We start from the raw sequence: 124913 nt of genomic DNA, 5'->3' as shown, positions 1-124913 counted from the left end.
GGGGGGGGGGGGAGCCTCCGCTCGGTGCATAGAAAGACGTACTTGCCAAATACCTGCACACCAGGTCCCCTCTCACCAACTGGTCCTGGGGCGGGGTGGGGGGGCTGAGCACACAAACTCCTTCTTTGTGTTGNTGTTATGTGGAAACTACTTTGACAATAAACTATTTGTAAAAATAAATAAATAAAAAAAAATTCTTTCTGGGGTGCCTGGCTGGCTCAGTCAGGGGAACACGTGAGGATTCCACCTTGGGGTTGTAAATTCAAGCTTCATGTTGGGTGTAGACATTACTTAAAATCTTAAAAAAAATATTCTTTACAATAACAGAGAACCTAATGCTTTCATACAGGGTGTGATCAGGATTTAGCTTTATTTAATCCAATATTCTGTTGGCAATCACTGCAAGCTCTCAAAGACTAGCAAGAGACTGATAGCCTAGTTTATCCAACTTGACGTGTTAGAGGTATGCTAAGGCTGTTTTTCCTAGACATTGTACTTGGCTCTGTAATTTGTTGATAGTATGCACTGTGGGGAGAAGAGAAACGGATTGAAGTTAAGAAGTAAGGATTTTCTCGGTTCTGCTACTCACTAGTTGTATGATCTTTATATTCTAAGTGTGTTGTTGTATAACACATAAGTTTTATCTACTCTCCCAATCTCTATCTTCTAATTCGTGTATTTTGACCATTTACATTTAAAGTTATTATTGATATAATTGGGTTAATGTCCTGTTTATAAGTTTCCTATTCGCTATACTTTTTCTTTTGTTTGCTTTCTCTGGTTTTGAACATTTTATATGATTCCATTTTATCTTTGCTCTTAGATTATCAATTACATTTCCAGTTTATATTGTTTAGCAGTTGCCCTTGAGTTTGCATGTACGTGTACAACTAATCTAAGTCCACTTTTCTTTTTTTAGTTCACCTTCAAATAGCACCATACTGCTTCATATGTAGTCCCCAGTCTACTGATTAGTTCTCCAAAGGCATTCTTAGTTGGTTACATTGTTGTGCATTTCCAGCATTTTCTTTGGATTTTTCTTAGAGTCTCCATCTCTCAGCTTACATTACCCATCCATTTGTTCACGTGTCTACTCTTTTCATTAGAGCACCTAACATATTAATCAGTCAGTTTAAATTCCTTGTTTAAAAATTCCAACATTTGTGTCATATTTGAATCTGGTTCTGATGCTCTTCAGATTGTGGGGTTTTTTCTTGTCTTTTCGCATGCCTTGCAATTGTTTTGTTAAAATTCCTGACATAATGTTATCAGGTAATTGGACCTGAGTAAAAAGGCTTTTAGTGTGAGGATTTATGTTATCTGGCTAGGAGTTGGGCTGCATTTAATGTTTGTTGTAACCGTAGGGGCCAGAGCCTTCAGCTCCCTGTATTGTTCTTGCTTCTGTGTCCTCTGCTGTTTTGGGGCTTCCCTAAAAACTCCTCAAACAGAGAATGCATCTTGCTCTTTCTGCTCTTTCAGTTGTATCTCAATTATATTTAATACCTGTTGATGTGGTGGCAAAGTGTGTGGGGGAAGTATTCTATAATATTTTTTACAATTTTTTTATGTCTGTTTACTTTTGAGAGAGAGAGAGAGAGAGAGAAAGTGGGGCAGGTGCAGAGAGAGAGGGAGACACAGAATTTGAAGCAGCCTCCAGGCTCTGAGCTAGCTGTCAGCACAGAGCCAGTCACGGGGCTCGAACCCACAAACCATGAGATCATGACCTGAGCCGAAGTCTGACGCTTAACTGACTGAGCCACCCAGGCACCCCAACAATAAACTATTTAAACACACACACACATTACCATCTGAGTGATCCCACCAGTTTACGGCTCCAGTAGCTTCCACTCTAGGTAAGCAGATCAGGAATCTCTGTATTCACCCTTCTCTCCAGATTTCAGCACACAGTTTGTCTTGCAATCTCAATTCTCTGATGAGTACAAGAAAAGGCATTAATTTTCAGTGTTTTTTTCCAAGTTTTTGTTTTCTTTTGTTTTGTTATAATGACAGGAATGATAACTTTCAAGCTCTTTACACATTGGGTCTTCCCAGAAGTGTAGTTGTATAATCTTGCACAAGTTAACTTCTCTGAGTCCATTTCTCCCTGTATGACATGTAGATAATAAACCTTTTAGGCCTACTTTGTGTCATTATTTACATTAAAATGCTTCGTAAATGGTAAAGCACTACAGTTACATAGGGGTTAATAATACCAATTTGTCAACATCCAACAATAAATTTGTGGGGTTGTCACCAGGAAGTATCTATTAAGCCAGGAGTAACATTTCCTAGCTCCCTTGAAATTGCTCTGTGCCAAAAGAATGAAGTAGAGGACATGCCTCAATTCCACAACTGGTCCACAGTAATGTCTCCAGGGCTCCTCCATGCTCTTTACCCCTCTCCCAGAAGCAGAGGACAAGACCCTGGGAAAGATGGGACTGTAAGATGAAAAAATCTCTGCCTACAAGGAACAGACCGTTGGGTTGTTATGTGTGTAAGAAAAATCATTTTATTGTCTTAAGTCACTGAAATCTTGGTGTTTGTTACAACAGCTAATGTTATCCTATCTAATAAAGAAATTGATACCTTGGTACTGGGGTTACAGTTACATAAAATACATGAGAATAGCTTAAGGGCTGAGTGCAAGAAAAGAAAAGAAAAGAGAAAAGAAGAGAAGAGAAGAGAAAAGAAGAGAAAAGAAGAAAAGAAAAGAAAAGAGAAAAGAGAAAAGAAAAGAAGAGAAAAGAGAAAAGAAAAGAAAAGAAGACTGGAAGGATTGAGACTCAGGTCATGCTGTGGTGCAATACTGAGGAAAACTGTCACCTGTGATATGGATGACAAAGAGAAAACTGAGACTGTTCCCTTACAAAAATTGAGTGTTTAAAGAGTTGAGACAATAGGAAATAAGACTGTAAAAGACCTGAAGCAAAGGCCCATTGAGATTTGTCAGGTAAACAAAGGGACTCAGCCTTGAGGGAAATAAAGATGTGGATGTGATATTCTCATCCAAGCCTTGTTTAAGGTGGCTTTAGGATAACTACTACTGACAGGAGATTGTCTTGGGGACAAGGAAGCAAATATGTAATTCTTGCTTCCTATACCTTCCCTGCTCCTCCCCATGTACCTGCCACTTCCGCTAGACACTCCCCACTTACCTGGGGGGCCTGTACAGCCCTGTTCCTGCACTTCCCATGCCTCTCCTCTTTTGAGAGCCTACTGTTCCGGGTTCAGTTCTGGAACCCTAGAACCCTGTTGCAGGGCTTGGAAAATGTACCTTGAACAGTTTCAATTTCATCCAAGAGGTGGCAAGACTTGCTTCCTCTCACACAGCTGCCATCTTTATTATTCCCCTCTTCTAACCCAGGCTTCTGCTGTTTCCTGCTTCTGAAGATTCCAGCTGAACAGGCCATGCTGGGGTTTAGAGTGGGGAAGTGGGTGCAGTTAGGGTGAGGCTTTGAATGTAGGGGATGGGAGACCAGCATCCTGGAGAGCCTGCTGGGACCCTCTCTGGTCTGAGTTACAGGCTGTCTGAGTCCCTTGCTTGTGGTGACCTGCTGGATTTCTGTGCAATTAGCCACTGTGAAAACCAAATTTCATCTCGACTCTAGATACATCACTGTAATGGCTTTCAGGGCTAAGACCAATAAAACTAAAATGTGTGAGGAGAGAAATCCAAGAAGGGAAAGTAATTTAAGATAGAAGCCTATTAAGTCAACCTATTATGATTAGACTTTTAAATTTAGGAACTGCCCTCCCTGTCTTAAGAACACAGTGGCTTCTTGTTTAACTCCAGGCTTAGTTACTTCTGTGTTCTCACCTAGACATTTCCCAGGGGCTGCTCTCTGTCCATCTCTTCCTGAGCGGGAGGCAAAGGATATGCTCGCATGGTGGTGGTGGCACATCTGGGGCCTGGCCCCGCCACACAAGCAACTGGCCCTACCCAGCCCGACCCCACCCACAAGAGCACCTGACCCCTCCCCTGCCCACAGAGTAGTGCCGGTCAGGGTCACTTCTGAGGAGGGAGGTCCTGAGCGACAGCAGGGCCCAGCCAGGAAGGACACATCCAGGTTTGCTCCAGGATGCTTCCAAGCAGCAGTGCAGGGAGAAGCCGCTTCAGGAGACGGGCATGGACACCTGCTCTAGGCCTGGAAGGGGAGGCAGTGGGCTCTGGAGGTGAGAGGAAGTCAGACGACCTCAGTGAGGTGGGGGGCAGGGAGTGAGGTCCTGTAGGGTCAACAGCCCTGAAGGGTAGGCTGTGCGAGCGCAGGTTTTGGGACACACGGCGAAATGCCCAGGAGACGCTGTGGAAATAGTCTCCACTTGTTTGGCAAAATACATTAGGAAAATGAACCAAATGCTAGAGAAAAATGACCTAAATCTAAATGCCAGAAGTAGGGGGTGGCACCCAGGTGTCCAACCTTTTGTTTCGGAAAGATAATGGTATCTTTTTAAATTAGGAGTAACTTTAAGGCCTTAAATTTACATTATTATTCACACTATAATGTTTCAAATAGAAAAGAGGTAATCAGCTTATTAGGTAGTCAGCTGATTGACTTTAACAAGACTTGGCTGAAATTTTACAGAAAAATAACTCCTGTTCCATCCTTTGCGTTTCAGTTGAGGATGAAAGGCTACCACACTGCCTGTCATCAGTGTTGCCAACGGGCACACTTTAGCCTTGCCTCCCTTCCACAGTCCTGTCCCCAGCAGCCATCTAAGCAGGACTGAGCTGCCTGTTGCTGTCACCAATCCTCAAGCACCATGAGTGGCCACGGAGCACCTGCCCTGGAAACATAGCACATGTCAGGTTTGGCACATTTTTATTTTTACTTTCACATTTACAAACTCAGGAAGCCATTTTGAGAGAGGGAAGGTTGAGGCCGCCTGGAAGAAACGCAGGGTTCATGGGCACTGTGCAGAGTCGGGCACTTAGGACTTTTCACAGGGAAACTGCCCTGAATCTTAAGAGCCCTCACTGTCAGGCGACATCTGAAACAGTAGCTGTGGCTTGCTCCTCCGTGCCTGGAAGATGTGTTACTGGAGGCTGCCTTGGCCCAGGATTTTATTGCTGGTGAACTTGATTATCCAATGTATAGTCCAGGATGATGGCCTTATCAGAAATGGGTCCAGTGGTGAGCATTTTGCAGAGATGACAGGAAACAGCAATGTGTCGACTGCACTGATTCTGTAGTGCTGGGTCGCCCACACTTGCCTCTGGTCCCAGGGGAGGGCCCTAGAGATGGGTGCTGGCCATCTGGATGGGATGGGACAAAGAGGATGGACCTGCTCAAATCCACAGCAGCTGGAGTGCCAGAGCCTAACCAGCCCTCCCTTTCCCCATGCGACATGCCCCGTAAGGCCCCCAAAGATGTTCCCTTTCTCAGATGGAAAGAATGTACAGTCCCCTCACTTCCCAAAGCTGTATTTCTTGGGCTGAGTGAGACAAGTGTTTGGCAGGCAGTTCAGAAATATGGACTAGAAGTACACAGGCATAGATCTCAGAGAGATGACTGCTAAAAAGTACCGTCGGGTCGCCTCTGAATTTCACAGGAACAAAATAGTCACGGAAAGAATAGTTTGCCTGTGACTATAGCAGCGCTAAGACGAAAGCCAGAGGTGTAATTTTATTACTCAGATTTGATCCTATATTAGCCCCATGCGATTTTTGCGGACCATTAACTTCTCCGTCTCTCCTGAAAGTGCTGGGTGCTACTCCTGCAACCCTCCAGGGACAGGCAGGACCGCCCCACCCTCCAGGGAGCTGTGAGTGTGTCTGCCTCTTTGACAGCTGAAGGAAATGACTCCTACACTATGTAACTTTTCTTCCCAGACTGTCAGACTACAAATGTTTAGTCCCTTTCCCCTTCTGAGGAGGACAAAGGCCTCATGGCATTGGTAGGGGAGGGGACCAAGGGCAGAGCTGCCAGGGCCCTCAGTGCACCTTACATCCAACTAAGCAATGACAGTCAGGGTCCAGCTTCATCGGCCGAGGCATGCACAGGTCCATGGGGGACTGCGGAGTCTCCAGTAGGAGTGGAATGGAGGACGTGTCATTTCTGTGCTCACATCTCCCACCTGGTTAGCCTCTGGTCTAACAAAGATACTTGAATTCACAGTTCTATACATTAGTTTAGCAAAAAGTCTGGTTTCTGATACCCAAAGAGCTTAAAGTCCCCTTCAAAACGTGCATATAGGCGCCGGATGTCTCGTTTGCTGATGCCCAGGAAGTAGCGCTCCACCTTGGTTCTATTATACACGGTAATGCCTGGAGGGATGGTGGGGTAAGACACCAGGTGGTCTATGCCGGCTTCTTTTAAGATGTATGGGGCGTCGTCCTCCAGGGTCTCATGGTGACCAATCACACTGTACTTTATCTCACAGGGTGCACACAGTTCAACGTACGTCACCCAGTGAATGATGTGGTCCCCAAACTGAAGGTCCAGCCATCTGTGATTTGGATCACCCAGGTAACGTACAAAATCTTCAAACTGGATGCCCCTGGTCTCTGTCCGGTTCCTCCTGTATTTCCTAATGATGCCAGGGGCAATCTCGTGCCTGTACCAAGGCTCAAAGCGGGGATTGTGAACAAACTTATCCTTAAATGCAGAAATCAGCCTTTCAAAAGGATCTCTTACGATAAAGAACTTGAAGTATGTTTTCAAGCTAAGGAAAGAAATGAAGATAAACAAGCAGTTAGGCCAATGCTGTGGTGGTAACCAGGGTAAGGTGGAAGGGACAGGGTGTCTGCTGCAGCAGCCGCCACCATGTCTAGAACGCACACCCCTTCGAGCAGCAAGTTATACGCATTTCTGAATCCACTCAGCTACCTCTGGAAGCAGATCTTGTTACTGACCCATCTTACAGTGAGAAGTGGGGCTCAGAAACTGTTACCGTCCCAAGCCACAGGACTCCTCATCCGAGAGGCTCACTGTGAAGACATCTATCTACCTGAATAGGTATTCAACTATTTCAAAACTTCAAGGACATTTAAAGGTCTTGTTGTTGGGCAGAGAACTGATAAGGCCAGGAACCCTGAGTGCGGTAGAACAGCAGAGGCCAGAGAAAGTTGCTTCAGGGCCCATCTGTATAGAGTCAATTCACAACTGCCAGAGGAACGACAAGCCACAGCAGGGGGCAGGCAGAAGTGGGGAGCGAGGCTGCAGGCTCCAGCTGGCAGGAAGGCAGCCCAGGGATGCTGCCAGTGGTGACAGGGGTGGCACAGTGGTGGCAGCGTGACAGGCCTGTAATGGTGCTAACAGGACAATGGTGACGGCGGCCACTGCTGTAATCACGGGGCTTGCTCCGTGCCAGAAACCGCGCTCAGTGCTCTGCACACTTGAACTCCTCTTCTCTCACAAGCACTCTGATGAGATCGGTGCTTAGGTGGATAACAGGACGCCCTTACCCAGGGGACTCTCTGATCTGGCATTTAACACCTGTGTTCTACAGGTTTCTTGCAAACTGGGAAGACCAGACAATGCCAGAAGCAATGAAAATCAAATGGCTGCAAAGTAAGGGAGGTCAGAGTTCATTTGGTGCCCCGATATTTATTTGCTGCTTATGCATCCTGATTCCTTTTAAGCCTTGTTCTACACCGTCATTTCTTGGCTAATAAAAAGAAATTTCTTTTTAAAAAATTTTTTTAACGTTTATTTACTTTTCAGAGAGAGAGAGTGCACAAGCGGGGGGAGGACAGAGAGACAGGGGGAGACACAGAATCCAAAGCAGGCTCCAGGCTCACAAACCATGAAATCATGACCCGAGCTGAAGTTGGGATGCTTAACCAACTGAGCCACTCAGGTGCCCCTAAAAAGAAACTTTCATTTTACTAGCTAAGTGATTTTTAAAATGCCCAGTCTCCACCCTTGCTGTGGTCAGTGAGGTCTGTCTCTCTCTGCTATGTTAGGTCCAGCCTCTACCCCCCATCCTTCAGGCAGCTATAAGAGAAGCAGGTGTAAGACCTTTGGAAGAAAATGAAAAACTAAGTAATCCAAATCCCTTTCCTGTGCCATAAAGGTTATACTCAGCAAGGAATCCATAAACAGAACCGAAGCAGAACAAAGCCAACTACTCATTTCTACTAAGAAAATTGTGTAACCCCTGTTTTAATAGGCTGCAGGAAGGTAAGGATGGAGGAAACATCGTCAAATTCTCATAAAAGTTTGTGAATTTAAATGCACTGAACCCTGAGCATATGCTCGCAGCCTCTCGCCCAGGTTAACCAAAAGCCCCCAGTAGTCCTCAGAGCAACGTGAGACACACAGCGAGGACAAATTGGGCCTTGGATTTTACCAAAATTCCCCACCCCTGAGGAATCTCTCCTACCGCGTCTGAATTTCTGCATCGCTGAAGGAAGAGAGACGAGGGAGGCCATTCTTCTCGTGGTCGTGAACCACATTTTCGGGGATCTCCTCAATGGAAGGAAAGGCCCCTGGTAAGGAAACAAGGGAGACAGGTTGGCCACCTCAGTGCTACCTGTAAAGGAGGATGCTTGGTTTCTTGGGCCCCGTGTTCCCCACAAGCCCATCCCCTAAATCCCAGTTTAGGTCTTTGAATTCCAAATGCTTCTTCCAGGAGGCAAGAGTGAAGAAAGCTTCTGGTAATCCATAAGCCGATTAGAGGAAACCAAGTTGGGGGGTGAGGGGGACAAAGGGAAGGGACACTACCAATACCAATCCCTGGCAGCACACCTAAGTCCGGTTAAATCTGACATTTAAAAAAGACCCCTGTATGCAGAAAGAATTACTAAAACAACCGATACTCATTCTACTCTGAAACTGGGGGAAAAAGCCAGAGGAGTGGGACTGTGAAACATACTGGTGATTTGTGGCCCCATCGGGGGGGCCCATCACTCCCAACAGGCTTGGCTCTCCCAGTCCCACATTCCCAGGCCTCAGGTGGTTTCCCAGGTAACCTCACCGCATCCCCAGACTGGCAAGTGGCAAAGCCGACTGGTGCTAGGAAAACCTGGCCACTGTTGTGGGAGCATGTGTGATATATTTGAAGCAGGGGACAAGGAGGACCAGGAGTGTCTAAGAAGGCAGGGCAGGAACCTTGGGTGCACCCCGTTCCCAGCCTGGTGGACTGGGTAGGTTTTTCTTTCNCCGCGAGATCATGACCTAAGCGAAAGTCGGACGCTTAACCAACTAAGCCACCCAGGCGCCCCTGGGTAGGTTTTTCATTCTTTTCTCTACTTAGCCAAATGGAAACAAAGCGTCACTGTCCACAAAGGTTCTAGCCAAGCCTCTGCAAACCTTCCCATGCATTTTTGTGTTGGAGTCCCGCAAGGGAGGATCTCCACTGGGCCATCTAGGCAGTGGCCGTGGCCTTGTCTGTTTGACTTATACCTTCTCCAAGAATGTAAGCACCAGTCCAGAACTCTGCGTGAAGCGCTACGAGTGACTATAAAACGACCAAGATGAACGCTTGCTCTTGAGGAGATGATGATAGAACCAGCCTGAGGCTGTGCACCAGGACCTGCTCAAGTGCCTGTCCCCATGAGGTGTCTCTAGGGACGACTGAAGACGGCCTCCAGAACCATCCTCTATCTTATGGCCCGGAAAACCTGCCCCCATTTTTATCCTGCCCTTGTAAACTGCTGTTTACTTCTTTAAAGTCTGATGTTTTGCACTGTGGGGGCAGACCTGTGAGATGTTTGTGTAATTATTATTTTAAATTTGATTTGTAACCTCATTCTTTGGTGTCAAAAACCAAACATTCTGATGACTCAAGAAGCACATGAATTAAACACCATAAAATGAGGCAAGTGTCTCCCTTTTCTCCCCCAAACAACTATGAAAAGGCCAAATGACCATCAACTCTGAGGACAGCAGATGTGGACTGGAGGACAGAGACCCCAGGGCCACCTCCCACAGTGCTCTGAGGGCTGATTCCTGGTCCTGGACTCACGCTGCTGTCAAGTGGAATGACTTCCTTTTGAAGCTAAATTTAAGAGACAGAGCCCATATTTACCTTGGATCAATTCAAGGTAATCGGAGTTTAAACAAATAAACATGGTATCTAAAGAAAGTAGTGAGTAATCAAAACCTGTACTATATGAGGTCACTTTTCAATGATCTGATTTGTTCCCAAATAAAGATCCTATTTCCTGAAGCAAGTCAAATGAATCCTCTGACCAAGGCAGCTCAGTGTAAAATGGGGATGCTTTCCTTCTACCCGAGTGGCACAGAACACTTCACCTGCGGGTGAAGGGGGCTCCCCTCCCAGGCATGGGTGCAGGCCTTTCCACTACAGAGGGGCAGCTGGGAGCGCAGTGAGCGTGAGCCTCGACTTACCAGGACAGAACCAGCAACAGTTAAGAAACAAGGCAATGCATCTGAAGAGAAGAAAAGGGGTCAACCGAGGGTGGGCAGGCTGCCTGAGACAGGGGTTCCACTGTGGAAAGTGAGGAGATTCTGACCACAGGTGGGACCCTTGGAAAACCTCAGTATCTAAAGCTTTCAAACCACCAACTTTTAAAGTACAACATCAACAGGGACACTGAGAACGGTCTGTACGGTTACCAGCCCTTCCAGGACAACTGCGCCCTTCCCTTGGCTCCTCCGTCTCCCCTGCTCAGGCTACGCTGCTCCGCCCCAGGCAAACCTGCCGTCCACTGACCACAGACCTCCACCAGGCGCTGCACGCACCGTTTAACACGATCAGCACTTTCTTCCACTGGGTGTTGCCCACTTTAGGAGTCTGGCAGAAAAGAATCTTGTGCTTGTCACAGACAAATATCCGGTCCAGGACAAACTTGGAGACTGCAGTGTGTGAGAGATTCTTCAGGGCTTCATCCCTGCAGACGTTTCTGATGAGTTCCAGGCGCTCCATATAAACCAGGGGCTGAACAAGCCGGCTGTCTGAAAGCACTTTCCCGGTTGGCTGCAAGTGACAAGGAGACAAAGGGGGCACAAAAGCTTTGTTAAAACAGGAGCCACCAGGGAGGCTCTGGCCCCTGACCTCATAGGAAGAGCAGGGCTCTGTAGGCACCATTCACCTTCGGGGCCTGGGATTCAGGCTACGTGGTCGTGCTGGACCAAAGCTCAGCAGAGACACAAGGATGTTTCTTCCTCCTCAGCTTGGACAACCCAGGAGGCGGCAGTGGGTGAGCCACCCGTCACTTTGCTGATGGCAGGCACTGTGGCCCATAGCTTCTTGGACACAGCAGGGTACCGTGCATTCAGGATTTTAGTGAAGGCCAGTTTCTGCCCCCTTCCCGTTCCCTAGCACTTCCTTCCGCACAGCTCTGAGTGTACTTATGTGGACTGTACCAAGGACAAGTCCTCGACATATGTGCTGTTTTGAAGATCTTCTGGTATACTGGTACTACCGGCAAAACAGTTTTAAAATCATGATTAAATTATTAAATTCGTTAACACTCATTCAGTATGGGTTTTAAAAATGTATGAGCCATTACTCCACCTCCTCCGTGACAAGCACGTGGTTAAGCCTCTCTGTAGCGTGGTTTAAGGAGAAGAGACGAGTTCTGTGCAGTAGTGGTGTCAGTTGTACCAGAGGCGTGGCCACTGTGGGCAGGAGCCGAAGCACGTCCTTCTACCAGGTGAAAACCGCATGAGCATGGGTCCAGAGATCCCTGCCTGCCCGGAAAAGGGGCCCTGGAGCAAGCAGAAGGGGGCACTGGCAGCCCACAGCTGGCTGGGAACCACGGGAACCGCAGGGGGCACGGCCTCTGGCTGGGTCTCTGAGGTCGGGGTGCAAGCTGCACAAGGGCGCTGTGCGCTTTTATTGTGTGCCGTCTGGATTCGGAAGCATTTGTTTTGTTCGCCTCTGAGTTGTCTGGAGTAGGTCTCTCAGTAGTTTCTCCCCTCAAAAACAGCATCATTCCCAGTCTGCGTGTAGCCAGCCTTCACAGAGTGCGACTGGAGTGTGAAAACCGCGTCAGCACTCTCCCGACGACATCTCGGGCTGGCAATGACCACTGCAGAGACCACTGCATGTGTGGCCCACCTCACTGCCACTCTTTGTAGGCAACCCATTTTTAATACGTAGGTGCCTGTAGGATTTTTTTCTGTCATGTTCCAGCACATTAAAAATTTTGCCAGGATAGGTCAGTGTGGGTCTCACATCTGATTTGCCTAGAAAGCAAGGAGCCATCTGCAAACCTGTTCAGAAAATGTCTTTTTTCCTCATGACACGAGGACATGGGTGGAGCCCATGTGTGACAGAGGGAGAAAGTCATTTTAGGTTAGGAGGCCTAGGTTAGGAGGTGGCAAGGGTGTCTGGATCAGTTTTTGCCCCACAGCTCACATGGGTCTTCCCACCGGGTAGGAGAACTCCTTCACGCAGAAACTAGTGCTGATGTGCTCCCACATTGGCTCACAGTGGCTACACCTCCCACACACTAACACCACGAGCAAGCAGAGCCCGCCCCCTCTCCCTCAACACAGGTTCACACACATAACCACATGCCTGTCATTCAGGAGATGGAAGTCTTACACCATACATGTGTTACACTTCAGTGAATGTCTTTGAAAAAGGAAACACACCAAAGGTCTGACAGTGATTGAAGAGAGTCATGGATTGTGATGGACCGTAGCTGATGTTTTTTCCTTTTAATGCTGGCTATTTCCTTAAAATACACAAAGAATGTATCTTACCTCTACATAAGAAAGAGGATTTAAAAATATTGGCTAGTGGAGAAAGCACCTATAAAGACTTCTAGGAAGTCCTAGAAAACTGTTCCAAGTCCTTTGTGGATGGTTTCTACCACATCTGGGTACTTTATGTATCCAAAGGTGGCTCTGTAAACATAGCACATTTTTGGTCTCTCTTCCTTCAGCATGATCTTCACTAACTAAAAGCCACAGATCTGCCAGAGCCCCCTCTGAATTTCCTCCCAGAGCTGGCCTGTCCCTTTCTTACCAGCTATGGACCCTTTCCCACCTCCCCTTTTCCAAAGAGTGACAACTGCTATTTCTAGCCACTTCCTGAAGTGACCACAGGGCCTTTCCACTGCCCAATAAAACAGACATGAGTCAGTATGGTTGGCAAGGAAAGCAGACGCAAAATGGGTTTGACTTTCCTTCTTAAGAGAAAGTTGACTTAAAAAAACAAAAAAGATAAAAAAGCTCAAGTTCCAAATTGTGACACATACTTTTGGGACTGCTTTAGAAACTAACGGCATGTCTATAACAGAAATGGCTTTTGTTAACACCTGATTCAAAACTGTACTGCTCTGTCACTCAGCAGAATCAACTGTCTGATGAATATTTATCAAGTCTTTACTCTGCCTGGCTGCAGTTGCAGTGTTCTGTGGAGACACCGGGAAAGCCTCAGCTAAGAATGTGTGGTACTGTCCATGTACGTGGGGCGTACATGCCCTGAGTGTGTGTGTGTTGGGGGTAAGGGATGAGGGAGACAGAGCAGGCAGAGGGGACATGCTGGCAGTTCAGTGACACCCTGTCCTCAGTGACCCCCTCCCTGGTCACTTCACGGTGGAATGTCTGCCCACAAAAACCTCCTGACTTTCCAAGAAGCATCCTGAAAGGCATTTCTGAATAAAGAGTCTGTTTCCTCCAACCCCAGTCCTTTGGCCACCTCCACTTTGGCCCTTTTCCTCAGCATCCCAAAGCTGCTCTTTATTGTCTATTCATTCCTTTTAAGTTACACAGAACTTCTTCCCAAGAATTCAAATCAGATGGTCCCCTAAATTAACTTTACTGAATGGACCAAAATGCCCTTTTTAACAGATAAGTTAAAATCCACTAGGTTTTCAAGGCAATCATTTATGGGGCTGTTTATAACAGCCGGTCCTCCCTTGGGACTAGGTGAACTACACAATGGGGGAGAAAGATCTAGCCTTCCAGAACACACGAGAACAAGGACACTGGAAAGACTGGGACAAGAGAGGGGTCCACCCCACCACACCAGGGCCCTGCTTTCCCTCACGGATCTGCCATAACCAAACTGCCTGACATACCTTCTGACAGGTTTGACTGAATTTCCTGGGTTTCTCTGGTGAAGGGAAGAGTGTCTTGGGAATTCCTAATGGGTACTTCCTGAGGCCAAGGCATTCTAGAAGTGAGAGCAGGCATCTGCAAACTTACCCAGCTCTGATCTTTCTGAGGGACCTCCCTTCCTCTCTGGTATCACAGGCATGAGCCGGCCACCCTGGCCTTTGCCTTCTTGCTTTCATAAATGGAGTCTAATTTAACCTCATTAACTCTCTGACCCCAACTCTTGCTCACTTATCAACACTTTCTCTGTCTCCTGTCCTCACTCTACTCCAGCTGCTTTAAACCTCATATCTAACCTGGATCACGGATGACACTCAAGAGCAGTGCATCACAGGGCAGTACCTCCGAACAAGTTCTCAAGAAACTGCAGGAAAATCTCCCTCCTTTTCAAATTTGCTTTTCTTCAAGCTTAAGCACTGAATATAAAGGAAGACAATTTCTCATTCAGTGGTGCTTATGGACTGGCATGGTTTTCTGTCTTCTTCCTTTGCAACTATACTAAACCAATTTTAATGACTGACATTTTCTATTCAAATATCCAGCTATATTACGCACAAAATAAACTTGCAGTTTTTAAAAACTGAAGCATAACCAACACAACATTGTATTCGTTTCAGGTTAAAACATACTGACTTGACAACTGTGAAAAATAAACTTTAAAGGTGAGCTACACAACATGACCACCTTTAGAAGTCACCTTTCTTTTGGGAAGACATTGCTGAGTTGAACATCTAACCACTCTTGGTCTCAGAGCACTGTGTCTGACCACTGTCCCCACTCCCTCACACCCCGTGATGCGAGGAAGTACAGGGGACAGGGGACATGTAGTTGAAAGTCTCAGACCACTACCTGCTGTCCCTGATACACTGGCTGTTCCTTGAGTCACATACTTTCCAAATGCAAAATAAAAATACCTACAGCTCAGATTGCGGTTTCTGAGGACCAATAAGATTAAAACTCAGTGAAGTATTCTGTGAATACTTCATATTTCCAACCACAATTATTCCTGAAGGCCAAAAGACTTTGCAGGAAGATGCTCCTCTGTCCCCTAAGAGTGCCACCCCCCCACCCCCAGGATGGTCATGTTTGTCCTTCTCAAGCCACAGCATCCCAGCAGCACCCTGGTCTCAGAACCCTGTATTCCTCTTCTGAAACTCTTACCCCACCTCTTCCATTACTGATCCCAGTAATGGAACATTTATTTCCTTCCCCCTTTCTGTTAAGGCCATGCTCCTATTTCCTTCAGGTGGTCTTGCTTTCCTGTCTCTGTGGTCCATCCAATCTCTTCCCTTGCCCTGGAAACGCCTCAACCTAAAAGCAACATTCCAGGCCTGCTTCAGGGGCTTCTGCAGACTAATCAATCAGTGTCCTGCAACCTATAAACTCCAACAGTGTTTCACGCTAACCAGGTACACACTTTCTAAACTTTGTCAGCTTCTAATTTGTTGCCCTTCTGGTGCAAAGCAAAGCCAGGAGCTGTCTCCTTCTGTATGGCTGATAAATTTCTTCTAGTTCAGTCTACCCATTTCATTCCTTTTGGCATAACTGCAAACCAATCCTTCCAGACATGGAATGGGGGTCAGGAAGTGGGGGGGGGATCTCAAGAGTAGGCCCCTCATCTTGGCTGGGGAATGATTAGGAATTCTTGTGTAAAAGGAGCTTGAGGAGAAAGACTTGAGAGTTAGAATGTCAAGGAAGGAGAGTGCTGAATGGAAGTCAGCAGCCTTGATCTGCCACTAATGCCCACGTGATTTAGGATGATTAGCCTTTTCCCTAAACTCTGCTCTCTTACCCATAGTGCTTGGAGGTGAGACTGGCTGCATTCTGTCCAATACCCCCTCCTAACTTTAAAATTCCATGATTCTGGGTCAGAGACCTTTTCCCATTCTCTTGGTTTTCTCTTGACCTTGCCCAACATCCTCCATTCCCCTGGCAAGGCTCCTTCTCAGCTGGTCAGGAATTCAACATAATCAACATTACAGAGGATCCATGATGTACAAAGCACTGTGAGTAACATAAAAATAGCTGTGACTGTGCCACCCCCAAAGAGAAGCTAAAACGATGAGCAGAAAGGTGCAGAATTAACAGAAGCCGCAACTATAAGCAGAAAGCGATGGTTAGAGGAAACCGGCTGACATGAGCCCAGACAGAGGGGAGACGAGGACCACGAGGGCCAGAGTGGGTAGAAAAGGACGTCACAGGTAAATCGGGGAGAGGCAGCCCCGCTCCTCAGTGCCCTCTGCCTTGCTGTGCCCACCTTTAGTTCCTCAGGAAAGTGCTTCTCTCCGGGCAACTTCCCCGCATCTGGCACGGCTGTCAGGAACAGAAACTCCTGTTTGGTGCTGTATGCTAGGAGACAGAGAGGTTAAAGTGTATTCTTATGGAGGATCAGACACACACATCAGTGAGGCAGAACAGAGGCCCCACAAAGAGGCCCCCACAAATATGCCCAACAGGTACAAAATCAGTTTGGTGGAGAAGCCTTTCAACAAATGATGCTCTGGCAACTGTATGTCTATAGGCCAAAAAAATGAGCCTTTCCCTGAACCTCACACTTTATTCAAGAACGAATGCAAAATGGATCAGCACTTAAATGTAATAAAACTTCGAAAAACAACTCTTGATAACAGTGGAGGTTGTGATCTCGTGGTCATGAGAGCAAGCCTCCAAGTCAGGCTCCGCACCGAGTGTGGAGCCTCCTTGGGATTCTCTCTATTCCTCTCTCTCTGCCTCTCCCCTGTTCATGCATGCACGCTCTCTCTCTCTCTAAATAAATAGCATTAAAAAAAAAAAACATTTTGCAAAGCCTAAAATCATAATTAGAAAGAAAAAGTAGATACCCCAAAAAAAGGCACAAAAATCAGCATAACAAAGCGTAAACAAAGGCACTTTTATTTCACTTTTAAAAAACAATCAAAACCTACTCCTCTTGGATCATTAATAGCAACAAAACACTTAGACACTGGACTCCCCGACCCGCATCAGTCTGGCTGTCCTACCTCCCCCAGGCCCCTGGCCAGCACTGCTGCTGGTACACACCGGGCCTGGCATCCTCCTTGCCCAGAGGGGGCAAAATGTCTTAGATATACCTGACGAAAATAATAATCCCCTTTCCCCATCTGTTACACACCTCTGAGTTATCGAACTCCAACATAAACCTCTTTGCCACATACCTTTAGGAATGTTACTAAAATCTTTTTTTCTTGTCTCCATGTGATTTAAAATGTAATCTTCGGGTCGCCTGGGTGGCTCAGTTGGTTAAGCATCCGACTTCAGCTCAGGTCATGATCTCACGGTTTGTGGGTTCGAGCCCCACGTCGGGCTCTGTGCTGACAGCTAGCTCAGAGCCTGGAGCCTGTCTTTGGATTCTGTGTCTCCCTCTCTCTCTGACCCTACCCTGCTCATGCCTGTCTCTCTCTCTCAAAAATAAATAAAACATTAAAAAAATTTTTTTAAATGCAATCCTCACCAAAGCTGTGTGCAGGAGCTCGTCTGTGCCTGCAGTAAGGTCAAAGGGCCTGATCTACGACGTGCCCTCAGCCCCCAAAGCTCCTGAATGCACTCCGAGGACCCCAGGAGACCAGCCTCTATCCATCCTTCTCCTCTGCAACCTGTCATCTTTGAGCACTGACATGCTAACAAGAAAATTCACATTCTACACCCGTCTGGTCACTTCGTGTTCTGACAGCGTCTTCTAAGACGAGCACCGCAATGTTTAGCTCTGCCACAGGTTGAACGGATTTTGCAGAATCCTCAGCTTCCTTAATAACATTTCAGATGGGACAATGTATTCTGAATTCTAAACAGCTGACTTACCAGTGAATTTCTGAAGCAACCTGTTTCATACACTCAGAAGCATATACAATGAGCTTCGGCAGCTGTGGAACATCTCACCTCTAGTACCACAAATACCAGCCAGTCACCCACCAATTTATATCATGTTTATGATTTTAATCCTCTTGATATTTGCTTCAAATAAAACTGGTAGCACAGTTTACACCTGGGTTTGTTTTATTTCTGTTGCTCTGACAATAATCATTTGTTTTCACAGACGCTATTAACCCCACTAGGATCAAGGGGCCGTCTCCTTCTCCACCCTGACCCTTAGGAGCAAGCCTCCAGCTCCAGAATCAAGGATTCTGATTCTGTAGGTACAGCCAAGTGTTGTCATAAAGTATCAGGTCACTTTTGTTACAGGCATCATTATAATTACGTTTTATAAAATGTCTTCAATATGACAAGTGATGTACCTCCTTGTTCTGCTAGAAGTGATCACATCCTGACAATACTGTGCACGGTATGCATCTCCCTGACCACACTGTGCATCAGTCACCCAGCGTCAGTCACCCGTCCATCCCATGCAGGCAGAAGGCATGCAAAGACATTCAGGTCATGGGCTCTGCTCTTAAGCAACTAACAGCCAAGGTGAGGGACTGAGTGGAGGCAAAAGATTGGAAGAGGAAGTCAAATCAAAGTGAGAAGAAAAATCAGTGTCTACACATACACACAAGATTCACAAAGATGTCGTTTTTTATTTCAAGACTCACTATACCATGCCATCCAATTCCTGTCACTGAATGGGATTTATTTCCCGTGGTACGGTCCAGTTAGAACACCTAGAACCTAGATCAGTATGACACTAAAATTTTTAAACCAAGAATGAGTCATTGTCACAAATATCTCTGTAGCTTCCTTGCTGAGCTGAAGAGAGATCATAACACTATTTTCTTAAAAGGTAAGTGAGACTTTAAACAGTGTTTCAAGACAAATCCGCTCTTCCAATCAGTTTAAGTGGCAGGGACATCATTAAGAACAGGAGGGTGGAGAGAAAACACACACATCCCCTGGCAGATTCTGGAACAGAGCCCCTTTCCCCAGAGGTCAGAGCCACAAGGCACGGCCCCACAACTCTGGCCCCACTAGAGTTACAATCGGCTCCCTGAACCCTGAGACCAAGGATGTGCCATCTGCTTTACAGGAAATGGAACCTCATCAAACAGGAGAGCACTGTGTTGTCAGTTATTTCTTTGTGATGATACTTCACATTGCGCTTGTAGTTCAAAAGCCAAAACACTGTGAACATGAGTGAAGTAAATTCCAGCACGTGAGAAAATCCCTTCCAGCCACACGTTCACAAACCTCAGTTTCCTGAACAGCTGCAAGATCTGCCAGGGGGTTTAAATGCCTCTCCAGACAAATGCTCCGTGAGGGTACCCACCGAACCCTGCCCTAGAGGAGCAGGAGGTGCCCTCGCTCACAGCCTCCTTGGAGCCAGTGTGTTCGACTTCTTGTGGGTGCTCCATCCCTGCTTAATCACCCAGACTGGCAGACACCCTGCACGTGAGCTCCTTTCCTTCATTCAGAAAACTGGTGAACATCCCTCTTCGTGGCCCCGCTCAGGCACTCAGGGACAACCCAGATAAGGTTCTGGATGCTCAAGAAAGGCTGGGTTATGTTTGGGGCCTGATTAACAAAGGTTCTGACTTTAAGTTCCCTGCNAGACTGACACTGTCCCCCCAGGCGTCTGCCATGCTTCCCAGGAGAGGGAGAGAGGCATGGGGCCCAGCGTGCACTGGCTCTAAGGTCCCCACCAGAAGTGGTCGGCACCCCTGCGCCCCCATTCACTAACCGCAACAACCACACCAAACGTCCAAGGGCACAAACAATATTTGGTGGACAGCACCAAACAGATCTTCCCTTCAGGTTTAAAATCCTCAAGCTTTTCATCCTTCCCAGTAGGTTTCACCTTCTATCCCTTTAACTATTTGCTCCACTTCACAAAACCCTCTAGAGCTTCTACACTTTCCCTGAAAGTGTTCAGCATGAACCTGTCACATCCTAGCAGAATGACACCTTGCTTATCAGATACCACTGAGGAATGACATGTTCTTCAGCGGCTATTCTGCCAGACAGTGTTACAACTCAAGGCACACAACTATTTAATTATTTTTTGTGGAAGTCTCATAAAATATATTATCTATATGTCTACTTTTTGAAACAAAATAAACCATCGACAACTTAACCTCCTTACTTGCCTTTGAAAGTGCTGTCCTTACTAGGCGACATTTAAGGGAATCCTGAGTAAAACGTGTGGACAGAGACCCGTTTTAACAACAATCTCACATCCTCAGCAGCTGCTTCTTTCTTTATAATTGCGGATCTCCCCTGAGTTGCACTCCTAGAGATTTTAACTCACTTGGTCTCTGGTTGGGCCAGCAGAGAAAGGTTCATAAAATCCCGCAGATGGTTCTAACACGCCGCAGGGAGTGAGAACAATTCCTCTGACCCTTAACGAGGAATCTCCACCACAGGTACATTAACCGTACTGGAGCAGCTGAAGAAACACCCAAATGGTCAAGCTGAGATCACTGTCTCAGATTCCAAGGACTCCCCAGGATTCAGTGCCTGCTGTTCTGACAGAGGCCGAACCATGATTATCTGTGATTACCACAGTGCGCTGTGGTGCTCCTGGCCACCTCAGATACCTGCAGTTAACACAGCCTTCCTGAGGCCCTGAAAACCTCTCGGGTTCTCACGAGAGGTCCTGGACGGTGCGGGTGGCACCTGTAATGACAGCCTGTCAGGCCCGAGCATGAAGAAGCTGAATTACTGAGCGCAAACTGTGGAGCTGAGAACCGCCTCTTGGGTCCAGTCACACGGCCTCCCTCTTTGGCCTGCACATCTGCCTCCGGCCTTGTTGTTCCTCTACAGACAGGGTGAGAGAGTGAAAGCAGGTGAGCGAGTGAATGAGAATGGGGGGTAGGGACACTGGGCAGCCCTCAGCATAGCAGGGAGTTCTGTGGGCTGGAGCAGGGCCCATAACCTTCTGGGCACGCAGAAGGCACAGTTTGTGCAGCCACCGGGGGTAAGTGGGGAAAACTGCTGGAACGGACACTTTCCTGATCTCCCTTTCCTAAGGGCTGCCATCTGCAGGTGAATGCGTGAAGGGCTATGCAGGATGAAGATGCCGTGCACACCTACGTTCACAAGCATCCTCCCTATTACGCAGACGTCCTCAGGCCACCCTGAATCTGCTCATGAACTTTTCAACGTCTCCCATTTGCCTTGCCTCACTTTGCCACAGAAGGAGTTGCCTCAGATTCAAGATGAGCATCAGTGCACCTCCTTACATACATCCAGCAACCTCATAGGTCAGAGAGCCTCACTGTACTCAGGTCAATCTTGGAGTGTTGGAGCATGTCCATTTTATAGGAAAAAACATGACGACTAGGTAAGCAAAGGTCAGGGGCATAAACTAAAATACGCTCTTCTGAGGGTGGATTTGGTATACTTTATGTCTTCTTCTGAACTCCTACGTCAAGTAAGGGGAATCAAAAAGTCCTCAAAGACTACCCAACACAGGAGCACCTGGGTGGCTCGGTCAGTTAAAGCATCCAACTTCCACTCAGGTCTTGATCTTGCAGTTTGTGAGTCAAGCCCCACTTCAGGCTCTTTGCTGTCTGCATGGAGCCTGCTTTGGATCCTCTGTCCCCCTGTCTCACTGCCCCTCCCCTGCTCTTTCTCTCTCTCAAAAATAAATAAACATTAAAGTAAAAACAAACTACCCAACACATATTTAAGTCACCTTCCTTCTGGTACACTGAAGGTGACTTTCAAACACATGGCTACCAGCACACAGCACCAGCTAGAACCCAGAGATGCTGGTCTGTCAAGGCAGCATCTCATGATGACACCAAACAGGGGGATCTCCCAAACCAGGAGCCCAGCAGATGCTCCGGAGAATGGTACTGCTGGGAAGAGGCCACCAAGGTCGCCCAGAGAGAAGTGTGCTCCGCCTGCCCAGGGGAGCTGCAGGGGAAGAGACTTTTGTCCCTTTCCACCCCTCTCCTGCACTTCTATAGCATGAAGGAATCGGATGCCATGACCTCCAAGGTCACCTCTGGCATTAGAGTTCCTTTGATTCTGTGACAAAGGTCATCTGTGCCTGTACCCAGGAACAATACCACAGCATTGTCTGGATTGGCTGAAATCCATCCCACAAGGAGGCATACGTACCATCAGGGTCTTTAAAGGTCAACGTGATAAATTTGCTAGCCACCATGAACATGAAAATCACCCAAAAGCATGCGGCCAACAGAAGCCACTGGTGGTGCATGTTGTCAAATGTCAGCCATTCAGTAATTCTTCCTGGAAAACAAAAGTGAAATGCGCCTGGCACTTATAAATAAATCAATTAAACAAAAGGTAATAAAAAGAACAGGTGATTTTAGTTAATAACATCAATACAAATATTTGAAAAAATTTTTCTGTTGACATAAGGGTATTTTGACTTATATTATTTAACTTAAATTTTACTCTTAGTAATATGAACTTATCATTTGATAATTCAAACAAATTTAGAACACTCTGATGGAAAGGTGCCATTTCTGTTTGTTTTTGGAATACATGATAAGCTTTTGCTTCTGCAGATTTGCCTCTTGATTCCTCTCTGGCCCAAGCTAACATCAGAACATGTCCCTGTTGCCCAGCAATAGCCAAGGTCAGGAAGCAGGTGGGCAGAAGGAGGTCTGGCCCTCCTTTACCCTGGTAATCTGCAGAAGGGAAGAAACCATACTGAGGCAATTACAAGCGGGCCTTGTGTAAAATCCTGACATGCTGACAAGATAGATTTATTTAGCCACACCTAGAGAATCTCTAAAACAGTCAAAGTGAACGCTGGAGCTTCTCTGTCTCCATTCACTTGCCTGTAAGAGTCTGCACAGAACCTTGGGGGTGGGTGTTTTTCATGCTATCACTGCCCGGAAAGTGATGCAGGGCATGTCAGTCCTCAGCAGGTCATGCAAGTCACACTCTGCTGCAGGGAACACATAAAGAAGAAGGAAGTCACAGTCAATTCTTGGCAAGAGAGACAAAAAAAAAGTATGTTTCATTTCACCTTTAACACAGTGCTTCTTCAAGCCAAACCAAACCACTTAAAGAAACCATGCTGGGCTGGGTGGGTTTTCACTAGCTGACTGAGGTCATCCATCACTCCTGGGCAGCAGTGAGAACTGGTCCTCTCAACAAGGTGCTGATGACATACGATTTCAGAGAGCTTCTGAATGCCAGCTTGGACAGAGCTCAGCGAGGACACAGGTAATCAACTCTCCTGCTTATCTCAATACTCATATCCCAGAATTTCACTGGAACCAGGCATCTGAAACCTGAATTCCCTCTACTAAGTAGTTATCCAGCCTGCACTTGAGTACATCCTGCAGTAGGAAACTGACCACCTGCCGTGCAGCCCACATCTTTATAGGTGCTCATTGCACATTAGACCCAGCATGTTTCCTGGGGTCTGCAAATAGGATTGCTGGATTAAATAAATAAAAATAGAGGACAACCAATTATATTTGAATTTCAGATGAGTAATACAGCAGTCTCCCCTTCTCCACAGGGAATGCTTTCCAAGACCCCCCAGCGGATCCCTGAAACCACAGATAGTACTGAACCCTGCATAGTCTGTTTTCTCCTATACATACATACCTATAGGAAGCTTTAATTTATAAATTAGGCACAGTAAGAGATTGACAACAATACCTAATAATAAAGTAGATTATAACAATACACTAGAACAGAAGTTACGTGAATGTGGACTCTCTCTCAAAATATCTTACTGTGCTGTATTCACCCTTCTTGTGGTGATGCGAGATGAGAAAATGCCTATGAAAGGAGACGAAGTGAAGTGAGTGATGTAGGCACAGTGACACAGCGTTAGGCAACTAACTGACCTTCTGTCCATTCGTTGGGAGGATCATCTGCTTCTAGAGTGCAGCTGACCGTGGGTAACTGAAACCACAGAAAGTGAAATCACAGATAAGGGGGCACTACTGTGAATAATGTTTCAGGAGAAGTATGTCCCAAGTATTATATGGGATGTTCTTATACTTCAAGAGGCTATGTGTTGTCTCTCTGAGTTTCAAATTTCACTGGAAGTCCTGTGTTTGATTCAGCTACACTACCCAACATGGGGCATGCTAACCCCTCTCTAACCACCTGAAGCCCGCTGGCCTGCCTCAGCTGAGTCTCTCTTTCTCCTTCAGTCCTTCTTTTCTGAGGCAGCATGGCACAAAGCAGAGAGCCCTAGGTGGCTCCACCACTCGTCAGCTCCGTGACTCAGTGAGTCACTTAACCTCCCTAAACCTTGACTTCCCACCTCTAAGATAAGGTCCTCCTCCTTCCAGGATGGTGAAGAGGATTAAATGTCCTGTAGCAGTCCCTCTAGAAACATAAATTGACCCTCTGTGACTTTCTAATCTGTAAACAGCCTTCTTGGTGGCCAGAAATGAAGGCGACAGTATGGCCTGCCCCAAGGAGACAGGAAAAGAAAGGCGGGACTCTCATCCCAGGGGATTCTAGCGCCTAATCCTTCTCTTCCAGAGCCAAGTGAGGCACAGACTGTGCCCAGCGGCATAAGGTACTGCAGTCCTGAGTCCACTGAACTTGTCCCTCCAAGACAGTGATGCTCAAAGGGGTCCATCCCCATGGGTCACAGTGGGAGCACTCCAGAACGGCAGAGGGGCAGAGGAGCCAATGTGCGCTGGGGAGGGAGTAAAGAGAAAGGAGACAAGTACCAGGAAGGAGGTATGCAACCAGAACAGAAAGGCATTTGCTCCCTTGTACCAGTTTTTAGGGAGTCTTAGAGGCTGAGGAACAGGTCTGGGGACTGAGTGGCCTGGGCTTGCAACCCATGCTTTGCTAAGAGAAGTTGTGTGGACAAGTGAATACAGAGGAGAGGAGCCACCTGCGGCTGTGTCGCTCATACACCCACTTGCTCTGCAGAGCAGTGGAACCTTCTGGCACTGCCCACTCATGGTGTCCTGCTATGCTCAGACCTATACTTCTGGCCCGTGAGCACCCTCCCCAGCCATCAAGCCAGCACTTGGGAGGTTTTTAGGGCTTAAGAATGCAATCTTTCTAATGGGAACTAATCTGAAGGGATCTAATTTGAGTCGGCCCACTGAGCTCACCTCTACATAAAAGTAGGGAGGTAATGAATAAACAGCCTTATATGAAAATGAAGCGTCCTATCACCTGCTCTGCAGGTGCTGAGGGATTGGATTTCTACAACTAGGCTACCTGAATAGTGAGACCTGCATTATCCTGAAGCTGTGCCTGCCTTCCTAAATCCTGGATTTGAGTTTCAAGCCAGGAGTGCTTTTCTCTTTTACCCAGGCCTGGGGTTGGAGGTGAGGGTGGGGAGGGGGTGGAGGTAGATCTATTCTCTTCTCCCAGAGTCTACCCAATTTTCTTATCTGTCAGGATAAAACCACCATTGCATTCCTACCGATGTGTTGTGAGGCCCCTCTGAGACAGAGCATGCCAATGGACCTCCTCTACAACTTACATCAACCAATGTCTTCTTCCCGATAGCAATTTTACTTCACACCCGTTCAACTTTTAAAGAGACTTCAACTAGACTCCTACTTAACAAGACGTCTAGAGTGCCCTCTCCTGCCCAGAACCTGGTCGCTGCATCAGATCAGGAGAAGGGAAGTTGTGAAGCCTCCACCTCCCTCTCATCCCCATCAAGATGAACGGGCAGGGACAGCCCAAGACACTTGAGGATTCTGAAGGGGGCTGCAGCTTTGGAGAGCTTCACGTGCATAAACCATAGCCTCTGCCAAAAAATAGTCTTTTGATGAGTATAAAACCACAGGCCCTTACCAGGGTCTTGAGTAGAGCTGCCCAGACGAGGCTGAATCCTGCCAATGACCCTGTGCCTGCTGCAGGCTTCCTTGGAGGCCACAGAGCCAGGGTGATCACTGTGAAAGAGAGCGCCCTCTGCTGGCCACTGAGATTCTATAAATGTGAGATAAGCAGAGCCTGCTCCCCTCCCTGCACAGCAGAGGTAAAGGCAGCTCTCCCTGACCCCCACCCTGTTGGAACCCCCAAAAACCCTCTCTCCATCATCCTGCCTTATTTCATTTCCCTCACTGCACCTACCATAGCCTGAATGTTTTCACTTATTTTTCACTCATTTACCATCTGCCCTGCCCTAGTGGAATGCAAGCACCCCTGAGTGTACCAAGGGCTAGAATAGTGCTGTGCACTCAGGAAGTCAACAACCATTATTTGCTGAATGACTATACATACCTAGAAACTTATCAGAAAACTCTAAGGAAATGAAAGGTACTTTTGAAGGCACCTTGCCCAACCCTTTACCTGAAGAGTTTCCAAACTCTTTAAAGGATGAGGCCCCACGCCTGGGTGGCTTAGTCGGTTAAGCATCCGACTTTCGCTTAGGTCATGATCTCGCGGTTCGTGGGTTTGAGCCCCGCGTCGGGCTTTGTGCTGACTGCCAGCTCAGAGCCTGGAGCCTGTTTCAGAGTCTGTCACTCCCTCTCTCTCTGACCCTCCCCTGCTCATGCTGTCTCTCTCTCTCTCCTAACAATAAATAAAAAAAAAAAACATTAAAATAAATAAATAAATAAATAAATAAAGGATGAGGCCCCAAATTTCAACCTCAAAATATTTCTTCAATATCCACGAGAGTGGTTATATATTTAATATCTATTACCTGAGTCTAGAAAACAATTAAAAGCTCCTAAGACTTTAATATTACTTGAAAATAAAATCACATTTTATAAATCATAGCACTTACATGCATTTGAACGGGGGGGGGGGAATAAATGTCACTGAAGTCCAAAACATTTTTAAAATTTTTAAATAAAACTCTGTGAAGGGCAAGCCAATAACCTAGATCCAAAATGTCAATTTATATCTGTAAACAAAAAGGGCAAGTTGCAAAGCTCAATGTGTGACCCTATTTGTAAAATAATTACATATGTGAAGGTATGTGATTATATACACATATAAACACATATACATGTAATGTATACAATACAATCTTGAGAGGATGACAGCAATTATTTTTTGCTTTGTACATCTATATATTAAAAAAAGCTTTTGCAGCAAGCATGTATCCATTTCATAATAAAAACTGATAAAATACAAATAATGCCACTCACATACATGCACCCTGGTGTTTTTATTTGTTTATTTTTTCTACCTGACTTCCATCGACTGCAGTTTCCTTACCACTTGGGAAAGGATGGTAAACTCCTTTCTCCAGCCAGGAGAAAATGTGGTTAAGTGACAAATTCAACATGTGTCTGAATATTTAGTAAATACATTTTCACTAGTTTTCATTTAGCTTTTAAAGATAATTTAATATTTAAAACACAAGGTATATAGAATATATAACAAAAACAGATTCTGGGCTCTAATAGTTTTGCTGTACTTAAATGTCTCTAAGGGAAAGAAAGTGTTACAAATATGGCTGGAGGCCCCCAATGCCCCCACCTGGTTCTAATCCCCCTGTGCCCCAGGCCTACTCCTCCATCAGGGTGTTACACTTTGTCAGACTCAACTCCTCTGACAGAAGTGGCAGCAGGGGTCAGGGAGGGTGGTCTTCCCTGCACAGAGAAAGGCGGGGCCTCCTGCGGAAGGTGGGAAGGCTTGTTCACCCAGGGTCTGCAAGGAAACACTACATTACATACAGATGCTTTCTAGGGAGGCTCTTGCTAGGGGGGATGGGGAAGCCTGAGACAGAGAGATGCACTATTTTTAAGCACTTACCTTTTTTTTCATCGTCTACAGTGAGGAAATTCACAAATTACACATAGACTTAAGAGGAAAAGCTGTCACGGCAAAAATGTAGATAAACCAGGACTTGTTCTCCAGGTCATGTGCTATGTACACCAACTGGAACCAGTAAGACTAAAGCCTGGTCCCTCTCAAAATACCCCTTGCCACAGGGCTGGTATCTCTACAGTTTACAACATATGAACACAAGTAGATGTATATCTGCATACGGTTCTAAGGACACAATAACCTAAAAAATACTTACTTGCCAAAATCATCATGAAAATGTATATTCATCCATTCAACAAAAGGCCAGGGATACAATGAGTCCCAAACCAAACACATAAGCACAGTTTATGTCTTTATGGAGCCTGTAGTCTAACAGAGACACCCACATGCATCAAAGAGTCTGTCCCAGAAATGGTATAAGGTAGAAAGACATGGTGCTGTGAGAGGAAAATATAACAGGACAGAATCCCTGTGTAACCAAAGGAAGCCCCTGTGGCTGGAGTTCCCAGAGCGCGGTTAGAGAGGAGCAAAAGCAGATATGGTCAGACAATGCTGCGTCTTATTAAATAGCAGTTATGGAATTTAGTTTCACCTTGTGAGCAATGGAAAGCCACTGAACAGAATTTTCCATGAGAAGAAGGGTAGTAGTGTCATGATCTGATTTAAATTTTCAAGCTATTTCTTGGGCATATAGTCAAAAATGTAAAGCACCATCCACGTGGCCATTCCCCAGGCTCAACATCATTTCTGTAAGTGGAGAGGAGTGCTCTAACCCAGCTAAATGGTTCACATCACTACCTACACCTACCCTCCTAGACCACGGCCATCACCACTGCCATCACCATCGCCATCATCATCACCATCGTCATTGTCAATGTCTCTAAAAACTAGTTCATCATCATTGGAGTTGAGGTCTCTAAAAACCAGCACACAAACTAGTAAGGTCCATAATATCTGATGGGTTTTGTTTTTAGAAATCCTACAGACTAGGGGTTCCAGTTAGCCAGAGCATGCCTCTGCTTTGAGGCTACATGTATTCTCAATCTAGGTATCTACCTAATGGTGTTTGACTTTATGATTAGGGCAGTGGTCCAGCCCTGGCTGTACATTAGTTATCACCTGAGGAACTGTTAAATACTATAGCAATGTCCTGGGCCCCAAGAACACTGGAGCCCAAACAATACAAATCTCTGGAGATGGATCCAGGACTTGTTTTACAACCTCTGCTCAGGATACTAAGGAGCAGACAGGGCTAAGAACTGCTGGTCCCGGCCCTTCTCAATGATCAATGCCCACATGAATCGCTGTGGATCTTATTAAAATGCAGATTCTAGGCATTCTGACATAATAGCCATTTTCCTACCACTTCCTTCCATTATAAGAATGAAAACTAGTAGCAAAAAGATTATCTGTCAACTAGCGTCTATTGATGCTCCGAATTACGTGTACTCTGAAAAAACAGCTTAAAGAGGTTTCCTTGGAATCAAAGACCTCTATCACTGTGCCATTTCTTCTTCTTTCCAGTCCTTCCCACCTATAGGCAACTAGCCTCTGTACAATTCGGATTTGGTCTGACCTTGGAAAAATTACAGTAATTTGCTCGTTCTGTTTAAACAAAAAGAAAGGCATTCCAAATTCCCTTGGGCCCAACTCCTCCAAGCCCACCCCACTAACTGCATTGTTTCCCCTGAATATACAAATTCTCCATGGGGTTTGCCTCCTGTCCAACGATGACACCCTCAAGACGCACGTTTCTGTGTGCAGAGACTGGGGCCTGAAATGAACAGTCTTTCCTCCGTGGCTCTGCCAAGGGCCACTGCTCTCCCGGCAGCCCGGTGACAAATGGCCTTTAAAAAGCCTGACATTTTCTGTAATTAACTCTCCTTTGTTCAAGGAGCCAAGACAACTCCCAAGTTGCCTCTTGCAGCTAATGGTGGCAAACCTGAGCGTGCCCCAGACCCCCTGTGGTCACGGTGTGCAGCCCCGAATGGGGCCCCTGGGCCCCCAGGAGTCAGCATACCCATCTTCAGAGCTTTCTTATTTCCAGTCATTAAATGAGAGTTTCACTTCAAGATGTCAGGTTCTGAAACCAAGCCAGAGGGCTGGACTCAGAAAACCCACAAGTCAGAACTGGCAGTTAAGGTGATTTCTCCTCTTATGTGGAAAGCAGGGCGAGGGAAGCAAGAACATCTGAACCTACCAGAAATCCCAGTCTTTTTTTTCTTTCTCTCTCTCTCTCTAAACTAAAAGACAGCACACATTTTACATGTTTGTAATGACTAACAATGGGTTTGGTTCTATTACCATCTTTTGGTGCAAATTCTCCCTCCCCTGCATTTGCAAAAAGATGCTTGTAAATCATCTTGGTCAGCTGCCAATAATATTCCTGCCAGTGGCTTTTCCCTCTGTTTGAGCTGCCATCCAAAAGCACAAAATCTTTCTGGGTTTGTGCTGAAGCGTTTGACTCCCACCTGCCTTGTTCTACTTTTTCTAGCACACTCGCTTATTAAAGGTTCTGAAAAAGTCCTGTGGTAAATAAGCCCATTTAATTCTGTTTGCAATAGATTTTTTCCCCAAATGCCATTCATTTATTCAACAGTATTGACAGAGTGCCCACACTGAGCCAGGAGCTGTTCTAGGCTTCAGAGATATAGCAACCTCCACTTCCTGCTCTCATGGTGCTTCTAGAGGCAGACAGGCCATAAACAAATAGAGCTATTAATATATATGATCACATCAAGTGCTAAGTGCCACGGTTAAGAACAGAAAAGGGTAAGGGGAATGCTGAGAAGAGGTGGAACAGAGTAAGGGAATTCATGCAGCACCTGAGCCAACAGCTTGGTCAGTGTCCCCAAAGCAGCAAGGTGACAGTGTCCCTCGTGCTGAGCAAGCTAGGGGGCTAGGAAGTGGCCCAGATAAAGCATCGTGTCAAGGGTCCTCTACTGAGCTGCCAACTCCTGAGTCTCCACACTCATCATATACATACTCCAGGGAAAGGATCATGAGTCTGGTGTTCAGTTTTTAAAACATTCATTGAAAACATAGCCAGGCACTAAGGGAAACTTCAACAAAAAAGTCTGGTAATGCACAAGGAACTGGTAGCCTTTAGGGGATTGATAGGAAAGGAGATTAGGTAGCTGAGAGCTGGAGCAAATGGGGACATTCTACAATCAACCCTCCTGTATCTTTGGATTTTGAGCAAAAATGTTATCACCCAATCAATAAAATCACTAAAAATCACAAGGTAGGAAGATAAAATGTTGCATATAAATTTATACTACATATAAAGTGCCATGACAGTTGCTGCGACTTCTAAGTTCATAGGGCTTTTTTTTTTTTTTTCAATCTAAGTTCAGAAATTTCCTTTGTCTACTGGGCCATAATCATTACAATTTGCAGTCTTAGAATGATTAGCCTTAGTTACCAGGATGATAACACATCCCTTACTCTGTCCAGCTGAAGAATGTACCTAAGGTTAAGACAGATTCTCATGAGTAACAATAAGGAAGGGCAAACACCTGCCTGGGGCTACCTACATGTCAGGCACTGCTCATAGCCAGTACCAAACTCACCTAATCCCTAGCTGGAGAGGGTGCTTCTATTACCACATTTCAGGAAACATTTCTAAGTAGAAACTTAGAACTCCTATTTAAGAGTTTTAAATTTCCCCAAATCTCCATAAAGCAGGAAAAGAGGCAGGAAGAAAACTAAATGACAGGAATCTCAAATAACTAGTGAGATCACATTCTCCTTCACGCACCTTCTGAAGCCTGGGGTCCACATTTCCTTGAAGTATTTGCTTTGCTTGAGGTTCTTGGCCCCTCCTGCCACTGTATAGGATAATTAAAAAAAACAATAAGCATCATTAAAAATTATAAGATCATCTTACTTAATACAACTTGGTTTCTATTTGAGAAAGAGTTAACCACTTTGATTACTCAAGTACAGGTTTCTTACAGAGGTGGGCTGTATTTGGAATTTTTGATGAATGAATATTCTAAATGTACCAAAAGAGGTATTTGTTTTAAAAACTCCTGTAACTTCGTACAGAAAATGAAATCACTTTTGTCACAAAAAATAATTAAATCCTATTAAATCTATTTTATGTTGGACATTGGGTAAAGAATTCCTGTAGAGGATGATGGGATGATGAAATCTTCCAATGCAAGATGTTCTCTGGGTTTTGTATTTCTTTAGGCTTTAACACCCTGGCAAATTCTAGCCAAATGACACATCATGAATGAGTAACTGGAAACAAGCCAAATGCGTGGAATTAGAGAGATTACAGATTTAATAGAGCTGGCTGGCAAAATAAACATACAACTCATTTAACACATAATATAGCCCACACTGCCTGGGATGCAGGTAGTACAGTCTAGCTGTGTTTCCTTTTACTCTTTTAAGAGTTCAATGTTAAAATTAAAAGCAATTTCATGTTATGCAGATGGAAAGCTGAAGTTTTATGTACTCACATCCAGATTCTTCCAGACCTGTATCAGAAGAAAAAAAGACTCTTCATTCCTGCAATCTCAAAGGTCCTGAATTCACCTCTCTCCCATTTCTATTTCTGGCTTTCTCCCACCTTTTTATTGTATAACCTCAAGCATTTGAAAAATGATCTGAATATAGCTGCAAATTGCCTGGGATATTTCCTGATTCTTTTCTTTCCTTGTTCACTTTTGTAAGCACTCTGGTTTTCACTTGGGGAAGGAAAGAATTTTCCTGTCAGGTATTTCTTTGAGATTCTATTCTTCAGGGTCAAGAGCAAAGATGGAAAGGTTTTTCTTTCCATCTTGAAATTCCAATTTTGAGCCAAGATGGGCTCATAATTATAATGAGGGGAGTGGGAAGGTTAGTTTCTCTTTGTGTCTTTTCTTCTTAACCCAGTCACTGAAAATTTCAGAGTGAGTAAGTAGGTACTGGAGATCAGCAAGCCCAAGCTAAATTCAGTTGTCTAATTTTAAGAATGTCTGAGACATTTCTCACTCTGGCAGTTAAAACTGACCAATACCCAACTCTGTATGGCCCAAAGCCCCAGACTCTGGGTGTTTCAGACAAAAAAACCCTTTATGACAGTCCTCCCGCTTAGCTAACCAGACAGAACCTGGCTGCACTGCCTTCTATTCATTCACTCACCAGTCCTTTCCTGCCTTTAGAGACTTGGAAAACAAAAACGACAGCTTTTGGAAAACCTGGTTCATCTTCCTAGCCAGTGGTGCAGAAATTTATACCTCAACCTCCAACTTCTGACTAGTCCTTCGACCGTCAAAATCAGGGCTGAGAGCACCCTGGCAAGAAAGATGCATTTCCAACCATCCTTTCCCTTCTCACCCACCAAAGACGTGCTTAATAGTGCACTTAGGAAAGGGTACACATGTTCCTTCTTCCCTGCTCACTCTCTCTCTCTCTCTCTCTCTGCATGCTCCTTGCACCCAAGTGGAACATTTTCTTTCTCTTTCCACCCAATCATAAATGCAAATTATCAGCCAAAGATGAAAGAAGTAAATTATAGATCACCAAGTATCAATCATTCCACCGGTCACACCATCCCGCAGCAAGGACGCCGCCTTATTGCATAATTAACGTGATGAAGGTTCCTCTCATTAATCCCACGAACTAGAGAGGTCAAGTCACCAAAACCACACTGGGATGGTGCTCACAAAGAAAGGCCGGCTCACCCCGTTTTCCNCGGGGGGAGGCGCGGCAGAGGGAGCCCCAGGACCCTGTCTGCCCCTGCGTGTCTCCGCTGCTGCCAGATTCTGCGCCCAGCCCTTGCGCCTCCCGTCCTCTCCCGGAAAGAAATCCATCCCGGGAAATTACAGAGAAACGTGCGGCCGACATCCAGAAAACAGGTATAGTGTTTGAGAACGAAAAAAATCCCAAACTTGGAAAAACGAAGAAAGAAAAGGCCAAACTTGGAGAAAGGCAAAACTGCCTGAGTTTGGGTTACTTCCCAGCATTTTCTGATCAGCCTACCTTGTAAAAGCTTGACCTTTTGTTCTTTGCGGACCTCCCTCGGCTGATAGTCTGGGGGATGTAACTTCGTTGTGTAGGTGTAGTTGAACACACAACTGATAAAGGCCACAACTGTGTACAGCCCTAGAGTACTGCGTCTTCTTCTTTTTTTAATGTTTATTTTCGAGACAGAGACAGAGCATGAATGGGGAAGGGACAGAGAGACAGGGAGACACAGAATCTGAAACAGGCTCCAGGTTCTGAGCTGTCAGCACAGAGCCCGACGCAGGACTTGAACTCAGAACAGTGAAATCATGACCTGAGCCGAAGCCGGATGCTTAACCGACGGAGCCACCCAGGTGCCCAGCACCATGTCTTTTTAACCTGCACAAATGGATAGGACTTTAGGGTTTTGAGCCTGGTGTTGAAGTCAACCCCAAAGCTGTTGGGGGTTTTATTGCCCTGGAAAAGATAAACTAGTTTTGTTTTGATCTAACTTACATATTTTTTAACTACCTAACAACTATACGTGTGTGCACACACAAGTACACATAAAACTTTTCCAACTTGTTCATAAGTCAGCTTCTTTTGGCCTATCTTGTTGATGCCCTTCCTAACAGAAATTAGATAATGGATGGAGCTCACCATTTCAGTGTAGCAGGATTCACACAGAGAGTCAGTCGTGATACCCGGGTGTTTGTTTTTTTTTTTTCCAGGAAGTAACTTTATTCCTGCTTTCACCACTCAGTTGGGTTCATACCCGAAGAACTGAGTCCCCAACGTCCATGTGGCATAGTTTTTTAATACACTCTCTATTTCTTTGGTAACACACACAAATGTAGTCTGATTAAGTAGTCTCAGTTTACAGGGTCATGAGGGGTGTTGTCACTTAAGCGTATAGCCAGGTTACCTTGAAGGGTTTTTTTTCTCCTTAGGGAGGGGACCCTACCACATCAGAATTTCACTTTTTTACATGATAACCAACCATCATGGCTTAAAGATGGCAGGGTGGTTTACTTGGTCTTTTGGTCACTCATCCCGATATTTATTAAGCCCCTTCTTTAGGCACTGTGGGTGACATGAGACATTTGCTTTCTCCTTGAAGATTTAAATGGACATACATATGTGGCAGATGCACAATAAGTAAATTTGGAGTTTAGATGAGGCATAGAACATAATCCAGGGTTTAGGGGTCCAACCATGCTCTGGGAATTAGGCCTTGTGTATTCCAATCTTTACTGTACCACATACAGCTTGTGACCTTGTCATGTTCTTTTATCCTTCTGTGCCCCATATTCCTCACCTATAAAATGAAGATACGGTACTGTAGAATATTGGAGATTAAAATACATAGCACAGTTCTCTCCCAGTAGTAAATATTACAATAAACATAAGCTACTTTCATTATTATTTATTTATTGCATTCCCAATGTGCTGTTCAAATATTAAAAGATACAGTTCTTTCTAGGGACTTACACATTGGTAACTAAAATGACTATTTTTCTTAGGATATTTGCAAGTAATTCTATTTCTTCTTTCGTTTCTATAAATGAACTTCAGGGAAGTATTATTTAGTCTTTATAACAGGAGGATAGTTTCTAATGTAGTGGTTCTCGAAGTGTGATCCTTGGACCCCTGGGTCTGTAATGTCTCCTGTTCTCCCAATAATGCTAGGACATTAGTTATCTTCACTACTTCGACATTTTTTCTGATTGCACAAAAGTAATGGCGGGTAAAACTGATGACACTGAGCATGAACCTTGGCAGTGTTATAAAATGGGATTGGTGGTTGTCTGGAGGTGAAGCTCTTCATGGTGGTTTGTGATATTTTTTTTTCGTGGAACACCATTTTTACTTGGAAGAACTGACAGACAAACTGTGGTTACACAGACTTGGGTATTTGGCAGACATTTTCTCCAAAATGAATGAAATGAGCCTGTCACTTGAGGAAAACAACTGATGGTATCTGTTGCCAGTGATAAAATTCAGGCTTTCAAGTGAAAATTCAAGCTTTTGGAAAACCTGTATCTACCATAAGGAGTTTGACAGCATCCCGGTATTTAAAACTTTTTTCTGATGAAATCAATGGTGATGCTAAAACCTTTTCTCTCTTTCTTTTCTTCTTTCTTTCTTTCTTTCTTTTTTTCCTTCTTTCTTTCTCTTTCTCCCTCTCATTCTCTCTCTTTTCTCTGTTTCTTTCTTTCTTGGTATATTGTATATTGATAGATTGTGGCTCATAAGAAATATCTGTTTATTATATGTTTGGCCTTTTCCCTGATTCTTGACACAGAGATCCTAAAATTTTGTAATTTCCCAAATGATAAAGATAATATTTAACCTTTGTTCCTGGTTCCTGACACAAAGCTCCTAAATCTTTTGGAATTTCCCGGGTGAGAGGAGTATCTTTTCTTCTAATGAGGCAACTCTAGCTAGCTTCAGATGGGGACTAGTCACCTCAAAGACCAGGGGACTTTCAGCCCCACCTCCCCCAACCTCTGGGGAGAGGTGCAGGGCTGGAGAATGACTTAATAATCCAGCCTGCATATGTGATGAAACCTCCATAAAAACACTTAAATCACAGGGTTTGTAGAGCTTCCAAGGGGATAAGCTCATTGAGGTGCTGGAAGGGTGGCCATGTGGAGATGGTATGGAAGCTCAGCCTAGACCTGGGAATCTCTTCCATTTGGCTGTTCCTGAGTTGTAGCCTTCATAATAAATCACTAATAAATGAACTGTTGCCCTGAGTTTTATGAACTGTTATAGTATAATCAAAACTGGTTGGGGGGAGGTCATGGCAACCTCTGATTTGTAGCCAAGTCAGAAAAAGATGCAGGTAGCTTGGAGAACCAATATTGGTGACTGGTGTCCAAAGTAGGAATGTCCTGGGGCGCCTGGGTGGTTCAGTCGGTTAAGTGTCGGACTTTAGCTCAGGTCACCATCTCACAGTTCGTGAGATCCAGCCCCGCATTGGGCTCTGGGCTGACAGCTCAGAGCCTGGAGCCTGCTTCAGATCCTGTGTCTCTCTCTGTCTGCCCCTCCCCCACTCACAGTCTCTCTCCCTCTCTTTCTCTCAAAAATAAACATACATACATAAATAAATAAATAAATAGGAAATGTCCTTGTAGGACTGAGCCCTTAATCCTGTGGAGTTTGCCCCTATTTCAAGGAGTGTCAGAATAAAGCTGAATTGTAGAATATTCAGTTAGTGTCTGGAGAATCAGAGAATTGGTTTTTGGTGTTGGAGAACACAGAGGCTGATGAATTTTCATGTCACAGAGTTTGAAAAGTTCATTGATAGGGTCTTAAATTCCACATTGTATTAAACTTTAAGAAACTACCACTTGCTGAGTTTGGGTTTAGTATTAAAGAAAAGCACGCAAAATTATCTGAAAAGAATATGAAAATACTTCTTCCTTTTCTACTTATCTGCATGAGGAAGGATTTTCTTTATATTCTCTGACCAAAATGACATTGCAGCAGATTGAATGTAGGAAGAAGGACGGTGTATAAGAATCCAGCTATTTTCTAATTGAGACATTAAAGAGATATGCAAAAAAGATAAATGCTAAATTTTATTTTGGGAAATATAGCTGTTTTTCATTAAAATGTATTATATATGCTACCCTATAATGGGAATGTTATTATTTTCAAATGAATTAATAAATAAATGTTTTGAACTTCTCAGTTTTTATTACTAATACTGTAAATTTGGATAGCTATAATCCAGATTAACAAAAGCTCTTTGGGTTCCTTGATCATTTTTGAGAGCGTAAATGAATCCTCAGATTAAAATGTTTGAGAACTGCTATTCTTTTTCTTTTCTTTCTTTTTTTTTTTTTTAAGTATTTATTTTTGAGACAGAGAGAGAGACAATGTGAGTGGGAGAGGGGCGGAGAGAGGAGGAGACAGAATCTGAACCAGGCTCCAAGCTGTCAGCAAAAGCCTGATGCGGGGCTTGAATCCACAAACCGTGAGATCATGACCTGAGTCGAAGTCAGACACTTAACCAACTGAGCCCCCCAGGTGCCCCAAGAACTGCTGTTCTAAAAGAAGCTCAAAGCCTTAATAGTAAAAGAAAAATAAACCAGATTCTTTTACCTTCCCCAGCTGCCAAGTGTATATCTTTAAAGTCAAGCCTGGAGGTGATACTAGGGAATAAAACAAGTTAATCACTGACCCAAAGTATTGCCACCTGTTTGAACCAAACCAGTGGAATAAGCAAATAGATGCATCTAGAGAAACCTAGATGCCTCTTATAGGGTTATGGGTTATATGAAAAACCATTCTCCTATGAGAGTAAACATTTGCCAGTTCCTCTGAGCATTCTGTGGTAATGTTTATAAATTTATAAGATTTTATAAATTTCTCCCAGTACTTCATTTTGGGTTAAGCACAGAATGGACTTGCAGTCCTTTAGTGTCAGACACTAGAAACTGAAATTGTTTTCTTTCTTTGGACTTCTCCAGCTCCTCACTAAACCACAGAGAGGCTCCTGCTTTTTCCATGTCAGGGCCCTGTCCAGAGACAGTCCCCACAATACTGGTTAGCTCCTTCTTGAGCTCTTATCTCAGTGTTCAGAGTTGACATCAGCCACTCATAGACTTCCTTGGGTTTTCTTTAAAAGAGTGTGTTTGGAAATTATTTCTCAGCCATCCTGGAATTTAAAGTCAATGGAAAATTGCACATAGAGAGCACACAACCAAGTTCCTTTTCCCGAGCCTACTGAAAAATTGCACTTGGCTCCCTTGCTGGGTATATGAGGAGATACTTAAACAGAGTTGAAATGAGATGTTTCCCAGGTGAAGGCGTTAGGAGAGCTGTAGTGGCCAGAACCAGGCATCTCTAAGTAGTTCTAGAACTGTGAAATTGTTCAGTTACTAAGAGGGCTCTTCTCAGTAGACATGTTGTAGAGGTAGGTATTATACAGACCCACCAAGTTGATGGCCCTTTCCAATCTATAGAGGGCCATGTAATTCAAAATTGGTTTGTTTGTTTGTTTACCATGCTGTGGCCCTCAGAAAACCTCTGTTGAGTTTATTATGCTCTTTATGGGGGGAGGGGTTGTCTTGTTAATAGCATCTCCTAAATTAGGTAAAATATGATAGAACTTCAGATTAGGAAAAATTCACCAGAGGATATTTTCATATTTTCTTTTTTTTAAGTTTATTTACTTATTTTGAGAGAGAGAGAGAGAGAACAAGCAGAGGGAGAAAATCCAAAGCAGGCTCCACATTGTCAGTACACAGTCAGACACAGGGATCATGACCTGAGCAGAAATCAAGAGTCGGACACTTAACCAACTGAGCCACTCAGGTGCCCCTCTTCTTTTAGTTCTGAGACCGTTTTAAGATCTACATTTTTAATTGTTGAAAATACATTTTAAATATTATTAAAATGAGAAAAGCTAAAGAGGTGCTGAGCTGTTGAAATGGGAAGACACATCCCACTGTCAGGTTAGACTACATTTTCAATGTAATTGGCTAGGGATAAAAATTGTATTGGAAGTAAGGTGACCACACAGAGTGAGTTTGGGCCATATGACTAAGCCAATGAGATGTACACAGAAGTGATCTAAGCCACCCATAGGGCTCACCATTAAGAACATGCAATGTGATCCTGAAGTTTTCTTCCCCTGACAGGTATCCTAGAAGGCAGCACACAAAGTAAAAGCAGCTGTGATTTCTTAAGTCACCATATGGAGGAAAGTTGCAGAACCTGCATAGAATAAGATGAACACGAATCAGTATTCATTGTGATAAGCCAAGAATAGTTCAGGGTATGTGCATTATGAAGCACAGCCTATCCTAATATAATACTCTAGTTAAGTGATAAGAACACTGGACGAAAATCAGGAGACTCAGGTTCTGTGAGGTTGTACTATAAGAAATTGCTGATAATCATTAGTTTTTGATGTTCAGTAATGGCAGTTTTACATGATTCACCCTAATAGTGATACTTCTGTGACCAGGTAATATGAAGCATTGAGTAATCCATTAATCCCATCTGTATCTCATTTTTCTCATCTATAAACATCAGACCTCATAGACATTTATGGAACATTCCACCCAATAACAACAGAATACACATTTGTCTCAAGGATATATAAAACATTCTCCAGGATATATATCCTATATGCTAAGCTGTAAAACATGCCTCAGTACATTTAAAAGGGTCAAAATTATGCAAAGAAAGTTCTCTAACCACAATGGAATTAAATTAGAAGTCAGTAACATGAGGAAATTTGAGAAATACACAAAATTAAATAGAACAACACAAAAAGATACTTTCAATGAGTGGAAACAAAAGCATAGGATGCCCAGATGTATGGAATATACTGAAAGCAGAACTCAGAAATGCATAGCAATAAATGGGAACATTACAAAAGAAAAAGATCTCAAACTTAATCTAGCCTTTCACTTTATGAAACTAGCAAAAGAACAGCAAACTAAACCCAAAGCAAGAAAAAGGAAGGGAATAATAAATATTAAAGTGAAAATAAATGAAAGAGAAAATTGAAAAACAATGGAGAGAATTAAAAAAAAATGATTCTTTGAAAAGATCAACAAAATTGATACACCTTTTTCTAAATTGACCAAGAAAAAAAGAGGAAAAAATTATTAAAATCAGAAATGAAAGGGGGACATTACTACCAAACTTGGAGAAATCAAAATAATTATAAGTGAATACTTGAATATTTGTATGCTAACCAATTAGATCACCTAACATAATTGACAAATTCCTAGAGAGACACAGACTGCCTAAACTTGACTCAAGAAGAAAATCTGAACGGACCAATAGCAAGTAAGAGATTAAGTGAGTAGTTTTTTTTTTCTTAATGTTTTTTTTATTTATTTCTAGGAGAGAGAGAGAGACAGCGTGAGCAGGGGAGGGTCAGAGAGAGAGGGAGTCACAGACTGAAACAGGCTCCAGGCTCTGAGCTGGCAGTCAGCACAGGGCCCGATGCGGGGCTCGAACCCACGAACCGCGAGATCATGACCTAAGCGAAAGTCGAACGCTTAACCGACTAAGCCACCCAGGCGCCCCTAAGTTAGTAGTTTTAAAACTTCCAACAAGGGGGCGCCTGGGTGGCTCAGTCAGTTGGGCGTCTGACTTCAGCTCAGGTCACGATCTCACAGTTTATGGGTTTGAGCCCCGCATCGGGCCCTGTGCTGACTGCCAGCTCAGAGCCTGGAGCCTGTTTCAGTCTGTGACTCCCTCTCTCTCTGACCCTCCCCTGCTCACGCTGTCTCTCTCCGTCTCTCAGAAATAAATAATAAAAACATTAAAAAAAATAAAATAAAACTTCCAACAAGGAAAAGTCCAAGCCCAGGTGATTTTACTGTTGAATTCTACATTCAAAGAAGAATTAATACCAATCCTTCACAACTTCTTGCAAAAAATAGAAGAGGATGGAATATACCTCAACTCATTCATGAGGCCAATATTACCCTGAAACCAAAACTAGACATAGGCATCACAAGAAAACTACAGACCAATATTCTTATGACAGTAGACACACAAATCCTTAAAAACATACAAACAAATTGAATCCAATATATATAAAGGATTATACACCATGCCTAAGTGGGATATATCTCGGGAATACAGATGGCCTTAACATCTAAAAATCAATTAATATAATATACCATGTCAATAGAATAAAGATAAATCAAATGACTAAATAGAAGCAGAAAAATCACTTGACAAAATTCAACTCCCTTTTATGAGAAATGCATGCAACACTGTAATAGAAGGGAACTTCCTTAACTTGATAAGTGGTATCTACAAAACCCCACAGATAATATCATACTTTTTTTAAATATTTTTATTTATTTCTAGGAGAGAGAGAGAGAGAGAGAGACAGTGTGAGCAGGGGAGGGTCAGAGAGAGAGGGAGACACAGACTCTGAAATAGGCTCCAGGCTCTGAGCTGGCAGTCAGCGCAGAGCCCGACGCGGGGCTCGAACCCACGAACCGCGAGATCATGACCTAAGTGAAAGTCGGACGCTTAACCGACTAAGCCACCCAGGCGCCGCGGTAATATCATAGTTAAATGGTGAAAGACTGAAAGCATTCCTCCAAGATTAGGAACTAGACAAGATGTCTGCTTTTATTATTTCTACTCAACATTTTACTGGAGGTTCCAGCTAGGACAGTAAGGCAAGAAAAAGAAATAGAAGTATCCATATTGGAAAGGGATAAATAAAACTATTTCTATTTTAGATGACATGATCTTGCATACAGGAAATCCTAAGGACTCCACTCAACTATTAAAATTAATAAATGAACAAAGTTACAGTACATAAGACCAACCTTTAAAAATCAACTGTATTTTTATAGACTAGCAATGAACAATCCAAAAATGAAATTAAGGAAACAATTCTATTTATAATAGCAGCTGAAGGATTACAATTCTTGGGAATAAACTAAACAAAAGAGGTATAATACTGATACTCTGAAAACTATAAACATTTTTGAAAGGAATTAAAGAACACCTAAATAAGTGCAGAGACATCTCATATTCATGTATCAGAAGATTTAATATGCTAAGATGGCAGTACACTCCAAACTGACCTGTAGATTCATTGCAGTCCTCATTGAAATTCCAGCTAGCTTCTTTGCACAAATTGCCAATGTGACCCTCAAATTCACATGGATATTCAAGAAACTCAGAATAGCCAAAACTATCTTGAAAAATAAGATCAAAGTTAGAGGAATTACACTTCCCAATCTTAAAACTTACTACAAAGCTATAGTAACCAAGAGAATGTGGTACAGGCATAAGAATAGACATATAGATCAATGGAGTAGAATTGAGAGTCCAGAAGTAAACCCTCACATTTATGGTCAATAGATTTATGACAAGGCTGCTAAGACAGTTAATGAAAATGGAATTTTATTTTCTACAAATGGTGTCAGGATGACTGGATATCCACATGCAAAAAAAAAGTGGATTTGGGGCGCCTGGGTGGNAAAAAAGTGGATTCAAACACCTCTGCCATGCATATTCAAAACTTTATTCACTAGGGACCATAGATATAACTACAAGAGTTAAAACTTTAAAAAAAACCTAGCAGAAAAATAAGCATAAATCTTTGTGACCTTGAGTTAGGCAATGGTTTCTTGGATATGACACCAAGAGCACAAAGCCAAACAAAAAGAATAGATAAATACTGTTCATTAAAATTAAAAATGTTGTGCTTTAAAGAACACTATCAAGAAAATGAAAAGATAGTCTATAGAATGGGAGAAAATTTGCAAATCATATTTGCCTGTTAAGGGACTAGTGTCTAGAATATGTACAGAACTCCTACAACTCTATAATAAAAAGACCAAAAAAACGCAATAAAAATGGGCAAAGGATCTGAATAGACATTTCTCCAAAGAAAATATGCAAATGGCCAATAAACGCATGAAAAGATGCTCAACATCATTAATCAGTAGGGAAATCAAAATCAAAATCACTAGGAGATGGACACAGGAGTGCTGATGCATAGGGGCACATGTACCCTAATGTTTATAGCAGCACTTTCAACAACAGCCAAATCATGGAAAGAGCCTAAATGTCCATCAATGGACAAATGGATCAAGAAGATGTGGTTTATCTGTACAATGGAATACTACATGGCAATGAGAAAGAATGAAATCTGGCCATAACACCATCTCGAGGGTGTTATGCTAAGTGAAATAAGTCAGGCAGAGAAGGACAGATACCATATATTTTCACTCATAAGTGGAACAGGAGAAATTTAACAGAGGACCATGGGGGAGGGGAAGGGGAAAAAATAATTGGGGAGCAGGAGGGAGGCAAACCATGAGAGACTCTTGAATACTGAGAACAGACTGAGGGCTAATGGGGGAGAAGGAGAAGGAAAGTGGAGTGATGGGCACAGAGGACGACACTTGTTGGGATGAGCACTGGGTGTTATATGGAAACCAACTTGACAATAAACTATAAGAGAAAAAAAATCACAAGGAGATACCACTTCACACCAACTAGAATGGCTAGAATCAGAAAAGACAATAACAAGTGTGGATGAGTTGTGGAGAAATGCAACACTCATACATTGCTGGTAAGAATATAAAATGGTGCTTTTGCTTCAGGAGCTTCTTGACAGTTCCTCAAATGTTAAACATAGGGTTCCCACATAATCCAGCAATTTCACTCCTAAGTGTGTACCCAAGAGAAATGAAAACATAAGTCTACGCAAAAACTTGTACACAAATGTTCATATCACTATTTATAATAGCCTAAGAGTGGAAACATCTCCATCAAATGATGAATGAATAAACAAAATGTGGCATATTCGTGCCATGGAATATGACTTGGACAAAAAAAGGAATGACATGGATGAACCTTGAAATTTCAATGTTAAATTGAAAGAAGCCAGATACAAAGGGCAATGTTGTATGACTCCGTTTAAGTGAAATGTCCAAAATAGGCAAATCTATAGTGACAGAAAGTAGAATAGTGGTTGTCTGGGGCTGGAATGGAGGTCAGAAAATGGGAGTGACTATTAGATACAGGGTTTCTTTTGGGGGCAATGAAAATACTCTGGAATTAGATTGTGATAATTGCTGCACAACTCTGTGAACTTACTAAAAACGATCGAACTTTAAGTGGATGAGTTTTAGAGTATGTGAATTACATCTCAATAAATATGTTAATTAAAAATGTGAATGTGTAGTGATTTAGAAAAATACCCTCACTTATATTGCAGTTCACCTCATTGTATGTATCTGTTGAACAGAATAGTAAGTGGGAAAATGCTCAGCTAACAGTTAGGAGATGTGATTTCCAATCTGGCTTTCATGTAGAGTCTGGTAAATCAACTTCTGAACCCGTTTTCTAATATGAAATCAATATGTTAGTTTGAATGACTGCTGTATTTCCTTCCAGCTTTAATAGCCAGTTATTCTATCAAGCTAGATCTGAATCTGTACAGAGTTGTGGGGGATGTACATTTATATCTGGGCTTAAGTCCTGTAATGAAAATAGCAAAGTGTGGAAGGAAAAATGTCAGAAACATTCATCTAAGAAAAAATAATATGGAGACATAAGGAGAAAAAATAGAGAAGTAAATTTTTTTGTGTATGTGGCATACGGTTAGATAAATAACTACCTATCCAATTGGTTGAAAATATAATTATTATTTTCTTTCCCATCATGGCAAGATTGGACCTACTTTTACATCTCTTATGATAAGGAAAATGCCAATTAAAATAAAGTTACTATTATCTTTTTTATACAGACGATGCTACTCAGAATGCAACATAGTGCTAGGGTGGCACTTTGAAAAATTGGTCCACACTTCTGGTATTGAGTTCACAAAGCATGGAAAAAATGTATCCTTCTCAGATATGATGTGTTAATAAAAAGCCTGAATCGACTGTAAATATCAAGAATTAGCAAACTCCTGATGTTTTATTACTAAAGATTGTTTTAGGATTGTTATCAGAAAAGCTCTATCTACATCAGGTGGAAAGTTGGAAATTCACCACACATATGCTGTATTTTCTTTACCACCCAAATCTTACACTAGTAGTAGTAAGTTAGGGAGATGCGTTGATTCTTCAAGCCACGAGAGTACTACTTGGTTCCCACCTACTGTTGATTCTCAAACTTGATGATCACCAGGGATCAGTGTAAAGATAATGTACATCAGTGGCTCTGTCCCCTAGAGCTTCTCACCCACTAGGTCCAGGTAAAGCCTGGACCCTAATTTTTAAAAGCTCCTCAGATGATTCCAGTGAGCAGCCAAGTTTGGGAATACTTGTCTTATCGAGGCCCTGAATTAGTGGATATCCTTAGTACTCATGTGCCACTGACTGAAAAATGCTATTGAAAGAGGACTTCAGCCCCTTCCATTTTGACTTCAGTCTGTACCTTCTAATTGACTAAGTGCTTCTTTCCAGCTTATCTCTTAACTCAGGCAAAAGACCTGGTGGGTACAGCGTCCTGTGATGGGAACTGAAACTATCCCCTCAAACAATAGAGACCACCCTGATGCCAGCAAGACCCCACCTATTAAGCCTGACCTTTACTGCTCACCTGCATGAACCTGCCGACCTTTGTCCCACATTTCCCTTATGTAAACCTAGAAGTATTTTCAGCATTTTGGAGATGGTCTTTGAGATGTTAGTTCGATGTCTTCCCAGTATTGTTAGCATCACGGAAACAAATTCCTTTTTTGCTTCACTGCCACTCATGTCTCTGGCTTTGGATTTTGTCAGCTGGGTTGAGCAGGGCGAACATGGTCTGTTTGGGAGCCAGGTGCTGTTGTACTCTTGTGCCCCAGTTACACTATGTTGATTTATATTTAATTTTGTGGACAGGACAGAGAAACGCTACATTAATTGTACTAAAACTCTTTTTACAAAGTAAAAATAGTAATCATGCATCCATATGATTACATAGCCTTTCTTTTTCAGCACTACGTTCAAAGTTTTGGCCTAAACCCCCTTTGTTTCCAGAGTCTCAAGAGTCCTCCTGATTCTCTGGCAAATAGGCTGCCATTATTAACCTATGCTCATGATCCTGATTGCTTGAAAACTCCTAGGATTGCGTGATTTGAAACACACTGAAGACTACTAGTGTTTTATTTATATTTTCCATTTGGTCAAAATCTGTTTTGTTTCCTCTCACCTTAATTGAATCACCTGTAACTGGTTGTTCAAAAGCTCTTCTTCTTCAAAGCTGGCCAGAGGTTTTTGACAAAGAGTAGTTTAATGCATTGGAATAGACTATTGCAATGTATGCATTGGTTACAATAACCCTACCTCGCTTTGGAAATTGTGTGATTTGAGAGGTTTAATAACTCCCTTTGTCTTGAATTGACTTGCTTTGTATACTCAAGGACCCAGTTTCAATACTGCGTCATAGTGGTATGCCTTTTCTTTGTGTATGAAAATTAGTAATCCAAATTCAAGTTAAAATTCAGCCACATTTGGGGCCACCAAAGTAATTTACTTAACTGAGATGACAGTGGGGTGAACAGATACCTTGACTGCATGAATGAGTTTGTACATGTGTAGCCAATGTCAACTACATGACAGCCTTCTCTTGGCTGGCAAATTTCTTTTGCTGTCACTTATAAGAGGCAGACATGGATGTAGGTGATACCCTAGTTCCTAGTAGAAGTTAAGGAAAAGAATGTTTTAAGAGGGGATACTACTCACAACTCTCTATTGAGACCACCATCTTACAGGCCACTGATAACCAAATTAATTCATTTACAGACATTTATCAAATACTTACTACATGTCAGGTATTATGCAAGTGCTAGAGATACATAGATGAATAATAATAGTTATATAATAAACATTTATATAATGAATTTTATATGCAATGTTCTTTATACTGCACACAGCAACTTATTAGTGGGTCACAAAAATCTGTTTAGTGTTTCACAACCATCATTTGAAGAACAGAAGAGAAATGAAATAACAGCAGTTCCTTCATATTAAGATTGTAGGGGCTGGGGTCAGCTGCCCCAAGGGAGGCCATTTTGGCATGAACATTATTTTGAGTTAAGACAATCAAAACCCAGCAGATTGAGGAAAAGCTCTTTATCTCTCCATTAACTGCCTGCTACTACAAGGAAGAGAGCTATTAATAGAGATTCTTCTTTACCCAAGAAAGTTATCTGCATAATAGGGCACCAGTGTTTTCTAAACATCTCCTTATACTTTCCTACTAATGGTCTTTCTCCCTTTTGTATCCTCAGAGCCCAACCCCTCTCCTTAGCTCGTGTAAGTGTCATGTTGTCTTATTGTCTTTAGAATTTCCATGTATGTATGGATTCTATTAAATTTGATTTTTTCATATTAATCTGTGTCAAGTCAACTTGATCTTTAGTCCAGGTAGAAGGGCCTTGAGGGGCATAGGGAATTCTTTCTCCTCAACAACAATAAGAATTGTTTCATTAAACTTTTATTTCATACACACGTATACTCATAAAACTATGTTCAGTGGGTCACAATATAAAATGTATTTCCTATTGTTTTGGTCAAAACAGTTAAAAAAATTTTTTTGTTTAATGTTTATTTTTGAGAGAGAGAGAGAAAGACAGAATGCAAGCAGGGGAGGGACAGAGAGAGAGGGAGACACAGAATCTGAAGCAGGCTCCAGGCTCCAAGCTGCCAGCATAAAGCCCAACACGGGGTTCAAACCCACAAGCCAGAGATCATGACCTGAGCTGAAGTTGGACATTTAAATGACTGAGCCACTCAGGTGCCCCTGGTCACAACAGTTTTAAAGCCACTTATCTGGAACATTATTACTAGAAGCATTAAAATGGGTTAATTATGGATTCAATTTTTTTTTAACAGACATAAGGCTATTCAAAATTTTAATTTTCTTTTATATAAGTTGGTTAGTTGTGTTTGGGGGGGAAATTTTCCTTTCATCTGACTTTTCAAATTTATTTGCATAAAGTTATTCATAGTGTCTTATCTTGTTTTAATATTTGTGGAATCTACATTAACATCTCCCTTTCCAGTTTATACTGGTCACTTATGTTTTCTTTCTTTTTTTCTTGCCCAATCTTGCTAATATTTATACTTTATTATTATATTTTTAAAAATTTTATTGATTTGTTGATCTTATTGATTTCCTCTGTTGCATGTCTGCTTTCTATTTTATTGATTTCTGCTTTTATCTTTTTTCTTCCTTTTTAATTATTTGCTGTTCTTTTTTTTTAAGTTAATTTTTATTTATTCTAAAAGAGAGATGGAGAGCAAGCAGGGGAGAGGCAGAGAGAGGAAGGGAGAGAGAGAATCCTAAGCAGGCTCCATGCTGTCAGTGCAGAGCCTGATTTGAGGCTTGAACTCACGAACTATGAGATCATGACCTGAGTCGAAATCAAGAGTCAGATGCTTAACCAACTGAGCCACCCAGGCATCCCTATTTGCTGTTCTTTTTATGATAGAAGCTTAAATCATTTATTTGCAACTTTTCTAATATTTATATTTAAAGCTGTAAATATCCCTTTTAGTACAATTTTGGTTACTTTCTTTAAGTTTTGACATGTAAGTATTCCAAGCAATAACGAGACAGGGAGACTGAAGGACTCCATAAAAACCTACATTTTGCTCCTTTTCCTGCTTCTATTCCTTGCTAGGATCTGCACCCCCAACTTTACAGGTGCAAATAGCATAGGTCCTCCTTGTAAAGGACAGGAGTTAATGATTTCTCTAGAATAGATAACATCTAAGAAAGGACTAGGTGAGAATAACCAGAGGAAGCCATCATATGCATATTCCAGACCACAGGTGCTAGACATCTCAACACCAAGGCCCCCTGGCTCCAAGGAATAACACCCGGGCCCTCAACTATTTTCTAACTGGTTCTTGGATGCCTGAAGGACAAGTTCACTGGATCAGAATCCTCAATAAAATCCCCCAGACCCTAAACAAAGATCAGACACATGCTCCTTTCCATGTCTCCCATAGATGCTTCATCTGTATCTGCTTTCTGTATATGTTCAATAAACTCTGCCCTCACTTCCTGCTGATTTCCATTTGGTTTCCATCCTTTGTGAAGTCAAGGACCCTCTTCCTGAAGGACCCCATCCATCTGGGTCTGGCCTGCTGGTGTCAGTAATTCAATGCTTGTTCTGTTTGATTTGTTCTATTTAATTTCTTTCAGCTTGAGGAGTATGGCAGCATAATTTTGTGACCGTCAGAACAATAGTCACACAATTTTCCAAACTACTTCTTACTTAAAATATATCAACAAAACATCTTTTGGCATGATCTTCTGAAATGGCTTTTACCAGGAGACTGTGGGGTGACCCCAACAGGTGGAGGTGGACATGTAGGCAGTGAAAGAATTTGCCCAAGGCAGAACAAAAGGGATAGAAATCTACTGAATACCTTGTAAGAGAACAGTGGGCAGGACAGTGGTGGAAAGGTTGTCTGCCAGGAGGCAGTGTTGCACCTGTAGTTATGGGAGGGAGGGAGGAAGTATGGGAACATATGGAATTTTCCTTTTTTGCTAACTATGCCCAGTTTTAAGTAGCCCATTGGTCAACTAGGGTCTATGGCTATATTGAAGTGGGTTGCTTAATAAGCCTGTTTGCATTCAGCCTGGTGGTCACTGTGGGCCCTTTTACCTTACTCAGGTTGCCATTGCTCAAGCCTGTTGCCTAAAAGCAGCCTCTACAGAGAGCACATTTTGATTCTTCCCTGTTTCTATAAAATGGATGAGAAATACCATCTCAAACTCTTCTTAAAATATAAGCTATTAAGTGTTCCTTATTCATAATCTCTTTGGGCAAGTAAGGACATGACAGTGATCCTCTTTTGTCTTAATAAAATTCAATGTATTAAAACTTTCCAGAAAATGGAAATCCTAACTATTAGAATCATGGCCAAACATTATTAAGACAACCAATTAGAATTATATACTTTTTGATATAAAAGTTTACTTTCAAGGCACCTGGGTGGCTTAGTTGGCTAAGCTTCTGACTCTTGGTTTCGGCTCAGGTCATGATCTCACCGTTCATGGGTTGGAGCCCCACATAGGGGTCCACAGCTGGCAGCGGAGAATCTGTTTGGGATTCTCTCTCTCTCTCTCTCTCTCTTCCCCTCCCCTGCTAGCACTATCAGGTCTTTCTCAAAACAAATAAACTTTAAAAAATGAGTTTACTTTCACAGTAACAATTTCTGTGGTCCAGTTACATCTGTAAGGATAGCTTTATTATGCCAAATAATCTGTTTTCCCAGAGTGTGGAGACAACAAAGATGCTTTCTCCTTTTCTTTTCCAGATAGGATGGCTCTCACCCACTGCTAGAAGGGCCTACATGTTCAAGGCTCAGCACTAGAGTTGCATTAGCATGAAGAAAAAAGCCAAGCCCTGGAGACTCAAAATTTATAATATGAAAAGAGGGCAGAACAGAATTATTCACAAATAGAATGTAGAGCTGAGTTGTTTTGCCTCTCTAATTCTGAGTCATTTTATCACGTATGGAATGTCCTACAAAGAATAATTTTACCTCCTGATGTAGACATTACTTGACTCATGGCACACAGCGGGATGAAAACTGGCCTAGTTAATTGCAGTACCAAGTTTTTAGGAAGGAGCAGGACATGGTCTTGGTTGTCGGAAGTCAGACAATTTGCTTCAGAAGATGTCATTTTGCAGTCTCTTGATTCAGCAATCCCATATCTAGGGATTTGCTCTAAGGTAGTAACTATTCACATGTGTGAAGCTTTAACTATGAGGATGTCTATAAAAATGTTTAGAGTTCTATAAAAACTACGAAGAGCCTAAGTAGTCTCAATTAGGTAATATAAGTTTATTTTATTGGAATATGATAAAGACAAAAATGATGCTTCTGATAAATATTTTATTCTATAAAAAACATTCCTACTATATTTTAATTTAATTTTTTTATGCTTATTTATTTTTGAGAGAGGAAGAGACAGAGCAGGAGCAGGGCAGGGACAAAGAGAGAGGGAGACACAGAATCCAAAGCAGGCTCCAGGTTGTGAGCTGTCAGTATAGAGCCTGACACAGAGCTGGAATTCACCAACCACAAGACCTTGACCTGAGCCAATGCTGGACATTAACCAACTGAGCCACGCAGACACCCCCTACTATATTTTAAAGATAGAAATATTACATATGATGTAATTTAATTTTTATTTTTTTAAAGGACACATGGTATATTATATACTGTATGCTTTGATAAAATATCAGAAGGGATAAACACCAGATTTTGACAGTTGTTATCTCTTGGAGTGGGGATTATAGGTGATTATATTTTTTGGCTTATCTGCAGGTTAAAATAACTTCTAAAAAAAGTCTATGATTTTTGCATGTAATACTGAAAAACAGAAGCTTTTCTTTATAAATTGCTTTAGAGCAATTGAAAGATGAGTGAATATGAATCCTTGCTGTGAGAATTTCCGGATATCTGACTTGGGTGACATTTAAAACACTGTTTAATTCTTTTTGAATTACCTTATATGTAGGCATAGATATGAAGGTATTCAACAGAATATTAGCCATGATTATGGTTATGGAAGGTGGAAAAATCTGGATATTTCCATCTGAGTTCAATCAGAGAAGCATACCAGTAGGAGTGATAGAGAGTATGGGATGTATTACAGGGATTTGGTCTTACACAATTGTGGTAGCTAGTTAAACAGCATATACACAGAGGTTACCTCTGCATCTGTGGCTGGGCCTGATGTCAGTAGTGAAGGCTGTCAGGAAAGAAAGGGCATGAAATGAGAGAGAGCAGAGACACGCTGGAACCTGCAAGGATGAACTAAAACCCCACATCAGTTTCTCACCGATTTCACTGTTCTGACTCCAGTGATAACTTGAAGAAGATACCTGTGCCTATTATCACAAAGCTGATGTGCACGTGGCAGGAGGTAGAATGCCCAGAAGCCCAAGGAGGAATCCAGCTGGAACTGGAAGATCTGTGGCTCTGGCTGCTGTCTCACACCAAGGTGGGACGCAGATCTACGGCATCAGTCATGGTCTGTAACTGCACCCTACTCTCTACAAACCAGGTGGAAATACATAGTTGACCCTTGAACAAAGTCTCCACTTATACGTGAATATTTTACAGTAAAGTACTATAAATATATTCTCTCTTCCTTATGATTTTCTTAATAACATTTTATTTTCTTTAGCTTACTTTATTGTAAGAATACAGTGTATGTAATACACATAACATAAAATACATAAACCATCCTTAATGATTGTAAGTAACCATTACTGCTTCTGGTTAACAGTGAGCTATTAGTAATTAAGTTTTGGGGGAGTCAAAATTATAGGGGTGCCTGGATGGCTCAGTTGCTTAAGTGTTTGGCTCTTGATTTTGGCTTAGGTCACAATCTGATAATTTGTGAGTCCAAGCCCTACATCAGGCTCTGTGCTGACAGCATAGAGCCTGCTTGGGATTCTCTCTCTCTTTCTCTTTCTCTACCCCTGCCCTACTTGCTCTCTCTCTCTCTCATAATTGTATGAAGATTTTCAACTGTGTGGGGGTTGTGGGTGCTGGTGCCCCTAGCCCCTGTGTTGTTCAAGGGTCAACTGGTACAACCAAATGGAGTAGAAGTATATTTCTGAGTATAAATAAACATGGCTTCTGCTATTTCAAGCCCCACATAAGGCCATTCTGTGGCCACAGAGAAGGAATTCTAGGCATATAGCTTAACTAAATTGATACAGTACGAGCTACCATGGCCTCTATTTGCTACTAACCTAATGGAGGACCATGGACAAGTTGCCTATCCTCTATGGCTCCCCAAACTTCTCAAAGATAATAATTTTTTAAAAAACCAGCACTAGCCCCTTTTTGCTTTTTATATATGTGGTAAAGATGAGAAAAATTAGATTTGTAAATTATTGGGTGAATGTTAGGATTAACATTAAAAATGTTAGTTTTGTATCATCATTTTAAGTTGTTTTATGTTTATTGTTCTCTGACATAGGCCTTCCTATGGATGTGCTGCTTTCTGTCAAGCCAACTATTGAAATACATAAAATATTAAGATTTGATAGACACACATGTATATAAGCCAAGAATAGCCCATAAGGTATGTCAGTCTTCTTAACAAGCAAATGAATACCTTGAGATTTTCTCCCCAATAGGAAACAATGATAATTTGTCTCTTAATTATCTATTAAAACAGTAACTCACAATTCTCTCCTCCGTCAAGCTGCAAATATATAGCAAACAGACTATCTTTTATAATAATGCTGTCCAATGAGCCTAAATACTACCCATTGTCATGTGTCAAGTCACTACTAAGTGTCATGCCCGGGCCAAATGGCTTTTAATATATAATATCTAATTTTCTCACTAACTGTGCAAAGTATTCATTTTTGCCAATCCAATTTGTGTGAAATAGTGTTTAATTGTTTAAACTTATACTTCCCTAATACTAGTCTACTGGTCATTAGGTTTCTTCTTCTCTGAATTGCTTATTTATATCCTTTGCTGAGTCCTGGCTCAGGCCATTACCAGCTGTATAAAATTGAACAAATTATTTAAATCCTTTGCATCTAACTTTCCATATCTGTAGAAAGAAAAGTGTATAAAGGATTACTTTATAAATGTAGGGTGATTATTAGGATAAAGTGTATTCATGTATATTAACTATTATTAACTCATAGCACACATATTAATTTGTATTTGGATATAAATTCCCATTTGTTCTGTTATAAATATGTTCTCTCTGACAGTGGCTTGTCTTTAAACTTAATTTATAACATATGTTATCATATAGGAGTTTAACATTTTTATAATAATATATATCAGTACTTTTTCTTTTTTTTTAAACTTTTTTATTTTTATTTTTTTCTTCTAATAGTTTATTGTCAAATTAGTTTCCACATAACCCTCAGTGCTCATCCCCCCAAGTGCCCCCCTCCATGCCCATCCCCCCCCCCCCCCCACATCCATCAGTCCTCAGTTTTTGTCAGCATTCAAGAGTCTCTCATGGTTTGCCTCTCTCCCTTTCCCCCACCATTTCCCCCCTTCTTCTCCCCCTTGTTCCTCCGTCAAGTTCCTCCTAATCCTCCTATACGTGCAGACATATGGTATCTGTCCTTCTCTGCCTGACTTATTTCCCTCAGCATAACACCCTCAAGGTCCATGATTTATCTTTATAAAGAAATCATCTTTCCCTCAAATAATAAAATATCATGACATACCTTTTTTCCAGTTGTTTTAAAATTTTTTAATGTTTATTTTTGAAAGAGAGAGAAAGAGAGATACAGAACATGAGCAGTAGAGGAGCAGAGAAAGAGGGGACACAGAATCTGAAACAGGCTCCATGCTCTGAGCTGTCAGCATAGAGCCCAACGTGGAGCTAGAACTCCTAGACTGTGAGATCATGACCTGAGCCAAAGTTGGATGCTTAACCAACTGAGCCACCCAAGCAACTCTCTTGCAGTTTTAAAATTTTGAATTTCACATTTAGATATTTAATCTACCTGGAGTTTATTTTTATGTGATGTCAGGAAGTACACATCTTTTTTTTTTTTTTTTCCATGTAGAAAGCTGAGCTAGGCCATACCCCAATTACTAGTATAGGTAAGAAATCTGTTGAGAATGAGACCTCACTTAGCTTGGGTTACTTTTACTTTCTCTGTTGTTTATTATGACCCAGTCAACAACCAGGGCAAAGGATCACAGGAGGGTAAAAACATGTTTTTGAGGAAACAGCTCTCCCAAATTTCCTTGTAGTGTGGAAATGCCTCTGAGTACTTGGGGGTCTCAGCAGCCTGGGAGAGAAAAGTGCCAGAGGCCACAGAATCAAGACAGCCTGCCTTTTGTATCATCTTGGAGGTTGAGAGGACTTTGGTACGGGGTGTCACATCAACACTTAAGGATGACCCTGTGGGGGCGCCTGGGTGGCTTAGTCGGTTAAGCGTCTGACTTTCGCTTAGGTCATGATCTTGCGGTTCGTGGGTTCGGGCCCCGCGTCGGGCTCTGTGCTGACTGTCAGCTCAGAGCCTGGAGCCTGTTTCAGTCTGTGACTCCCTCTCTCTCTGACCCTCCCCTGCTCATGCTGTCTCTCTCTCTCTGTCTGTCCTAGAAATAAATAAAGCATTAAAAAAAAAAAAACTTAAAAAAAAAAAAAAGGAGGACCCTGTGATCTCCTACAGGTGTTGGTACAATGCACACCTTCTATTCCATTTCTAATTGGGCCTCCTTGAGATTTTGGTGCCATGAGATGACACAGTTGTCCCAACTCCATTTATTGAGCAGTCCTCCCCATGATTGGTAACATTTCCCATACCAGAGACCTGTAAAAACCAATGTCTGTCTATGAATACAATAGCTAATATAATCTTTATGTAAAACCGACAGTTTCAGGACACCTGCATGGCTCAGTCAGTTAAGCATACAACTTAGGCTCAGGTCATGATCTCAAGGTCTGTGGGTTCAAGTCCTGCATCAGGCTCCGTGATAACAGCTCAGAGCCTGGATCCTGCTCTAGATTCTGTGTCTCCTTTTTCCTCTGCCCCGCCCTGATTCATGCACTCACATGTGCTCACACACACTCTCTCTCTATCAAGAATAAATAAACGTTAAAAAAAAAAAAGACAACTTCAAATGTTGGCCATCTTGATTTTGGTTTGTGGATTCTAAATGTCCAAAGTTCAAATGCTTCAGAGTTGAAATGAAAGAAAACTAAATCCTTATTTTCCTTTTGATGACACATTCTAGTTTTTAAAGATTCATAACACAATCCAGAGCCTTTTTATACAGATGCCTAATTGTATGACATGGGCTCAGGCCTTGGATTTGTGCCTTCTGATAAATATAGTGGTGTCAGATAGCATAATGAGTGATTATAAGTGATTATAATTCTGTAGCCTTCTCATAGTATGAAATTAAGTCAGTCCGTGAATTGGTCAGCAAACTCCCCAAAAAGAAAATTACTAATATGAGAAATGGAGGAATAAATGTGTGGTTATAGTCCAGTTTAATTTCCCGTGAACTGATTGCTTCCTTGGTAGTGGTCACTATGTGTGCCTCAGTGCCTTTGGGAAAGCACGCTCCTATGGTGTTATGATGGATAATAAAAACACAGAATCCTGAGGAAGAACATTGCTACATGGTATTAAAATATGGCTCTGGGATGAAAAAATGAGCTTGTGACACCTGACTAATAGGGAGATGGAGCATAGTGAGAATTATTCATAGTGGGTCATAGAATGAAAAAGCCAGGATGCCCATCGAGCAGAGCAGCCAGCAATACTCAGATGTTGTTTGCACACTGCTTCTCTAAATGACAAACTGTAGTCATCAGATCCTTCTCGAAACTTTCCATTCACCAGGTCTGCTTAGGCTAGCACACAAGTGATATTTTTACGTGTACAGATGGCTGCTCACGGATCATATGGACGTCAGGAGCTGTGATGGGTCCTGGCTGTGGCACGGACCACCCAAGGCATTCCATGTGGCTTCTTGGGAAACCTCTATATTTATTTATTTGGGGCATAAGATTTATCTTTGTGAGTGCTTCTCCAAAACTAATATACAAATAACCTTTGCACGTGGGGAGCATCTCTAAGGTGATGGAGAGAGGAGAGTTCAGGATTATGCTGGCTAGAGACAGAAGGCAGAAAGAGCCCAAAATGGGCTGAGAATGAGCTGTTGAGCAAACAAGATAAAATGCTTAGTTCTGCTGAACTGAGAATATCAACCTAGGGTCTGAACCCATAGGCAGGAATTCTCAGACTTAGATTGCTGCAGAATTTCCCGGGAAGTTTACAATAGAGACTCCTGTGCACCACGCCCTGCGATTCAGATTCACAGAGTCTGGAATGGACCCACAAACCTGCACAGCCCAGGTGTTTCTGAAGCATGTGGTCTGGGAACTCCATTCAGAGGAAATCCTCTACTGCTGGTGAGTGGTTGTATGTGGTAGGGGTTCATGAAAAGGACTGTGGAAAGGAACATGCACCTGAACACCCAAAGTGGTATGACAAATTGGGCATCCAGACATGCCTGTGTATTTGATGAGGGAGCATAAGGCAAGCTGACAGGCCACAATTTCCTTAAAGCCCACAGTCCATTGACAAATACTTGAGGCTGGCAGAGTGAAACATTTCTCCAGGAGCTCCCTACTATCTTAATGATACTGATTTGCTAGGGGGAAAAACAACCTTAGCTTGACAATAGCTAGGCCTCCAATGTTCTGTGAGTCTTTAGCATGTGAAATCTTCATAGAAACTTCCCCTGGACTTTACCTCCCCCAACTCCATAGTATAAAACCAGTCTTTCCTCATGGTCCCAGGGCAGCTCTTGCTCACAGGTCCTGTCCCTGTGCTTCAATAACATCACCAAAGACATCTTCAAGAATTCTTTCTTGGCCATCAGCTCTGGACCCCATAAAACCCATGAACCCCACTATCACCCAAAAAAAAACCTCATCACATTTTTCAGAGATAAAAATCTAGAGGCACCAGGGTGGCTCAGTAGGTTAAGTAGCTGACTCTTCATTTAGGCTTAGGTTATGATTTCAGGGTCATGAGATTGAACCATGTGTCCACTTCTGCGTTGACAGCATGAAGCCTGCTTGGGATACTCTCTCTCCTCCTCCTCTGCCCCTCCTCCTTTGTGTGTGTGCGTGTTCTCTCTCTTTCTCTCATAATAAATGAATAAACTTTANTGCTTCAATAACATCACCAAAGACATCTTCAAGAATTCTTTCTTGGCCATCAGCTCTGGACCCCATAAAACCCATGAACCCCACTATCACCCAAAAAAAAACCTCATCACATTTTTCAGAGATAAAAATCTAGAGGCACCAGGGTGGCTCAGTAGGTTAAGTAGCTGACTCTTCATTTAGGCTTAGGTTATGATTTCAGGGTCATGAGATTGAACCATGTGTCCACTTCTGCGTTGACAGCATGAAGCCTGCTTGGGATACTCTCTCTCCTCCTCCTCTGCCCCTCCTCCTTTGTGTGTGTGCATGTTCTCTCTCTTTCTCTCATAATAAATGAATAAACTTTATTTTTAAAAAAAAAAAAAGTCCATACCTTTCCTCACATACTTGGAAGGATCCATGTCCCCTCAGAAATTACAAACCATAGTAGCATGTAGTCTCCACAAAGCTAATGATCAGATCTCTATTTCGACAGGTGTTTAACTTCTCTTCCAGATTACTACCCCAAATCCATCCAGCATTTCACACAAGTATGAACATACGTGACCCTAGAAGGCTCTGGTCAGAGACAATGGCTGGGTCCCTGTGACTCTGTTGTCACTATTGGGAAAGTAACACAAAGGGACATCCTGCTGAGATGGATAGGCAGCTTGTCTCTGGAAACAAAGATAGCAGTGCTGTTTTGTGCACTAGAAAGCCTTGCTAATTGCTTCCAAAGATAGCCAGAGGGACATGGAGCTCCCCCAGGAGCTGGTTCTCCTCAGACAGGGCATGGGAAAGGACCCTCAGAGTCAAAGGTCTGATTAGAAAGAGGTTTTTCTAGTCCTCTAGCTTCAGTTCCAGAGCCCCCACAGCTCTTTGAGCTTCCAGAACCTTCCTCACTTGTCCCTTGGGCTGTGTAAAACTGAAGAAAAGCCCACAGTTACACAGGACCCGCAGCCATTTTTTTCATTTATCATGTGACTTCTCAAGCACTTATTGTTGTTAATTTATATGAATTATTCTTTCAAACTGTTTGAACAAGATAAAAGAATCATAGTTTAGTTGTTTATTATTATTATTATTATTACCTTACCTTTGCACAAATGAGATGAGAGAAGTGTCCATAATCCTCTTCTGACTTAGAGGACTCACAAATATGTATGTCTTTCAGTAAAAAAAGCATACCTCATAGGGAACATTATCAGAATAACATTTTTAAACAAGACCAATGAAGATTACCACCTTCATAAAAGGTACAGTTACATCCACAAGCTGTAGAAACAATCTCTGAGATTCAGACATTTAGATGTTTTATTACTCCTGAGTTAGAAATAACACTGACAGACATAGTTAAAGATGTATAAGAATATTTCTTTGGGTTTTCATTTTGTTTTGTTCCAGACAGAAGAAGATATATTTTCTTCTTAACTAGGTGAGATTTCTTTCACCTAAAATTAGAAGAGTCTATTATTTTAGGACTTTGATTTCCTTGACTTAGCACTGTGAGAAATAATGCAGACCTGCTCTATTAATATCCTTAAAATCTTAAAGTATAGAGCAGGGAAAAAGTAGGAAGAGAATTTAATAAATTGGATGTGGAGTGTGTGAGGTGCGGCTTGATTACCCTTTCTAACTCCCTGCTTCTTCCCACCAGCCTCCAACTAGGTAACTCAGCCTCTTCTTCACATAGATAGTAGAGGTTCCCCGCCATGTGACCTGCTCAAATTCCTTCCTACCACCTCCAGATCTGAGTATATCTTTACCTCCCTCCTTCCTGTTTCAGGAATAGAGTACTCATCCTTCTTCTTGGCTTATGATTATATTCCTTTTGATAACTCCATGACTTTGGCCTCTCAATTTCCATTCATTTCCCTGCCTCCCCCATTTCCTCTCCTCTGCCTGTCTACATGTTTGCATCTCCCTCACCACCTCATTCCCAGGCCCTTCACCTTCTGTCCTTCCTGAAAAGCTGATCTGTGTCTGCCTCCTCTGCACACCCTCACCCCAGCCCCTACTGATAACTGCTCANTTCCTTGACTTAGCACTGTGAGAAATAATGCAGACCTGCTCTATTAATATCCTTAAAATCTTAAAGTATAGAGCAGGGAAAAAGTAGGAAGAGAATTTAATAAATTGGATGTGGAGTGTGTGAGGTGCGGCTTGATTACCCTTTCTAACTCCCTGCTTCTTCCCACCAGCCTCCAACTAGGTAACTCAGCCTCTTCTTCACATAGATAGTAGAGGTTCCCCGCCATGTGACCTGCTCAAATTCCTTCCTACCACCTCCAGATCTGAGTATATCTTTACCTCCCTCCTTCCTGTTTCAGGAATAGAGTACTCATCCTTCTTCTTGGCTTATGATTATATTCCTTTTGATAACTCCATGACTTTGGCCTCTCAATTTCCATTCATTTCCCTGCCTCCCCCATTTCCTCTCCTCTGCCTGTCTACATGTTTGCATCTCCCTCACCACCTCATTCCCAGGCCCTTCACCTTCTGTCCTTCCTGAAAAGCTGATCTGTGTCTGCCTCCTCGGCACACCCTCACCCCAGCCCCTACTGATACTGCTCCCCAGTGACACCCTAAATGCTAAATCCACTCCTCTCCTGCAGGGCGTTTTCCCTGAGTGTTGCTTCCTGGCTTCTGTTCCTCCCCTGCCCTTGAGCACTGATATTCACCAGGATCTCATGCTCCTTCACTCCCTTCATTCCCAAAGCAATTTTCACTTTCTCTAGTGACTTCAGCTGCCACACACCTGCTCCTGATGATTAAGTCTACACACATGACTTCGGCTTCTTAAGCATAAGGCACTCATCTCCAGCTACATCCTGGACACCTCCATTTGTGTCCTCCACAGGCACTTATCCCACACATCAACCCACTGTTTTCTCTCCATTCCTGGTCTATGTGAAGAAGGCCACTCTCTGTTCTGCATCATGAGCCTGACCCCTTAGAGGCCTCTCCAGCTCCTTCCTTTCCTTCAGCCTCCAATAATCATCCCCAATTCTTGCCAATTCTCCAGCTAAAATGTCTGAGTCCACCCCCACTTTCCCTTCCTCCTGACACTGCCTTGGGTCTAGCCCTCACTATTTTTCACTTGCAGATGTTTCCTGATAGGTTTCCATTTTAGGTCTCACTTCTCACATAAGCTTCTCTCAGTAGCCACAGCTGTGGGCAGGCCCCAATGCCTTTGATGACTTCCTGATACATACACAATACATCCCACTCCTGAAGTGGCATATTGGCTCTCCAGGGTAGCATTCCATGTCCCTAACCAGTGTGATTCTCTCCTTCTAACTCCCTTTCTCCATCAGAAGTGAGGCCAAGTTCTAACATCAGAGCTTGTGGCAAGCAGTCTGTCTGCAGGTGGGAAGAGTAGTTTACAAAAATGATACCACTCATTTCCCACTCTCTCTAAAAGTCTGCAACCTGACAACCTGCTTCCATTTCACTTCTTCGTTCTTTCCTTTAATATCTTTGTCATAGTCATAAGTATCTCCCAAAAGATTCCACAATTCCTCTCTCCTCCTACTCCAACTATCAGCCATGCTTCTGCCCCAGCCTTTGGAAACACCAAACTTCCCTTTTCTCTGATGTTTTGCCACCTGTGTACCTTTCATATGGCTACTCCCCATCCTCTGCCTGCTCTGCTGGGCAAACTCAATTGTTCTTCAAACCCCTTGTTGAAGCCACCTCCACTGTAGAGTCATCTCTGCTTCCCCCACAATGGACATACTGCTCTCATGCCTCATAAGGAATTACTAACGTGTTTGCTTTTCCTTGCTACAGCATGACGTCCTTGAGATTGGAGATTATTTCTTACTCATCTTCCTATTCCGGTGCCTGGCATATACCTGGAGCTCAATAAATGTATAAAGAAATTAATGAATAGTGAGTAAAAGATTATCATTGTTCCAAGTGTCATGGCAGAACAGTAGAACTGGAACACGGAGCCCCCATCCTTCTGAGGGTGAAAAGTAGTAGGTGATGTAAGGCAAATATATAGGGAGCCCCTTGAGGCAGACAGGGCAGTGGAATCAACTAGTAAATGGTGTGGCTGAGAGGAGGAGGCAATGTTTCAGGTTGCTTCACATTCCAAGCAAGAGTCATCTGCATTCCTCTTTTCTGTCCTCCTCCAACTCCTGAATCATCAGGCTAGAAAGACTCCACAGCAAATTGACTTATCCCACGCACCCACCCATCACCTGTCTAGAAGACATAGGCCGGGGAAGCCATTAGAGCCAGTGTCTGTGTCACCATCAGATCCACTGTTCTGATCTCCATCAGGCTGATGTGGGGCATGTGAGCTGCTTGTTTATGTTTTCTTGTTTTCAGTTAAGTTCTTATTCTAATTGGTCTTCATGAAACCCCTCCTTCTTATTCAAATTTGCCCTTCTATGGAGATCCATTGGACGCAAGCCATTATCTTTTCTATTGATTGCCATTCCTATTTACTCTTGCTTGCTAAATTACTAATTCTCATCTATACTCTCCCATTATTTAGTCTCTATTTCCAAACACCAGCAGTTTGCTCTCTTAAATATTTCCTATCTAACACCTATGAACTTTCCCCTATGTGTTTCCTAAAGATTCTCTCTTGCTTCTCTCCTGTGCCTATACTTCAAATCGAGGCTTTATATTCTCATTTCATCATAGCCTCTGCCTGCCTAGACAGGATTCTTGATTTTTCATCATTTCATAGGATTGAGAGCTTTCCTCTCAATAAATTATTCATTCATTCACCTAATACATATTGAGTGTTGAGTCACTTAATTTTTGTATTGATTCAGCATAAACCTATGGGGAAAAAAAGAAATCACTCTAGGTATCTTAAACAGAGAAATTTAATTCACGGAATTGGTTACAAAGTGTTGGGAGGATTAGAGGGTAAAGTTAAAAACATTAACCATATCAAGTGTTGACAAGGATGTGGAGCAACTGGAATTCCCATGTACTGCTAGTAGGAATGTAAAATAATATAACTATGGAAAATTACTTTGCTGTTTCTTAAAGAGTGAGACATACTACTACCGTATCTACCATATAATCCGGTCATTCCAAGTTTAAGTATTTACTCAAGAGAAATGAAAGAAGATATTCATACAAAGACTTGTACACAAATGATCATAGTAGCTTTATTTGTAATAGCTTAAAACTGGAAACAAACAAATGTCCGTCAAAAGGTGAATGAAAAAACAAACTGATACATATACACAACAGAATACTATGTAGCAACAAAAAAGGAATAACAGATTAAAATATGTCATTTTAATTATGCTTAGTGAAAGAACTCAGATTTAAAAAAAGAAAATACTGTATGATTCCATTTATATAAAATTCTAGAAAATGCAAGCTATGATGACAAGAAGCAGATCTATGGTGGGGGAAGAAGAGGGAGAGATTACAGAAGAGCATGAGAAACTTTTGGAGCATGAGAAATAACATTTGTTATTTAATGTGCCATCATCACAGTATATACTTATGTTAAAATTTATCAGATTATATAATTTAAATACATGTGGTATATATCAACAAAATTGTAAGTGAATAATCTCAAAAGGAGGCTGGAATGAAAAATGGCAAATTGTAACATTACCCAGAGATTAGCAACTGCAAAAAGCTCCCATCCACTTCTAGGGTTGGAGAAACATAAGGAAAAATTAGGTTCACAGAGCCCATGTTCCTTGGCCATTAAGACTAATGGGGTCTCTATTAGAGCTGCTATTTCAATTACCACCTCTGCTTCTCTCTGGGAATCCAGGAGCACACACTCTCATTACACCACAGCACCTGGGGAGTATGAAGTCATGTATAAATGTTGCTGCTTGTGGAGTGTTCATGGAGTCAAAGAGAGCTGCCTCTTGCTTGAGGCATCACCTAAAGCGGAAAAAAAATGGCTCTCCCTTCTGTCTTTCAAACTCCTTGTATCCTCGTCTCCCACTGATAGAAACTAATGAGAAGCCAGCTGGGAAGAAAGTTTATTTTGCAGGGTTCTAGCTCTCCATGATCAAAGGAGAATAACGAAAGGAGCTGAAGGCCAATGGACAAGTAACTGACCCAACTGTCTGATATATTTCTCTTGGCAGAGGAAAATATAAAATAAGTAAATCCATGGTTCTTACTTTTGTGGATCTTGTCTCTTAATACGTCCTGGTTCTCCTGAGGTTACATGGCTCTCCCATCTAAATAGCCCGCTTTAACAGCAGATGTAAAGACCAAGAGAAAAGCACAGGACACAGGCACCGAATGTGGGAGGCAAAGAAAGAGTGTATTCAGGTGAGTGGGGACCGTACTAGCATATTTAGAAAGTAGGCCTTTTTTGCCACCAAACAGCTTTTTGAGGATTTAACAGCCAGCCTCTGAAATAAACCTGTCATTACTTTCTGTGAAACCCTGCTAGAGAGATAGAAGCCCTCCAATATTAATTCTCATACCTACATCTTAATTTGCTTTAGACTCAAAAGGTTCTTGAAGGACAGTAGGTGCACTAAAGATCTCAGAAAGCTATGCTTTGAACACAGAAACTTATAATCAATTTTGAAATTACATTTTTTATATCCTACAGATTAAAGTTCAGTTCCTTAAAAGCCTGCTGAGTTTTTTCGTAATAACCATTTACAAAGCAGGAGCTAATTTAATGTAGAAAGAATGAATTTTTAGTGTAATTTTTGGCATTCACTTCTGTTTCAAATGGTGTGGGAGCTCCACATGGTGAGTTCATGTATTTAAAAAAATGATATCTCATTAAATTCACTTGACACTGACAAATCCACTGGTCACAGCCTGTTCAGTAATGCCTAACAAAAGAAACACTTTGGAAAAACAAATGTAATAAAATAAAGAAACTGCTTTGTCATATATGTAAGTTCAGATGTTTAAATGTGAACCCACATACTCATAATAGTGTTTGGAGTGTAATAAAGTTTTGAAATTCAGTTTTACTTATACAAGTAATTCATAAATAGCCAACATGATCATTCAAAAGTACAGATGATGGAAGAAGTTTTTATGGCCCCCTCATAATCCCATTTGTCTAGAATCACTGCTATTTGTATGTTTGTGTAGAATCCTACCCTTTCTCTTCATTACCTACATATGCACTCATGAGATTGCACGTGCCATGTTGAAAAAACTTGTACATAAGTAGAGGTTAGTCAATTACAAAATTGGCTGTATACTTTTCAGCTCCTTTCATTGAGAAATGGAGTTTATTTTCACACCCCTTGAGTCCAGTGATGTGCCAATTCCAAACTAGAAGACTGGAGCTTTTACTCTCACTGCCTTGGAACTCTGAAACCAGCAGGGAACAAACCTGGACTAGCCATCTGGAGATCAAGAGACCACATGAAAAGGGGCCCCAGACACCCAGTCTACTTACCAAATGAATGCAAATGTCTAAGTAAGTCCACCTGAGATTAGCTGACTCAGCCCAAACCATAAGAATTGCCCACTTGAGTGCAGCCCAAATTACTCATCTTTATAATTTTGTGCTAAAAAAATTGTTTTAAACAACTAAATTTGGGGACTGACTGGTTTGTTATTGGTAGAAGCAAACTGATGATACTAGATAGTTCTATAGTAGTTCTAGAACTGCTTTTCTTTACTCACTATGCTACAAGGGGTTTGACTTGTCAATACATATAGATCCATCTTATTCTTTTTAAGAGTTGCATACATTTCCATATTATAGATATTCTATAGTTTAATATTTTCTCTATGCTGGACATTTAGGTTGTGCCTGCCTGGCTCCTTCTTTATCTCCCTACTCCCTCTTTTTTCTGTATTATAAGTATATCTGTACAGTTGTACAGTTATCCCACTCTGTCTTTTCTCGGATAATATTGGTTATCTTTTTCATACAGTTATTTTTAAAAATATAATAAAATTTATCAATCTTTTCCTTAATGGCTTCTCTAGTGTAAATTTTGCTCAAGAGCAGTGTTCCAAGCAAATATATACTCTAGTTCTTTCTAATAAAGAATTTTAATTAAGTGCCTGTGTTTATTTGTGGGTGTATTAGGTTTAATTCATTAATCCTCTAAAATTTATTTGAATTTATAGTGTGAAATAGGGAATATTTTTGCCAACTGGATTGCCAATTGTTTTTTTTTTTTAAGATTTTATTTTTAAGTAATCTCTGCATACTGCATACAATGTAGAGCTCAAACTTACAACCCTGAGATCAAGAGTCTCATGCTCCCAGTGCCACATGGATGGCCAATTGTTCTAAACACCATTTAGAGTCGTTCTTCATTTTGCACGGATTGGAAATAACCACTTTTACTGTGTATTTAAATGATCTGCTTCAACACTCTATTCCATTCCATTGATCTATTTGTTATTGTCTGTTACCAGATCAATAACAAAATGACTATTACAATACAACAATTACTACTGCTTCATGGTACATTTTGACATTGGCAATCTATCTTTCTTTTTTTCTGAACACTTTCCCCCTCAAAATGATTTGAGAGTTGGTTTTAAAATTCTATGAAAAAGGAATTTTGGAATTTTAATAAGGATTACACTAACTTTACAGATTAATTTGCCATCAATTTAACTTTTATTTATTTATTTTTAAATGTTTTGTTTATTTCTAGGAGAGAGAGAGAGACAGCGTGAGCAGGGGAGGGTCAGAGAGAGAGGGAGTCACAGACTCTGAAACAGGCTCCAGGCTCTGAGCTGGCAGTCAGCACAGAGCCCGACGCGGGGCTCGAACCCACGAACCGCGAGATCATGACCTAAGCGAAAGTCGGACGCTTAACCGACTAAGCCCCCCAGGCGCCCCTCAACTTTTAACATTAACTCTTGTCATCAATGATCATGATATGCCTTTTCTTTATTCACATATTTCCTTACAACATTTAGTAAGGTTTTGTAGTTTTCTTTTTTAATATATTGCATGCTTATTCTTTGGCTTAGCCCTCAGAATTGCATAGTTTTTAAGGCTATTTACATTTTCTAATACATTTTTAAGTGTATTTTTATTTTATGTTTTTAAGTTTCTTTTGAGAGAGAGAAAGAGTGTGTGAGTGCACGTGGGAGCGGCAGGGAGAGAGGGAGAGACAATCTCAAGGAAGCTGCACACTGTCAGTAAGGAGCCCAATGCAGAGCTGGAACTCACAAACCATGAGATCATGACCTGAGTGGAGATCATGAATCAGACACTTAAACAATTGAGTCACTCTGACACCCCATCTAATGCATTTTATAATTTATTTTTGCTCATGTTCAAGAAAATTATTCCTGAAAATAGTTTTGTTTTGTTTTGTTTTTTAATTAGGCCATTTTGGTAAACTCATTCATTCTAATAATTTGCCAGTTGATTCCTTTGGATTTTCTGGGTAGATAATCATATCATTTGAAACTGAGAGTTTCTAACTTTTATTATACCTTTCATTTCATCGTTTTACTTTTGGGGGACTACTGAATTGACTAATCACCCCCGCCCCCCATGTGTTTGTATTCATCTGTTCAGGCTGCCATAACTGAAGACTACAGTCTGGGTGGCTTAAACACCAGAAATTTACTTTCTCACAGTTAGGAGTCTGGAAGTTCAGGATGAAGTGCCAGCAAGATTGTTTCGGATGAGACCTCACTCTTCATGTTGCAGACAGTGCCTTCTCACTGTGTCTTCTCCTACCCCTTTCTTCATGTGCTCTAGAGAAAGGATTCTAGTGTCCCTCTTCTTCTTATAAAGACACCAGTCTTATCTGATTAGAGCCCTATCTTTATGCTTCATTTGGCCTTAATTATTTCTTTAAAGCCCTATCTCCAAATACAGCCACACTGGGGATCAGGGCTTCAACATATTTTATTTCTGGGATATCAACATAATCCAATTTCTGTATTAACATTAAAAATAATACTTTTAAGGGCACTTGGCTGGCTCAGTTGGCAAAGCATGTGACTCTTGATCTCCGGGTTTTGAGTTCGAGCCCCATGTTGGGTGTAAAGATTACTTAAAATCTTTTTAAAAATAATGATTTTAAAATATTTTTATTTTTTATTCTAAATATCTGAGAAATTAATGTGTGAAAAATGTACAAAAGAAACAAAATTAATTTGATATAAATCAGAGTCACCACAATCACATAGGTTTATTTGAAAAATGTGTGTTTGTGCATAGATCACCTAGTTCATGGTAGAGACAGACCAAATATTTAAACAATACTTATTGATTGACAATAGAACTGCCACAAACTTTTGCTAGTATGTGTGTTTTGTGTCTAAAATGTCCATAAGTAATTGTGTTTAATATCATATAGATAAGTGGTTGATGTTCAAAAAGCAATCATTCATTTTTTTCCCATTCATTCAGTAAAGACGTGCAGTTGAGCAGTGGGTATATTTCAATACAAAGACATCATCTCTTCCTGGTGTTTGAAGACTTTAGTTTATTCTCCTTGAACTAAAGTGGTAAATATGTAATAAATAGAAATCTTTATTTTCTCGCTGGCTCAAGGAAGTAGGCAAAATAATATTGCTATACAATAGTTTATAATTCCCACTCTGTTATGAATTAGAAGTTTTTGGGCAAAATACCACATTTTAAGGCATAATTAAACAGTTTATATGTTTATTCTGTGTGACTCCCACACAAAATTATTCTTAAACTTTCATTGACTGAAAAAACATGATATTACTTAGGTAAAGTATTAACATGTTTTAAACACATTGTAAACATTCAACAATTGTTAGTTTCCTCCTAATCCTTAAAAGAGCAAAAATTAAAGTTATGCATAATGAAAAACAAATACTTATTTGATATATGCCTTATATAGGTTATACTTTTTGCAAGACTGCAGACTTCATTCTTTCTCCTTCTTTCTATTCCATAGCCAATCTCAAGGAGGCTGTTAAAAATTTGTTTTCATTATTGAAATATAGTTGACACACAATATTATATTAGTTTCAGGTGTACAACATAGTGGCTTGACAACTCTATACCTTACACAATGTTCACCATGGTACCATCGGTCACCATATGACATTATTATAATATTATTCATTATATTTCCTATGTTATACTTTTCAGGCTCTGACTTATTTATATTGTAACTGGAAGTTTGTACCTCTTAATTCCCTTCACCTATTTTTCCCACTCCTTCACTCTCTTCCTTTCTGGCAACTACCAGTTTGTTCTCTGTATTTATGAGTCTGTCTGTTTCTAGGTTTTGTTGTGATTGTTTTATTTTTTTATATTTCACATGTAAGTGAGATCATATGGTATTTGTCTTTGTCTTATGTCACTTAGCATAGTGCCCTGTTGTAAGATGCCCATGCTATGCAAAGCAATCTACACATTGAATGCATTCCCTATCAAGGAGGGTCTTTTTTTAAAAAATGAACATATTGACTAAAATCTCACACTTTTACAGACATGACTGGGCTCAGATATCCTTGGGTCCAAATCCCTGCTCTGCGTCTTTTATGGTTTGGCAACCCTGGCAAGTTCATTATTCTCTTTCAGCCTCAATTTTCCCATTTATAAAATTAGGATAATCATACACTCCTTACAGATCTTCTGTGAGAACTACATAAAATAACATATGTGAAACCCTATGTAGGAGCTCAGTAGATGACGTGTTATTATTGTTATTATTATTGTAATTAAACATTGTCATATTTTCTTGTATACTGATTTAATTTGAAATATTTAACTTGTTCATAGTAATGAATCTAGACAAATCTTACAGAGTCTAATTTCTAACTATGATTTAAAAAAAAAAAAGCTACTTGAACTTTAGAGTTTCTTGTAATGTTATATCCAGGACTCCAAATTTTGTTCTCAGATGCACCAAAGAGTATAAAACATCCTTTGTTAATGGTGAAAAATAAACAGCTTCTTAGGAAATAAGACTTCGTCACACAAGAGTATTTAGATTTATGTCCAGTTCTTTGATTAAAAAAAGAGAAAAAGCCTTTCTGGAGTCAGAAATGTTTCTCAAACCACTATAGAATAACAATTATGACTCTCCACTTGTTATTTTTATTACAGGATTGAAAAAGATGACTTTTTACAATGCCTACACCGGGAGGATATTATTCTACAAATAAGGGCCCAGCATGACATTTATGAGAAAGCCAGGGTCCTCCTGCACAAAACTGATTGGTTCTCAGCCAATGGGATCCGGGGCGTTGCAAATAAAGGCACCTTCTCCACTGGGCCCGATCAGATGCAGAGCAGAGTATTTCCTTTGCCTTTGGAACTTCAGGAAATACTCAACTCCTATCTGGGCAGCACACATCTGTGGCCAACAAAGAGAAATCAGGCTTTGAAAATGAAACACCTTCTTTCTCAATTCCCTTCCATCTTGGCCATCTATTGCTTCTGCATGCTACAGATTCCCTCCTCAGGTAAGGAGATCCCTTCATCAGACCCCAGCTGGCCTGAGTTCTAAGGAAGACTGAGACAGATCTTGATCTATCAGGGTGATTCTGGGTTCTGGAAGGAGTCAAATTTAATCCCCCCACCTCCATTTCCACCCTTTTGAAATGGCTTCCCATTTGTCCCTAACCTTTAAGAGAGGATGGACAGAACTAGATGCTGCAGCCTTTTACCGAAGGACGTGACTTTCCCTTGTGAAACTCTTGTTAAACTGTTCCTGACTCAGGGCTGTCCCAAAGAGGCGCTGCTAAAACCGTGAGGGATATGAGTTGGAGACCCCAACATCTTAGCCATCTGTGTTCCTAGAATTCTGAAGAGAGAACAGAGGTGGTAAAGTTGAGTTTACAGACTCTAGGACTGAGGATTGAGGGACAGTTGGAGAGGAGCGGGAAAGGAACGCACACAGGAAAAAGGAATATTTTCGTGGCTTTTCGGTGGACTCCCTATAGACAGGATCCCAGACAGAGCTGCGGAGGCTCCGGGTCTTAGTGGGCTTGGGGCGCTGTCCGAGGTGCTGACGGAACGCCAACTTCTGAGGACTAGTACCTTTGCAGGGAACCAAGGATGAGATATGGGATCAGTAGTTCGAATGCGTTACCCATTTCAAGGTAATTCGCCAAATGATGCAAGGAGGCATGTCATGGCAGCTCCAACTGGAAACACGGACTATTTCAAGATTTCAGATTTTTCCATTAGAATTTTGATTTAGGGGTGTAGACAATTTTTGAAAATATATTCAAACAAAATATGTTTCAAACAGTATGTTTTGCTATGTCTTATGGTGTAATCTCAAAAGCTAGGTATTGCAAGGAACCTTGGAAGTCATCTAATTTAACCTTTCGTGGCAAGCAAGGATCTATGATTTCCCTGTTTGATTATTTTCAGTGACACCCAACTCACTACCAGCCTAAGAGAGCCAGTAACTAACTGCCTCTTCTGGGATTCAATAGAATCTTGTTTATATTACACTTTGTTATTACCTTTTATTTATCAGTCTATATATTTATATACATCTCTCCTTTTTTCCTGTTTAATTTTTTTTGTTTCCTAATGGTAAGGTCCCAATGGTCTTTATCATTTGTACTGTTAACACAGAACCTCTTAAGAAATCCTTATAGTATTGGTTCAAATTACTTTGCATTTTTGAATGGTTCCAATCATTAAAAATCTCTTTACACTAAACTGAAATCTGATCACATGTAACTTGCAATCATTAGTCTTAGTTATATATATACATATACATATGTATATATACATATATGTATGTATATATACATATGTGTATGTATATATACATATGTATATGTATGTATATGTATGTATATATATACATATGTATATATATGTATATGTATGTGTGTATATATGTATATATATATACATATGTATATATATGTGTGTATATATATGTATATACACTCTCGAGCTAGATATTCCCTGTCCCACATTTTAAAAATCTAAGTTTAGGGTTTTACATTTATCCCATTTAATTTCATCTCTCCAATTGATTCCTTCAATTGCTGTATTAGCTATTCCCCCAAGTATTGCATCATGTACAAATAAGATGAAGTCTTCATTTAGGCCAGGTAAAGGCTGACTTGAATAGGGTGCAGCTGTGTGCTGGTAGCAACCTTGCCCAGAACCTACCCCTGAAAAGTCTGATGAAGCAGAAAGACAAGTTATCTGTATTTCTTAAAAATTCCAAGAGTGATTCTGATGCACACACTTTCTTGACACCATTTCCTAATATACTATCTTCATAAATTCCATAAATATACAAATTAAGTTGTTACCTAGGTATCTTTTCCCTCTTGAGATACTCTTATATTGCTAACATCTAGTAAATTAAAAAAATCATTTTAATTAATTTTAGTACAAATCTCACATTTACTGTTGGTAGGTAGAAGTGTGTTTTCTTTGTAAGTCCTTATAAAAATATTTATTTCTAGAATCTCTATGTTTTTCATGATAAAGACTGAAAAATTAATGCTATGGACTTTTTTCTCTAATTAATATTTTTATGATTGCTCATAATAGGATTTCCTCAACTGCTAGCTGATCCCCCAGATGGCTTGGATATCATGCAGCTTGAGGTATGCTGCTATTGAGTAATGTGAGATTTTTATTTCATCTTGGCCTTGAAAATATCATGTGGATAATGTTCACTTAAAACTATTTTAAAATCAGATTCTTGGCTGCAGCAAGAATTCATATTGCCATTTTCATGGCCTCATTTAAGGCATCCTGAGAGTTGTGTTGAAATTCACTGCCACTGTGTGAGAAGATAATGGAAGGTTCATACTTGGGACAATTTTATAATTTTGTATGTGTTTTAATAGATTTCTATTGACTAAGGAATTTATACTTATCTTTGACTCATTTTTCATATTTTTATTTAGCGGCTGGCATATTGGGCAACTCTTTCTAGGCAACCTAAGGTAAAAAATATATATACATATAATTCTTCTGTTAGTTATAAAAATGCACGTGTTTATATCATAATTGATATATGTAAGAAGCATGCCTTTTTGGTACCTACAGGAGAGATCTGTGTGTAAGTGTAAACACACGTGTAAGAATGTAGTTTTAGGAAATGACAAGTGAATCCATCATATATAAAATACCATAAAATATTGGAGTTCATGTATATTCTTATAATTATTATAAGAATACATACATGTAAAATTATATTAATTATGTATGTTATAACATATCATGACATATGTTACAAATTGATATACTCTGATGTAATAGTTCTTCTAAACAATAGATGTCATGTAAAGGACCTAACAGTGATAGAAATCACAACAGAAATTTTCAGTGGATACAAAGTAAATAGATCTCACATATAGAACCTAACGGTGATAGGAACCACAACAGAACCATTTTTGATTCAATCAAAAGTACAAGAGGGTGGTGTTAGGGTGGAGTCCATGATTCTTAGCATAAGCTGAATATTTTCACCTTGAGCCACATCTTTTCTTCCTTGCCACCCCCAAGCTACAGCATACCACATCCTGGCCACATTGAACTTCTCACTATTCCTCAAATGCACCAGGCCCTTATATATTTGCACATACTTTTCCCTAGCCAAATGTCTTTGCAGGCTGTGTTCACACTCAGACTCTAAAACCAAAGAACCTGGGTTTAAAACCCAGATCTACTTAACTTTGGCAAGTTTCTTTCTTTCTTTCTTTCTTTCTTTTTTTAATTTATTTCTAGGACAGAGAGAGAGAGAGACAGCATTAGCAGGGGAGGGTCAGAGAGAGAGGGAGATACAGACTCTGAAATAGGCTCCAGGCTCTGAGCTGGCAGTAAGCACAGAGCTCGACGCGGGGCTCGAACCCACGAACCGTGAGATCATGACCTAAGTGAAAGTCAGACGCTTTACCAACTAAGCCACCCAGGCGCCCAAGCAAGTTTCTTAATCTCTCTGTGTGTCAGTTTCCCCATCTGTAATGTGGGAATAATAGTAGCCTCATGTTGTGAAGATTGAGTGCTTTAATATTTGTGAAGTGTTTTCAACAGTAACACAGTAAATGATAGCACTTAAGTGCCAGCTGTTACTATTGTCTCTGATGCTACTAATGGCCACTCTTCAAGACTCAAGTATCACTTTCTCTATTACACTTCATAAATATATCGTACCTATTTCTTCTTATTTTCAGTTTATCTTTATGAATATGTTTGAAGACAAGTGTTATCTCTTATCTTTAAAGCTAATCTTACAGCCTTGCTATCCAGAATAAAAATTTAGGGTGAAAATTCAGTTTTCTATCTCCTTGCCACTGCCTGTTCATTTCACACTGATTGGGCTTCCCTACCCCTCAAATGAAGGCTGCGAGGATGTCCCCTACATAAACAGAAAAAGTGCAAGTGTGGCTGTCACATGTGCTACTTACAGTATTAAATTGGGCTATGGGTTTCCCCAAGTGCAAGGGCCCACCTGGAATGAATTTCCTCCCACTTTCTCCATCGTTCCAAAGCTGATCCCGTTCATCATCTCCAGTTGTAGAAGAGCAAGGGCTTATTCAGTGAACAAAACTATCAATATTTTAAATCTGTGGACAGAAAGATTGTGGCTCTTCCTGGTCTTGCTGCTGCATTAAAATATGACTTCTGGCATGCCATTTCCTCTCCGGGGGCTCTGGTTCCCTCAACTATCCCATGTCTGGATGAGCTACTGGGCTGTAAGTTCACTTCCAGTCCTAGTCTCCAGAAAAGCCAGGTCTGTGTCTCTAGGGGTCTATCCAAGCAACTCAGAAAGCAGAGTTACATTCTACAAATAATGACACCTGCAGAACATCTCCCTGCTTTCTGTTTCTGTGGGATCAGAAGTTTAGATGGGAAGGTGGCAATAGATTCTTGTGAACACAGCTCTACTGTTCATCTATTCAAAAAAATATATTCATTGAAAGCATCACATGTGTTAGGTGCTAAAGGTGCAGTAATGGCCAAAACAGACAAAACTACCTGCTCTCATGAAATTTAAGTTCTAGTTAGGGAAATAAATCATAAATTAGATAGGTAAGTACATTTTGAGATTTTTTTTCCTGTAAAAAGTAAAAATTAAAGCAAGGAAGGTGCATATGATATGTTGAGAGTGGTATTTTAGCACCTGGAAAAGCACCTACCTATTCCTTGTTATTTTTTTACCTGATACATAACAGTTTAAAGCTGATGAATATGGTACAAAAAAACAATTGTTTGCCCAATAAGTGTCCAGAAAACACACATCCACTCACACATACATGACAGGTGTGTTCATATAGAAAGCTTTGGGGGTGGGGATGGGGGATAGTATGGTTGATTTGAACCAACCCTAAAAAACCCCTGAATTCTAGGGTACACCCAGCAACAAATTAAAAATTAAAATCATTAATTTTATTTCAACTCTTAAATGGTTATCTGGGAACTGATTAGGGGATTTCCTCTGTGTACTACAGTGAATGTTTTTCTCCCAAAGATTGGAAGGTAAAATAAGATTTAATTTTAAAATAATGATGCATTGGTGGCAAGTTGCTTTTTTGTATGCCCTGCATCAACTATAGTCTTGAGTTTGTCTAATTGATTTTAGGTTGCCAACTTATTTTATAATATTCAGATAAATTCAATAAGGTCCATGGTGTAACTTATCCTGAAAACCTTGTTAATTGCCTGCCCCAGTAAAATTCCATGTAACTTACCCTCACAATTCTCTTTCTAGGATAATCAAGACATATGCAAAAGGGTGAGTACTGCCCAGCCTGGCAACACGGGCATGTAACTTTCACATTTATAGCAAGTGACACTTGTACTAAAATCAGCATTTTGTCTTATTCAGTTTTTATTTCACTACTCCAGAACTCAGGAGCCAACACATCCAGTTAAAAGCGGGGTCAGTATTTTACCATATTCCTGTTTCTGTAAAAGTCACTCTCCTCTGCTTGCCTTTTATCCCTACCTAATATGTGCAGATAAGTAGAAAAGCAGGGGGCTTGCAGACAGTCTGTGTAATAGCTTTCAAAGATTTTTTTTCCTGGGGCTTCAGGTATATTATCTCTCTCCCTGTCTGGGCTGGGGGTGGTAGGAGGCTGACAGATCAGAAAAGTTAGAGACTGTATCGTAGAAAAGGAAAAATACCTGAGGAATAACTTTTTATTATGCACTTAGAACAAATGATTTTAAAGGGCCTGATAAATACTCAGCTTTATTTACATTTATCATACAACCTTATTTTTCTAATAAAAATCTGTTTTGCGAAGTGTGCCATATCCCCAGTAGTGATCCATGGAGTTGCGCTTTCTATAACCATCACCGTGTGTATGTGCTATGGGAATAACATGCACCACCTCTAAATTTGTTATTACGAGCTTGAGTTACCCTGAAAAGCAGGCGGTGTAAGTGAATTTCTGCAGGGTATGATTTGAGGAATATTGGAAAAGTCATAGAATAAAATTCTTAATTCAGGTGCTCTGTCATAGTATCTGAAATTTACCACTAGAAACTCAGTTATTTATATAATCAAGGCTTTCCAGGTCTTCAAGAACACTCTTAAAAAACAAACAGGGGCGCCTGGGTGGCTTAGTCGGTTAAGCGTCCGACTTTCGCTTAGGTCATGATCTCGCAGTTCGTCGGTTCGAGCCCCGCGTCCGGCTCTGTGCTGACTGCCAGCTCAGAGCCTGGAGCCTGTTTCAGTCTGTGACTCCCTCTCTCTCTGACCCTCCCCTGCTCACGCTGTCTCTCTCTCTCTCCTAGAAATAAATAAAACATTAAAAAAATTAAAAACAAACAAACAAACAAAAAATTCAGCAAGGCGTGGTTTCCTGAAGAGGCAAAGATTCATCTACAGTATAGGTTTAGGAAATGAGGCTCAGGTAAGGATGAGGATGTTCTCAGGAAGGGCCATGAGCACTGCAAAAGGAGAAAAGACAATGGAAGGAGAAAGATGAGCTCTGTGAGATAAATGAACCTTGACTCTGAGCCAAAATACTCAGGGAGGATTCACAAAAACTAGATACAAGACACCGACCGGTATGTATGTCTGAGTGTGTACAGGAGGTCACAGACAAGAAGTGCAGGAAAATCAAATGCATTAGGGAGAGGGTTATGGATGCTGTCCTTTCACCTCCTTCCCTAGACTGGGAGCGCACACCTGGAGCGAAAAAGGATCTACATGGGGTCGCTTCTTTGGGACCATGCACTCCACACTAGAAAGAACGCTTGGCGTTAAGGCAGACAAAAGTCTGATTTACCCTCAGAGAATATTTGTAAGTGATGTGTTGAAATTGTAGCCTGCTATAAAGGCAAGCAGCTCTTTATTGAAAACATTAAATTGCAAGCTTAGGCTCTGACATGGACTTTCCTCTGGAAATTAAACCCATCTATAAGGCGGGCCGTGGAGAGGGCTGCGTCCCCGCGCAGAGTCCCACCCTCCCTGCGCCCTCTGTTGCAGTTTCCCCCCGTGCACCCGTTAATGCGCCTGGCCGCGCAGCTCGCCAACCGAAGGATGAAAAGATTTCCGCAGCAGCGCGTAGGTGTTTTTCTCTTTTATGCCACCCGAAGTTCACTTAACCTTGGTAAATGCACGTGGTCGCCCGGGGAGTGGGGGTGGGGAGGCACGCACTTGCATGCTGTCTTGGACTCCAAGCCTCCACCTGGGAAGGAGAGCTGGCTCACCTGGTGTCTCAGCCCCCTACGCTGGCACCCTACCCAGTGGCTGCAGGGCCCCCGCGGGGCGGGGCTGGGACAAAGAAGTTCTCTTTGGCTCTTGCCATCCCTGTTTCCTTGCAGATTTCGTGTTGTTTCTTCGCTTTCCCTGACCCTTCCTCTTCCTCTTGACGCGAACAGTGCCTTGGTCATTCCCTTGCTTCCCGTTGTTGCCCCACCTGCCCGTTTGCCCAACTCTCAGAACTTTGTTTCTTTAAAAATTGTGGGGTTTTTTTAAGTTTAGAAATTACCAGTTTCAGTAATAGCTATAATTGTTTAAAATGCTAATTGAGATTTTGTTGCATGGGAGCTCCCCCCCAGCAAAAAAAAAAAAGCAAGAAAAAGAAAATTTCTTTTATAAAAATGTATTTGTTTAAGCAATCTCTACACCCAAGGTGGGGCTCGAACTCAGACCAGACATCAGGAGTCGCATACTCGCCAGATTGAGCCAGTCAGGCGCCCCAAGAACATTTCTTTTGAATGCTGACACTCATCCCAGTTTGCCCAGGACTTTCCTGCTGTTAGCTTTGAAACTCCCAAGATCCCCAGGAAGCTGCTCAGATCCTGGAAAATTAGCTGGTCATCTTATGCACAGGCAGCAGTTTGTCTTGTCTGATCCACTGCTGACTGCAACCTTCCAGACTGAGCCTGATCCTTGTTACGCCAGACCCACAAGCAAAGACAGCTGAAGAAGCTGCCATGGGCTTACCCTTGACAATTTGCGTAAGCCAGGGGTCAGTTTCAAGTTGAGTCTATTGGAAAGAGCAAGCCAGCTTAACCTCGTGTCCTGGGCACAAAGGACACCTCAATCAAGAAAACATGCTTGGGGCGCCTGGGTGGCTCAGTTGGTTAAGCGTCCGACTTCGCTCAGGTCATGATCTTGCAGTTCGTGTGTTCGAGCCCCACATCGGGCTCTGTGCTGACAGCCAGCTCAGAGCCTAGAGCCTGCTTCAGATTCTGTATCTCCCTCTCTCTCTGACCCTCCCCTGCTCACACTATCTCTCTCTCTCAAAAAAAATAAATAAATAAATAAATAAATAAAAAGAAAAGAAAACATGCTTGCCTTCCTGAACAGGAAATTATTGGCTATGCATGGTTAGCCCTTCCCCTGCTTTTTTGTACCTGATTCCTGGCTACCTAAAGATTAGTGAGGATGGAGCCAGGGAGGCGCAGGGTCCCAGCAGAACAAAGGCAAGCCTGGGAAATGTGGTTCCTGTTAAAGTAACCTGTGCCTCCCTCCCTCACAGGATTCGGGGACTGATTTCGCCAAGAAGGTAGGTGAGCCCCGCATGGAGAACAAACTCCCAAAGACCTAGAGAGAAGGACAGGGAAGTGCTTGGAGCTGGGCAACCTTGTAGCCCCTTCAGATCACTTCTGGAAAGATCTGGTCTCACTATATGCCCCTGATAATCATCTCTGTGGCTGAGCATTTAATTTCAGGTTTTCCCAAGCTTGTCCTGAGGCAGATAGGAGCCATGGGGCAGTGCTTCCGGTTGTTTATATTTCATCTCCGCTCTTGCAGATGAGTCACCTGGAGCCATCTGTTCCTGAGGATTTGCTGTATGTGGCTCAGGGGCTCACACGCCAGTTGTACAAACTGGGGGAGGGGTATTGCAAGCGGTACAAACCAGTGCTTCTCGAGGTTGACCTTGAATCATAGACACCTTGGGACTTTGTTAAAATTCAGTAGGGACCTGAGAATGTGCATTTCTAACAAATTCTCAGGTGTTGTTGATGCTTTTGGTCTGGGACCACACTTTGAAAACCGCTGTCATAGACATCTTCAGAAGACCTTTGGCACAAAGTGGTTCCATAATGGTTTGTGTTTTTATGTTGCAGGATCACACTGCCACCTTGGGACGACCATTTTTTCTTTTCAGGGTAAAACACATTTCTTTTTCTCTGTTTTTGACCCCAATCCTCCCCTCCTCCCGCCAACCAGTTATGAGTTCCTGCTGAATAAGCACAGCCCAGCACCCCATGGCAAGCAGGTGAACAATTATGGGGACTCTCTCACCCTTTACTTAGGGGTAACTCTCAAAGTCTCCTCCTAGATACGTGATATTTGTAAAGAAAAGGGTCCAGAGGACCCAGGCTGAGAACACCAGGGCTCTGAGAGCATGGGTGGGAGGCGAGAGTGCTACTGATGGACAGACATGGGTGCCAACGGAATTAGAGTCTGTGACTCTGAACACAAAGGTCAGGATACGTGGCCCCCAAATACACTGGAAGTAGTATAAGCGCCATCGTTTCCTCCTGCCCTGGGATCTCCAAGCCTCTTGCAAAGGCCACAGAGTCAGAAACTGTCTCTGTAATCTGCCACTGGCCAGCTATGCTTCATTCCCTAGATCCTCAAGTGTTTGCATCAAAAAAACCAAACTACAAATCAGTCTAGACCCATGGCCCTCAAACTGCATTCTGTAGTGGGTCACTGGTGCTAAGAGGTTACTCTGCAAAGATCAGACAAGATTGGAAAACACTGCACCCAGCACTCTCAAAGATTTACAGTGCACATGGGCATGGCCTGCAGGAAACAACCTGTAGTTCCCAACTGGTGTGATCAAGGAAGTTCTTCCACCTCCATGCTGCCTGCATGACCTATGAGTGGTTATTCTCAAGAAAGTGCTTTGAGAAACAGTGGGTCTCCATGATGTCTTTAGGGTGAGAAGTCTTGTGATAAACGGTTTGGTGACCATCCCACCACATAGAGGCTGGGGGATGGTGGAGGGGTGGGGTAGGGACAGTGTCAGGGCTGTAGGATCAGCAAGGGTCCTGGAGCACTGCCACAGGTGACCTATGTACCAGCCCTGGGATAGGGCTTCCCAGGGGAACTCCCAACGGGGCTGCCGACATCCCAGTTAGGAGATGAGATGAGGAAGGATCTGAAGCCCAGACACAGGTTCTAGGCAGTTTGTCTCAGTATCTGTAAGCTGCTCCATTTTTTTTTTTCCAGCCAAGGAATGGAAGAAACACTGAAGCTAACACTCGGTAGGATAGTCCAAGGTCAGCCCCACTGCAGTCTTCTCTAAGCAAATATTGTGTCTGACTGAGGGGGGAGTGAGAGGCAGCCAGAACGGTAGTAGTTCAAAAAGAGGTGGGCCACATGGAAGCTCTGAGGGCCCCTCTACCCCTCCCTTCCCTGCTCTCCACACTGCAGAGACCCCCACCGCCACCTGGTATGAACAGATTGTCCCAAGCACACAATGCAGCCTTTGCTGCCTGCCAGCTCTTTGCAGGTCTATTGGCTCCAGCAGTAGCTGTGAGGGAACGAGAACCCCACACGGCCCTGCTGACCCCCTGGACTTCTCACCTGGCCCTTCTGATGAGGGAAACACCACCCTAGCAGGCTTGGCAGGGGAGGGCGAGTACTTATAGTGGGAACATCTCTGAGTACAGCCAGGCAAAGCTACTCCATCCATTCAGAAGTGTTCTGAGACCCAGAGTTTAAATCTGGGGAGTTTCCTTGGCCTCCAGACCTGTGAAGTGAAGTCCATGTATGAGGGCCTCCTCTGTCTCTCGTGATGGTATGGTTCCAGGGACATCAGGTGGCAGTCCTTTGGAGGTGTCACAGCCTCTCTCCTGGAGCCTGACCCTGACCTGCTGACCGCAGCCAGGACCTGGGCAGGCCTCGGTGCCTAAGAAAGCTGTCCAGATGCTGGGAAACAGAGCTCCCCAGGCGAAGGCAGGGGAAGATGTTCCCAGAGGCCATAGCCCTCACACAGACTGAATGGCCTAATTAGATACAGCAAAGATAAATAAGTACCAATTTGGGGCATTTATGACTTGTCCAATTGAGGCATAATTTTTAAATATGTTATATAATAACATACCGACAGTTCTCATCCCTATTCTGATAATAATTTGTTGCAAGCGGTACACATTTTTCTCTTCTTTTGCAGAATTCAGTGGCAAAGAGAAACTGGATCAGATAAGGAAATCAAGCAATTATTTTGAACGAATGTCAAATTTCTTTCTGTGAACAATACTTAAAGATAATTCTCTTGCTCTATATTTGCCAGAATATTCACTGGTGTAAAAAATAAAGTAGCATGGACACAACATTTTCATTTCTTATTGGGAAGTCTTTGGGGAGGGACAAGATGTATTTTTAAAACAATAGGATATATATTTTTCAAATGTGCTGGTTTTGGTATTGTTTTAGCATGCCCCAGATATCTTTTTATTATTGAGACTTGAGAGCCCAGGCTAGGGATTCATATTTGGACTGTTCTACCTTTTAGCTGGGGGAACTGTGGCCTGGATGACTTCATATTTGGACTCTTCCACCTTTTAGCTCGGGGAACTGTGTGCTGGTCAATTCTCTGTGCCTCATTCTCCTTCATGGTAAAGTGGGGTTGGTAATAATAGTACCTTCACATAATTTTTGTGATGACTGAGAAGACCGCCTATTTTAGTAAAGGGCTTAGCGTGGTGGTACATAGCCCTCAGTAAGCATTGGCTCTAACTACTCTTCAAAGATGATTTTCATGACACAAATAGTACCAGAGCAGTCGACTTGCCCTTATGAAGGCTGCTTCTTTATGGCCAACCAGGGCCTTGAGGTCATAGCACTAGGTTAACGTCTAACAATTCCATGAGGCTTAGGCCCCTTACTTTCTCAGGTGCCTCTTCTGTAAACAGGATTTTTTTAAATATAGTTTATTGTCTGTAAACAGGATTTGACTTCCAGGCCTCCCAAGATCATTCGAAGGAGTAGAGTAGATGACGTAGAATATGACTGGTAACACAAGGAGGGACCCTAGTGACACAGGCCATGAACTTAAGCTGCATTGAAACATCCTTCTTTTAAGCTTCTCATCAAATTTAAAAGTTTTTCTTTTAAAGTGTAGTGCAGATGTCACACTTTAGGATTAGTTTTTATTTTTGGCATTTATAGTAAGTATAGCATTTATAGCATTTTAAGTTCTTATAGTAAGTCTCAAGCCTATTCTCTCAAGTAGGATATTTTAAGACCCCTCAGCCGATCTTGCCATGCAAGGATAAGATGAGCAAAGCTGACTCCACATGACATTTTGCTGAGCACAGGCTGCAGGTGGAGGGATCAAGGCAGTGGCCTAAAACCCTGCAGTGTAGGAAACAGGGCGGGTTTGGCCTCCTGCTGACTTGGCCTCAACAGGACCTTGATAAGGCCAGGAAAGCGCAGTGCTAGTGTTTAATGCTCCAGGACAAGTCTGCAGGAACCATCTCCACCTTTTGAAGTGACCAAGGATGGCTGTTTCCACCGCAAACCAAGCCCCAGAATCCTCTTTGCTAAGCCAGTGATGATAAATTCTGCCCCAGAGGAGGATCATGCACTTGGCCCAGGCTTCCCACAGGCCAGCCTGGAGGACGATGGTTATGGGGATGAGGGGTGGGTCTTTTGGCCACACTGGTCTCTGATAATGGGCAGGTGGAGACAGACCCTGCAATCTCAGACATCACTTCATTCCCTCCCCCACAGCAGTGACCAGCAAGACATCACTAGTGCCAATAAATCCAGAGAGGGAAGCACATTATGATTTACAGCTTCCACACTGTGACAACTGGTTCTCCCTAGATACAGTACTGGGCTATTTTTACCCTCATAGGAGCCTCATAATATCACTCTACCTATCAAATAAGATGGAGTCCTAGGCCCAACATCAGTCACTAGAGGGAGGATGCCCACCTTAACATTGGTGGTCACTTTATAGCAAGAGGCCATGCCTCAGCCCATTGCCCAGGGCCTCAGGGAGATCAGGGGTCTGAGTCTAGCCAGAATAGAACAGTGAAAGGAACTCTCAGAACCTTGGAATGGGCAGAGGCCTTGCTGATCATTCAGCCTCACCTTCTTGTGAGCTGCTGAAGAAAGCAGCCCAGAGAGGCCTAGTGACTTGCTTAAGGCCACACAGCTTTACAACCATGTCCAGAACAGAGCTCAGGTCTTTCAATTAAAGCCTAATTGCTTTCTTCACTCTGATGTTACAATCCTGTATTAGTTTTCTAGAGCTGCCATAACAAATTTTCTCAAGCTTACTGATGTTAAGCAACAGAGGTTTATTCTCTTACAGTTCTGGAGGCCAAAAGTCCAAAATAATGGTATCATTAGGGCCATGCTCCCCCTGAAGACCTTGGGGGAGAATCCTTCCCTGCCTCTTCTAGCCTCTGGTGGTTCCAGGCGTTCCTTCTTGGTTGTGCCACATCACTCCAATCTCTACCTCTGTCCTCATGTGCTGCCTGTCCCCTTTGTTTTCTCCCTTTCTCTTCTTTTACAAAGATACCCTTTAAATATTGATAGTGACACATACTTTCTCACTCTTTTTTCTCCAGCCACATTTATATTAGTTCTTTTCTTTTTAAAAAAGATGTTTATTTATATTTCGAGAGAGAGTACACATGGAACCCAATGCAGGGCTCAATCCCACGAACCATGAGATCATGACCTGACCCGAAATCAAGAGTCAGATGCTTAACTGAAAGCCACCCAAGGGCTCCTATATTAGTTCTTTTCACTGCAATCTATTTATCTCCCATATTGTTTTGTCTGTCTGGTATTCATTATGGGTATTTTCTTTTGATCTGTCTTCCAGTTCACTAAATCTCTTTTTCAGCTGTGTCTCTTATGTTATTAAAGCCACCTGCTGAAGAGTGCCAGGGTGCTCAGTCGGTTAAGGTTCTGACTCTTGATTTCAGCTCAGGTCAAGATCTCACAGTTAGTGACTTTGAGCCCATTGGGCTCTGCAGTATGACTGTGTGGAGCCTGCTTGGGGTTCTCTCTCTCTCTCTCTCTGTCTCTCTCTCTCTGCCCCTCCCATACATTCTCTCTCAAAATAACTAATTTTTTTAAAAAATTTTAAAACCACCTGTTGAGTACTTAATTTGGGTTATTAGATTTTTCAGTGCCAGAATTTCTATTTGCTAATTTAATATTTTCTAGCTGTCTGATGAGATTCTCAATCTTGACATTTTTCTCCTTTAACATACTAATAGATATTTTTAGAGTCTTTCTGATAAGTAAATAATCTAGGTGCCCTTTATCTATGTTATATTATTTGCTATTTATCTTGTTTTTTATTACTTACCCTTACGCTTACCGTATAGTTCTTTGGGGGCCCTTAATGAAATAGTTGAGAGTCTTTCATGGGTTCCTCCATTGCACACCCTAGACTCCAGCTTTTGCCCCCTCATCCTAGAGAGTGACAAAGATTGCTCCCCAGTTTTTCAATCTCACAGCTGCCTTCCTGAAACCTTCAGATATTCCTATAAGAAATATACTAGCCCCAAAGGTTTATTTTATCTTTCTAGGTTTACATCTTGGTCAGATCGTATCCCTATAAGTCTTAACTGCCAAATTATCCTTCCTGATACCGATTTACAAGAGGAAATTCTTGCAAATCCATGAGAACACAGGTACAAAAGTGTTCACATAGTTTCTTATAGCAAAAGAGTTGAAAAGAACCAAGATGTCCATTAAGAAGAGAATAAATAAATATAATATTCATATAAATGAATGAACATTTGCATGATGTTAGAAGAGTCTTAAAATCATGATGTTGAGTGAAACAATCAAGATGCTTTTTATGGAAAGATAATATATAAGTTGAATACTATCGTGAGAACAAATACCAAATTTAGGAGAGCAGTGATTCCTGAGGGTAGGAGGATTGATGCAGACCAGGAAAGCCACAGCAGGGCTTTAACTATATTGGTAATTTTTATAGGGGTGTTAGTTGTGTAAAAAACAATAATTTACAAATGAATTTATATAGAACCACAGAGAAGGAAGAGATTATTTGTGTCCAGGAAAATCAAGGAGAGAGGTAGTTCTTGAATTCTTTTTTTTAAATGTTTATTTATTTTTGAGAGACAGAGAGACAGAGCATGAGCAGGGGAGGGGCAGAGAGAGAGGGAGATACAGGCTCCCTGAAGCAGGCTCCACGCTCTGAGCTGTCTTCACAGAGCCCAGTGCAGGGTTTGAACCCACGAACCATGAGATCATGACCTGAGCCAAAGGTAGATGCTGAACTGACTGAGCAACCCAGTTGCCCCTTGAATTGATTCTTGAAGCATCTGTAGATTTCTACAGATAGTAGTGAAAAAGAGCATCCCTGACAGAATAACAATGGTGGGAAAGTGGGAAGATTCAGGGCATGTTCAAGGGACTGGCTACAAGTAGCCTAGTCTGACCAGAGAGCAGGGTGCATTGCAGGGTGCCTTCTTCCTACTTTCCCACAACAGCCCCCATGCACATGCACAGCCTTCCTGCTAGGCTAGATAACACTTGTTGACACTGGGGTGAGGCTATATTCAAGCAAGTTGGAGATGAGGCTATGACTCATGTTGAGGTGCTGTGACAAGCCATAGTTGAGCTATATGGGCAGTGTGCATGGCTTGGTAGCCAGACTGCTGGGGATTCAGATTTCACCTTTGCCTCTCACTATTTGTGAGAACCTAGAAGGAGAGGCAGATTTGGTGACCAGCTGGTTAGTTTCTACTGTAGTAAAAGCATTATCTCTAGGGCATGAGAAAACTGACACTCATAGATATTAAATTCTTGTTCAAGGTCTTTCAGTCAATGGCGGAGTCAGAACTCAAACCCAGGTATAACTGGCTCCAATATCTATAGCTCATGACTCACCATTACCAGCTGTCTCTCAGGGACACAGAATTAGCCCTTGGCTGGGTGCAGGAGTGGGATGGGATGAGGGTGGACAGTTCAGTTCTAAAGGAAGTTACAAAGTTATAATCCCTGCCACCTCAGCCCTGGACTTGCTAGGTAGAGATGATGTACCTAGTGCAAGAACAGAGTGAAGCAAGAGTTCACCACAGCTGAGTAATGCCAGGGCCAGTTTTTATTTAGGGATCAAGGGAAGGATCTGGGTAAATTGGGGGAGGTTGAGTAGAGACCTCCCCCACCTCTGCTTGGGCTCTCAAATTCTTTTCCAATTCAACATGTTTAGACACTTTGGCTTTCTTAGTATTTATAAAGGTATTTTTCTTGTATATCTCAATCTCTGAAAGAGATAGATGTGCCTGGCCCAAACAAACCCCTTCAGAGAGTTGGAAAAATTCCACTTCTGGACAATTTTATTTTTTGTTCAATTCTCTGATCTCTTTGCTGACTCTTGGCATTTCAGTTTAATATTAAAACCATCAATTTGCCTCAAGAGATTAAGTCACGATCAATAGAAACCCTGAAGGAGAAGATAATAGGACTTACATTATTTATACTCTCAGTCTTTGTCTTCCAGACATTGGTGAAATGGAACTTAGGAAATTGCTGTAATAAAGCAGAGCCCAGGAGAGGAGGCTTCCACTGCATAACAGCTGTAGGGATGCTGAGCACCGGGCAGTGGGCAGTAGACTATGTGGCTGCGCACTCAGAAAGAGAGGTGGCCAAGGGAAGAGTTACCACTTGTCACCATTTCCCAGGGAAAACTCTTCATGACTTCAAGCAGTAGAAGAAGCGTGAGGAACATTTGCTGGAGAGTAATTTTATGCTTGATTGGCACTTGAGCGTTGGACAGCACTATAAAATGTACCTTTTTATGAGGGGATAAAGTCTACTCCCACTGAACTAGAAAACAAAGAGATCTCTGGGTAATGAGTGAGAGACCCAACAATATTGTGATTTGAAGAACAAGTAAGTTTTTCTCTCTAGCTTAGAGCTCCAATGGGGATGACCCAGATCAATGTAGCAGCTCTGTTCCTTGAGCAAATACAGGACCCTGAAAATTGCTGCCCCACTGTACCCTGTATTGTCAATGCTGAGTTTCTACCTGTCTGTGCTCCAGCTTGGTGAGGTGCACACACAGTGTGTTAAGACCTGGGCCTGGAAATGGCAGACATTGCTTCCCTCCCTTGGAGAGAATCCAGGAACAAGGCCACATTCAGGGGATGTAGCCTGTACCTGGGGTGGCCATGTCCCACTAAACCCTGCTGCCTTAGATTTAGAAGAAGAGAAGAAGGGTGTCTAGTGGACAACACAGGACTCAATGTCAAGGAAGGGGAAGGGATTCTGTTGTTATTATTATTATTATTAATATAATTTATTGTCTTACATACAACAATTGGCTTACATACAACACCCAGTGCTCCTTCCAACAAGTGCCCTTCTCAATGCCCATCACCCATTTTCCCCATCCCTCACCCCTCCCATCCACACTCAGTTTGTTCTCTGTATTTAAGAGTCTTTTATGGCTTGCCCCCCTCCCTCTCTGTTTGTAACTATTTTTTCCCCTTCCCTTCCCCCATGGACTTCTGTTAAGTTTTGCAAGATCCACATATGAGTGAAAACATATGGCATCTCTCCTCTCTGATTGACTTCTTTCACTCAGCATAATACCTTCCAGTTCCATCCACGTTGCTGCAAATGGCATGATTTCATTCTTTCTCATTGCCAAGTAGTATTCCATTGTATATATAAACCACATCTTCTTAATCCATTCATCAGTTGATGGACAATTAGGCTTTTTCTATAATTTGGCTATTGTTGAAAGCACTACTATAAACATTGGGGTACCTGTGCCCCTATGCATCAGCACTCCTATATTCCTTGGGTAAATTCCGAACAGCACTATTGCTGGGTCATAGGGTAGTTCTATTGTTAATTTTTTGAGGAACCTTCACACTATTTTCCAGAGCAACTGCACCAGTTTGCATTCCCACCAGCAGTGCAAGAGGGTTCCCGTTTCTCCACATCCTCACCAGCATCTATAGTTCCCTGATTTTTTCCTTTTAGCCACTCTGATCAGTGTGAGGTGGTATCTCAGGATTTGTATTTCCCTGATGATGAGTGACATTGAACATTGTTTCATGTGTCTTTTGGCCATCTGGATGTCTTCATCAGAAAAGTGTCTATTCATATCTTCTGCCATTTCTTCACTGGATTATTTGGTTTTTGGGTGTGGAGTTTGGTAAGCTCTTTATAGATTTGGGATACTAGCCTTTTATCTGATATATCATTTGCAAATATCTTTTTCCATTCCATCGGTTGCCTTTTAGTTTTGTTGATTGTTTCCTTTGCAGTGCAGAAGCTTTTTATCTTGATGAGGTCCCAATAGTNGCCTTTTATCTGATATATCATTTGCAAATATCTTTTTCCATTCCATCGGTTGCCTTTTAGTTTTGTTGATTGTTTCCTTTGCAGTGCAGAAGCTTTTTATCTTGATGAGGTCCCAATAGTTCATTTTTGCTTTTGATTCCCTTTCCTTTGGAGATGTGTCGAGTAATAAATTGTTGCGGCTCAGGTCAAAGAGGTTGTTGCCTGCTTTCTCCTCTAGTGTTTTGATGATTTCCTGTCTCACATATAGGTCTTTCATCCATTTTGAATTTATTTTTGTGTATGGTGTAAGAAAGTGCTCTAATTTCTTTCTTCTGCATGTTGCTGTCCAGTTCTCCCAGCACCATTTGCTAAAGAGACTGTCTTTTTTCCCATTGGATACTCTTTCCTGNCCTATATTAGTTCTTTTCACTGCAATCTATTTATCTCCCATATTGTTTTGTCTGTCTGGTATTCATTATGGGTATTTTCTTTTGATCTGTCTTCCAGTTCACTAAATCTCTTTTTCAGCTGTGTCTCTTATGTTATTAAAGCCACCTGCTGAAGAGTGCCAGGGTGCTCAGTCGGTTAAGGTTCTGACTCTTGATTTCAGCTCAGGTCAAGATCTCACAGTTAGTGACTTTGAGCCCATTGGGCTCTGCAGTATGACTGTGTGGAGCCTGCTTGGGGTTCTCTCTCTCTCTCTCTCTCTCTGTCTCTCTCTCTCTGCCCCTCCCATACATTCTCTCTCAAAATAACTAATTTTTTTAAAAAATTTTAAAACCACCTGTTGAGTACTTAATTTGGGTTATTAGATTTTTCAGTGCCAGAATTTCTATTTGCTAATTTAATATTTTCTAGCTGTCTGATGAGATTCTCAATCTTGACATTTTTCTCCTTTAACATACTAATAGATATTTTTAGAGTCTTTCTGATAAGTAAATAATCTAGGTGCCCTTTATCTATGTTATATTATTTGCTATTTATCTTGTTTTTTATTACTTACCCTTACGCTTACCGTATAGTTCTTTGGGGGCCCTTAATGAAATAGTTGAGAGTCTTTCATGGGTTCCTCCATTGCACACCCTAGACTCCAGCTTTTGCCCCCTCATCCTAGAGAGTGACAAAGATTGCTCCCCAGTTTTTCAATCTCACAGCTGCCTTCCTGAAACCTTCAGATATTCCTATAAGAAATATACTAGCCCCAAAGGTTTATTTTATCTTTCTAGGTTTACATCTTGGTCAGATCGTATCCCTATAAGTCTTAACTGCCAAATTATCCTTCCTGATACCGATTTACAAGAGGAAATTCTTGCAAATCCATGAGAACACAGGTACAAAAGTGTTCACATAGTTTCTTATAGCAAAAGAGTTGAAAAGAACCAAGATGTCCATTAAGAAGAGAATAAATAAATATAATATTCATATAAATGAATGAACATTTGCATGATGTTAGAAGAGTCTTAAAATCATGATGTTGAGTGAAACAATCAAGATGCTTTTTATGGAAAGATAATATATAAGTTGAATACTATCGTGAGAACAAATACCAAATTTAGGAGAGCAGTGATTCCTGAGGGTAGGAGGATTGATGCAGACCAGGAAAGCCACAGCAGGGCTTTAACTATATTGGTAATTTTTATAGGGGTGTTAATTGTGTAAAAAACAATAATTTACAAATGAATTTATATAGAACCACAGAGAAGGAAGAGATTATTTGTGTCCAGGAAAATCAAGGAGAGAGGTAGTTCTTGAATTCTTTTTTTTAAATGTTTATTTATTTTTGAGAGACAGAGAGACAGAGCATGAGCAGGGGAGGGGCAGAGAGAGAGGGAGATACAGGCTCCCTGAAGCAGGCTCCACGCTCTGAGCTGTCTTCACAGAGCCCAGTGCAGGGTTTGAACCCACGAACCATGAGATCATGACCTGAGCCAAAGGTAGATGCTGAACTGACTGAGCAACCCAGTTGCCCCTTGAATTGATTCTTGAAGCATCTGTAGATTTCTACAGATAGTAGTGAAAAAGAGCATCCCTGACAGAATAACAATGGTGGGAAAGTGGGAAGATTCAGGGCATGTTCAAGGGACTGACTACAAGTAGCCTAGTCTGACCAGAGAGCAGGGTGCATTGCAGGGTGCCTTCTTCCTACTTTCCCACAACAGCCCCCATGCACATGCACAGCCTTCCTGCTAGGCTAGATAACACTTGTTGACACTGGGGTGAGGCTATATTCAAGCAAGTTGGAGATGAGGCTATGACTCATGTTGAGGTGCTGTGACAAGCCATAGTTGAGCTATATGGGCAGTGTGCATGGCTTGGTAGCCAGACTGCTGGGGATTCAGATTTCACCTTTGCCTCTCACTATTTGTGAGAACCTAGAAGGAGAGGCAGATTTGGTGACCAGCTGGTTAGTTTCTACTGTAGTAAAAGCATTATCTCTAGGGCATGAGAAAACTGACACTCATAGATATTAAATTCTTGTTCAAGGTCTTTCAGTCAATGGCGGAGTCAGAACTCAAACCCAGGTATAACTGGCTCCAATATCTATAGCTCATGACTCACCATTACCAGCTGTCTCTCAGGGACACAGAATTAGCCCTTGGCTGGGTGCAGGAGTGGGATGGGATGAGGGTGGACAGTTCAGTTCTAAAGGAAGTTACAAAGTTATAATCCCTGCCACCTCAGCCCTGGACTTGCTAGGTAGAGATGATGTACCTAGTGCAAGAACAGAGTGAAGCAAGAGTTCACCACAGCTGAGTAATGCCAGGGCCAGTTTTTATTTAGGGATCAAGGGAAGGATCTGGGTAAATTGGGGGAGGTTGAGTAGAGACCTCCCCCACCTCTGCTTGGGCTCTCAAATTCTTTTCCAATTCAACATGTTTAGACACTTTGGCTTTCTTAGTATTTATAAAGGTATTTTTCTTGTATATCTCAATCTCTGAAAGAGATAGATGTGCCTGGCCCAAACAAACCCCTTCAGAGAGTTGGAAAAATTCCACTTCTGGACAATTTTATTTTTTGTTCAATTCTCTGATCTCTTTGCTGACTCTTGGCATTTCAGTTTAATATTAAAACCATCAATTTGCCTCAAGAGATTAAGTCACGATCAATAGAAACCCTGAAGGAGAAGATAATAGGACTTACATTATTTATACTCTCAGTCTTTGTCTTCCAGACATTGGTGAAATGGAACTTAGGAAATTGCTGTAATAAAGCAGAGCCCAGGAGAGGAGGCTTCCACTGCATAACAGCTGTAGGGATGCTGAGCACCGGGCAGTGGGCAGTAGACTATGTGGCTGCGCACTCAGAAAGAGAGGTGGCCAAGGGAAGAGTTACCACTTGTCACCATTTCCCAGGGAAAACTCTTCATGACTTCAAGCAGTAGAAGAAGCGTGAGGAACATTTGCTGGAGAGTAATTTTATGCTTGATTGGCACTTGAGCGTTGGACAGCACTATAAAATGTACCTTTTTATGAGGGGATAAAGTCTACTCCCACTGAACTAGAAAACAAAGAGATCTCTGGGTAATGAGTGAGAGACCCAACAATATTGTGATTTGAAGAACAAGTAAGTTTTTCTCTCTAGCTTAGAGCTCCAATGGGGATGACCCAGATCAATGTAGCAGCTCTGTTCCTTGAGCAAATACAGGACCCTGAAAATTGCTGCCCCACTGTACCCTGTATTGTCAATGCTGAGTTTCTACCTGTCTGTGCTCCAGCTTGGTGAGGTGCACACACAGTGTGTTAAGACCTGGGCCTGGAAATGGCAGACATTGCTTCCCTCCCTTGGAGAGAATCCAGGAACAAGGCCACATTCAGGGGATGTAGCCTGTACCTGGGGTGGCCATGTCCCACTAAACCCTGCTGCCTTAGATTTAGAAGAAGAGAAGAAGGGTGTCTAGTGGACAACACAGGACTCAATGTCAAGGAAGGGGAAGGGATTCTGTTGTTATTATTATTATTATTAATATAATTTATTGTCTTACATACAACAATTGGCTTACATACAACACCCAGTGCTCCTTCCAACAAGTGCCCTTCTCAATGCCCATCACCCATTTTCCCCATCCCTCACCCCTCCCATCCACACTCAGTTTGTTCTCTGTATTTAAGAGTCTTTTATGGCTTGCCTCCCTCCCTCTCTGTTTGTAACTATTTTTTCCCCTTCCCTTCCCCCATGGACTTCTGTTAAGTTTTGCAAGATCCACATATGAGTGAAAACATATGGCATCTCTCCTCTCTGATTGACTTCTTTCACTCAGCATAATACCTTCCAGTTCCATCCACGTTGCTGCAAATGGCATGATTTCATTCTTTCTCATTGCCAAGTAGTATTCCATTGTATATATAAACCACATCTTCTTAATCCATTCATCAGTTGATGGACAATTAGGCTTTTTCTATAATTTGGCTATTGTTGAAAGCACTACTATAAACATTGGGGTACCTGTGCCCCTATGCATCAGCACTCCTATATTCCTTGGGTAAATTCCGAACAGCACTATTGCTGGGTCATAGGGTAGTTCTATTGTTAATTTTTTGAGGAACCTTCACACTATTTTCCAGAGCAACTGCACCAGTTTGCATTCCCACCAGCAGTGCAAGAGGGTTCCCGTTTCTCCACATCCTCACCAGCATCTATAGTTCCCTGATTTTTTCCTTTTAGCCACTCTGATCAGTGTGAGGTGGTATCTCAGGATTTGTATTTCCCTGATGATGAGTGACATTGAACATTGTTTCATGTGTCTTTTGGCCATCTGGATGTCTTCATCAGAAAAGTGTCTATTCATATCTTCTGCCATTTCTTCACTGGATTATTTGGTTTTTGGGTGTGGAGTTTGGTAAGCTCTTTATAGATTTGGGATACTAGCCTTTTATCTGATATATCATTTGCAAATATCTTTTTCCATTCCATCGGTTGCCTTTTAGTTTTGTTGATTGTTTCCTTTGCAGTGCAGAAGCTTTTTATCTTGATGAGGTCCCAATAGTTCATTTTTGCTTTTGATTCCCTTTCCTTTGGAGATGTGTCGAGTAATAAATTGTTGCGGCTCAGGTCAAAGAGGTTGTTGCCTGCTTTCTCCTCTAGTGTTTTGATGATTTCCTGTCTCACATATAGGTCTTTCATCCATTTTGAATTTATTTTTGTGTATGGTGTAAGAAAGTGCTCTAATTTCTTTCTTCTGCATGTTGCTGTCCAGTTCTCCCAGCACCATTTGCTAAAGAGACTGTCTTTTTTCCCATTGGATACTCTTTCCTGCTTTATCGAAGATTAGTTGGCCATACATTTGTGGGTGCTTTATTCTATTCCATTGGCCTATATGTCTGTTTTTGTGCCAGTAACATACGGTCTTGATGATTACAGCTTTGTAGTAGAGGCTAAAGTCTGGAATTGTGATGCCTCCTGCTTTGGATTACTTCTTCAATATTACTTTGGCTATTCAGGGTCTTTTGTGGTTCCATACAAATTTTGTTTGTTCTAGCTTTGAGAAAAATGCCAGTGCAATTTTTATTGGTATTGCATTGAATGTGTAGATTGCTTTAGGTAGTAGTGACATTTTAACAATATTTGTTCTTCCAATTCATGAGCATGGAATGTTTTCTATCTCTTTGTGTCTTCTCCAATTTCCTTCATAAGCTTTCTATAGTTTTCAGCAGACAGATCTTTTACATCTTTGGTTAGATTTATTCCTAGGTATTTTATGGTTCTTGGTGCAATTGTAAATGAGATCAGTTTCTTGATTTCTCTTTCTGTTGCTTCATTGTTGGTGTAGAAAAATGCAACCAATTTCTGTACATTGATTTTGTACCCTGCGACTTTGCTCAATTCATGGATCAGTTCTAGGAGTCTTTTAGTGGAGTATTTTGGGTTTTCCATGTAGAGTATCATGTCGTCTGCAAAAAGTGAAAGTTTGACTTTTTTGCCAATTTTGATGCCTTTTATTTCGTTGTGTTGTCTGATGGCTGATACTAGGACTTCCAGCACTATGTTAAACAACAGTGGTGATAGTGGACATCCCTGTCGTGTTCCTGATCTCAGGGAGAAAGCTCTCAGTTTTTCCCCATTGAGGATGATATTAGCCGTGGGCTTTTCATATATGGCTTTTATGATGTTTTAGTATGTTCCTTCTCTCCCAACTTTATTAAGAAAGGATGCTGTATTTTGTCAAATGCTTTTTCTGCATCTATTGACAGGATCATATGGTTCTTATCCTTTCTTTTATTAATGTGATGTATCACATTGATTGATTTGCAAATATTGAACCAGCCCTGCAGCCCAGGAATGAATCCCACTTGCTCATGGTGAATAATTCTTGTTATATGCTGTTGAATTCAATTTGCTAGTATCTTGTTGAGAATTTTTGCATCCATGTTCATCATATTGGCCTGTAGTTCTCCTTTTTTGTGGAGTCTCTGTCTCTTTTGGGAATCAAGGAAATGTTGGCTTCATAGAATGAGTCTGGAAGTTTTTGGGGAAGGGATTCTTTTAGTAACATACTAATGCCATAATATGTGAAGAGGAGGAGGATGTCAATAGTGCAAGAGCCTGTCAGGGGCTAGTAGATGCTCTATCAGTAGGATCCAATGTGCCTTCTTGTCCACCTCATCTGAGTGGACTTTGATTAACTTAATGGCTGTCTACTGAAATTGGAGGCTAAGGAGAAGAGGTAGGATTCTGTGAACCAGACCACCCAGAAGAGGAAAGAGAGAGGGAAGGGTTAGAGATCCAGGGGCTATAAGAAGGGCTGGCTATGGGGAGCTGCCCCAGAAGTGAAGTGAATACTGTGTCTGTTGAAGAGTTATTGGGTGAGGGAAGGTAAGTTGAATAGTAAGAAGACTCTATTCTTGAACATTCTTGTGAATATTCTCTCAAAGGATAAGAAAGCATGACTGGAACCTGAAGTAAAAGAAAAACTGTTTGAAATCCTTCTGGATCATGAGTGACTTGTTTAGGAATGGACTGTTCCACTCTCTTCTACTGTGGCAGGGGTGTGAGGAGCATAGTGCTTCTCTTGTCTAGCTTAGTGAGAAGGTTCCCCACAAGGACTCTGTTGGCCCACACATGGCAGATTTTCCTTGACGTTCTCCTCTAGGAAGCTGTGCTTCATCCTTGAACCCCTCATTACTCATAATTCCTGATTTAATGTGTCTTCCTGACCAGATATTAAAACACCAAAGGGCACGAGGGCCTGAGGGCATGGACCCCATCTGTCTAGGTATGTGTTATACATACAGTTTCTAACACATCCTCAACACATAGTAGATGCTCACTTAATAACTGAATTGAATTTCTTCCGGGCCCTATGGCTTGCTGTCAAACAGGAGAAAGGCTTGTGACAATGCAACTGGAGGGACTACAATCTAATGCAGTTAGGATCCCTCCCAGGGATTCAAAGCCACCTCTGGCATCTACTTGCATCAACCTCAGGACCTTAGACAGGGTGCCTGAGTACTCGCCCACACCACCTGCCCAAGCTAGTCCCTGCTAGCTGCTCATGACTGCTCAGCCCAGTGCCTCAGCCATTAGGATTCCTCAAAGCAGCCCAACCCAATGGACACATTCACTCCCCATATCCATGGTCATGGCACGTGCTGCCCAGCTGCTACAGCCCCACAGAAGAGGAAATAATCATCACTCTGCCCTGAAATTGTCTCCCAGCCATCCTCCCATTGCCTCCCTGTCCTCCAGGGCCATGCCTCCATTTGAGCTCTCTGGACCTTTGCAGATAAAGGATAAAAAGTCTTCTCTATCCACAATCTCTTCCTGAAATCTGTACTTTCGTTTCCTTTCTCTTCCCCGGGCAGGGGGTGGGGTGGGAGAAGATGCTCAGTGTCGGGTACCAGGTATTCAGGGATACCTTCAGGGGAGGGGTCCTCCTCACCACCTTAAGAATTCCAGGCCAATTGTACTCTATCCTCACCTAAAACTCTGCACTTCTGGGCGGCTCATTCCTTCCAGCTAAACCATCTTACCCTGCCTCAGTCTGTCACCTACAGACATCTTGGCTGTACTTTTCTCTTCTCTCAAGGGATATAGTAATTTGTTCATGATCTCCATCCAGACTTCATGTCCTGTATCATCCAAATTGGCCTTACAACCCCTGTAGACATCTGCCTGACACACAGAACTTGGATTTCTTGACCTCCTCGTCCACAGAGCTTTTCATTTTTTCACTTCAGCTGCCCTCTGGTTCTCTCCCCAGTCTCAGCAAGCTTCCTAAGGGCAGAGGCTGTGTTTTATTCCTTTTAAGATCTGAGACCTAGGACAGTATTGAGCTTACAGAAGGCTCTCAAAAATTTTTTGAGTGAATGGATGAATGAACATGTCAAATATAAGTGCCTAGTCCATATTTGAGATACAGAAGTAATATACTAGATTCATAATTCAGAGACACTGCATTAATCAAGACACAAAGCTCTTAGCTTTGGTTTGCTGTAATTATCAGTCCAAGTTCCTTAGGTGGAGAATGCTGGTATTATTAATAACTTTAGTGATTTGATTAAATTAAAGATTGCCATACTTGATTCATGACTGATAATGTTAGATCTTTGTGTGGGACTATTACAAGAAAATACCTAATGATATGGGGAGGCAGAAGTAGGATCTGATCTGAAAATGAGATGAGAAGTCATCACTGAAAATTTCAGTCCTCTGGCTTCCTTTCTGTGACCTGGGATCTAAAACTGGTAATGAAGCCAAGTAAAAACAAACAAACAAACATCACTACTACCCTTTCTCCTAAATACAGGGCCAAAGGACCATTTTCTTTCTATTAGAGCTTCATCAGACAAAGACCTCCAGGGATGAGCCTATAGTCCAACAAAATCCGATTTATTGATGTAAGACAGTGAGGGAGGCACTTCAAAGCAGCTGTGAAGTGCTGCTCCATAGGAGGGAGGAAGTTTGTAAGGTCAAGGCTCCAGTGGAAGGATCTGAGGAGAGTCTAAAGGAAGTGGGGATCAGAACACCTGGGTGGCTCAGTCGGTTAAGTGTCTGACTTTGGCTCAGGTCATGATCTCGTGGTTTGTGGGTTCCAGCCCCCATCAGATTCTGTGCTGACAGCTCAAAGCCTAAAGCTTGCTTTGGATTTTGTGCCTCTCTCTCTGTACCCACATTCTCTCTGTCTCTGTCTCTGTCTCTCTAAAAAATGAATTAACTTCAAAGAAAATAAATAGGGGCTCCTGGGTGGCTCAGTCAATTAAGCATCTGACTTCAGCTCAGGTCATGATCCCGTCAGGCTCAAACTCAGAGCTCAGAGCTTGCAGCCTGCTTCAGATTCTGTGTCTCTCCTTCTCTCTGCCTGTACCCTGGTCACATTCTGTCTCTCTCTCTCTCAAAAAAAAAAAAAAAAAAACATTAAAAAATTTTAATACATAAATAGGAAAAAATAAATAAAGGAAATGGGCATCATGTCTGGGCTGGTTGCAGTTTCTGAGGCAGAATGAGAAGAAACTACAATTAATTAGGGGTTGGGTACCATCAGGAGCAAGGATGGTTCTTCCTATGGATATCCCTAACAAAAGATGGGTGTCATAAAGTAGATCTGGGGCATCACTTGTAAGAAAGTAGTGGGCATTTAAAGCAGGGGTTTGGAATTTTTATAACCACAAGCAAGACTTTGGAAGAAATGTGGTTTTCTGTGAACTTTGCATTTGACTTTCCTAGGTCTGTTCTGCCAGCCCAGTGAACAGCAGGGCCGCCTTTACTCTTTTTCAGTCTGAGCTTATTTTCATTCTTTAAGGCCTGGATAAGTTTTCATTCTTAAAACTGGATTTTGCCCATTTAAATATTCTCCTTTAAATCATGCTAATGTTGTATGTCTACATTTCCCTCTGCCACAGTGTCCAGCCACCACACACAGGATCAAAGGCCCCATAAAGCCTGATGTGGCCATGTGCGAGGCAACTGCAGGTGCTTCATTAAAATAATTGGAGTCAAATCAAATTCAGAAGTGACTTGTTCCTGGCAAAAGTGGAGCCAGCCTCTGCTTTTTGTAGCATGACCAACTTCTTGTGACTGGTGGCAGAGAACAGTTCTCTCTAATGAGGCCTTAAAGCATTCACTAAGAGAAAGTGCTTATTAGTTCCTTATTTCTCACTTCTTAAAAAAAAAAAAGGAAAACCACTTAGAGTTTGGACACATGAGGACCCTGGCTATCGAGGCTGATGAAAAACAATTCCTATACTCTAGTGGTCGTCAGGCTTTAATGTGCTTCAGAAACACCTGGAAGTCTTGCTGAACACCAGGTTGTGGAGATTCTGGCTCAGTAGGCTCCATGAATTCACATTGTTAACAATTTCCCAGGAGATACTGATGGTGCTGGGCAGGGACCACATTCGAGAGCCACTTCTGTAACTCTTAGTACTTCTACCTTCCACACGTTTGCACTTTCTGTTCTTCCTGCTTGACATGCCTTCCCTGCTCTATATCCAACTGATTGCTTGTCTTAATTTAGTACACCTCCTTCTTGGCCATTGCATTAGTTAGTTATTGCTGCACGACAAATGACCCCAGGGAGGACACCCAGAATGGTGGTTTGAGGTGTTCAGGGCAACCATTCCCCAGCAAAGGCTGTTATTAAACTGGTCAAAATTAATAAAGGCATTGTTCAAAATCTCTGGAGATTGACTGAGGGGTTTACAACAAGTTGAGAAACCTTAATCTAACAAAATCTGTGGACATTAGCAGGAAGAGTAGGAATCTTTGGTATTCAGGCCAGGGATTGTAGCCATCTTCCCACAGCTCTGCCTTATGGAAGAACTGTTCCAGTGAACTTGGCAACCAAGTAGCAGTTCACACCTCTCCCAGCTCTCTGGGCTGGAGCAGGTATTCCCAGTGGTTTTGTCGGACAGTGAACATGAGCAGATTCCGTTTTCCATATCTCTATGCTGTAGAAGGCCTATATCAAGTAAGTGGGAGCAGTTAGGTGACATTTGTTTCCTTACTCACAACTTCTACTATGTAGAGAAGATCCGTCAGTGTGAAGCCACTGAAGAATAAAACCCAGCCCTCCGATACAGCTTTATGTTGCAGAAGAGATGCTGTGGTGGGCTCAGCAGATGAATTGTAGTTCCCATCTTCCCCAGCTTCCCAGGAATGAAGACCTATTCTGGGTAGATTTGGCAACCAGGAAATTTCAGATCTCATCCTCTTTGGATCTGTGTTGCAGAAGATCCATACTGGGGACAAAATTGGGAGTGTCAGCAGCCTGGCATGGGACCACTTTCCAGCACCCACTTCCCGCTGTCAGTACACATAGCTCCTGCTCCATAAGGAGGATCCAGGTGGAGCAATCAGTCAAGAGTGAGTTCCCTAGTCTAAAAGGTATTTAGAACGTGAAATACCTTTCTAAAGTACCCATAGAACATTCACCAATATCGACCATATCCTGAATCTTAAAACAAATCTTAACAAATTTTTAAAATGTGAAATCATATAGAGTATATTCTGTCCACAGTGGAATCAAACTAAAAAGAAATAACAAAAAGTCAGTTAAAAATCTTCAAACACTTGAAAAGTTAGCAACACATGGTTACCAAATTCAAACTTGTCTGTGCATCTGATGCATAGTAAGCCAATATCTGAGACATCGGTTTTGAAGGAAAGAAAGCTTTATCGCCAGAAGAGCAGTCCAATGAGAAGGCAGAGCATCATTCTCAAAGCTACCTTGGCCAGTTGAGCCTATGGACAGCTTATCCACATAAGAAGGTAAGGGGTTTCTTGAAACCAGAGATGGGGAGTTTTGAAACAGTCTGGAGATAAGCATTCTTTTGGACAATGAGGCACTATTTAGGACCTGGTACCATCAGACATATCAAGACAAATGTTACCATCCTGTCCTCATTAGGTTTCTACAATCACTGGGTAAATAAGGAATGGGGTAATGATTGGTCAAGCATGATGTTAAGAGGTGCATAGAGTATAATTAAGTAAGGAGCTAAACAAAACATGGAGCTAAGTTAATGATGCAATGAATATAACCATAGTTCTGCTGATGCTTTCAAAACAGGTCCAGGAAACAACTGTCCAGCCTCAGCCCTTCTTAATCATCAGTGTATGGGGCTTGGTTGGTGAAGCATGCAACTCTCAATCTCAGGGTTTTAAGTTCAGGCCCCATGTTGTGCATGGAGCCTACTTAAAAAAAATCATCATGGATCAAAAAGAAAGTCTCAAAAGAAATTAAAAAATTTAAAAAAGTAAATAGGACTGAATGACAATGAAAACAACATATCAAAATTTCTGAGATGCATTTAAGCAAAAGGAAAGTTTATAGCACTAAATATTTAGATTAGAAGAGAGGAAAACCTCAAACCAATAATTTAGGTTTCTACTTCAAGAAACCAGGAAAATTGCAAAAGAAGAGAAAAATAAGTCCAAATGAAGCAGAAGTAAGAAAATGATAAAGTTAAGGATAGGTATTATGGATCTGAAAACAGAAACATAGAGAAAATTAATGAGACAAAAAAACTGGCTCTTTACTTATTTTTCTTTACACAATAACCAGATTAATTTATTCTGGGACAGCATAATTAGATCAGTAACAGAATATTGGTACAATAGGCAGTAGAGTCATCCTAACAAATATATTAATGTTGAGATTTGGGCTAGAAATCAATTGTTGACATTTAAGTGGCTATATGAGGGAGTAAAATAAAACTATTTAAAATATACATGGATGATTAAAAACAGAATTATCCAATTTATATTAGTAACTGTTTGAAAGTTATTAGCCCTTTCTTATAATGGGCTTTAAGAAATGTCAAGTCTCATTTGAGACTTGGATAAATTTTTTTTTGAAGCCCCACTGTTACAAAAACTGGCTTTTTAAAACAAATCATTGCCATTGATGAACTTTTAGAATTATTGAAAAAAAATTCTAGCCTGGCAACTGGGATTTTAAAAAACTTCCTAAGGGAATGTGCACCCAGGGTTGAAAGCCACAGGTAAAGGATTTCAGGCCAGCTTGTGCTGGTTCTTCAGGCTGATGAGAGAGGAGTTTGGGGTCCAGAGAAAACACTCCATGCACCCAACAGCTTCTCTACAGATCTAATATCCATCCTTGCTAAAATACCAAGCCTTGTCCATGACCATGATACCAGTTAAATTCTGAGATATGCTTACAGCTCAGTCCTCTCTGGGTCTCCATTTCCTTGCTGTGAAATAGAGGTAATAGTACTTATCTTGAAGGACAAGTATGAAGATTAAATTATATGATGTGTACAAAATGTCCAGTCCAGCACTTGTCAGATAACCATTTTCGGCTATCAAGAACAGAAAACCCAGCACGAGGACATTTTTTGTCTCACAGAAGAGTGGTCCTAAAGGCTAATCTCAAGGACACAGGATCTTTGGGCTCTTGCATCCAGTGTGTTGAGACTTACATTTGGGGTTTACAAGATGGCCTCAAAAGCAGATGGGACAATGTTGAGCTGAAGAAGTCTTTCCTGCCCTGTGTTGTCAACACCAAAGTACTGCCCCAAACCACCCAGCTCTTTGTGTCTCAGGGGCCAAAATGGAATCATACCTTATCTTCAAATCAATGCCTCAGAAGGGATAACATTGCAATAAACAGCTTAGAAGAGGAGGAGATTTAAAAATAAAAACAAATACAAAAAAAGAAAAAAAAAAAAAAGGATGCCCAGATCCCACTCCCAGACATTGAGTAAAATGATTAGGGATGAGCCTGAGCACAGGTGGATATTCAAAGCTCCAAGGTAACTTCAATGTGCAGTCATTCCTGAGAATCATTGCCTTTGACTCTCCTGTGAATAATGTCATCATTCATTTAATGAGAGAAACTGCCATGAAGAGCCCACACTGGTTGCCATTGTTACTTTGTGTTAGATTCTCCATTCCCAAAGGAAAGGTGATTGGCTTTGCAAGCAGAGTCTGCATTTTAACACGATCTCCAACGGAGTCTCATGACCGTGTAAGTGTGAGACTGGTGTAAAAGACACTTCTGCATGATCTCCTTGTCTGAAACCTGTAGCTCCATCTCCAACTCTCAACAGTCATACCCTCAGCTCCTCCCTGGGTTCATGTAATCATGACTTCTAATGTCTTGCTACCTGGGGGCATCCCCATCTTGCTTTGCCAGATAGACTGACTGAGTCTTTAGAGCATCTAGGGTGAGGCTCCACTAGGTGATAGACTTCAGGTGAGAATAATGTTGTTATTGTCTTGATAAATATGTGACACTTCCTTCCACGGGTCAAGCCCTTCTGGGGTGCTTTGAAGAGACAAAACTGAATAATGCATGGCCTTTATTGCCAAGTTTGCAAAGTAGAAGGGCCAAATAAAGAAAACACAACAACAACAATTGCATTTACAGAACTTTAAACCTACAAGATGGCTTTATTTCTACATGGTCCTTGCAAAAACAGGCTTAAAGAAGTTATCTGGTTGTTCAAGTCCATACATCTAGGTGTGTGGTGAATTTGGCTCTGAGAACCAGGACTTTTTACTACAAACCAGGATTGCCAGATAAAATACAGGACACCTAGCTAAATTTTAATTTCAATGAATTATTTTTAGTATAAGTATGTCAAAGGCAATATTTGAGATATAATCCAAAAATTATATATTATTTATCTGAAATTTCAATTTAAGTAAGCATCCTGTATTTTTATCTGGAAACCGTATTTCATAACCCACTTTCCTTTAGCAGAATGTGATGGGTGCTAGTTATTTTCACTTAACCAAATTCCTTTCCTTCCTTCATGATCCTAGTACCCAGCAAAGCCATTATAATACATTATAATAGTGGCTGAGGCAATGAAGTAGCTGCCACTACCAGTTTGAAGCTATGAAATAGAAGGTCTTTAGAGCCTTTCGATGTGACACCCCCTCTCTCTGCCCTTGAGGCATCATCATGATGAAGTCTCCAGGACTGGGGACCACACTGGGCTTTCAATGAAGCTTCAGACCCAGGCCCTCAAAATGGTTAAGGGCATAATGCTTCCTGATGAGGTCTAGGGAGAACTGGGTTAACATACACATCCTGCTATTTCCCTTATATGTTCTGAACCAGTTGAGAGAGAGAGACAGAACTTAGGAAGATGGAGGTCAGAATAATCATCTTGAACACACACTTGGCATTTATAATCCTGTGTTCAGAAGGGGGGATGCCGAAGGTATGAATCCAAGGGACTGATTTCTGAAACAACCCCCTATGGATCTGACATTTTAACTTTAAAACCAAATTTTTCAGACATTATTTTGTGCTCTGGCCATTTCTTAGGATCATCATCCTCATTAGTTCATTAACAGTGGTTTTGCTGTATTTTAGCCTGTAGTAAGAACCCTCTGATCTCTCTTCTTTCTACTCACTCTGCACACTGTTGTCAGCCTAATCTGCCCTAAACCTTGTTTCAGTAACACCACTCCCCTCCTCAAAAACTTTCAATGGCTCCCTGGTTTCAGTTCTTCATATCTCAGTTCTTCCTGTCCCTTCAAAGCTCTCCATCCTCTGTCCTAACCCACATCTGACTCCTGCTCCCCTGCCCCTCTGTTCTGCATTCTCACTCACTGAGCTGATCCCCACTTTAAATTTGTTCCACGCACACTTCTCCCTTGGAAAGCCTCTTCTCTCGAACTTCCACACCTTCCCTGTCTCTGAAAATTCAGCTCTGGTCCATTGATTTCATTCTGCTTTAAACCCAAATGGCAAGTTTTCACTCTGAGAAACATATTAGCGCCTTTGTTCCATCATTTATCACTCACTGTTTCTTTTCTGCCCCAGTAAGTCACCAAGAGTAGAAACCACATTTTGTGAAACTTGTATATCCCCCATTGCACAAGTCCGTTGTGGAGAGATCCCTAATTTGCTTGTTAATTACCCAAAACTAGTCTCTCCAAACTCAGGATCAGGATTTGGTGTGGATTTGATGAACACACCTATATTCTCCCTATTCCTTTGCTTGCTGGTGTGTAAATGTTTTATCTTAATATCATACAGTTTTTTTTAATGTTTTATTTATTTTTGAAAGAGAGAGAACGTGAGCAGGGAGGTGCAGAGAGAAAGGGAGACAAAGATTCTCAAGCAGGCTCCACACTGTCAGTGCGGAGCCCAACGTGGGGCTTGAACTCATGAACTGTGAGATCATGGCCTGAGCTGAAATCCAGATTTGGCTACTTAATCAACTGAGCCACCCAGGCGGCCCTTAACATCATACAGTTTTAATGAAAGCTGCTATCATTTGTTTGTGTATTGACCCTTTAGGACATACTGCTATTAAGCAGCAGAATCTGACCTGAACCCAGATATACCTGCCCAAAAGTCCATGATTTTAACCATGAGGTGTATTTGCAGTCATTATTACAGTGTGAAGAAACTAGTCTTGGCGATGCGTCATTTCTCAAAGTGTAATTTTGGGTGTCCTAATAGATTTTTTTATGTGAAATCAAGATTCCATGGCTAAATCAGTTTAGTAAACGCTGTGTAGAACAAAAGAGATTTCTTTTATTAAAGAAGAGTTTGGCACTTTTAATAAACTGAAATACATTATAAATAAAAATGGAACGTGATCCACAGGGTTTCAAATGTATTTGATTTGGGATTCTTTTTCACACAGCATCTCAAAGGACCAGTGCATTCTGGAATGTACTTTGGAAACACAGCTTGACAGCACACTTATATCGTCAATTTTTTCCCCTGTTCTGGATTCACTTCATTTCCATGTTGTTTCTCTGAAGGGGAGTGCCCGGAACCCCATTAGGCATTTCTGTTATTAAGGTTTATGACAAAGCTAGGATAACAGTTATCTCTTATTTTTTAAATATCTTTCTGGGTGATGGACATGGTGTCAATTATTGACCTTTTGGGGAAAGTTGCACTCTTGGGATCAAGGTCATTGGGCAACAAGAATCTCCAGCTACCACTCTTGGTCATCCCTGGTACGCTATACTCGTTTGTCCCCTGAGTGCAATGCACATAGATGAGCTGGGGTCCAGGATGTGCGAAGGGACACAGTGTGTGTTGCAGAGCAGCAGAAGGCAGAGAGTAGGTCAATCTGCCTGTGGTGAGCAGTGAGACAAGGTGAACAAATTGTTGGGGAAGGAAACCAGAAAGGCTTTAAGAGAAAGCTCAACACTTAGCTTATTGTAAATTTATTAAGTTATTCTTGACCCAGTTGAAACTCCTTGTATGACTTCACTTAGTCTCAGTTTTTCCTAGAAGAATAGCTGGAGCACTGGACTCTGTTTCCCTGGGTCTCAGTCCTTGAGAAGACACGTCTTCAGAGCCTTAGATTGCCCCTGCCCCGTGTGTTGTGCAGGTCAGGCAGTTTCCCATCCAGAAATAAAACTATGTTGATTTCTTCTTGATTGATATTTTTGAATGACCTTTGATGTTTAGCTTTGTAATGGATTTACTCATGTATTGAGTCATTTATTCAGAATATTTACTGACCACCTATTCCATGCTAAGCTCTATGCTTTGTGTTTAAAGAACAAGCAGAAGCCCAGACTTTGCCCTAAATTAATTCCCATTTCAGTGTGGGAAACAGATACATATGTTATTGCAATGGCAGAGATAATATGGGCACTCATATAGAGGGAAGCACCATCTCAACGTGGGTGGAGGCTTCTGGAAGAGTGGACCAGTTGGATAGGAGCTGGCCAAGCAAAGGCAGGGAAGGTGAGCAGCAGTGGGTGTGGGAGCTGAGGAAGGGATTCCTGGTAGAAGAGTCAAAATGAGCCCAGTGTGGAGGTGAAAAATAAAACAGAGTATATACGGAATCATCCAGCATTAGTAAACCATTTACCGGCTCCCACACATCTACACATTTTTAAGGAAATGCTGGAAGTAGAGAGATGGGCCCTCACCATTGCATTATCTTCTGTTGCCCTATCTCTTTTCTGGCCCTTAACTATCAAGAAATTATCACAAGGTCTCCACTAATCTTACAGTTTTATCAGGTCTAGTGATGGATTTTTCCCCCTCTTCCACTTACAGATTAATGCAGTCTCAGAGCTGAGTTCAGACCACTTCTGTAGTTAACACTGGAGAGAAGGTCTCATTTCAGCAGTTAGGAACAACAGTGTCATTTTTCAGGGCCATATACTTGAGTTGAATCAAGGTGCCTCCATTAATAAAGTAAGCCCAGAAGCCTGAAAAATGCTACAAATTCAGGAAATGCTGTGTAATGAAATATTCCTGCCACAGTAGTCGAAGCAGAGTTAATACACTTCATCATTTTTGATGTTATATGGTAAGCACTGGCCCTGTGTTTCCACCAGTACTCTTAGGAAAGAACAACTCTTCCAGTGAGAGGTCAAGTTTCCTCTTAAAAATCATTTTCTTTTTGGATGATGCTAATAAAATTGTAATTCTTATAATAATCCTGAGAAACTGTTGGTCACAGGGTAGATCTGAGTCTATATGCTATGAAAACAGAAATAAAACATGATATAGCCCCAAATCCTGCAATCTACAATTTTGAATGGTGTTATGGGTGATGAGAAGTCCTTTCTGATAAACGAATCAAATTAATATATTTCTGGGCCCCTAGCACCTTTAGGTACCAGAGAAAATGTGGGATGGCAGAACGGCAAAAAGCCCATATATTTTGTTTTCTGTGTTCCCAGCTTTATTGAGCTATAATGAATATATAACACTGTGTAAGTTTAAGATGTTCAGTGTGATGATTTGATACATGTATATATCGTGAAATGTTTACCACCATAAGGTTAGGTAATAACATCTTTCACCTGGCATAATTGCTATTTTGTTGTCATTATAGTGAGGACATTAAAGCAATAGTCTCATAGCAACTTTCAAATATACAATACAGTATTAGCAACTATAGTCGCCATGCTATGCATTAGGACCCTGACTGGAACTTATTCATTGTATAGCTGAAAGTTTACACCCTTTGAACAACGTCTTCCTTTTTCTCTACCCCTAAGTCCCTAGCAACCACCATTCTACCCTGCTTCTACGAGTTCTATGCTTTTAGATTTCACATATGAGTGAGATCATACAGTATTTGCCTTTCCTTGTCAGACTTATTTCATTTAGCATAGTTCCCTTATGGCCCATCCATGTTGTGGCAAGTGGCAGGATTTTTTATGTCTGACTAATATTCTATGGCATATACCACATTTCCTTTAGCCGTTCATTTGTAAATGGCCACTTAGTTTGTTTCCGTGTTTGGGCTATTGTGAATAATGTCGCAATGAATATGAGGGTATAATTATCTCTTCAAGGTAGTTATTTCAGTAAGTGGGATTAATGAAGTGGATGTTATGGATCAAATGAACCCATGTTTTTACTTCAGAAAACATGGATTGGAACAGAGATCTGCTCAGCCACAGTGTGACCTACGGGTATCATTTGACCTCTCTGCGCCTCAGGTTCTTCATAGACAAAGGAGGGATAAGATCACCTGTTTTTGTACAACAACCGTGATGGTTAAAGATACTTGTAAAACACATAGAATAATACTTGGCAGATACTCCTTCTTAAACAAGGAGCGGCTCATTCCCAAATTAGGATTGCATCCCTGAGTATCTAATGTATGTAATTACTTTTAAGTTGACTTGTGAAATGGCTATGCCTCCTGCTCACTGCTGTCTTGAAGATATGAGCTCTGAACTTCTATTTTACCCTTAGCTGCATCTAATTCCCTATGGTGTCTTTGACAATAAACAGGCTGCTTTATAGTAATTCCTAGGAGGTTTTTTATCCAGGTTCTCTGTACATTAAGACAAAATGAATCTTCATCCTTCATTCATTTTAGAGAATAAAATGACCTCACTAAGGCTGTAGGATGGAAGGAAAATGAAAATAAATGATGCATAAATTTGACCAGTCAGTTAGCAACTTGCAGAAGCTGTCTATCCAAGCATAATGCTGAGCAGCCCTTTCTAAGTTATGTCATGCTTATTTGAGTTCAGGAGCTTTATGTCTCTGGAGAAGAAGGAGGAGGAGCTCAACCATTGCTCTTTTAATGTAATTTTCTAATTCCAGTTTATGTGTCCCTGGGGCCCTCAGCCAGAGTTCTCCATATGCTTCTTGGTGGATGGATATTTCTATGGCCTAATTTCTTCTAGAGATGGATGATATCTCAGCCCCATTCCTAGGCTTGCGGGGGGCAGAGGGGACCTTGGGTTAAAGCTTTGCTCCTAAAAATGCAAATGCCCCTGTAAGATAATTAGCCTTACCCTTCACGAATAACTTAGTAAAAGGAATTTTATTTGGGAATGGGTACAAAATACGAAAACATGAAGGCCATAGGAGAAAGATCATCACGAAAAGACTGAAGGAACCTTCCAAAGGACCAGAATTAGAGAAAGTTAGCTCACCCCACCGTGAATATTTATGTGGCTGGGGAAAACGTAATTATGTTCTGATTCCCTGGTCTTCCACCTAGCCCGTACCATGAAGAGAGTTCTGAGTTAACCAGCCTGAGAAGGCTCCTGCCTTGCTCAACTTATTCTCTCTCTCTCTCTCTCTCTCTCTCTTTCTTTTTGTTTTGGGGGGGTTGGTGGGGGGAGATACAGAATTGGAAGGAAATGGGTATGAAAAAGACAAAAGCCTAAAAGTGATAATGGGTGGGGTGTTTTCTGTGCTACTTTGAAAAGAGAGTTATGGGTATAGCTACAAAAGTATGGCAATTGATGGGGTACAAAATGGGTTTTTCATAAGTCTCCCTGTGGTCAACAAGTTTCTGTCCACTATTTGAGAAATACAAGAAACGGCAAAGTCATTTTGGATTTCCTTTTGGGTATGTTGACTGTGCTTCTTGGATTTTGACACTTCTCCAAGACTGGACCATCTGGGTGACAACTTTATAAAAGTTGCAGTGACACCATGTGACTAAAGACCAAGTGATTTTACCATAGAAGCGGCAGAATTTGGGGCAGGAGGCTAGTCTTGACTGTGTCATTCTTAGTTGCATGAAGGAGGAAACAACCCCTTCTACTCGTTGGGTCACTTTTGTGGCAATGTCAGCAACTTCCCTTTTTAGTTCTATTGTCAGTCAAGAAATAGGCTAATCAATCAGTTGCCTTATAATTCAAAATCAAAAAGGTCTGGGCTTTTGGTAAACATGGCAATTTGAAGATGTGTATTTAGTGCCACTTCCTCTAAGGACAGTAAAGGACCTATAAATGAGGCTAAACCACGAGGAAAAGGGAAAGATTGAGCATCATACACAGAGACATGGAGTGACCTAGAAGGGATAAAAAGACTGAAGTGAAATTTCTGGAGATGAAAACTACAGTATCTAAGAAAAAAAATGCACTGGATGAGATTAATAGATCATGTTGCAGAATAAAAGATTAGTAAATCTAAAGACATAGTGAAAGAAACTACCCAGAATGAAACAGAGAGAAAAAAGAGAAGAGAGAGACTAGAATTTTCCAGAATTAATGACAGATCTAGGAAGCTCAGAGAGCAGTACCAGGTTTTACACACACACACACACACACACACACACACACACACACACACCCCACATGTTCTGCTTATTTTGCAAAAACTGTGGTTTTCTCTAGCTTAGTGAATAAATTTTTCAAGTCACTATATTATAGACCTGAAACTAATGTAATACTGTGTGTCAACTATACTTCAATAAAAAATAAGCCAATAAACTGTGGTTTTCCCACAAAATGAACATCTCTACAAAAGCCATCACATATCTGTAGTCGTTAGCATCAAGAAAGTCAGGAAAAAGTCAGTAACTTACAAGATAAATTCAAAGTTTAAGCTGTTTGGAGGACTGGTGCTTGCACAGTGACGTGGGTAGTTTATTTCAGGGTGTAGAGCCCTTTATCTCTGTTATGCAGTTATGTAAGCTGATGACAGGGCAGGTGACAGCTACTTCTGCACATACCTAGAGGCTGCTGCCCAAAGACTCAAGTGCCTTAGTGGCCAAGGTCAGCTCTCAAGCAGACAAGAGAAAAAGCAGGGGACCACCCAAGATCTCGAGACATTGTTCTGCTGGCCCTCTCGCCTTGCACCTCTAGCACCCAAACCAGCCCAGGGTGGACATCAGGGCCCTCTCACAAAGGGACTAGCAGAGAACAGAGACCCAGTTTCCCCACCAGCCTTAAAGAAAGTAGTGTTGGGGATAGGGGAGAGGAGAAGGAGGGTGATGGGCATGGAGGAGGGCATTTGTTGGGATGAGCACTGGGTGTCATATGGAAACAAACTTGACAATAAACTATAAAAGAAAAAAAGAAAGAAAGTAGTGTTTGCTTCAATTCACAGGAGAATGGCAGGCATTGGGTGGGGAGTAAATAGTGCAAATACATGGGGGATTGAAAAGACTCAAACTGCTGCATGTCAATTACTGATTTGAACTGTGCTTTTTCAAATTCCCCTTCCTATCTCCTGGGCAGATATACTTTTTCTAAATATACAAGTTATTTAAGTCCAGACTGGATTAAACTCTTGCCCCTCTAATTTAGATCTTACACCCTCTGTATGAGTTTGCTTGGGCTGCTGTAACAAAGTACTGCAGACTGAATGGCTTAAACAATAGACATTTGCTCTCCCACTATTGTGGAGGCTGGGAGTCTGAGCTCAAGGTGCTGGCAGGATTGGTTTCTCTCTTTTTNCTTGATCCATTCGTCCGTTGTTGGACACTTAGGCTCTTTCCATGTTTTAGCTATTGTGGAGAGTGCTGCTATGAACATTGGGGTCCATGTGCCCCTATGCATCAGCACTCCTGTATCTCTTGGGCAAATTCCTAGCAGTGCTATTGCTGGGTCATAGGGGAGTTCTATTGTTAGTTTTGGCAGGATTGGTTTCTTCTGGTACAGTTCTCATTGGCTTGTAGATGGCCATCTTCTCCCTGTGTCTTCACATGGTCTTCCTTCTATGTGTCTGTGTCCTAATCTCCTCTCTGTATAGGCCTCTAGTCATACAGTATGAGGGCTCACCCTCATGACCTTATTTAACCTTAATTACCTCTTAAAAGACCTTGTGCCCACATATAGTTACATTCTGAGGTACCAGGGATTAGGACATCAGCACACGAATTTTGGGGAAACAGAGTGCAGCCTATAAGACCATTCTTTTGTTTCCAGGGACATGCATGAGGAGGTGCCTTGGGAAAGGGGAGAACGTGGCCTGGGTCTGAAATACCACCTCTTTCTCTTTAATGGCATCTAACTCCTCTGGCATTGGGGTTTGGGAATAACAATGGGGGAAGGGTAAGTATCTTTTTATCTAACAACAAGCAGTTGATGTTCTCTGCTGCTTTTCTTGCCAGTACTCCCTGGCATCCACAAGAGCTCTTTAGAAGTCTATGGTGAGCAGCCTTTCTGAACAGCTTCCCAAGAGCTGACTCAACTTCTACCCCCATTGGTCTCTCACCCCCTAGAAGCCTCAGCACCTCTTAAGTAAGTCCCAGAGACTTCTCATCATACATGCAACCCTTCTTGACTCCCTCCATCCAGCACAGGGATTTAATCCTGGTCATTTCCAACCTCCTAGAAACTGTATTTCCTTGGCAACCCAATGACAGACAGGCAGACTTCTCCAATTCCCCGTTCAGAGTGGCACAGGGGTATACGTGCTTGTCCCTAGTGTCAGAAGACATCTAACTAGTTAATAAAATGCAAAGGCAGGTAACCCATATCTTAGAAGATCTAAGGGAGGTGTCTGGCCCCAGCTGATCAGCTCCTTGAAACAAGAGTTTATTTCCCTCTGGTCTTTGTCCAGGCTTTAAGCATCAATCTCTATGAACAGAGAAAAGTCCTACTCCACTTCTCTTTGCAAGGAAACCATCACTGCCAGAAAAGCAATCAGAATCTAGCATGGCTTGTCCTTGCTGTAAGTCTCCTTGGGAGTCTAGAGAAATGGGTTAACAAAGGATCAGTGCTGGAAACAAGTTCAATATGGTAAGATCCAAACTATATTTTGAGACTGACTTACAGTAACAATCTCTGAATCTCTACCTTCCTTCCTTCTATCCTACCATGACTCGTCTTGATATTTTAAGTTATAACAAAGCCTTTGCACTCAATTCCCAAGCCTTGGTGGTGGGATATTAAGCCCTTGTGAGGCTTTGAGAATCATTTGACACAACAAAGAAGCTTGTATTCATTATTATAAAATGGATTCTAGATTCTCAAAAAACAAAAAACAAAAACAAAACAAAAAACAAAAACAAAAAACACTCCAGACAAGTCCTACCCCCTTCTTGTATAAATTTGAGTCAATAAAAAATTTCACAGGGAACTTTATTGACAGAATCACATGGTGAGAATAGCCCTGGATTTAGTTTAAGAAGACCTTGATGTTATATTCCTCCCCACTCCCCATCTTCTGTCCTCAGCTGTGAGACATTGACCAGAAACCCAATAAAATGAAATACCTACTAAATACCTACTATTTCACATGATTTCTGTGGTAATAAATCATATCATATTTATAACATATCAAAAAGGCTTTAAAAGCCAAATTCCATATAAAATTGAAAAATGGTCACACAGCTTGTATCAGACAATGATCAATGACCCAGACATGCATGGTCTTCTGAGGCTTTCAGAGTGCTTAAATTGTCATGTAACTTTACTATGAAGCAGCTTGAATCCAGAAGGTGGGAAAGGTCTCTTATCTTCCAGTTCTGCCTGCTTTCCATCACACTGCACATCCAGGTATGCATAAGCAATTGCTCAATCACAAATGACTGCAATAACACACCAAAATGACAACACCTTTCTTAGTTTTTATTTCACATAACAATAATATATCTTCCTTATACTTTGTTCCTCAATTGCTGATCAACCTGAAAGAAGGTCAGTGTCCCAGAAATAGGTTCCTGTGCCTTCTGGCATGAGTCTTCCCAAGCAGCATGATTGGAGAAGAAAATCTTGTTACACTATAGGAGGATGGCAGGCTCTGAGACAGTGGCTCCCAACCCTGGCTGCCTATTAACCTTCCCTGAAAAGTTTTAAAAATAATTCCAGGCTCCATCACAACTCCCTGCCCCACACCTGTTCAAGCCAATTAAATCAGAAGCTCTTGGGGTAGATGCCAGCCATTGCGTACGTTCAACCTTTCCAGGCAACTCTAATGGGCAGCTGATACTGAGACGTACTGACCTTGCCACTCAGTGTGGTCTGGAGGCCAGCAACATGTCTCACCTGGGAGCTGGTTGGAAATGCCATTTTAGGCTCCACCCCTGACCTGCTGAATCAAAATCTGTCTTTTTAACATGATCCCTGGGTAGTTCACATGCAGTTTAAAGTTTGAGAAGCCCTGCTAAAGAGAATGGAATCTGAGCATAGAAGACAAAGAGGCTGAAGAAGAAGGGTTATTTAATTCTGATGAGAAAAGGGTGGTTGAATTCAGAGGCCACTGGACCTGAGACCCTTGCTTCCTTATTTTTCCCATCTAGTCTCCCAGCCCGCTCCCACATCCCCTTCCTTTACAAACAGTCCCTTCTTGAGGTTAAAGGTGGGCCTGGAGGATATAAAGATGATCTGACTCAGTAACAAGAAACCTCAGTAAGGTTTTAAATAGGTGAGAAGACTGAAGGCCATCTTTTTATTCTAAAATGTAATCCCAAACTTTGAGTAAGGTCTCAAGGTTTAAATGAATCAGATTTTATTTTATTTTATTATTTTTGAGAGAGAGAGAATTAGTGGAGAAGGGGCAGAAGGAGAGAGAGAATCTTGAGCAGGCTCCCCGCCCTGTGCAGAGATTGATGTGGGGCTTGATCCCATGACTGTGAGATCATGGCTTGAGCAGAAATCAAAAACCACATGCTCAACTGACTGATCCACCGAGGTGCCCCAGATTTTAGTTTTTTAAAACCTTGAACTAATAGCATTACATCTTCACAAATACTAGTATTTTGATGTGACATACATAACACCTGATTAAACTTATTCATTTACATGACTGCCTAGTTGATAGTGAGTACCTTGAAAGTAGGGGTTGTGTTTTATTTATCTTTGGATTTTTAGCATCTTCCAGTGGGTATAGCACATGGTAGGAGTTTGATAAATGTTGAGCTCAATAAATATTCATTATATTCCTAAATGAAGGAACATAGAAATATTCAAATCAATTAGCTATTGATTGGGTATTTTGTTATACAAAGATGAAAGACAGCACTTAATGCTTACTTTCTCCGAAATTTCCAGATTTTGTTTTCTACAAAAGAACTAAGATATTGAGGGAGATTGGCTACCAGTGAGTTTGGTTATGTCTGTCTATTCTGTGTGGCCATCCTTACTCCATTTCATTGGGTGCTCCAGTGTCATTGGCCAAAGACATCACTGAAAAATCCGCAGTAGTCATTCGTGCGTTGGTTCAGGAAGAACATTCCTCCACTTTCTCCAGATGCCTGTATCTTTCCCTAGTATCAACTCCCTTCAGTTCACAAACTCTTTGACTGGGTGCCAGTGGCCTTGGCTCAGACCCAGCCATCCCATAGAGCACTGCTGCAGTCCATTGCCTTTCTGTCCTGTGTAACATGCATTACAGGGTAGACTTGATGCAGCAAATTTGAACACCTGGTCCAAGGCCCTGCCATGTCTCTATCAAGCCCCTGGCTGCTCAATCCAGTGGTCAGGATAGGGAGACAAACATCCTGGTCTGACTCTCTTAACTTCACTCACCTATAAGGAGAAGTCAGAAGTAACAAACTCTTGTTTTGAAAATGAGCAAAATTTATCTTAATCCTTTAGAATAGCTTTATTTTGAGTAGTACAGAAATTTGTTTTAAGAATATTGAGAAAAGTTTCAAATTTTGATGGGATTAATTCAAGTAGTTTTCTTCCTTGAAAGAAAGGCAACTAAACACATTTCTTTATTGAATGTGTGCAAATGCTACTACAAATGAATAAGAGCATTCAAGTAATTTTCCTGGTAAAATGGAATTGCAAAGCAGTGAACATGGCTTGTAAATTTTTGCATTAAGTATGAATTTCCATTTATTTAAAAACCTTGTCTAAGATGATTGACAGGAGGAAACAGCTAGGTTACCTTCATGTTCATCTCCAACAATGAATGTGTATAGCATTTAAAACCATTTAATAGTTAATGCCTTTTCCTTAGTTCCTACCCTTACCCACCAGAGATCTCTTAGTGTTCCTTGGCAAAAAATTCTTACACTGGCAACTGCATATTTCACTTCTTCAATGAGCTTCCCTCCTTCCTTCCTTAATCTTCACTCTTCCAAGCAATGACACAGATAGTAGGTGTCAGGTGACAAAGCCAAGTGTCTTCCACTTGATTCAGGCTTTGGCTGGGCGAGGTGTCAACTGAAACCCCCCTCACCGGTCTCTCTAACATGTGTTTTGGTTACAGCTGTGATATGCAGCACCCTGGGCTGTACAGGACCCTGAGCTAAGTGCATGCTAGGAAACATAACCTAGGAAGACAGCCATGGGGGTTTTAAAGTGTGTGTTAGGAATCGCATCTTTGATTTACAGATACTTTCGCTCTTGTTAACATATGGCTTCTACTTTTTGTATAAGTCCTTTGACTCAAGAAGGAAGCCTTCCCATCCTCTATTTCTTCATTACGATAATGACACAGCAGATGACCATGTTTAATTAAAACTGTGCTGTCCAATCCAGTAGCCACTAGTTGCGAGTGCTTATTTAAATTAAAAAGTTTAGTTAAATAAAAGTAAAAGTTCAGTTCCTCAGGCACAAGTGCCATATTTCAAGTACTCAATGGCCGCCAGTGGCTATAACTATTGTATGGGACATCACAGTTACAGAATATTTCCATCATTGTAGAAAGTTCTATTGGGTACCACTGCCCTAGATATTTCAACAAAATAAGAATTTAAAATAGGGAACTGGTTACAAAACTATTAGAAGGGAAAGGAACAAAAGGGTAAGGGTGTATTACCCGGGTATCAGAAGCTGCTAACACCCCTAGGCTGGAGCCCCTGGCCCGCACTTTCCTCTGATGCTGCTGGAGGTTCTGCCACCACCAGCAGGAAGCACTGACACAGGCACTATCAGTAGCAGAAGAGCTTCTCTATTCCCTCCATTTCGTTTTATTTTTTTTTAAGTTTAATTATTTTGGGAGAGACAGAGGAAGCACATATGGGGGAGGGACAGAGAAAGAGGGAGACAAAGAATCCCAAGCAGGCTCCACACTGTCAGCACAGAGCCTGATGCAGGGCTCACCCAGGAAACAGAGAGATCATGAGCTGAAACAAAACCAAGAGTCAGATGCCTAACTGACTGAGTCACCCAGGTGTCCCTCCTTCCCTTTAGATTCGGAGGAGTTCATTAGAACCTAGCTGGCAAAAGAGTTTGGGAAACATGAAATGTACTTTTTATCCTTCCAGCCCCAGTAGTAAAGGTAAGATCATAAGAGGGTAGATGGAGAATCTGAGTATGAATACATAATATTTAGCACATTTGTGTTGTGTAATTTTACTACAGTATCTCTGTGTATGGGTTTTTTTTTCCTACTCAGGACTCCTGTGCTTCTGAAATTAAAGGATTCTTATTTTAATTTGGACAAATTGCCAGTCTTACCTCTTCAACAGTTTTTTACCCTATAAAAAAGAGTCTGACTCCATTTTTTATGTTTGACTGCTAAGAGAATTAAGCCACATCCATTCCTTTCATGCCTCTGCCTCTCAACTTTGTAAGCTGATAAGGAAGGGTGAGTGCTCTCTCCTTTGGTACCAGCAGGCAGCTCAAAACACACAAGCCCTAGCCTGCTTACTGGAACCCTCACCCTATCCCCTAGTCACCGTAAAATACAGCCTTGATGTGAAAGGAGAGAAAGGATTTCATTGTTAGAACTGAGCTTGGAAGCCACTGTCACTTTGAATCCCATCTACCAACAGACTGTGATGTGACAAGTACTGTTTTAGGCTTCACAGACACAGTAAAAAAAGCAACATGAGACACAGATACTCATTAAATCAATTACTCTAAAACATAGTAGCAGGTAAGTTCTATGAAGACAAGTAAAAAAGAGGTTCAGGAGTGATGGGGAATGGGGAGAATGCAATTGTAGAAAGAGTCACAGAGAAGTCTGCTGTAAGTTAATATCTGAGCAGAGAACTGACAGAAGTGAGGAAGTGACCCCCCACAAAGAGCTGAGGCCAGGTTTTTCAGGAAGAGGAACAGCATATACAAAAGTCCAGACAGAATCATGCTTGGCATGGACACAGACCAGCAAGAGGCCAGTGTGCCTGAAGCATAAAGATGGGGAGAATGGCTGGGAAGTCAGGGAGCGCCATGAACCCTGAGCTTATAGAGATGCTGGGCTTTATTCTAATTAAGATACGGAGCCAAAGAAAGGTTGCCAAAATTGTATGATCTGACCTCATAACTGGGCAGGTCCCTTTCTTCTCTGAGGAGACTTGACCATGGAGTTGGAAGTAGAGTGAAGGTAGAAAGAGGAAGATCCACTGGGACATCGCAGTGTCCAGAAAAGCATGAAGCATGCTTCATAGGAGTGAGGGGGTGAAGGAAGGGAGAAGGGATGGCAGAATTTAAGGCTGAATTGCTTCTGGGATATGAGAGAAACTGAGGCATTGGGGCTGAACTTAATGCTATGAGATTATGAGCACTGGAGGGAGAAGATTGGGGATGGGGTACCCCAAGTTCTGGGGCTGATTTGTAATTTGAGACACCCAACAGACATCCAGGTATGCCATGGGTCTATGAGCCTGGAGTTCAGGGGAGGGACCAAGGAGGGAGTTCATTTATGAAAACTTCAGCAGATAGATGGCATTTATATTTATAACCATGCCCCAGTTCAGATCCCCCATCTCTACAGATAGAGAAGAGAGCTGAGGACAGAGTCTTTGTGAAATCCCAGCTTAAAGTTTAGGAAGAAAAGAGAACCCAGCAAGGGGGTAGCAGATAGGAGAATCAATTAAGCAGAGAGTAGGAGTAGCCAAGCAAAGAATGGGATTCATGAAGGAAAGAGTGAGCAACAGAGTCAAGTCTACTGAGGTCAGAGGAAGAAGTGCATAGAAAATGAGCTATTGGATTTTCCAACATGGGGGTCAAGGGTAACCTCAACAAAAGCCCATTTAATGGGTGAACAAATGCCTGACAGAAGTGAGTTGAATAGAATGGGAGGGAGGAGGGGGGACACAATGAACATAGTCTTCCAGGAGCTTTGCTGGAAAGCTCTGTAGCTGAAGGGTATTGTGGAATCAAAGAAGGGTTTCTGTCTTTAATATTGGAAATATTTCAGCATGTTGATGTGTTGATGTAATGAGCCATCCAAGAGGATAAAACACACAATAGGCAGGGGAACAGGAGAGGTGTGCTTTCTGGAACAAAGTCCAGCTGTGGACAAAAGATGGCAGGGGGCTCCACTGGGCCAAGGGGTGTGGGGATGCTTTCCTTTCTCAGTAGCACAGAGAGGACAATGGAAGGACAGTAGAATCAATGGGTTCAAGTGCATGTGGAATGGTAGAGCTGCCCGTAGGCACATGGGAAAGTCTCTTCTGATTGCTTTTCTCATCTAGGTATAATAGATTCAAGATCATCTTCTGAGAATCAGGAGAGGGACAAGGCAACGGGATTTTTGAGAAGAGAGAAGTTACAAAACAGTTCTCTAGGACAGGGAGTTAAAAAAACACACCAATGTTCAGCTAAGTACATTTGAAGATCTAATTGGCTTTATTAAATTATTTATAAATCGGGCAGCATCCCATCTAGCAAGTAGAGGGGAGCTCCTCTGAGCAAGACAAAATAAAGATTTTTACAGGTAGAGAGAGGACATTTAAAAAGGAAGAAAGGAATTTATTAGCAAGGAATGCATTGTTTCCACAAGGTTTGTCCTCCAAAGGGGATTAGGAGGGGTCTATCAGCAAATTTTCCTAGTATTGACCAGGAAATTCCATGATGACTAGTTAAAAGTTACATTTGTAGGAGGTAGAAATGGTAGTTAGGTTTGGTACTGTCTTGGTTTACTGACTTGAGGCCTGAATCCTAACTGATGCCATTTTAAGCCTGTGTTTTCCTCTTTAACAAAAGAGAGAGTGAATAGACTCGTAGATGAAGTACTGGAAGCCCACTGGGAGTGTGTGGTTATAAATGTAAAGCAAAGTGAGTCAGATTGGTGGTGTGTGTTTCTATAGCTATGTTTGGGCCCCAAGTGGGCAAAGGGATGGAATCTAACTAGTACTGGGGTATGGTGTGCAAGTTTGATAAAAGAGCCAAGGGAGTCTAGAGTGATCATAACGAAGGGTCATGAAACATGAATCTTCACTTCTCTCTTCGCAGCTTGAACGGCCTGAGAAACAGTGAAAAGGTCAATGAGCCCCAAATGTTTAGTGAGCAGGTATCAGAGTGTTAAAAAGGAAATCACAGATTTGTTCATTTTAGCCACTCTGACCGGCGTGAGGTGCTGTCTCAGTGTGGTTTTGCTTCCTATTTCCCTGATGATGAGAGACGCTGAGCGTCGTTTCAGGTGTCTGTTGGCCACCTCCAAAGTGCTCTTTGGAGACTTGTCTGTTCCTGTCTTTTGCCCATTTCTTCACTGGATTATTTGTTTCTCAGGTGTTTGATGAGTGCTTTATAGATATTTGATACTACCCCTTTATCTGATATGTCATTTGCAACTATCTTTTCCCATTCCGTCAGTTGCCTATTAGTTTTATTGATTGTGTCCTTTGCCGTGCAGAAGCTTTTGATCTTGAAGAGGTCCCAGTAGTTCATTTTTGCTCTTGATTCCCTTGCCTTTGGGGATGTGTCAAGTAACAAATTGCTGCGGTTGAGGTCAAGGAGGTTTTTTCCTGCTTCTCTTCTCGGTTTTTGATGGTTTCCTGTCTTACATTCAGGTCCTTTATCCATTTTGAGTTTATTTTTGTGTATGGTGTGAGAATACAGGAGTGCTGATGCATAGGGGCACATGTACCCCAATGTTCATAGCAGCACTCTCAACAATAGCCAAAACATGGAAAGAGCCTAAGTGTCCATCAATGGACGAATGGATCAAGAATATCTGGCTTCTCTATACAATGGAATACTACGTGGCAATGAGAAAGAATGAAATCTGGCCATGTGTAGCAACATGGATGGAACTTGAGGGTGTTATGGTGAGTGAAATAAGTCAGGCAGAGGACAGCTACCATATGTTTGCGCATATAGGTGGATTAGGAGGAACTTAACGGAGGACTATGGGGGAGGAGAAGGGGAAAAATAGTTGGGGAGAGGGAGGGAGGCAAACCATGAGAGACTCTTGAATGCTGAGAACAATCTGAGGGCTGATGGGAGTCGGGGAGAGGGGAAGGGGGGTGAAGGGCATGGGGGAGGGCACTTGTTGGAATGAGCACTGGGTGTTATATGGAAACCAACTTGACAATAAAGTATTTAAGAAAAAATTAAAATTAAAAAAATAAAGGAGATCACAGGCCCAAAATGGGCCAGTTAGGCCAATCCCCCAAACTGGGGCTTAATACATCATCCAATTGCAGTTTCAACCTCCCCCAGAAATGTCCTAATAGGCCAGTCAGAAATTTTCTGATAGGCGCCAATGACTGGGACACATGGGCCCTCGCTATCATGCAAAGAAAGATAAGGTAATTGGCATGATAAGACCCTCTGTGATTATCATGAGGGAAAGTGACCTTGCCTGGAATGATTCTTTTCTTCTGCTAATAACTTTCTTGCCCTATCCCTCTAGAAAGACCTTCCATTTTATATACCTCCTCAGAGTTCCCTTCTTCTTGCTAGATGGGATGCTGCTGACTCATGGGTTGTTTTAATAAATCCAAATAGATCTTCAAATTTACTTGCTAAATTTTTGCCATTTAACAAAAGAGAATAATAAGAGTTGATGTTCAGGGAGTAGAGCTCTGTGGGCCAACTTAGATGCTACTTGAATTTGGGGTGAGGTGTGGATGAGGGGGGTCATTTTACAAGGAGCAGGTGAAGCTCTAAATGTGCCCTTCAATCCTGTCAATGTGAAGTCAAGAGCATTCCATGAGATGTTCCACTTCATGCTTAAGAAGTACTCAACTTATTTCACAGTAATGTAAGCTTTGTAGCAAGGCATAATAAAAAACGTTTAACACTGGGCACCTACCAAGTGCTAGGTATTTGAGTGAACCTGACTGATGCCATCTTGGACAAATCCACCGTCATGACTGCTCTGCGTCCTGAAGAGTTCTTGAGTACAGCATTCCTCTACCATTCTCTGTTTTTGTTTAATCACACCTTCAAGTACACCCTGGGAAAATGTCCTTGATCTGCTCCAGAGATGTCTATGATTCTCAAACATTCCCTCCCCACTGATCTTCCATGACTCTTCCATGACTACATAAAAGCAACTTTTACAAGAGGTGACATTTGAGACCTACTGGTCCCACAGCCTCCCAAGACATGCGTCTATTCACTGGGAGCCTTAATAAACCATTTCTCGTCACCTGGGCTTGGCTTTTTCCTTTGGTCTTACAACTCCTTTGGCCTTTGTAGTCATTTTGCACATCCTTTTCATGGATAAGCCCCATTTTGTGTATTTATGAGTGCTAAATCAATGAATCTTTACAACAACCTCCTGAGATTGTTGTCTTCATTTTACAGTTGAGAAAACTAGTAAAAGAGATTAACTGGCCTTTTCCATGTGTGAATTATAATGGACAAGCCATAATAATTGTTTGTTGGAAGTAGTTTTATGGTGTTGATACTGTAGAAAACTATCTCATTGTGGGTAGTAGAAAGGGACTTAAGGAAAGGGTAGATTGTTCATTTGGGGGACTATTATACCAAGCAATGAGATAAGGATTCTGGGCTTTGGGAAACACCACATCCTTCTTGGCATTTTCTTACATTTTAAGAAATGTTCTCTTTGTTCATCTTAGGATTTGCGAACTTGATTTAGAATATATCAGCTCAACAAGGTTGGATTATGGCAATGATTTCTGAGGAGGGCATAGACAGCCCCTAAAGGACTTCTCAGATTACTGAGAATTTTTTGGTCACCACAAGAGCTCAATGGGGAGAGGAATACTGCTGGCATCCATGGGGTTCAGGAAAACTAGATATTCTGAAATGCAGAGGGCTTTCATGTAGCTGTGAAACCTACTTAAATTTAAGCATACACTTTTGTCCAGTTTTAGCTGAAGTTTTCTAGGAATACACCAAATTTACTAGGAGAGCAATTCTTTTTTAAACTGAGGGAAGACTGTACATGGTTTTGATGGGAATTTTACCAAGTTTTTCACTATTTTAAAAAATCCTCACTCTGCCTGTAGTATTTCAGTTACCAAGGTAGTATTTCAGTTACCAAGGCAACATATAGTATTAGTGTACATATGTACCAGCTGTATTCATAGTGACATCTCTTTGTCAGATGTTATTAGAGAAATCACGTGTATTTTTGGAATCTGGCTAAGGGAAAGTTGAACAGGGGATATACTTACTGATATACATTTATATGCCTGCGGTTATTTCCATCCACAGTTATGGCTGTCCATGCAGGAGACAGATGACTTGTGTGAATCCTGGCCTCTCACCCAGTGATGTGACATGAAGTTGCAGGGCCAGAGAACATAACATGATACAAATGTTATATATGGAGTCTATCCTTGAATGAGGTATTTAAGTAGTTCTGGAAGAAACAGGACTTAATACTGTCGGGGCCAAGGGCAGGCTGCCCCAAATTATGCCCCTTTGACATACTGATTATTTTAAGTAAAAGTTACTTAGGAAACAGCCCGTATAAAGACTCTCGGACCTCCTCTGTCCCCCTGAAAGCAGAAAATAAATCTCTCATATGAAAAATACCTTCCCTATGCTAACAAGTAAATTGACATCCTGCTCACTAGAAATGAGGGCTTTAAAGTTGAAAGGCTGTGGAAATAAACCTTGTTACTTTTTATTCTAAATTACTACCTCAGCCAGAATTCCATTTAGAATTCCTTACTAGTTAAAGCTCCCGAGCATCTATTTTCTTTATCCTGTCTTGTTTTTTGTATTGTCTTTTGGTCTACAATGTATAAAATGTGCCTGCCTTGGTCATTTCCTTAGGCTTCAATTTCAATACAGGGCCTCCATGTACACTTAACACAATTTTGGATTTTTTCCTGTTAATCTGTCTCATGTCAATTTAATTCCTAAACCAGAGGTGGGATAAAGAAGGAAATTACTCCCTCCTCAACAATACATATTAGCTAGAAGTTAGTCTATGATACACATAGACATGTCAGAGTGTTAATTAATAGAAATATTACGTTATTTTTCTGGATTTTGTGATGCTTGTGGTATTTGTTAGCTTTTAAAAATTAGTAATTTGTAAAAAAACAGAGATAAATAAAATATAAGATTCAGAATTTGTTACTATTTGTCTATTCTAAATAAATGTCTACTTTCATGCCCACTTTTATATTCATAATTTTGCATTTTTTAAACTTTATATTTGGTCAAAGTGTCATCATAATATTTATATAGGCAATCTCTACTCAACACAGAAATTATACTTTATTTCTTCCTCTTTTGTAGGTTTACATTATATCACTTAGCAAATTATGAGGTCAGGAAAGATAGTATAATAAACTTACTCTTCTTGCCATATCAGTCAATGTTATTTTGAAAAACATTTGTTGAATGCCTATTCTGTGTAGGCATTATTCTAGGAGCTATCTCATTTAATTCCTAAATAAAAATTTGTAAAATCTCTCAAATGGGATCTTAGGACCACTTCACACTCTTTTTTGTCCCTATATTTTTTTTCTAGTTTTATTGAAAAATAATTGACATACATTACTGTATAAGCTTAAGGCATACAATGGTTTGATTTACATATGCTGTGAAATGATGAACACAATGGGTTCAGCTAACATCCATTTTCTCATATAGATACAACAAAAAGAAAGAAGAAAAGAAAAAAGGAAAAAATTTTTCCTTAAGAAAGATCATATATCTTTTTCTATGAATTTTTGGCTTGTTTTTTAAATTCCACATATAAGTGACATATTCTCTTTTAAAAATTTTTAATGTTTATTTATATTTCAGAAAAAGAGAGAGAGAGAGAGAGAGAACGAGCAGGGGAGGGGCAGAGAGAGCAGGAGACAGAATCCCAAGCAGGCTCCAGGATCTGAGCTGTCCTCACAGAGCCTCGTGCGGGATTCCAACTCACGAACCATGAGATCATGACCTGAGCCAAAGTCAGTCACTTAATTGACTGAGTCACCCAGGTGCCCCTAAGTGACATATTCTTAAAGAGAACCTCCAAGACTGAATGTATTTCAGGCCCCATAAAACATACCTGCTCCTAAATAAAAGTTTGTCAGAGGATTCTCACTCCTAAATTTTTGTCTCTACCACCTCATCTCCACCCCACCATGCCTCACAGCCACAGTTCGCCATTTCATTTATTTCTGATTTCCTCTTTTCTGTGATTCTTTTTGAAAAATTAAACAAATATGAGTATACACGCATATATATTCTTGTTTAACCTTTTATTTTACACTGAAGGTGGTATGCTTGTGTTCATTATTCTTAAGCAAAAATATTCTTAAAGTGTCAAATCTATCATTTTCATTCGATTTTCTGGATTTTTAGTAATAGCTATCAAAGACTTTTTCCATTTTTGGGTTATAAAGAAATTCTCAATATTTTCTTCTAGTACTTTCAGTCTTCAGTTTTTAATCTGATATACAGCATAAAGTACATATCCAATTTTATCTATTTTCAAATGGCTGTCTGATTGTAACAACACCATTTATTAAAAAGTCCACCCTTTTCCCCA

The 124913-nt window shown here is 41.7% G+C and overlaps 2 protein-coding genes across 5 annotated transcripts; one reads left to right on the top strand and one right to left on the bottom strand.

The window, feature by feature from the left end:
- Positions 1–4803: 4803 nt before the first annotated feature.
- CHST10 (carbohydrate sulfotransferase 10) lies at positions 4804–22127 on the bottom strand. Its single transcript, XM_077749361.1, has 5 exons — positions 21996–22127; positions 16237–16328; positions 10650–10884; positions 8326–8431; positions 4804–6663 (listed from the first exon to the last, which is right to left on the bottom strand). Exons 1-5 carry the CDS (start codon positions 22093–22095, stop codon positions 6126–6128), a joined length of 1071 nt encoding a protein of 356 aa, XP_077605487.1. The 5' UTR covers positions 22096–22127; the 3' UTR covers positions 4804–6125.
- An 11168-nt stretch (positions 22128–33295) lies between these two features.
- Positions 33296–81300, top strand: NMS (neuromedin S). Of its 4 annotated transcripts, none has more exons than XM_077749279.1 (11): positions 33296–33427; positions 69664–70022; positions 72091–72146; positions 72453–72491; positions 75260–75283; positions 75377–75430; positions 76988–77065; positions 78489–78515; positions 79081–79122; positions 80195–80244; positions 81141–81300. In XM_077749279.1, exons 2-10 carry the CDS (start codon positions 69842–69844, stop codon positions 80231–80233), a joined length of 540 nt encoding a protein of 179 aa, XP_077605405.1. In that variant the 5' UTR covers positions 33296–33427; positions 69664–69841; the 3' UTR covers positions 80234–80244; positions 81141–81300. The 4 variants fall into 4 exon arrangements, with proteins under 4 accessions (XP_077605405.1, XP_077605407.1, XP_077605406.1 ...); XM_077749283.1 differs by lacking the exon at positions 33296–33427 and adding an exon at positions 76673–76802 and having other exon boundaries at positions 69952–70022; XM_077749281.1 differs by lacking the exon at positions 75377–75430.
- The last annotated feature ends 43613 nt before the right edge of the window (positions 81301–124913 follow it).

Source organism: Crocuta crocuta, unplaced genomic scaffold (genome assembly GCF_008692635.1).
Source record: "Crocuta crocuta isolate KB4526 unplaced genomic scaffold, BGI_CrCroc_1.0 scaffold118, whole genome shotgun sequence".
NCBI classification, from domain to species: Eukaryota; Metazoa; Chordata; class Mammalia; order Carnivora; family Hyaenidae; genus Crocuta; species Crocuta crocuta.
Note: the sequence above shows the minus strand (reverse complement) of the source record. Positions and strands in the feature narration are given on the sequence as shown.

Excerpts from the sequence above, each read along its gene's own strand:
- CHST10 (XM_077749361.1), bottom strand. The coding sequence starts at position 22,095 with ATGCACCACCAGTGGCTTCTGTTGGCCGCATGCTTTTGGGTGATTTTC. Across the intron at positions 10,885-16,236 it reads ACTTTCCTGAGGAACTAAAG|CCAACCGGGAAAGTGCTTTC; the intron begins GTGGGCACAGCA and ends TGTCACTTGCAG. Across the intron at positions 8,432-10,649 it reads AGTGCTGATCGTGTTAAACG|GGGCCTTTCCTTCCATTGAG; the intron begins GTGCGTGCAGCG and ends TTTCCTTACCAG.
- NMS (XM_077749279.1), top strand. The coding sequence starts at position 69,842 with ATGCAGAGCAGAGTATTTCCTTTGCCTTTGGAACTTCAGGAAATACTC. Across the intron at positions 77,066-78,488 it reads AAAGATTTCCGCAGCAGCGC|GATTCGGGGACTGATTTCGC; the intron begins GTAGGTGTTTTT and ends CCTCCCTCACAG. Across the intron at positions 79,123-80,194 it reads GACCATTTTTTCTTTTCAGG|CCAAGGAATGGAAGAAACAC; the intron begins GTAAAACACATT and ends TTTTTTTTCCAG.